A 131,849-nucleotide genomic window follows, 5' to 3' on the forward strand; every position below is an offset into this window, starting at 1 on the left:
TTCATGATAAGGACTGTTTTCCCCCTTCCAGTTTGGTGCCCTTGTAGGAGTTCAAGAACGGCAGATGTGGAAAGAAGCATCCAGACCCTGCCCTGTGTGCCAGGGGCTTCTCAAATCCCTTTATCCCTGACTACCCCAACCCTCCCGCCCTGAGACTCCTAAAGTCATCCCCATTCACTCAGTCACTCGACAAACTTTTCTTAAGAACCTACTCCATTCTAGGCACCCACGGTCATGCCTTGCGTGGGGTCGTGAGCATGGCAGGTCCTCAGTGTTTGTTGACTTTGAACTAGAAGAAACAAAACGAGATTTCCGGGAAGTGGCTGTCCACACCTGTTCTAACTTGATCCTCATCACGGCCTCCACGGGAGGGGTTATGACTGTTTTACAGTTAAGGGAACTGGGGGAAAGGTGAAGGGAGATAGGCACCCGGGGGCCCCCGGGGAACACGGAGCAGGGCTGGAGACACAGGGGCACCTGCCCAGGGCAGGAGCAGAGGCCTGATTTCTGAAGCCCAACCCCTGGTAGCTGCACGGGGCAGGGGGGACAGCTGTGAAACCACAGACACGACAACCTGGAGCCAGGCCCGAAGGCCACTCAGCCTTGGAGCCCAAACCGTTCCAGAAAACACAGGCTCCACGGCTGTTCTCCAGACTGGTGAGCAGGTAAAAACTCGGCCAGAGCTGACTCAATGCCTATTAATCAAACACGATGACTTGGTTTTCTTTACAGACAAGTGACAACAGAGATGATCATAACTCATACTTGGACCTGGCCTCCCTGAACCAGGATTTGGAAGGGGAAAAAAAGAGAGAGAGATCAGAGTAACAGCCCACAGAACCCACAGAACGAATAAAGATAAACAATGAGCAAAGCCAATGGCTGTTCTTTTACTTCTACCAATGTTATTAAATCGTGTTCTGAAAGGGCGTCACAAAGGCATACTCTGTCATCTGAGACTAAATCGGTGTGACCACAGCTAAATTCAGGAGAGAACCTTATACCCCTGGGGGACAAGGTGTCACCTGGCCATAAACTTGGGGTGGGGGGCGAGGAGCGTGGGGAGGGAAGCCCAGGCAGCCTGGTGCGAGCAGTCTTGGCCCCGGTGAGAGGTGGGCTCAGTGTGATGGCCCCTCAGTGTGGTAGCAGACCCGCCCCTGCCCTGGACCAAGGCATCATCTAATCTCTCACCTGGGCTGCTGCACTGGCCCACTCTGCTCCCTCCTTAACTCCAGAGTCGAGTCTACAAACCAAGACTACCCTGCTGTTCGAGCAAACCTTCTAGAACACAGAACTAGCCCTGTCTCTCACATGCAACCCAAATGTCCCAAAGAACCCCAGTCCCCCAAAGTCACCCTTCCCTTTTATAGCTACTGACAATGACCTGTCTGCCCCAGCCCATTAGATGGACAGGAAATCCGAGCTCTCTCTGACGGCTCTGGTTCCCAGACACGGGATGGGTGTCTTCCATGTCTCTGGTCACTTTTTATTCTGAATTCTCCTCTGACCCCTTCTAAGTTGGTCAGAATTCCTCGGGTGGCAAGTTAACAGAAGCACCCTGCAAACCAGCTAGAAGATCGGGGAAGATTTATTGGAGAGCTCCCTTTCAGGGGGCCAAGGCACAGTGGGCTTCACCAGAGCCTGGAAGGCCGAGGGACTTTCTCTCCGCCCCCTTCCCTGCCCCCTCTGGTGGGTGGCAGCTCAGTCCCTCTGCTCCGCTTTCTCAACAGCCAGGAAGCTACTGCACAGGCTGCCTCAGTTTCTCCATGACCGAGGAATAGCCACTCTCAGGATGCAGAGTTCGTAAATCCCAGGGAAGGATTCGGACTGAGTCCGCCCAGACCAGCTGGTCTTTTCTGTATCCACCACCTATGGTCCCTCTCACTCACCCAGCCTGAATGCTTGCATTGGGCCGGTCCAGGGTGGCCCACTGCTCATCAAGTCCCATGTTGAGAGGAGAGCATACCCTCTCTCAGGGGGGCAAAAGTGAGGAGCAGAGCAGTCTTGGATGATACTGTGGTCTGTGGCTGTCTGGAGAACCACAGAACACAGACAGACAACATATCTGGGGTATTATAGTTTCATTGGGGGGACAATCAGGGAAAACATCTAAAAAGAGTACTTGGGGTGGGAGGAGGTGATGATGGAAAAATTGTTGGGAAACTAGAAGAGAGGATGGAGCATTTTTTTAGGAGGACGGGACCATTCTGGATAAAACCAAGAAATATCCAGTATCCCCCCACCCCTGACTTCGAGCAGCTGCTGGTGCCCCCCCCCCCCCCCCCCGTCGCACACCCACAGCACCTCCTCCCTCCTGGGTGCCAGGACACCGCTACTGTGCAGAGGGGACTTTTTCTGAAGATGGGGACCGCCCACTGAGGCCTGGCCTGGGCGGCCCTTAGGGACAGAAAGCTTCTAAATGACAGTATTTCAACTAGCCTGCTGGTCACAGTTGTGGGTGCGGCTTTCTCCTAGCACCCCAGTCCTCCAAAGGACCCCCCGCCACTGGGTGCAAGGGTTTTGTCTGACTTCATTGTTGTTTGTTTTTAACCTGTTACATGTAGCAGGTTCGAGTCCAGACTTCCCTGACCTCGTAGGCTGCCTTCCTGTCAGATTCCGCAGGGCTGAGGTGAGGAACCATCTGCTGTGACTTGTAAAAGTGTTCCCAGGGGAGACTGGTAGGAGAGGGGACCAAGCAGGACAGAGAAGGAAAAGAAGTCCCAGCCTCCTGCACCTCACAGCGTCCCCAGGGGGTTCACTGCCACAGGGGGAGTTCTTCACTTCCGGTCAGTGGTGAAGCATGCCTGGGGGGTTGGGGTCAGGTAGCAGTACCCCCATCCCTGAGCAGACTGCGGTCTAGCTGCCCGAGGACAGTCCTTCTAAGAGAGATACAGGTTGGGGGAGCAAGGGGACTGACTGGAAGCACAAGGGAAGCCCTGCCGGGGAGGAATGGGGCAGATCGCTTCTGTGCCTGCTTCCTAGACCCTTCTAGAAGTGGGGCTTCCCCCCCGCCTGTCCTCCACTCCCTGGCCCTCCACTGGCCCCACCCCGGCCAGACCCCAGCTAAGCCGGCCCGCACTTGCCCACTCGGGCTTCTGTCCACCCTGACTCTCCGTCGGGAGTAAAGGTCCCTCCTCCCTGTTTAAACCCTGCAAGGTGCTCCTGCAGTACTCCCCCCCCTCCCCCCCCCCCCCCCCCCCCCCCGCGCCCCAGCACCTCGTGCTCTCTCTCACCTCCCCTGGGCCCCTCAGGCCCATGGCTGGCACTCCCCACAGGCTGAGGTTGGCCCTGAGGTCAGAGCCTCTGCTCTCTGCTCACAGCACAGCTGGCCACGGACAGGCTCCAGGGGCACGTGCTGAAGTCCTCGGGGAGCCTCCGGCTAACCCATCAACTCTCTCTCTGAACCCACCCACCCATCGCCTCCTGCCAGGAGCCCCCTCTGCCCAAGATCACCTGATTAGGGCCAGTAAAGCCATATCCTGTCCCAGCATTTGGGAAGATGTGTCACCCTGTCACCTTCAAATGAATGGAGAGATCTGGTCAACAAACTCTTTCTTAGCTTCCCCATAAAGATTCCCCTGTACCATCCGGACTAGGCTCTTTGCACCAGAAGAGAGGCAGGGGAAAGAGGTGAGAAAAGGAGGAGAAACCCAGGCTCTGCCCAAGCTGATTGGAGACCACCCCCCTGCTAAAGGCAGTTAGAGACTAACCTACACCAGGAAAGAGCCAGGGACTCGGACTGAGGCCTGCGAGATTTCTGGGGAGAGCGGTGTGGGAGCGATCAGGAAAGGCTGCCTGAATGAAGGGGTGGAGAGGGGGAGGACTGGAGTGAACACGGCATCGCAGTTTCCTGAACTTGGGCGCAGTTCTCCAGGGCCTGTGCCTGTCCGTGTGTGCCCTCCAGGAAAAGCCCCACACATTGCATTCCTCAGATACTTTCTGCTCAGATCCTAACACCGCTGCTTAAGCTTATAAGCTCCCGCACCAGGCCCACCTGTTGGGACAGGTCCAGAGGTTGTTCTGAGAGGCTGAACCAGAGTCACAGACTCCAGGGACAGGCCCCAGGTCGGCCTCCCCAAAGCCCCATACTGCTCTGCCCTGCCTGCCATTAGGATCCCTGGGCCAGCTCCTGAAACACGCCAGGGCAGGCCCCGCCTGGGGAACCCGGCTCTGCAGGTGCATCTTGGCATTACTGCATTTGCTGTCTTTGTTGTTTGGAAGTTTTAAACTTTTTTTAGCATTTTATTTCAAATTTACAGGAAAGTTGGAAGAATGATGCAAAGTATAATACTTGTACACTCGTTGCCAAGATTTACCTGTTATTTGGATGTTAATCCATCTGCTTTATTGTTTTCTGTGTGTGTGTGTATGTCTGCATTTCTGAACCACGTAAAAGTAAGTTAGAAGCATGGTGACCCTAAATACACACTGAGCCCTGAGAGTGTGCTTTTTAAGAACACCCTCCACCTGCCCACACTGCGGTTATCCGGATCGGGAGTTTGGACATCGATGCACTACCACTGTTCAACCTACACCACAGTCAACTTTCCAACTGTACCATCAGGCACTGTCACTCGGACAATGCTTTCTGGACAATCAGAATACGCGCCCCCTCCCACCCCGGGCTGGGAAGCCTGGCCAGGGTGAGACCCCCATCTCCCCTCTCCACTGCGGCGCACCCTGCTCTCAGGCCACGAACACAGCCTGGACCCTCTCCCCTTTCCCATCCCTCTCTCGCAGAGCTACAGCCCAGGCAAAGGCAGCGGGTGGCAGCGGCAGAAAAAAGGCATTAACCCCTTCTCTGCAGGCTCCAGGCAGAGTTTGGTCCCTGGCTGCCCCGCAAGAAAGGGCTTCCCGGCACCGCTATAAATAACCTCGCTGGGTGGGGAAAGCGGTCCGAATCCTTCTGGCCCGGGGGAGGGGCAGGCGGGGTGGGACCTCCACGCTGGGAGGTGTGCTCCGGTCCCCAGCCACAGCGGGCATGGGGCGTCCCGCAGCGCCCTCGCGCCTCCTCCGCGTCCCACAACCCCTCCTCTGCCTCCTCTGCCTCCTTCTGCCACTGCTCAGAGTAAGTGTGGGGAGCAGGGGTTGCGTCTCTGGGTGGGGGCACCGGGAGCTGGGGATTGGGCGGGGGTCTCAGCGCCCAATTCCTGGGCCAGGTGAGGGAGGCGCTGGGCTTGGTGGCCGGGTCGGGTTGGGGATTCCTGTGCCCCGTGATGGGGTGCTGATCTCCTGCCTGGAGGGGGGGTAAGTGGAGGAGAGAAGAACTACCAGCAGCTCGGATAGGACGGCGAGGCCTTGGGGATGACGGGGCGCACTGGCTGACCTAGTATCGGGTCCAGGCCCCTCCTCAGGGCCAGAAATTCCTTACCCCGTCTGTTCTTTCACTTCTGCTATGGATCCGGGTCCAGAAGCCCGGACCGCCCTACCTCTGCAGCCCTCCCCAAAGCCAATTCACCTAATGATTTCCCCCCAACTCAACTACTTCCTGAGTGTTTTCTAAACTGACCAGCTCGTTTTCCCTTGTTTTTACTGTTCTGTTGATGTGGAAGTATTTTTTAGAAGCACTGTCTGAAGGCGTGGCTTACTTAATTTTATATTCCTAGTAATGCTCAAGTCCTGCATCCTCTTAGCTGTCATTTTCTGCCTGATCTAACTTTAACCATGCTTAGGAAGCCTGTCAGCCTGTCAAAAGTCACCGTATTCAAAATTTGAATTTTTTGAGATATTGTTTCAAATCCACCGGAGAGAAGGCTTGATCGCCCAATAAGCTCATTTCATTCATTCTACTTAGCAGCTACGCTGGGCTTACCCTGTGCTCTGCATAGGTACCAGCACTGACATACCTCACCTATATTTTAAACTTCACAACAGCCCCAGGAGATACGGCCTTCAACATACCCATTTTACGGATGAGGAAGCCGAGGCCAGGTCATGTGTCCCAGGTCACTGGGCTGGTGAGTGGCAGGGCCAGGATGCAAACTAGGCAGCCCCATTCCGGGTTCCCTTCACTTAATGAAAATTTTATTTTAATGTGATTTCACTAATAATGTCGAGTTACTTTTAGGACACTCAGATGCCAAAACATTTCAGAGAAGGGTGACTCTTGGCAAACGACATTAGCTGAGTTGACAACTAAGGAGATGATTTTAGGCCCGCTGTCCTGTTAAAGGCCCCCTGCTGGCTCCCTCTCCCTTTTCTGAGGGCCTAGGTATTTCCTCCCTCGCTCCCTCCCCTGTCCTTCCCCCCACCCTCCAGACACCTGTGTGCTGGGCGCAGGGCTCAGCAGGTGAGGGGAGACGGACCCAAGAAAGAGAGGGAGCTGCCGGCTTCCAGACACAACAGAACACACAATGAAGCAAGGCCTGGAAGTTTCTCTGGGGGAGTAGCAGGCTGAATTAGGACTGGAAGGGAGAGTGGGACAGCTTGGGGACAGGGAGCTGGAGAACAGACCCCGGCATGGGAGAGCCACCGGAAACAGCTGAGAGGCTCTGGGAGTCCTCACCTGAGGACCAGCACCTGATAAGTTGGAAACAAGTATCAAAGCTCTCTCTTCCAGGAAGCCGGCCCAGTGGCTCTAGAAATAACGAGCCGCTTCCTTCCAGTGACATCCCCTCCCTCACTCTGTCTCAGGCAACCTTACTGCCTACTGCAGACTCTTGTCTGCTCTGGGCCCAGACTGCCTCTTCCTTGCCACTGCCTCTCCTCTCTCCCCCTTTCTCTCTCCTTCTCTCTGCCCCATCTTTCCCTCTCTGCCTCACCCTCTCCTCCTTCCCTCTCTCATCCCACCTCCTCCTTGGAGAGGAGCACAGAGCCTGAGTTTCTCCCACCTCAATCCCTCGCCCAGGCTCAGTGAAACCAGTGAATGGAAGGGAAAGGTGGGGAGGAACGCTCTCACTCCCAGAACAGTCCGCTCTGACCTTGCACAGAGAAGGAGGTGGCAGGCCACGGCTCACCCCCTTCCCCTCTGGTTACTGGCAGTACAGCTGCAAGACCTGTGGTCCTGTAAATCTCCCCAGCTTAGGCCAGGGACTAAATTTAGATGAAGCTTTGTCCCCAGGCCAGGAAGGAGCATTAGGCTCAGCTAGACCCCCTGGCTCCGGGGAAGTGGCATCTTTGAGGCCTGCCTGGCCCCTGGGGCACAGGTTCTGCCTGGAAAGGGCTTAAGGTGGAGGAAGAGCAGCTGGTGTCTTGGCTCAGACTCGCTGTCCCCTCCCCCTGCCAAGACCTCCCTGTTCTAAGGTGAGGGCTCCCAGTGCCAGGCACAGAGTGAAAACAAAAATTCAGACAGGAGGAAATCTGATGAGCAGGAAAAGCCCAGCACCTGAGCTCCCGGAACTGGAGCTGAGGATGCAGCTCTCCCCGCCTGAGACCCACCCAGCCAACCCGCCAGCAGACGTGTACTGAGACCCACCCTGTGCCAAGCTCGGGACTGGGAACCAGGCAAGAGGAGGGAGCAGCCCCCTGCCCGGGCACAGCCGAGAGCTGATCAGTACAGAAGCCCTAGATGTTCCTTACCGCAGCAACGATAATAGGTCTACAGGGCACTTGGGATTATAGCTTCCTGTTTCTCTTGCACCGGGCACTGCCAGGTTGGCTGGGCTGCCTCCACTCCTGCTGTGACCCAGCTCTCTCCCTCCAGTCCCCACCCCTGCACCGTGGGTAAGAGCAGCTTCCTACTCCAGTTTCCTCCCATGCCCCACCCCTAGCCACCCCGTCTGGGGCTCAGGTTCTCTCAGCATCCATGGATCACAGGCCTTCGCTTCTTCCCCCAGGACCAGCCCTCCTGGGTATATCTGGCCAAGCCCCAGGCCATCCCATCCTGCCTCAGCCCCTGGCCTGCCATGTGGCCTGGGCGGATGACTTCCTTTCTCTGAGACCCAGTGGCCACGTCTGTGAAATGGGTTGATTTGCAGCTACCTCAGAGGCTGTTGAGAGAATTAAATGAGCTGTTTAGTGCTGTGTCTTGTACACAGTAAGTGCCAACTTGACACCAGACAAGCCTGTCTTTCCCACCTGTACCAGGCATGTCTTCTGGGGACCACACAAACCCCTTGGTCTGCCCCAGGGAGGGAATGTGATGTATGAGGGCTGCTGGATCCTGCCTTGGGGATGCCCTGGGACAAACACTGACCCAGCTACCGGGAAGGAAACATCTGCCAGGCAGGGGGAGGGGGGAGGGCTACCCACTAGTAGGGCAATGCTACTGGAATCCTAAAATTGGGAATGTCAAGGCCATCCTGGCACACACACACACACCACACGTGTGCACATGACTCATGCACATGCACTGGCCCCAGAGTAGAAGTAGTGGCCTTGGGAGGAACGAGAGGCAAGCGTCGGTGTCTGAGAGTGCGTTCTCTTGGTCAGTCCCACACCATGAGTTTTCCAGCCTCTTAGCCTTTGCACGTGCTCTGTCATCTACCCAGGATGCTCTTCCCAGCCCTGACCTTACCAGCTGGGCAAAATCCCACTCAACCTTCAAAGCCCACATCAGCATGACCACCTCCATGACTGACCCCATTTCTCCTTAGCAACATGTAGATGCTGTGACCAGTTGGCCACCATCCATCTTTTCCACCAGAAGGTGGTCCCCTGAAGCACAGAGACAGCCACACCTACTTTATCCCTCCACGCACAGCACCTACTTGCATGATTTCCTCAGGAGATTGGATCCTGGGTGGTTTTTATCTTTTGGACAGGGTGGCCATTGTCACAACAACCATGTCTATTCTCTGTGAGTGCTCACATTGGCACAGCAGGCCTTCCTTTTTCCCTACTCATTCTCTGGTTGTCCTCAAAGGGCCGCCTCTTCCAGGAAGCCTCCCTTGTCTTCCCACGTCCAGGTGAGGAGTCTCTCCCATGTGTTGACCTCACACCTTCTGCACTGCCTGTTTGCCTGTGGGGGGGCAGTGTGCAATCACCCGCCCTCCCCACTCCCTCCTGCACCTTCTAAGTCTAGGGGATCCCCATGTGGTCTGAGGCTACCCAAGTGCACCCACTGGGTCCCCCAGCCAGGGTCTGACACACAGTAGACATACAGCACGGATTTACTGGGTAAATGAACCACTGGCAGCCTCCTCCCAGCTTTCTGACAGAAGGATGCAAGCCCCCTCTGAGGGGTGCACCCCATCCTGGGGAGGAGACCTTTGGGGGCTGAGGGACGGATAGAGGAGGTTCCTATCTCAGAGGTCAAGCCATACCAGACCACATCTGAAGGCAGGTTCCAGATCTGGCCAGGCTGCTATTCCACCATTTGGCCTTGGGCCCTTCCCACCTCAGTTTCCCACTCTGTACAACAGGGGTAAGAGAAGTAAGGAATGAATGACAGAACAGGGCAGGGGACAGATGTGTGCTGTGAATGGCAGGCCAGGGCCGGACTCTGACCCTTGTTTCTCCTATTGCCTAGGCAGCTGGGCCACGCCAGGCACCTGAAGACCAGCACCCGTGGGCATTGCCAGAGCAGCACTGCCACACCGCCACCACCCTGGCCAACGTCTCAGGTAAGCTCACCCCCTGCCAGCACCCTGGGCAGCCCCCGGAGATGAGGGTGGGTCCCCTGGGCCTGCTGGCCTGCAGGAGGAAGAGGTTCTCCCAGGCCAGCCCAGGCTTGTGGGGTGGTGAATAGTGACGGGTTTCCAACTTGGCTCATGTCTCTGCCCTTGGGCAGCCCCCTTCCACATGAGGGGGTTCAGGCTCTTCCCTGATGATGAAGGGCTTGGCTGGGAGTCATCCTCCAGCTCCCAGTTCCCTGCGTCTGCACCTAACTTCACCTAACGGAAGCCAAGGGAGCTACATTCAGGAGCCTGAGGAGGGACCACCCCTGTGCTTTTAAACCTGGGCAACACCAGCAGAAGGTGTAAAATACATTTTCTGGTTGCCATGACTACAAGGGTTCCTCCTCATAAGCACCTGTGAAGCAGCAGCCAGGCCTCTGGGGTCTGAGCCCTTGGAGATTTCCAGCTGCTGGTTCAGAGTCAGGGTCAGCCACTGCAGAGGTCAGAACAGCCCTGGGCTCCCACGGGCCACACCAGTGTCCTGGCCTTCTCAGGTTGGCATCCACAGAGGCAGCCTGGAAGGGGGAAGGCTGGGAGTGCCTCTGGAGTCTGGAGACAAGGGTGCCAGTCGGCCCTGAGACCCAGCACTGAATGCAGCCTAAGCTGGACAGGGAAGGGGACAGCCTTGTCCCCTCCTTATGGCCTGCCCTCCTTACAGTGCAGGGGTCAAGAGCTCAGGTATTGGGGTCAGACGGACCCGAGTCTGGTGCCCAGCTCCTCCACCAGCAACTGTGTGACTCTGGGCCAGTCCCCTAACCCTCCTGTGTTGTTTGCTAGGACTGCAGGGACATGCTGCGGGAGGAGGGGCTTAAAAAACAGACATTTATTTTCTCACGATTCTGGAGGCTGGAAGTCCAAGGTCAAATGTCAGCAGTTAGTTCCTTCAGACGCCTCTCTCTTCAGCCTGAGATGGCCGTCTTCCCCTTGCCTCTTGATTTTCTGTGTGTGTGTGTGTGTGTCCTAACCTCCTCTTCGTAAAAGGAAGCTGTCATTTGGGATCAGGGCCCATCCTAATGACTTAATTAAATGACTATCTCCAAATAAGGTCACATTCTGAGGTACTGGGGGTTAGGACTTCAGCACACGAATTTTCAGGGACACGATTCAACCCATAATACCTCCTGAGCCTCCGTTTCCTCCTCTGTGATAAAATGGCCAAAACTCACCTCCGGAACCTACGGAGAGGCTGAGTGAGAGACCTGGGCGGGCCCGCACGGCCACGTCGGGTGGAACGGAGCCCCCCTATCAGGGGCCCCACCGCCCCCTTCGGAGCTTCCTGCTGTTGGAGGCAGTGCTGCCCTCTCCACGGGCCCACGGCCTTCGTTCTGCCTCCCCTCCCCTCCCCCCTCTCCCCTCCCCTCCCCTCCCCCCTCTCCTCTCTCCTCCCCTCCCCTGCAGCGCCAGGCACAGCCTCTGGCCTTCCTGGTCAGCTCTGAAAACCGGCTCCCCGTCCTCCCCTCCTGGGGAGGAGGCCCCCAACTTTTCCAAACACAAGGCCTCCCCTGCGTAACTTGTAATCCCGTTCATCTGTTTTTAAACAGGATACATGTTATACCCACACTCCTCCCCGACACACACACATGCATTTGGGGGAAAATCTAAATCAACAAAGAAGACCAGAAGTGACCCTTACCCCACAACCCATGGGTTTTTATAATACTTGTACGCCTCAGGAGTTTATCAATCCATAGAACCTCATGTTTTCTCATTTTTTTTTATTTTTAAGTAAAACTGGGGCAATCTTGTGTCCACAGTTTTGTAACCTGCTTTTCCCTCTCATAACACAGAGTGAACATTTCCCCATGCCATTAAATATTCATCCCGCACGTGGTGCTGCCTAGCAGCCGTGGTGGGAACACATCATCCCTCATTAGCCACGTCCCTGCATGGGGCGTGTGGGCTGCGAGATGCCCTTGGACTTGCTCAGGTCCCTACGTGGTCACGATCTCCTTTTCAGTGCCCACTGACTGCAGAAATGCATAATGACTGACATAAAGTCCAAAACCAAGTAAAAACAAACAATCTATTGCTCAGACCAACATGCATTTGATGAAACTGAGAAAGTGGCATGCCGGGAAAGGATCGACCTTGGGGAGAGCGCTCCTCCGGGGAACGAGCATGGGGGTAAAGGTGGAAGTGGTTGGTAATGATCTCAGTTCCGATTGGGTGAGAAAATTTTCACTCCTACACACAAACTTCCATGAAAAGCAAAGACAAAAAATAAAGTTAGGCCAGACTTGGGCTCAGGGTGCTAAGGGGTTATGAATCAAAGGCTCTGATCTGTCAAACGGTATGCCCTTGACCAAGGCCCCAGTAGAGGAAACACACATCCCGTTGCAAAGGGACTTCTGGCACGCTTTACACAAATTATTTGTTTCATTCATCACAGGGGTATATATATTGTAAGCCGTATTATGTATTTGGTCCATAAAGCCATATAAGGTCCAGTGGATTCAGGGTTGGGGGTCCCTTAAAATCACCCCTCAATCCAATACACATGCACACACACACACCAGAGCTGGTCAGATGGGAGCAGAGCATTGGCCCAGGAAACCAGGCTGCCACCAAAACATTTGTTCCCTCCTTGGTGACTCTCTGAGTGCAATCTGATGAGTGCGGGGCCTGGTTAGCGAACATGACCAGCCCTGCCCTCAGGGAGTCCCAGGCTGGTCGAGGAAACAGTAGAAAAACTGATGACCCCGGTGTGACGTAGACCAGCTCCTAGAAGACAGAGGCACCAAGGACGGCCACCCAACCCAGACGAGACAAAGGAGGCGAGAGGGAAGCTGAAGGGGGGAGGATGAGTGGGTATCAGCTGCAGGGGCTGGAGGGAGAGGGGACTGGGACGCCCCCAGCAGAGGGAATAGCTCGAGCCCAGGTTCAGAGATATGGAGCCACTCCAGGGACTGAGTGACAAGCTGTTCCAAAGGGCATCTCCAGTGAGTGGGAGGGAAAAGACGGGAGATAAAGGATTACGAGGAATGTCCTTTGCGGTGCTGGAAAGCGGGGCTCCCTCCTGAGGGCCATGGAGAGCCACTCCTGTCCCTGCCCAGTAGCCCAACCCGGCTTTTGCAGAAAAGGATGGCCTGGGAGGGGTCCGAGGGGTCGTTCTTTCCCTTCTCTGTCTTCCCTTTGCCCACCCGCAAGGGAGAATGTGGGACCCGAAGGTTGCTGAGGGCCCTCCCAGGCCCTTCACAGCCTGGTCTCACAGTTCAGCGTGAAAACACCAGTCCACCTCCCATGTGCCCAGGGGGACTGGGGTGGGCCGGAGTTAGGAGAATGTGCCTGGCCTAGGGACACCATCCCTAGTGTCACAGTGCAAGAGTGAGCCACCTTCTGGTCTCTCTGGAGCCTCCGTGGCCTCAGCAGCAACCCTACACCCGTACCCCAGCTCCCCACGCCCGTCTCTTCAGTTGGGCATGCACAGCCCCTCAGACGCCAGCACAGACCCTGTCCCCTTACATCTGCTTCCGGCCGACACCCGATGGGCAGTGGGGTGATGGGAGAGTGTATGACGCCGTGAGGACACGTGTGACTTCGTGTGTGTTTCCCTTGTGCTCTGAGCACCAGTTTCATGCCAGGCCTCGGGCTGTGCCCGACAGCCGTGATGGGTGCCTGAGCTTGCCAGGACCGGGTCACTGCCACTGCAGGTGACATCAGGACGGAGCCAGAGTTCCTGCCTCACCCCGTGATGCTCCTGACACACAGGTGTCTTCTCCAGCACCTGTCACACTTCCCTGAGTTTTTTTGCAACCTGTCCCGCCAGCCTGGGGCACACGCTGTCCCAAATCCCCTTCCCATGGCCTCCATCCCAGGAGCCTCCCACCCACCTCTGCTTCCTCAGTCAGCAAAGAGGCCCAAACATACTTCTCTGTAGTTGATTTAATCTAATTGAGGGACATTGTAGCTCTTGACAGTTTTTTCCTCATTCTTTTCCCTGTTTGCAAACGATAAAGTGAGCAGTAGTCAGTTTGTTCCAAAGCCACCACCTTGCTCAGTTTCCTCTGTTGCACCTAGAATAACAGACAACTGTGCCTACAATATCGACATAAGACCCGTAAAGAAATGGCCCTGCCTCCCAGGAACCAGGAGGCCTTGGGTCTGCGGGGCCGTGCTCGGCCCTGGCTGGGCCTGTCAAAGTGCAGGATGGCCTTTGGCTCTGCCACCAAAGTGGTCACTCCCACAGGAGCCTTCATTACATGGGACAGTAAGAGTAGCCAGGCCTCCCAGGCTGACCTCTCATTCTGCAGAGAGCCACATGTGAGATGAGAAGCCCTTGGACTCCGGTCACTGGGCACTTGCCACTCCCTGACCTAGCTGCTTCCCCTGCATGGTGGGGGCCATTTGCTGGTTCTGAGCCAGTTGCTAACTTAGCTCCACTTCCCCTTTCCCAGTTCTGTGAACGGTATGCGGAGGGCCCTCCCATTCGGACACAGAGGAGACTGTCTCTTGAAGATGGGGGCTGACCCTGCCCATCACACTCCAGCCCTCGTGGCATCCCATGAGGCAGGGCTCATTCTAGGGCTGGGGACAGGACTCTGCCTAGGACTCAACTTCTCCCCACTCCCTGGCTCCAGGCACTGGTTATTATGGACACCAAGAAACCTCCGTCCCTGCTCTCTGTGGCTGCCCAGAACTGAGCCAAGGGCTCTAATTGTCTATTCAGGAGGCAGAGGATAGACCTGGCCAGGTGGCCTGCACCTTGTACCTGCCAGTCAGCCAGCCTGGAGAGAATCCCAGGCTGAACCCTGGTCTCAGGGCTCTGTTCTCTGGCTCTGCCCAGGCAGGGACGGCAGCACAACCCTGGCAGCTGGTTAGACTGGGCACGCCAAGGCAGCCCAGCTGCCTCCTCCCTGCTCCCCGCTCTGGGCATAGTGCTGGGTCAGGGTGGGCTCAGCCTTCTCTGGCAGCTTTGCTCCTAGTGGAGGCTGGCAAGGGAGCCAGGACTGGGTTCCAGTTCTCCCTGCCCCCTAAAGGTAGAACACACAACACACACACACATGTATCTCTTCCTCATTCATTGCATCTCAAAACACAGAACCAGAGACTCTCAGGGCTGGGACAGCCTCAGAGAGCAGAAACAGCCCCAGAAGAGAGGTAACAAGCTCTATTATTACCTCTGGGGCAACAAAACTGGCATAACAAACAGGAAGAGTAGAGACAGGCAGGACCAGACCCCTGCCTGAGTTGGGGTGTCCCATACCCCAGCCCCTGTCTCCTGAACCCAGATCTCCCCGATCAGCAGGCATGAACAGAGGGGGCTCACCCTGGGCACTCAGAATGGAGCCACAACAGATTATAGAAGGGGTAGTCCTGGGGTGGGCAGGGCACTAAGCAAATTCCACAGAAGGGTTTTGGTTCCTCTACTCTTGCTGTGGGGCCTGATCTGGGGCCTGATCTGGGGCCTGATCTGGGGCCTGCCCCCCCCCACCACCACCACAGAAACCACTCCCAGGTGGCCAGGCCCAAGACGGGAGGAGAGACTGAATTCTCCCCCGGCCCACAGTAGTTAGACCCTTGTGTCTGATGTCCCCCAGATAACTACAGACAATTTCTCCCTGGACTGTACCACCAAATCCTCTCTCCAGTCCCTTTTCATCAGGGCTGGTTCCCTTCAGAAATCCCTCTCTCGGTCCCAGCAACCCCTCCCGGAAGACTGGTTCAGGTCTTCACCCATTCAGGACACTTGTTCTCACTAGACTTTTCAGTGGCCTTCCCGTTTCTCTCGAAGCCCCTCTGATCCACTTACTTCCCAGAGGCCACAAGGAGCTTTACTGGAGGGCAGCTTTACTGCACGTGGACTCTCGCCCCCGCTCCCTGCTACCCCGGGTGTCCTAGCTTAGGGAGAAGAAACTCATACAGGGAGCCGCCCAATTCTGGTTTTCAGTGAGGCAGACTGCAGTAGGTTCCTCGGGCGGGTTAGGGGGCGCGCTTTGCTGCCCCAGCACCTTCGATCCTCAGCCAGGGCATTCAGCCACCCCAGGACCCTGCTCTGCATCCCCCGCCCTCCCTTCCATCCTTCTCTAGACCAGGGCAGGGCCTGAGAAAGCGGTCTCCAGGCAAGATCCCCGCGGAGGTCAGGAGCAGCGGCCCAGCCCCGCCCCCTAACGCCGCTATTGGCCGCGACCAAAAGGGTGGGCCCGCAGCTCCCCGCCCCTAAAGTCCGGATTTAGTGTCTCCCACTCTAGCACCGGTCCCTCGCTGCCAAGCCGAGAGCTCACTCACCTTCCTCTGGGCGCGTGGCTGCGGGGCGCAATGGACGTGGCGCTGCTGCACAGCCTGCTGGAAGCCAACTGCAGCCTTGCGCTGGCCGAAGAGCTATTCTCGGAAGGCTGGTCGCAGCCTCTGGACCCCGAGGGTAGGCGGGAGGCGAGCGAACCGGGGCGGTGCGGGCTCCTTCTCAGGCCCGCTGGGTGCCTCCAGGGCCCGGCGCTCCCAGGGCTTTGCGCCCTGCATGGCCCGGCGCTCCGAGGGCTTTGCGCCCTGCATCTCCCGGCGCCCCGCGACCCCGGCAACCCCTCTAAGCCCCACTCCGTTCTCTCACGTCAGTAGGTCCCTACTCCTACTGCAATACGACCTTGGACCAGATCGGGACATGCTGGCCTCGGAGTGCTGCGGGAGCCCTGGTGGAGAAGCCGTGCCCCGAGTACTTCAACGGTGTCAAGTACAACACCACTCGTGAGTGCCCCCAGACCCTCACGTCGTGGGCTCTGCACCCACCTTCCAGGAGGGCCGTTCAGGAAGTGGAAGGACTCCCGACCCAGCCCTGGAGATGTGCGGAGGGCCGCGCAGCACCCTCAGACCACTGGCTTTAAGGACCCCTTACAGGGGGTTGTTGGGGCGCTCCTTCTGTTCCTACCCCATCCCCGTAGGAGAGCGGTAATGATTTGCCCATGGCTCCCATGTTCCATGCGGTGAGAAACCAGAAAGGGAAGAAGGAAATCCTCTCTTTTGAGGGAAAATCTCTCTTTCACATTATGTACGTCGTAGGTGCATGAAGTCCCCCATCAGGGCTTCTCCTTGTTTAGCCAGTGCTCCCCAGGGGAGCAGGGCCCTCGAATGCTAACCCCTCCAACCCCTCCCCCCCGGGGTGAGTGCGGTGATCACTCTTTACTACCAGAGAGGTGGAGAAGGTGGAGGAGGAGGAGGAGGTGGGGGAGGACAGGAGAAGAAAAACCAGGATGAGCCCTGTGTTGGGGAAGCGTGCAGTGTGTAGAAACTCCTTGGCCAGCGTGTGGGGTGTTGCCTCTTCCTACCCAGATGGGCTTTGAGTCAGGGGCGGTGGGCTGCATTACTCCAGCGCCCCAGTCAATCAGGACCATCCCCCCCACCTCCCAGGGAGAACAGACTGAGCCCACCTTCCTCCTGGCTTGACACTCCGGAGAAGGTAGCCTTGGAGGCTGCTGGGGTCACCCAGCACCTAGGTGGGATTACTCAGCACCTGAGCTGAGTCCATGCCCTAGAGAAGGTCTGGTCAGGAGCCAAGCAAGAATGTTCTGTGAGGCAGCGGAGCAGCAATCACTGGTCCACCCTGAAGGCCTCTCTGGTCTCCACACCCACCCCGCCAGCGGAGAGCGTCCTGAGAGGGAGCGGGAGCAGGAGCAGGAGAGGGGTGTCTGAAGCCCCTGTCCTGGAAACACCCTAGCAACCTCTCTCTGAGCGGCTGTGTCTGAACAGGGCACAGCACACCCAGCCCCTCGCGTGCACACATGCGTGCTGCACGCACACGTGCCTGTCCACACTCTCAGAGCCTGAGGCCCTCACCCAGACGGGTGGTTAGAGGGCAAGACAGCCTGTGTTGGATGCTAAGCTCCCCTCCCTAGGGGTCTGCACCAGCGGTGGCTCTGGTGGTCCAGGCAGCAGCTGTGCTTCACTCCCACCCCTCCCCCTCCAACAGCAGAGGTGCTCTGATGGAAGGGGATGGTAGAGATAGGGAGGCACCTCGGGGAGATTTCTGTGTCATCTGAGAACATGCTTTCTCTCCATGACTGAAGCAGACCTCCCTGCTGGGAAAGGAGGTCCTCGACCTGGGAGGTGTGCAAGCAGAAGGAATGACTTCCACGTTCCTTCCAGTCCCGAGATTATAAAACCGCACGTTGAGGATCCTGGGAGCTGTGTGGGGTGTGGCAGTGGAGTTCAGGGTCCCTGGTTCAGCCTGGGCCCCAAGACTAAGGGCTCGGTGAGGAGGGAAGGGTGGCCTGCTCTGGTTCCTGCCTGGCCTGGGCTGCACCCTGTTCTCGCCAACCAGCCCGGAGCTCCCTGAGGGCAGGGCCTGGGCCTCTCCTTCATGGCAGAACTAAGTACAGTGTTCATTCAGTCAGTGTATTCAATGCCCACTGCGTGCCAGCCACTGCACTGGCATTGAGGTCCTCACTATAGCAACAGACAGAAGGACAATTCAGAGGGACAAACAACCTGATGGGGAAGAGCAAGGGGTTCGGGAAGGCTTCCCAAAGAAGGAGCTCAGCACACAGCAGACCCCTTTCCTCACATCAAACAGGAAGCCAAGAAGAGGTGAGGGCACCATCGAGCTAGTTCCAGTTTGCTCCTGCTAACTGATGAACCATTGGCTTGCTTTGGACCAAAATGCTGCCTGCAGTGTAACTGCTTGGGGACCAGGATGAGAGTGGGGGGCAGAGAGCATCGCCATTAACCAGTGCGGCAGGCCAGTGGCAATGGACATACTGTGAGTCAGTTCCCTCTTCCCACCCCCTGGCCACCGCCTCCTCCTGCTGTTTGTCCTTCCAGTGGGGTCCTTCTTTAGAAAGAAGGGTACAGACGAGGAACAGCTTGTAGGAGAAGCCTGGGGGAACAGAAAAGAGGGTCCTGGCCCCTCTTTCTGCCCAATTTTGTGGTGCTACAGCCAATGCCCCTTGAAGCATCGTTCTTTGAAGGGCAGGCATTGCCCTGGTGGAATAGCAGCTTAGTCTCCACTCAACTGAGCACAGAGCTACCCAGTGTGGGTCATTTTTCAGGTACCACTACCTCTGGGAGACCTGCATGCACAACCCCTGACATCGCCACCCCGGTCTCCATCAGCAGGGGAAGGGAGTTGCAGGAGCCCTGCAGTGGTTCGGCCAGAGGGGGCCCCTGTATCCCACTCTCCTCCCACCTCCCTCCATCCTACTCGGACCCTCGAAGCCCATCTGCCTCTGTGTGTTTGCACCTGCCTTTGTGTCTCCCTGCCTCTGTCTGTCTCTGTTCATTCTGTGTGTGGTTCTGTCTCTGTCTCCAGGTGGATTTTCTCTCTTTCTATGAGTACGTCTTCCTCAGTTTCTCTCTTCTGTCCATGCTACTCTCCCCTCCCCCTCCCTCCTTTCCTCCCTCCATCTGTCTTCCCTCTCCAGCTCTCTTCCTCCCTCTTTGTCTCCCCAGTTCCCCTCTCCAGTCCCCTCCTTCCCTTCTTTCCAAACCCTGGGTCTCCCTCCTCCCACCCTTTCTACATCTGCCCTCCTCGGGCCCCTCCTCTTGCCTGCCCCTGTGGTCCTCAGGGCTATAAAGGGGAGGCTGCTGCCCCCTCCTGGCCAGGCCTATTTTTCTCCTGCCCAATTGCTAAGCCCAGCCCAACTCAGCCTCCACCTCCTGGATCTCAGACCTGTTGAGAAGGGCTGGTCCCATCTGTACTGAGGTATGTTCTAGGACAGGGGATAAAGGGATACTCCACCTAACCCAACCCCAAGGACAGGACAGAGTCCCCACTTCCTAGAACCCCATTCTAGACACATGCACAGTGTTCACATGAACACACACTAGCCTTGTGGTACAAGCCTGGAATACTCTGAAAGGACACTGATTTTGGGGATGTACACAAAGAAAGTCTGATCTGATCCCCAAAGGCCTCTGGAGAGAGGCAACTGCTGGGTGAGCGCAAGGATGCAGGATCCTGCCAGCCAGCGGTGGCTTTACCCCACATCACTCCACAGAAACTGGTTGAGGACCCGTTCTCGTGCCGGACAGGCTGCTGACTGCTGGCCTGCACCTTGGACAGGGTTTTCTTTTTGGGGGGACTGTTTCTGTGCACTAGGTGGGGGTGAGCTTGATGGGTTCTGGTGGCCCCATTCCGTGACTTTCCTCACTTCCCCAGCAGCCTCTGCCTCAGGGGTCCCTGTTATCCTCTTGCTCCCCGCCTCCCTCCATGGCCGGCGTCATGGCGACGAGCCCATGGAGCGTTGCCATGGATGATTGCAAGGAGGGAGCCCTGTGCAGTGGAGGCTGGAGCAGGGAGCATGGAGCAGAGGCCTCCTCCTACTTGCACCCCTCATGGGGAGGGCAGTGACCCACACACCCCTTCCTGTCATAGGCCCTGTGTGGTCTCCACCAAACTGCCCAGGGCCTCTCTAGTTCAGGATACTCACTGCTGTAAATAAGGACCTCTATGCCTGCTGTGCCTACTCAAGGAGTGAAAAGTTTTTGGGAACCGGGTACTGGGGACTTGGGGATGTCCAGAATAGACAGCTGGGGCCCTGAGAGCAGTTTCCACACAACAGTGAAGAATGGAACCCAAGTTTTCTGTCCCTCAGCCCAGATGTCACAGCACATGGCCCTGGGGAGGCTCTTCCCCACTTGATGACTAGGGTGGCAAGTGCAGATCCCCAGTCTCTGAGCCCCACTCTCCTAGGTCAAGGTTGGGTCCTAGCCTGGGGGAGCATCTCTAGCTGCCCCCACCTTGCCCCTACCACCCACACACTGTGATCAGATCAAGACAGGAAATGTTCCAGCCGGGTCCCGGAGCAGGCTGGCGCTTGCTAGCTGCAGCAGCATTTAAACACTCGCAGGAGTGTGAGCCGCGCAGACACCCATTGGTTGTTTGGGAAGCTCAGGGAAACTATGCTGCTGGCACCATGACTGAGCTTCCCCAAAAGGCCTCTTAACTGGAGGGGGAAAGCCGTCAGTCATGCCCCACAGCATCCTTGTCCAGTCCCACCACGGGGGATCTCTCCCCACAAAAGAGCTAAGAACAGTGACCCAAGGGGAAGGTCAAAGATTTCCCAGTGAGGCCCCAAGCCAGACAGAAAGCAGATGGTCAGGCCTGGAGCAGTCCAGTTCCAAGGAGATGCAGTCAGGGGACTTGTGGTGGGCACCTGGCTCCTTGGGCATTGGGTGCTCTGGGCAGCTGGACGCCGAGTGAAGGAGGCATGGCAGAGGGCACAACCACTGCATCTTCTGGAACAAAGCGGCACATTGAGGGCCTCTTTCTTTCAGGAACCCTGGCTCCAGGGTCTCCCAAGAGAAAGTGTGTCCCAGGGGAGCGAGATCTTGTTCTGCCTGTTCATTGCCCGTGACCCCAGACATGTCACTCTCTCTTTTTGGGACCCTTTAGACCAAATGAGGGAGAAGTTGTCTCCTGCTCTTAAATTCCCAAGGAGATGCCAGCTGACTCAGTTTCCAGCGCACTTTTCTGAGGATGGCCAAGATTTCTTGTCAAGAATATGCAGGAGACTTCCCACAGGACTGCTATGTTAGAGTGACACCCCCACCCCAGGTGGGGTTGGACTTGCAGGGCCAGCAGTTCCAGAAGTAGGGCTCAATCTGCCTGTGGCATGTGTGACTCTTTTGCATTTGCCATGCAGCTCACTGGGGCCTGGGCATTCAGGTGGCAGACTGTCCTTTTGGCCCACTCCAGGCCTCTCATCCTCATTCAGGGTTACCCAGTCATCTAGGAAACAGCATCACCTCAGTCCATCCTAAGCCCCTGTATATTCAGCTCTGTGTAGCGCTTCAAAAAGGACCAGAGGAGAGGGCCACCTAGACCTTGACCCCTTAGGCTACCTGGGAAATCCCGACCCAACATGGACTAGGGAAAATGAGCAGTTGAACCGCCCAGGGGTCTGGAGGAGTCATGGAAGCATCTAGAGCATCTAGGGCTGAAGCTTGGAGACATGAATTAGTGTAACCTTTGGCTGAGCCCAGGGCCAAGGGCTGACAGGGTGACTGGGTGGGTCCTAGGAGCTCTCCACGGTAGGACAACTACGGAGATGGTGGGGAACGGGACTGTTCCGCTGTCCGTGGTGCTGAAAGTTTATGTCCTGCACAGCGACCGTATTTCTTCATTGAATATTGCTTCTGGCCCTTCCCACCTTCCTGTCAGCAACTGCCCGTACCTTCCTCCTCATCATTTATTCTATGTATCCAATGGGCACATCACTGCCCCTTCACCACTGTCCCACTCGCAGTGCACCCAACCTGTCCCTTGCTCTCTGCCCCCCTAACTACCACCAAAATTGATCAATCCTTCCTGGTCCCTGTCTCCCATGCCTTGCCAATTAGGATATTAGAGGCAGCAGTGCCAACCTCATGGACACTTGGAAGTATGTAGGGATTTTTGGGATTGTCAACTAACTCATGGTTGTCACCGGCACTTAGCAGAGTAGAAGGCGCACCCGTGATCCCAGTTCCTTCATTGAGAACCGATTTACATTGTTTTCTGAGAGAAGAAACTGAAGCCAAGAGGGGAGGGCCTTAGGCAAGGTTGCTTATCCAGGTAGAGCTAAAACTACTGCTAGAATATGGGTCCCCACCTTTCCCAGACAGGCTGCTGGGCCACTCAGGGGACCTCCCAAACCAGGAGCTCATATCCAAATGTTAGCACCTGAATGTAGGAGAGCCCATTGTAATGGGGGCTTTCTTTGGCCAGCTGTCCTTGGGAACAGAGCCCCAGCACACTGCTTGGGAAGGGTCCAGGCTGCCCAGGCCACAGGCTCTGGCAGGGGAGACCCTGCCTGCATCACCCAGATTCTAAGGCCCTGGCAGGCCACACGGCACACAGTCTGCATTGACCTGGCAGGGGCATCTGTGTTGCTGCTGTGGTAGCAGACACCCACCTCCCTGCATCCATCCCTGTGATTTGGCCTGGCCACCTGCCCACACACTTCCCATGCCTGTCTTCCCATGGTTCCTGGGGGAGACTCCTCCTATCTTACTCTCTCCTGTGCTGGGCTGTGGTTCCAGTCCTCATTATCCAGCTCCCCTGAAGAGCCAGGAACATCTGTCTTCCAGTTCCCTGGAACCTTGTGTCTGCAGCCAGAACCTCCTTCCAAAGCATGGCTGAGCCCACTGAGGAAAGCTCCCCTCTTGCTCCCACATCCCTCATCCCAGACTCCCCCGCCCAACATTTTGGCAGACCTGAGCCAGTTTGGCACTGCCCACAGTGCACTCAATGGCCGGCTCCCGAGGGGGATGCAATGTCTCCAGTATGGTTTCTGCCTGCTTGTCTGCCTGTCCCAGGGGCTCAACTTCAGTAGCAAAAAATGGGGTGGAGCCCAGTGAGATGATGTCCATAGTGAATGATGGGCAAATGCTCTAAAAGAGATTTTTGTTTGTTGCTCCACAGATTGTGGCACAGTTGTGGGTTGTTATGTTCATTTAGTGGGGTCACGAGTAGCATTTGTACATAAAATAAATAGAATTGATCCAAATGGAATATATAGAGAAAATGTAATTGTGGTAAAGATAAATGTCACTTTGTGGCACTGAATTCTGTCGTGTTTGTGTGTGTGCGCTGGGTTGTGATAGGCAACGGGTGTTCTGCTGCAGTTCAAGGGCAATGGAGTGTGAAGGACGATGTTTCAATGCTGGGAAGACACAGAGGGGGTGTGTTCAGAAAAAGAAGAGATTACTTAACATCTCAGGGATGGAAGAAGCCTCCAGAAGGAGATGGCACTGGAGCGGGAGTTGAAAAGTTAGATAGGAGTTTGCTGGTGAGCCGTGGGTGAGAGTGAGAAGGGCGTGCTCAGGGAGGCTCAGTGGAGAGCTGGGGGTACGCCCTGCCTGCTTGTGTAAATGCCAACAGCCCGGTAGACTGCTGGAGCTGGGTCAGCAAAGTCAGGCTGGGGTCCGAGTGTCCAGGGCCTTGAGTATGACACCAGGAAAGCTGAATTCATTCCCAAGAGCAATAAAAAACAGCTTAATGCTTTTAGGTATAAGTCGACATGATCACTCTGGCAGTTGAGGTAAAGGACAGAGAGGGTCAGGGGATACGAGCTTGCGGAGGACAGGAGCTTGCGGAGGACAGGAGGCTGTTGTGCCAGGCCAGGCAAGGTGATCAGAGAGTGGGTGGAGGGATGGGCGGGGAGGGGGGATGGACTCCAGAAAAAGAAAGATAAGACGAATTTACAGAACTTGCTACCCCAGCAGCATGCATGAAGGTGACCAGAGAGGTTTCAGATTTGCGGCACCTCCATCCTGACCCTTTCCCATCCATAAGCCCCCACACCCTGCTCTCAGCACCCCCATGAGATACCATGCTTGGGAAACAAGCACTCTGAGGCCCTGTCCTCAGGGAGTCCCACACCAATCAGACAGATCAGCCTCATGCACCTGAACAACTCATGCCAGATCATGAGCAAGAGCTGCAAGTGTGAGGCTCAGACTGTAAGAACTGGTGGTGGAGAGTCTCAGGATAGATCTGTCAGGTGCAAGCAATCAAGGATGCCTTCCTGGAGGAAGGGGCTTAGCACTAAACTTCAAGAAATCTGAGTGACATCTATGAACACATTCCAGAAGGTAAATTTTTCTCTTGGAAGCACAGCTAGAATCAGGGTGTGTCTCACCTCACCCAGGTCTGTTGAGAGAGACCCTAAACACCCACCAGGAAGGGATTGTTCAGAGACCTTAACATGGGTTCCTCTGGCTTCACCGGCCCCCCAATCTGTCCTTTAGTTCGGCAACATCGCTGACCCGATGCATCAGATTCTGTGAACACATCACTTTCTGCAGTGAAAAGACCCTGAGAAGAGGGGAAACCTCAGTAGGGAATTGGGGGCCATGGTCAGGGTCGAGGCAACGTGTCCTCACATCAGGGCTGGAGTCCGTGTCACCAGTGTTGGCCCTGTCCACTCACTCGGTGACCACGGTCCTGCCAGAGGTGGCCTCAGGCTAGCAGGCACCAGAGGCCTGAAAACACCAGGAACAGCCCTGAAGGTGAAAAATCTGTGCGCTGGGGGCACCAATTTAAAAACAATTAACCTAATAGCACCCCGCTCTTCCCCTCACTGTTTCTGCTCCTCTGCAAATGCTCTTTTCCATTGCTTTTTACTCACTGTCAGCTCAACGGAAGTGGGGTTTTGTTTTAAGTAACTTAATTTGAGAACTCACTGCTTCCAAAAACAATCTAAGGCTCCCACTGGCTCTGTGACTGCTCTGGGTGCCATTTATTTCGATTAGCTCTAAGTCGCACCTCTAATATAAGCCAAAAGACAAATCTGCCAACAACTGTCCATTAGCCAGAGAGCAGAGCCCTGGTACAAATCACCCCCAAACGATGGGTCGCTTAGAACTTCTAACCCTGTGGGGGAGTTAAATTCATACTAATTGTGAAATGTAGAGCAGAAGCCATAAAAAGGGCTTTGGGAGTTCTCAGGTGGGCGGTGCTTCTCCTGTTTGGAGGTTGAGGGTGGGCTACCTGGCGGAGGTGTCTTAGGAGGGAAACACTGGCAGTCCAGCTAGAATTTAAAGCAAGGCCAACGCAAGCATTCTCTGACCTCTGTACTTTGCCCTCGGATAAAACCTGCCTTTTCGTGCATCAGACATTGAGGTTCTGAAATGTCTTTCCACACAGCACATTCCAACTTTAATATCCAGGCTGCTCCTCAAACAGTGAGAGACATCACGTGGTGGTCACCCAGGCAGCCGAGGCTCAAGGTCAGCAGGATGATCCTGTTTCCCCAACTGTTCCTCATTCCTATGTACTCATTAGCCTAGAGCAGAGGTCCCCAACTTTTTTGGCATCAGGGACTGGTTTCGTGGAAGACAATGTATCCATGGTTTGGGGGGTGGGAGTAGAGAGGAAGAGGGCCAGTTAGGGTGAGGGGAGCTCAGGTGGGCCAAGCTTCGCTTGCTTGCCAGCTGCTCACCTTCTGCTGTGCGCCTAGTTCCTAAGAGACCAGGGACTGGTACCATCCACAGTCCACGGGTTGGGGGCCCCTGGCCTAGATGTTAAGAATGTAAAGCCTGAAGCCAGACCTTTGGGCCTGAATCCTCTTCTCATCCTTGTACAGTACCTTGAGCAAGCAGCCTAATCTCTATGTCTCAGTTCTCTCTGTGACACGGGTTAAGGTTGGCACCTCTCCCCCCGGGGTCGCTGTGGAGATGGAATGGGCAGTGCACACGAAGCAGCAGAGGGTCGGGCACACAGTAAACACCTGCTATGTCACTGGCAGTGATGATTAAAATGAAAGTGCTGGGCTGGTAGGAAAGCAGGGACCCATTCAGTGGGACGTCATTGAGATCAGGATAGACATGGTGTGGCTGAAAGCAGTGAACCTTCACCCACCAATCGAGGCTCACAGTTGAGTTCAGTTCTGAACAAAAGGAAAGGGAGTGTTTGAACTAGTCAGGGATGGCACCCACGGTGGGTCTGCCCGTGCCTGTTCACTGCTACGTGCGTGCAGTCTCTGGTGCTGTTTTCACACACATGACTTCCAGATGAACTTTTAGATGCACACTGTGTTTCCTGACCTAGGGAAGCTGAAAAGTATGGGCCTCATCCTGGGGGAACTGGGGAGCCAGGGAGTGTTCTTGAGAAGGGGAGTGACCTGCCTCTTGGTGGTTGGCCCCTTTTGCAGGAAATGCCTACCGGGAGTGCTTGGAGAACGGGACCTGGGCCTCACGGATCGACTACTCACAGTGTGTGCCCATCTTGGACAACAAGGTGAGTGGCCTGCCCTTACCCTGCTTGACTCAGGTTGAGCACAGGGGCAGAACCAGTCCTGCCTCCCAACCACTCCATTGTGCACCCCTTGCCCCTGCCCCCTGCTCCCCGCCCTGCATTCGCTGACACTGGTGAGGCAGAGGAGGGGACACAGAGCCCCACCTTCAGGAGAGGTCCGGCTGGCACGGGACACAGGCAGGGTGGCAAGTGATGCACAGAGGAGTGACTGGGTGACCAGCGCTCCAGCATCTCACAGGCTGTGACTTCCTTCTTCTCTGGGCCTCAGTTTCCCCATCTGGCATTCCGATTCTCTGACTCCATGTGGAAATAAATGGAGCCCCCCAGAGGCAGTCCCCACAGGAATTTGGGTCCCCCTCAGACCTGCTCCAACCTCACCGGCCCCATTTGCTCTGAAACTGGATTCCTCCACCAGCCAGCAGGCCAGCCGCCTCCCCCTTTGAAGCTGCACCTCAGCTCTGACCCAAAATGAAACGTTCCACCTCCAGCCTTTCCTCATTCACTCAGCACGGTCCTCAGGGGGACTGGTGGAAAACCATCCATCTACTCTGAGAGAGTGGGTTCTTCAAAACTCGAGCCAAAGGGGCACTGAGTGAGGGCTGCAGAGTGGCGAGGGACAGACCAGTGGTGAAGGAGAAAGAGGTGTTGTGTGGCGCCCTGTTCTCCCCATCCCCACACCTCAGGGCCTCTGGTGGTGGCAAACCAAGGTGGGGTGGGGTGGGGTGGGGTGGGGGAGATAGTGCCCCGGGCCAGAAGGAGGGCTGTATCCCTGCCTCTGTTTAGAATGCCAGCCAGGGTGGTAATAAAAAGCACACTGTCTTTTACTTGCTTTTGATATTGTTCTCAAGGACTCTGCATCCAATGCACCCCCACCCCGTTGCCACGCCCAGAGCGGACGGGTCCCAAGGCTGCCCTCAGGCTTTCCACCCATCACTGCTTCTGCAGCAGGAGGGCAGGTTGGGCCCACTGTACAGGGGTCCCAACTGAGGCCCAGAGATTTGAATCAACTCACCCTCAGTTGCTCAGCCAGCTGGAATCTGAGCTGAGACTAAACATAGGCATGGGAACTCCCAGTCCAGATTTAAAAAGAAAATAAAAGTCTCTCTGTACCTCCGGCGTATCCCAGAAGGCGCTATGTCCAAAGCTGCACCAACACTGTCTGTGGGAGGCCTGCCTGCAGCCGCCCAGGGCCAGGAGGAGGGGGCTGCGTGTGAGAGCCAGGCATGGTGAGGACACCTGGAGCCACCCTGCCCTCCACATCAGGCCATGCAGGGCGGTCACCACTGAAGTGCCCAGCCCTGCCCTCCGTGTGCCCCATGCCTCTGTCTGCCAGTGTGTCTGTCTGTCTGTCCAGCAGAGGAAGTATAGCCTGCACTACCACATCGCTCTCGTGGTCAACTACCTGGGCCACTGTGTTTCTGTGGTAGCCCTTTCGGCGGCTTTCCTGCTTTTCCTGGCCCTGCGGTGAGCCATGCTGCCCCTACCTTCTCCTTGCCCCTCCTCCCACGGCACCCCCTTCACCTGTCCTAGACCTTCCCACCTCCGCTCCAGGGGGCCTGCAGTCAGCCGGCAAAGGGAGCATGGGGGAGGCCACGGGGGGGGGCTGGCAGTGAGAGCTCCAACCGTGACCACCACAATGGGAGTTTGGCTCCTGCTGCAGCCCCATACCCTTCTGCCGGGCTGAGCCTCTGCCTGGCCTCTGGGGGCTCAGTCCTAGCTGAACCCTGACTCTGGCTGACCCCTGGCCTGGGCCTTCCGCAGGAGCATTCGCTGTCTTCGGAATGTGATCCACTGGAACCTCATCACCACTTTCATCCTGAGGAATGTCACATGGTTCCTGCTGCAACTCATCGACCACGAAGTGCATGAAAGCAATGAGGTCACTGGGCAGGGTCTTGGGGCTGGGCCCTGGGGGGACTCTGGGGACACCCCCCTTTGTGCTCCACTCTAGTCGCTGTCCCTCCAGGGATGGGAAAGTGGAGAGGTGCCAGGCCGGGGTCTTGGGAGCAGCACAAACCTGACAGCAGGCTTTGATGCACCTGGTGCTACTCGCCACCTTATGGATACGGGTCTTCCAAAGACCCTGAGAGAAGAGGAGGCGGGAGCTGACCTCTGTTGAGCTCTGTCTTGCTCACCCCCAGTGAGGGCCTGTAGGGCCTGTAATACACAGACCTGGAAACAGGCTCGGAGGGGTCCGGTGGCACTGTCATGATGTCTCTCCGTCCAGGCCAGCAGGCCACCCACCTGTTAGCAACCCACCCCAGATCTCTGGCCACTGCTACGTACGGTGTCCCAGCCATTGAAAAACCGGAGGCAAGTGGGCCACACGCAGAGTGCTTTGACATGCTGTGAGAGACTTCTCAAGACTTGTGTTTGGGTGGCTGACCCTGAGCACACCTGGCCTGGTTTGATCCTCAACTTGGCCCCACAAGGAGCCCCACTTCAGCACCAGCCAAGGTCCACTGAATGTTGGGGTGACCCGTAGCACAGTATTGGCTTGTACCGATAAGATGTCACGTAACTGGGAGACAGAGCAGGGTTCGGAGGAGAGGATCTTTAGCTTCCCACTTCAGCAGGACTTTCTGAAAACACAGCCACATGGGGCCCAAGGTCAAGGCCACAGTCATGGGGGAAGCCAAGGAAGCTACAACTAGTTGAGTGCAAGAGGTTTATCTGGCAGCCCTGCTCAGAGGGACAGGGACAAATTCCCATCTGTTGGGGAGGCAAACAGCAGCCTTCATTCTCCCAAACAGGGGGACACTCACCTCCACAGCCACCGCCCACCTGCAGAGAGACCCTGTACTATTATTTATATAACAACATGCTTTTAATTGAATCACTGTGTATGAAACCACTCTCCTCCATGAAATTTCATGTTCCATCCTGAATTGGGAGCCAGTGTGACTTATGGATAAAAGGTGACCCTCTGAAACATATGACTGTGAAGGCACAGCAGTGTTACCCGTTCTAGCCTCTGTCTGCAGGAAGCTCGGATCCAGACCCCCCCATTCTGGATGAAAAGGGGGAATTAGAAAGCACTGGAGTGAAGTCACAGACATACCAGTATCCGTGGAGACGGGTGCCTTAGATCAGACCAAAGCAGTGAGAGAGAAATAACAAGGATGAACCACCCAGCATGCGATTGGGGGGGGGGGGTTAATGCCATGTCCCTGAACCTCTGAAATGACCAGCCCCACATCAGCGCCCAGACTGCACACTCGGGCCCCGCCCTGGGCAGCCCCTGACCGCTGCCCGCCCCGTGCAGGTCTGGTGCCGGTGCATCACCGTTGTCTTCAACTACTTCGTGGTGACAAACTTCTTCTGGATGTTCGTGGAGGGCTGCTACCTGCACACGGCCATCGTCATGGCCTACTCCACTGAGCGCCTGCGGAAGTGGCTCTTCCTCATCATCGGATGGTGTGAGGGTCCCCGGGAGGGTGACAGGGCCAAGCAGGGGTGGGGGTACTGCCGACAAGGTCACCTCTCTTCATGTTGGGTCCAAGGACAGAACCGTCATCCAATCCGCTATCCGTAAGACAGCCCACAGGGCAGCCAGTCCCCTGCGTGCTGGCCAGGAAGAAGTAGAGAGTCTCCCACAAGGGCCCTCAGGGGGCCCTCATCTCCTCGCCAGGAATGGCAGGTGCAAAGACATTTGTGTCTGGCACTGGAAGAGATGCCGGCAGCTCCACGTCTCAATCAGAAAAATCTCAAAAAATGACACAGGCCCCTCATCTCACTGACCTGCTCGGAGGGGATGGCTGAGAGTGGGGGAGGGGTGGGGCCGGGGTCCAGGACAGGCCCCTGCGGTCATGGATGCTCTGCAGTGGACGATTGGGAGTCTGTTCTAAAAGAGGGCCCCCTGTCCACCTGTCTGTCCACTGCAGCCCATGTCTGTTGTTTTTCAGGCATCCCCTGCCCCATCACCATCGCCTGGGCCCTTGGCAAGCTCTACTATGAGAATGAACAGTAAGTAGGACAGGCCAGCCGCGGGGGCCACGGGGGCCATGCGGATGTCATGACAGGCAGCCGTGAGCTCCAACTAGGCCGTGGGGCAGGAAAGGCAGTCCTATAGGACGGATCAGCTTTTCATCATCCTTCAATTATGAAAATATATCCCCAGCACCCAGAAGTACTCATGGTGCCTGTCAAATAAGCTTCGTTGAATCGAGTTAGGATTTCTGGTTCCTTTAAGCACCCAAGTGCAAGACCTCTTAGCATCTGGGAAGGCCTCCTCCTCATGATTAGAGAACTTGGAGGGAGCCAGGGGCTCCTAGCCTTCAGCCCAGACATCGTCCAAGGCACCGTGAGCCTTTCACAAGCCCCTGGACCAGGGTCCTGTCCTGGGACCTCATCTGCGTCCAAGCCTTTGCTATACTACGCCACTGCCCAGGGGTGAGGGGTCAGGAGTCAGCCAGGGAGCAGCTGGGAAGTCAGGTACCACCAGCTGAGACAAGAGGGGACAGGGGAACATAAGTCCCTGTATAAAAATCTCCAAGGGGTCTCTGAGGCTGGAGGGAGCAGATGGGATTTGGGGGTGAGGGCAGGCACTCAACATTAGGAAGTGCTCGTGATGACAAAAGCTGCCCGAGACTCAGAGGTGCGCCTTTATCATCATGCAGAATGACAGCAAGCTTCCTGTCGGAGGGGGTTTCCGAGCAGAGACCAGAACCCTCCGAGGCTAAGAGAAGCTGGGGAGCTTCCTGTTCAAGGCAGCATTCACTGGGTGACGCCTGAGGTGGTAGGGGACACAGTTCGGGGTCTTCCTGCCGCGGTCTAGGAGGAGTTGCTGGCAGAACCAGATGGGGTCCTGGGAGCTCTTCCCCTGGACCCTGATCCTTCACCTACCCTTCTCCCTGAGGAGCAGCCAGGCCTCTGGCAGTGCCAGGCTCCCCCCAACCCTGGGTGAATGAGGCTCAGCCAGGAGGAAGGCTGGGCTGGGGCAGGAGAAGGCTCCCGCCTGCACACCTGCTGCTTTGTGCGGCTCTGTGCCTGGCACACGGAGTGGCGGGTTCCAAGCAGCCCATGAACAGGAGACAGGGCAGCTGGGCCTGGGGCCAGTAAGGGGCACCCTGGCCGTCCATCATGAGCCTTGGGCCCAGCAGTCTAGAATGGCTGAGGGAGTGCGGAGGAGGGGGAGAACCAGGCTGCCCTCAAGGCTGGCTGGAGAGCCCAGACCAGCTGGGACAGCAGGGGGTGGGGGACAGGGTGGTCAGTGGGGCTGGGGCCATGCACCCAGGCTTCTAGGGAAGGTGCAGCCCTGGAGACTGGGTATCAGGACAGGTCAAGGCAAAGGACCCCTGGGCCCAAGTCTCCAGGGGTCCCCGAGCGGTGGTTTGGCAGGTCACTGACAGCCGCCCATCTTTGCAGGTGCTGGTTTGGGAAGGAGCCCGGTGACCTTGTGGACTACATCTACCAGGGCCCCATCATCCTTGTTCTCCTGGTAGGTGGACACTGGGATGGGACTGGGGACTGGGGACGAGGAAGCAGCTGAGGACCCACCCAGCAGAGAGACTTCAGAGGGAGCAATATGCCCTGGGCAGCCCCGCGGCCTGCACACACTCTGAACACATTACCCTGCTTCCTGAAACCTCCCTTCCAAATTCGCTCTCCCCATGCTCTCTACCCATGCAGCCCCCTCCCCTCTCTGGCCCTGGGTTCTTCCTCCAGGCAGAGAATGGGTCTGACTGGCCCATTTCTAGTGCCTTCCCACATCTGACATCCCCTTGCCAGGTCTGGTGTGGAGACAGCTAGGGGAGGGGGCTGCTGGTGGCAAGAGAAGGGCATTCAGGCTTCTGTTCAGCCCAAACTTGCACCCCCTCCTCTCTCAGCACAACTCCCTCTGGGGCCCAGCCCACCACCCCCAGCCCGGAGCCCTGGTACCGGAATGAAGTGTAATGAGCAATTGTTCATGGATCAGCTCCCCACCCTTTTCCAAATGTTTTTTGAATCTAAGGTATAATTGCTGCCCGCTTTTAATCCCCAACAAGCTTTAATCAAGGTAGAGTTTAAGGGACTGCGTTCTGCAAAAACGAACCCATTATATGTCATACATAAAAAAGAGAGAGACATACAAAAAGGCCCCATAAAAATTGGCATTTATGTAAGACATTTCAGGCCCAGTAACTTCGGGTTCCTGTAGGTACTGCTTCCTTAAAGGGCCACAAGGTCCTGGGCCTGAGAGAGCAGCATCCACCTCTTGCACACAGCAGGTGCCTAATGAAAGCCTCTTCGGTCTACCTTGGAGGCAATTACTGTTTATCTCTTATTTCCTTACTCTCGTTTCCTGTGACTTTTTCTGGGATCCATTTGCCCCCATCTCTGAGTGTCCTTGATGTATCTGAGCCAGAGATGACTAAGAAGGCTTTTTCTCCACTGAAAATTCAGAGACAAAAGCTAGTCCCTGTCAGCAGTCAGTGTGGGGAAGGGTTGTCCTTGGAGTCCCACCTGCAATGAGTGACTCACCCCCCAGTGCCAGCTGAAACTCCATGAGACCCGGCCCCCAGCTGGCCCACCCTGGACCACAGGGCTTCTGAGGAGCCTGGGACCTGGCCAAGGAAGGCTGGCCTAGAGGGGGACCCAACGACAGTGGGGAGCCAGCCCCCATTGCACGGAGCAGTGGTGAGGGGTGCACGGAGCCGGGGAGACAGGAATAAGGGCTCTAAGTCCAGGACCCACCTCCTGGCTTCCCTCCACATCTCCTCCTCGGTTCCACTGTCACCTCCAGAGCATGTTGCTTGTCGTCCCCTTTGGGCCCAGCCCACACCCAGCTCTTTGCACTGATAGGGCTCCTAGGTTCCAGGGTTAGCCCTTCCAGAAGCTCTGTCTTCATTATGTCCAGTCCTCACCTTCCCCAGTGTCTGGAAAGAGGAGAGAGCATGCTTCCCATTTCGGAGATGAAATGACCTGCCCAAGCTCACCACCAGGTGCTCAGCTGAGTGAGACTCAGGGGCAGGTCTCCCACCATCTGCCTGCCATCCTGTCTGTTGGGTTCCCACCTAGTGCCCCTGCCCACCCTACCCCAAGGTGTCCGTAGCTGCATTTCTGCCGGTGACAGAATGCTGGTTTCTGGAGAGTGAGTCAGCTGGTCACGTTCATAGGAGGCTGTTGTCATGGGAAAGGCCTGTGGCACTGATCGGGCCCCTCCCTGAGCCAGCTGTGGAGGAGCTCTGTGCTTATCTTCACGGGACAGGTGAGGATGCAGGAGCTCAGAGAGGCTAATTAAGCCACTTGCCCAAGGCCACACAAATGCCAACTGGAACAACCCAATCAGAGCCATGTAACCGGGACTCTGTGCTAGGTGTTCATTTGGGAGGTGTCCTGGAAGCACAGTGGGGGGGTGGGAGCAGACAACCCGGAAAGGAGGAAACCAACAGAGGCTTCCCTCCACCCCCTGGGGAAGGCTGGGTTTCCTACCCGCACACTCCATGCCCCATCAGCGGAGGCTGCTCCAAGGACACTAAATGTCCACATTTCCAGGCCCCTTCCCCTATTTCGAGGCTGAGCTGGCACCCTGGCTCAGAGAAAGCCCCAGGTTGGGACTGTGTCCCCTGCAGCTGCAGGCGAACGCTCGGGCCAGGGACCCAGACAGGGCGCCTGCAGCATGCGGCATGGCAGGTCTCTCTGGCTGAAGCCTCGGCTCTTCCTTGCACAGAGTGACTCCTATCTCAGTGCTCCTCGCAGCAACATCCCAGCTGCCCCGTTCCAAATGCTGATCCCCGGGCCCTGACCTACCACTGGGCAGGTCTGGAGTGGGTGAGGGCATGGGCGTGGGGTCTGCGTTTGGTGCCTTTAATGGGCACACTCTAGTTGGAGAGCCCCGGTGTGCCGCGGCCCTGCCAGGCAGGGATGTGCTACCCAGGCTTTCCCTGTGGCCTGGCCAGGGCCCTGCACACACCAGGACTTGGGATTTGGGCTGTTGAGACTTCATCTGCCTAAAAAATGCCAACAGGAGGGGGAAACTGAGGCATCCAGAGAGGACCAGGATCTGGGCATCAGAGCACCAGGTGGGATGAGAAGGGCGGGCTGACAGGAGGCTGCTCTCCTCAGGGAGGCTCGGCCAGGGATCTAGTCTCCCCCCTGCACTCCACCCGACCCCACCCCACCCCACCCCTACCCCTGCAAAGACTGCCCCTGCAGGCTTCCCTGGGAACCTCCTAGGTTGCAAGTGCCCTGTGGGCTGCAGTACTGGGAGGGAACCTCCTATTTCCCAGCTATTTCTGCCTCCCTCCTGGACTTGTGTCCTGACCCCTTGTGCCTCACCTCAGCCACACTGACTGCCATCTGGCCAGTCTCTCCCACCCCAGGTCTTCCTCCCCTGGCCTTTTCTCTTCCTGAAACATTGCCACCCCCACCCTCTCATCTCACATGCCATTTCTCCAGGGCTTTATGACACTGTAAGGGAAATGCAATGTACCCTCCACCCCAGACCATGAGCCAAATCCTAAGCTCAGTGCCTGGCACATGGCAATGAATGAATGAATGAATGAAAGAAAGAAACCAGGCTGGACAAGAGTAGACTGCAGTAGCCAGTGCTCACTGAAGAGCTGGGATTTGGCAGGGGTGGGGAATGGGGTTCTAGAATGGAGAGATCCATGTGGGCTGGGGTGGCCAGAGGCTCCCTGGAGGAGGACGGGAGGGAGGTGCCTGTGGTGGAGTGAGGTGGTATGGATGCTGTGAGGGGTGGGGGGTGGGGGTGGGGGGCTGGGAGCCAGCTCATGAGGGCAGAGCGCCTTCCAGGCTGCACAGAGCCAGGCTGAGACAGGGTGGGGCCACATCGCTGTCAGCCCCCCTCATGGGAGGAGAAGGGGTAAGGCCTTGTCTTGCGGACCCTCCACACGAGCCCCTGCCCCTGTTGTTGCCTCAGCACCTGGGACAGGGCCCTATAGCCAGGGGATGCCCAGCAACTGCTTAGCACTGGATGACTGGGTGGGTGGGGTGGACATACACCTATTACCCACTAAATAAATGGGTGGCTGCACAGATGAATTGATGAATTCTTGTGGAGTAGATATTTGGACGGATTCGTGGGTAGGTGGGTAGATGGATAAGAGTGGGTGGATAATTGAATCAATTCGTTAGTGGGTTGATGGATGATGGGTAAATAAGATTTCATGCAGGGAAATGTGGCAAAAATGAGAATATAGCTTGATTCCAACAGCTTCCATTCTAAGAGAAGTCAGAATCGAAAAGGTCACAGTTTGTCTCACTTGTATGAGAAAGTTAGAACCGACCTGGGTCGAGGTGACCCTATAATCAAAGGGAATGGCCCAGACACCCAGGAGCTATAACGAGACAAGCCGGAGAGGAGCCGTCACCCAGCAGGCTGCCCTGGTGGAAGTCTCCCCAGCTCACCCTCGGCCCTGGGTTCGCCAGGCCATCCCACTGCGGGCAGGAGGGCAGCTGGCCATGGCTGCAGAGTCTGAGCCCCTGGGTCCCCAGAGCATCCTCACACTTAAGAGTCACCCAGAGGCCACAGGAGTATTTGTCCCATGTTGGCTGCCTGTGTCCCCCTCTCCCCGCTGGGACCCAGAAATTAGGAGGTTTTAAGGAGGGACAGAATCTTAGAACCAAGACTCGAGAAGGAAGTGTGTACATGCGCATGTGTGTGTGTGTTGTGGGAGAGATTCCTAGTGTGTCAGGCCTACACACACTCACTTCGCCATCTGCTCACCCTCAGAGACAAAGAGAAACAGCATCCGTGCCGGTCCCCAGACACACGCTCGCATGTGAACACACTGCCACAAGGCAGCTACAAGGCAATCACAAGGCAAACTCCCTCACACAGCACAGCGAACAGACCCACAGACTCACCAGGAGCGTGCGGAGGGCAGCAAGGACGCACAGACAAACTGGCAGGTGTAGCAAGACGCTCGGGCCTGCAGAGACCCCAGGGGCCCAGGCAGGTGGGGCCCAGGGAGGGGCTGGGGCCGTGGGCTCTGATGCCGAGACAGGCTCACAATGGAGATAAATGAGGCCCTTCCAGGAGCCTCTGAGTCAGCCCAGCAGCTCATTCATCTTCATTGCTTAGGGGGTGTCTGGGAAGGTTCTGGAGCTTTACTGGCACAGAAAATAGATGGCGAGAGATCAATCACTCTGCCTGGCTGTGCCTACCCCACGAGGGCAGGGCTGTGCTCAGCAAGGAGGGCCTCTGGGAGACGCTCGAGTGGGAGGTGGGGACCCTGTAGCCGGGAGGGCGAGGGGCTCAGGCAGGGGCCTGAGTAAGGTGGGGGTTAGGACCCTCTGAGGGGTCATGACTCAGGAGGAGTGGCCTCTGTGTCCTCATCTATTGCTACTGTGGCCACTTTTCCTCCCTCCAGTCTGGGGTGAAGAAGCAGGCCCTGGAGCCTTCAGATGACAGGCAGCTGAGCAAATGGTGGGTGGGGAGGCTGCCCATCCTGGTGAGAGGAGCAGAGGCCTTGGGACCCCAGGCAGTTGCTGGGGTGATGAGTGTGATGTGTGTGCATGTGTGATGTGCATGCATATGGGACATGGGTTTTCAGTGGGCTACGGGGGAGGTGGCTGCCTCTGAGCTGCCACCTCATGGTGCTCCTTTACCTCCTCCCTCCCTCCCTCCAGATCAACTTCGTGTTTTTGTTCAACATAGTCAGGATCCTAATGACAAAATTACGAGCATCCACCACATCAGAGGCGATCCAGTACAGGTGAGTGAGGGGCGGGGGCCACTCCCTGCCTCCGGGTGGAGCCTCTGGGTCCTCCCCTGGAGCCCTCAGCCCAAGTGAGGCCCCACCCCCAGTGTCACTCTCCCCTCTCCCAGGAAGGCGGTGAAGGCCACCCTGGTCCTCCTGCCCTTGCTGGGCATCACCTACATGCTGTTCCTTGTCAACCCCGGGGAGGACGACCTGTCGCAGATCGTGTTCATCTATTTCAACTCCTTTCTGCAGTCCTTCCAGGTGGGCCACTGATGCGGCGGGGGCGGTGGGGGGCTTTCCCGACCTGGGACTCTCAGCTGCCTTTACAAGACGATTGTGTGAGACCAGTGCACATGCAGGGCACTAGCGTACACACCCAAATCTAAGTGTGTATGCCCTGAACCCAGGCCAGCCCCTTTTACCCCCAACCCAGAGCCCAGGTGGACCCACCCTGACTAGGTCTGGGGCACCCAGCTGCCACCTACTGCTGGCCCAGTACCTGCTGTGAGCCTCTGTCCCCCAAGGCCCTTCAGGACAGAGGGGTTCCCACACAGGCCCCTGACCACTCCCCCCTTCCTTTGCAGGGCTTCTTTGTGTCTGTTTTCTACTGCTTCTTAAACGGAGAGGTATGTGGCCAGACCCCAGAGGGCCTGGGCTTGGGGTCAGTCCTCACAACCGCCCCAGGGCAGCTCCAGCGGTACCACCCAGGCTTTCGGGACTGTTGGGGTCCCTGGCTCTGCTCAGCTCTGCCCTGGAGACGGGGAGGGAGGGCCAGGGAAACCACCCAGCCTGGGGGCACAGGAAGGCTGCCTGAGGGACCCCTGCCAGTGTACAAGGTCCAGCATGCAGGCAGGGAGCCACAGGCCAGCACCCCGCCAATGCCCTGGGAGAGCCAGTTGAGTTGGGGGCCCAGGTTGCAGGGTCTCACAGGCGGGAGGAGCCAGAATAGGGGTGTGACAGAAGGAGCTTCCAGGAGCACGTCAGATGTGAGCCGGGCCCTCCTGGACCCGCAGAGCAGAGAAGACACCAGCACATTCCCACCCACCTTGAGGTGGGCACTGGCAGAAGCCTGGTTGGCTCACAAGGCCCAGCATCCTGGCAGCCAGTTTGGCCAGGGCCATGGTGGGTAAGTGCCCAGGGCCTGAGAGCTTCCAAACACCCACAGGACTGTAGTACACCCTGAGGCCTCTTCACCTGCCCATGCCCGTAGGGGCATCTGTCACTGAAAGCAGCAGTCCCCAGGTGGGAAAGTCCAACAGTGGAGATGCGACGGCCAGAGGGCAGGGAGAGAGGGCGCAAACAATGAATGCTGGTGGCGCATGTACTCTGTTCCCCCATGTGCTAAGTCTCTGGACTCAATCTGTTTTGCAAAAAAATTGTTCAGGTGCAATACAGAAGAGACTAAGAAAGCACCAGTGAGGACCAGACTGTGGCAGGAATAAAACTGCTAGTCTTCTACCTTGGTCCTCTGGCCCCGCCATAGACGTGAGGTCCAGAACGACACAGGCCAGGGAGGCAGGGTGTCCGAGGGCAGGGCGTTACCAGTGTCTTCAGGAATGGGCTAGGGAAGGAAGGCCCCTGAGAGGGCCACAGCTGGAAGGCGTGAGCTCCAAGGGCCAGCAGTGTCTGGGGAAGAACCCCACTTTAGGCACCAGCCAGGTTCTGAGTGTGAGGGTGGCAGTTGGGTGAGGGGACACCCTGGCCTCCCTTCATGGCCCTGAAAGGGACAGGAAGCAGGGGTGAGGACTGTCCGGACTCCATGATTAACCCCGAGGGCTCAGCCAAGTCTGTGCCTCTCCCACAGGTGCGTTCAGCCGTGAGGAAGAGGTGGCACAGGTGGCGGGATCATCACTCCCTCCGTGTCCCCGGGACCCGGGCCATGTCCATCCCCACCTCACCCACGCGGATCAGCTTCCACAGCATCAAGCAGACTGCCACTGTGTGATCCCCAGTGTCACCACCTCGCCTGCCACTCTGTGGTTGGGACAGCTTCCCCATCCTCCACCGCCCACTCTGGGCGCTCCTTGCCACGCAGCCCTGGTGTGGACAGAAGGGAGGGGAGAGCCCAGCTCTCCAGCCTGTGTGGCGGTGGCAGCACAGGGGGCTCCCAGGACCAGGGCCAGCGGGGTGGGAGCACAGAGGAAAGGTCACAGGAAGTCCGGAGAAGATCGGGGCACCGTCTTCAGGCATCTTCAGGCATTTGTGCACACCAGCTTCTCATGCTACACCTTTCATGGTCGCCCCACTTGCAGAGGAGGAAACTGAGGCCCAGAGCCAGGAAGGGCCTGCCCAAGTCCTGCATCTTGTTCGTGGTGGACCTGGGCTCTCTGCCCCACTCATGGTGTGGGCCTTGCTCTCAGCAGCAGGGATGGCCCTGCTCCCTGCCTGCAGCCTCTGTGCTCAGTGGCGCCTTCTGTAGTCAAGGGGAGACACAGCAGCTGAAGTAAAGGGTCAATTAGGAGGGTTTCATCCCAGGGCCTCATGCCTAAAGAAACCTGTGACCCAGCCATCCCCTTCCCCCTGGGGCTTCCTGAAGAACATTGACTTCTCTCTGGGAGATTTCCTCCCAGCCTAGTTCACAGATTGGGCTAGGGACAGGGCTTGTGGAGGGCCAGGCGAGGAGGACAGCCATGCCTAGGCCAATCAGATACAGTGGCGAAGCCCAGGGGACAGGCCAGGACAAGGAGTGGGGTGGGAAGAGCAGAAACAGAATGCATCTTTAGCGATCAGAGTTATTTCCCTAGCCCCCACCTGAGACAGACTTAGCCTCCCCTTCAGAAACAACGTCCCTACTCTAAGATACAAACCACGCCTCTGGGGAGACAACCTCCCAAAGGGGAGCAGACCAACATCAAGGCTGGAGGGTTAGGTCCACTCCTGTTTGCAACTCGGGCCCTGGCCTGGGGCCGGTTCCCTCTCTCTGACCTGAGCATGGGCAGGTGTGGGAGCAACTTTCTCACAAGTCCCCCCGAATGCCACAGACACGAGTGACATGACGGTGATCTGTTTGGGGAGGAGAAGTGGGCTGTGGCCAGTTTCTCAGGGGAGACAAAGGCCAGCAGTGGCCACTTTCTCCAAGGAGAAAAAGGCCCTGAGCCTCCTGCTCTAGGGCTTTTATTGGGTTTTAATACACAGGAATACAGGGCGGCAAGGATCAAACAGTACATATATTTCAAAGATATCTGATGGCTTACTATGAGTCAGAGTTGGTCAGAAACAGAGTTTTAGGGTTTCTTGCTCAAACCCTGAACATATGAATGAAAGCACTCTTAGCAGAGCAGATTTCACAGGTTTATCAGTAAGTCTTTGTGATGCCAGATTTTCCCCCAGGACACGCTCTAGCAGAGCAAGAAGCTGCACCTCTCCCCAACAGGTATTCAGGCTTAAGGGGATTAGAGCCAGGAAGCGCTTCTCCCAGAGAACATGGGGACTCAGGCCATCTCAAAACCAGGGGGCGAGAGTCTATTGCTCTCTGTTGCAGTCCCCCCCACCCAGTCCGTCCATGAAGGCCTCCCAAGTGATCAAGTCTGGCTTAGGTTGCCCCCCACTGTGAGGGGTCTTACCCATCATCAACTTCCAACTAAGCTTTGGGGGCAGGGAGAGGAACTGAGGCAGCGTTTTCTACCAGAGACAAGCTTTGTCTCCTGTGGCTTGCATTCCAGAGGTTGTCCCTCGCCCTTAGCCACAAGGGGTAGAGATACAATTCCTAAAACCAGGCAGAGCGGTCTACAAACAGGCAGGTCTGACCCTTATCATTCCCCCAGGACGATATCTGCCCCTTCTCCCCAACCAAGGGCAGCGGAAAGCAGTAGAGGCAAGGTGCAGCCCACCCAGCACGTCAAGGCCTGTCCCAGGGGCCCAGGTTCTGGAATCTGGAGGAACAGGTGGACAAAGCTCCCTGGTCTCCATGACCATCCACTACGGGGCCTCCCGGCTCCACACCCACCGCCCTGCAGGGGAGGCCGGGGGCCCCGGGCAGGAGGAGCCCCGGGGCCAGGGTTCAAAAGGGCTTTTGCTCTTGGTATGCCTCTCCCACCCCCAATTTTTAAAATTAGATATCTTATCTTACACATTTTTAAGTTGACATTTAATATTTTCTTTACCCGGCTTTTAAATCATGCAAGAGATGTGATTTCAGGCATTTGGTAAATATAAAACAAAACTGCTACAACACTTTAAAAACCTCATACGGACTCCAAACACAGCAGTGAATGAACACCTACACTCATCTATTTAAAAAAAAAATAGAACTGGCTCTTCTTTAATGGTGAAAAATTCCACATGGTTTCTTTCTCTTTGAACTTATATCTCCATTCCATTTCCCCCTATAGAATTTTACATGAATGCAGTATTTTTTTTATCATAGAAAGTCTTTCATTGGCCACTTCACCATATTCATCTGCCACAAACTATATTTAGAAATTGAAATAAAAATTCATTTCCTGTGACTGGAGGTTCTAAAGGGTTTTTTTAAAGACTTCTAAATAATAGAGTATGACAACTATTTTTTCATATGAAATATAAGTATAGGATTGAGGAACACCACATGTAATTGTTAAACTTAGGAAGGAAAATATTGAAAATACATCGTAATGAAATGGACAGGAATGTAACTGTTCATGAGCCTGTGGAGGAGCATTTATTACAAGAATGAATCAGGACTCAGCATCATCTGCCTTTTTTCATTCTGTGAGGACCGCTGCACCTGCCAAGAAGACTTTGCCCAAAAATAAGAATTTGCTCGATTCTCTGAACTCCTGAGAAGTATGCCAAAAAATGCGTGGACATTCACTGCCACAAATGATCTGTCAGCTGGCCACTTGAAGAAGTGCTTTTTCAACTTGGTTAAAAACACGAATCAAGCATTTGCAGACTTGGCCCAGGGCCTTGCTGCCCTGGCAGGCACTCGTTCAGTTTCTCACCATGGACACCGCAGTGCCAGCAGGTGCCTGGCCCGGGCCTGAGAGGCGTTAAGCACTGGGGAGGTGGTGGGGTGCCCCAACTTCATTCCTTCCTGGGAGGCAGAATCCACGTGGGTCTCAGAAGGCCTTTCTGTGTGCATGAGGTTGCCTGACGGCCGCTTCCCGCAGCATCATGGGGGCTCTTGTAGAGCAAGGAATCATCAGTGGCCGGGCTGCTGAGGCCACCTGGAGAGCCCTGCTGGCCACAAGAGGCTAAGGCTCATCAGCCTGCGGTGAGCGGCCACCGCAGAACCCAGGCCCTGACAGAGCCTGGGGCCAAGGCCCAGCCAGACACTCGTCACCACTGGTCAGGTGCATGCCCGCTCACCACCCACTTTCTGAAGGGCTTGCCCTGTTCCCAGTGGGACGGTGCCCTGCCGCCTTTCCAGGTAGAGGAGGCCCCTCCTAGGTCCTTTGCTGCCCCTGCATCTGCTCATTGTGGGGGCCCCTGGTCATGGCCCCCACGGAGCTCTGGCCTTGAAATGCCACCAGAGCCGTAGGCTCTCTCGTGGTTCCCCCGTGGCTTGGCAGCACCGGCCACACCAGCCCTCCTTAGCGTCTCCACCCCTCGCTGAGCTGGCCTTTCAGGAAAGTGTCCACGCTAGCAGGCTCCCCTCTGTAGCTGGTAGGTTCCACACCGAGACCCTTCCATTCAGGGCTTTAGGGTCTCCTGTTTAACCCTTTCCCTCCTCACCCCCATTCACCAGAGAGGAGACCTGGCCCTTAGCAGGTCTGCCTGGGCCTGGCCTGTAGTGTGTGGGTTCCTGACCTTGTGCAGAAATGATTTCACAGCACAAGTGCAAGTGATGTTGAGAGAATGCTTGGTAAAGCTGGGACAGTAACACAGGAAGCACCGAGGGTAGGAGAAGCAACAGGAGAGAGCCCGGGCTGGCCTGCTTTGGTTCACCAGAAAGTCAGAGACAAGGGGGCCTTGGAGACAGTTCCGGGGGGTTACTTTCCTGGCTGCAAGTCTTGTGGGCCCCTTAGTGCTTAGGAGATGCGTGCCCGAGAGGGAAGAGAGGGGAGGGAAAGGCTCAGTTTGGCCCTTTATTAGAGGGTTGTTAAAGGCTGGAGTTTAGGGGATGATCTCAATAGAAAATCCATCAGTTCTCCAGATGTGCCCTCCCAGGGTCATGGTCTCCACTGATTGGTCAGCACCAGAGCAGGGGGTCATTAGTCGCTGCAGCTGGGCCTGGTATCGCCCCACCTGGTTTTGCTGTTTCTCTGGGCCTGGAGCTGAAACACAGCCGAGGCCTGGATGTTGTTTGTTGTTATCTCCGGGAAGGTGACCTTCTGTGTGTGGCTGAATTGCTCAGCCAGTTTGTTCAGCTCTGTCTCAGTTTCCCCATTCCACTTGCCAATAAATTGTCCTGGCCACTTCCACAGGGTAGCAGGTACTACCCTGCTTCACCCCCACCTCCACAATTAATAAAGCTGGGGAGACATGCTCACAGGGGTGGTCCTCACACAGGCCACCGGCCCCACAGCCACTGAGACCACAGACCCAGCCCGGCTCCAAACCCAGGGACCATCATCCGAGTGGGGCCAGAAAGTGCCTGCTGGGGTAAGAGCCAGTAATGAAAAACAGGCCAGCAGGAGGGGCAGAAATGTCACGGAGGTCTGAAGCCACAAGCCCCCCAGCCTCCTGTGGAGGGGACAAACCCGCGGCAGAAAAACACTTAGGGTGGATGAAGACACTGGCAGAAACTGACCTCCAACGTGGAGACTCGTGGGGAGATGTGGACACACACAGAAGCTCTCCGACTGGGACACGAACACTCCCGGGCGCAGTGGGACGCCTAGGGACACGTGGAGGTGGCACAGAGGCCCTGCCAGTCATCCCTTCCCACTTACCGAGCCCCACCACGTGCCAGCACAGAAATAACACCGTGTGTAAGACAAGGCTCCTGGTTCAAGAAACTCAATCTGATTGAAAAGAAACAGCCCCCAAACAGTACGAGGTGAAAGCAGAAGTGTTGGTGCTGTGTGTTCACCTGGGTGGGTGTCTCAGCATCTACGTCTGTCTGTCCTGGTGGAAAGAAGGGGGTCAGGCCTGCGGACTGAACACAGATGAGCATCTGCCACCTGCACCTGCTTGTTCCACGTCTGAGCCACACCCATGGTGGCCTCAAGCAGGCAAGGTTATGGGACACAAGAACCTCAGCCCACACCCTATTTCTTTCCTACTTCCCACTGACCTGGACTGGGATGTCCCAGACTGCCTCAGAGACAGACAGACAGACAGACAGACGGGAAAGGAGCCAGTGTCTGCTGCTCTGGCTTCCTGAGCACCCTGAGAGCCCCGCGGCAGGTGGGGTGCGTGTGCAGTGCGGCAGCTGGATGAGAAGGGGGCTTTCACAGGAGGGACTGATGAAGGGCGGGCTCTGGGCAAGTTGTGCCTTTCCATGTCTGTGACCCTCGAGGAGCAAGTCTGGGGGCTTTGCGGTCCAAGGGGAGTCCTTCCCTAGAGGAACGTTTCAGCCAGGCTCAGGGCGAGTTTTGTGGGAAAGGCAGAGAGCCCACTCACTGCTCAGGCCACGCCTGGTTTCTCATCAGAACCAACAAGGCTGCTCATTGGAAGCAGACTCTGGGAACCTGTTTCCAGGTGGCATGGGACCTAAGAGGCTGAACCTTCAACAATCCCCCAGGTGATGCAGCACCTCTCTTCCCACAGCCCCACCCCCACACGGCTACCGTAGAAGGCTGAAGTGAGGGGCCTACCTTTCTGGAAACCTCTAAGAGAAGGCAGCGGTAACAGGAGTGAAAGGGGCAGGTTTAAAAGATATGAATTTATACCTCAGTATGGTCCGTATGGCTTCCAGGCTCCGCCCCTAAGGTGCCAGTAAATCTCCTGGGAGCCATCCTGGGTGCCCCACTTGGAGAATTAGGCAGAAGGGATAGGGGAAGGTGGGCTCAGGTTTTTGCGGGTGCTGACTGCAACACCTCCAGCTCTTTTCCATACGGGTTTCTTTGCTTAGAGCTTAAAGCCCTCCCACTGCAGAGCTATTGCAGTGGCCCCCTAACCCCTGGGTGAGGAGGTGTGAACTTGCACTTCTACTTGTAGGGACCCAGGAGTGGACCTTGTGCAGGAGGGCCGGGGAGCCGTGGGCGCACCAGGCTTTTCACCTGCCGCTGGCCTGCCTCCCTCCATGCCCACCGAGCTCCCCGTGATGGCTGCTCACCTCCCGGTTTTAAGGCTGGGACTGTGAATGGCTGGAAGGCTCACTGTTGAAGCCTTTCTTCCCCCCTCAAGATTTTATTTTTAGAGAGAGGGGAAGGGAGGAAGAGAGAGAAGGAGAGAAACATCAATTGGTTCCTTCCCATACACACCCCAACCAACCTTGAATCGAGCCAGCAAACTTTTGGTTTGAGAGACTAACTGAGCCACACTGGTCAGCACTCACTGTTGAGACTCAGAGTGGACTGGGACGGGCTCACGGAGGGGACTCCTGAATCAAGTCCCAAAGGAGGTGCGAGTAGCTGGCTGTGAGGGTAAGAGGAGGAAGCCCTGCCGACCTGCGGAGGCGGAGGCGCAAGGACCTGCCCAGGTGTGCTGGGGCAGCAGGAAGAGTGCTGGGCCTGCCTGCGTGTGGTTGGCAGGGAAGAGTGGGGTGGGGTTGCACAGGTGTTATTCTTGAGTAAGAAAAGGCCCTGAGTTTTTAGGCCGAATGGGAACATCAGGTGATGGGTTGAAAACAGACTGAAGAGGCGAGAGTACCAGCAGGGAACTGAGATTAAGAGTGTTTTGCAGTAAACTAGGTGGGAGATGGTGGTGGCTTGGACCAGGGCAGGTAGTCGGGCTCCGAACATCGAGTGAAGACGGCTGACGGCTGGATGCAGCCTTCGGAGAGGAGACCTGCGTGGAGGAGCTGTCGCCAACCGAGACGACAGCTTAATGGGGGTACCAGCTTGCACACTTCAGAATTCTTTTCAGAAAAATGGAAGGTCCGGTCTTGGTTTTAAAAAGAATGTTGATAAAGATTTTTAAAATCTTGTCAGTTCCCGCCCTCCACACTTTCCCACCACCTCATTTTGCTTAATCTATCAATTAGCTGCTACACAGATACAGAGCAGTGGGTTTTGATGAGCCAGAAATGGCTTTAATTAGAGTAAGTGGTTTTAGTTAGCATCGCTGCTGTTGCACTAATTGGTGATTGAATGTTAAGACCTAACACAAGCAGACACTGGCGGGAAAAACTATGCGGGTCACTTCTGCTTCAAGCCCTGAGCCTTACCAGAGGAGGGCAGGGAGGGACCTTTGAGAGAGAGCCCGGCTCTTTCTTCCTAGGCTCAAGCACCTTTAGGTTCAGACTCAGGCTGAGGCTTGGACACAGGGCACGGAGGGTTGGAGCGGAGCTATCACAGCCAGGTCCTGGGAGAATCAGGACTAGAATCCACCTCATTCCCAGCACAGAGCTCACGGAACCCCTCTGCTCTTCGGTGGCTGGCACCCACCCCAACAAGACCATGCTGGGGCAGATCGCCCTGGGAAACTAAAATCCCACTGCTCACCCCGCACCCCCACCCCTCACACTTGCTTGTCTAATTGTCTCACTAACGCAGGGTTGGTGTAAATTCTTATTCTCCAAGGGAAACCCCTTTTGGGAGAACGATGGGTCCAGCACTGGCGCACGGAGAGGAAGTTCAGAGGCACAATAATAGGGAAACACAGAAAGGAAGACACCCTACTCTGACGGCTGTCCTACAAGCGCAAGTCAACTACATCACCACCACCCCCCGGCCCCCCAATGCACCCGACGCAGAGTCGGCACAGTGGGGTTGGGCCAGTCTTTGGTTCAGCAACCTTGGGACTTGAGTTCTGGCTAAGAAAGGCTTCAGAGCCAAGACTTAAACTGTAAGGGAAAGTGTACATAGAAAGTCACCGAGGTAGAAGAAATGGGCTCAGGAAACAAGTTACTGAGGCAAAAGAGGGCCCCTTGGAGCTGAGGAGAGAGAAAGGGAAAGGTAACACTTCTGGGAGAAGAAGAGCAGGAGGAGAGAAGCATGGGCGTGCTCCTGGAGAGAGCCGCTGGGTTCTCAGCCAGGGCTTTTAAGGATGGAGAGCTTGGGGCGCTCCCAGGGGCTCTCAATAGAGTATTCATCAGCTTTCCAGCTGTGTCCGCTCAGGGTTGTGGTCTCCGCTGATTGGTTGGCACCCTCACCCCCAGGGCAGTCATTAGTCAATGCAGCTCGTCCTGATGGCAACCAAGAGGTTGCTCATCTGCTTCTGCTGCTTTTCTGGGCTGGAGCGGAACCAACTGAGGCCTGGCTGTTATCCCCAGAGGTTAATGCTTAAGGGCAAGGTGGTGCAAGGGCTTGTCTGGGGGTTGTGGGAGACTATTCTCTCGACATGTGTTCCTCCTCTGAGGGGGTCTACCAGCGACTAGCAACATGCCAGCGGAGGAACAGTCACCCCAAAGGAGAGGTCCTAGTTTTCCCTGTTGCTATGTGCCTGGGGGTTCTCTGCCTGGCGACCTTCTGTGCCTGGCCCTCGTCCTTGCTCCACTCCTGTCTAACTGCCGACCCCAGAATCAGGCTCCCAGAGAGGAAACAGCCCGTGCACATTTGCGGATTCCCATGGAGCCCTTTCTCTTTGAAATCACACATGGCCTGGACTGATGCCTCTCCATCCCGCGTCCAGGGCTGTGGTTCTGCAAGGTCCTCTCTGGCCAGCGTCAAGTGACCTTGGATTTAAACACACACACACACACACACACACACACACACACACACACACACACATCAAGCTAGTCAGCCTTGTTCACTTAACACAAGAGCCAGCCAGCCCACTGGGCCCAACACAGGAGCTACACCTCAGATGATGGAGGGCTTTTTTCTCTTCTTTTTAAATGAGGACACCGTTTCTTTAATGGTAAAGGCTGGCCTGCTTTAGGTTCTAGAAATTGCCCAAGGTAACCCCACCTACAGTGCCAGAGCCCCATTCACGTGTGGACACATGTGTCTACACCAGACCTCTGTCATTTAACTGTCTTGATACCTCACCATCAGGAGGCAACGCTGAGCCGAAAAAATCCCCAAATGGCAACAGATTCTAAACCCAACTATTAACAAGTGCGGAGAAGTCAGGCCAAGGACAGGAGCCTCCCTCTCAACCAGCTCGCATGGTAACTCCAGGGAGCAAGGGAGGGAAAGACACGTTACTCAGCTCTTTCATGGACAGATTACTAAACACTGCAATCATTCTGTTCAACCAGCTTTCAGAAAAGAAAACAAACCATCAAGGACCGAATGACTCCAGGGACAACTCAGCTGTCCCCTCTCCAACAATGGCCCTACCTCAGAGTTCTTTTTATCACAATAGCTCTGCATAGGTTTCTGCCAACCGCAGGGGCTGCTGACTCAGGGCCCTGACACATGCTTAGCCCTGATCAAAAGACTCTTAAATGGCTTCACGAATGATGCCTAAGTGGTCTTTGTGAATCTGGCTGTCAAGGCCAACAGTGATGGTCTAAAGGGACCTCCCAATGCCAAGTAAGACTGTGCTTTGGGGTAACTTCCCCCGATGGGCTCATGTTGCCCAGGAGACAAGAGACAGAAGTAGCGAGATGAGCCATGGTCAGAGAGAGTGGGAGAGGACAGAAACCAGGGTGTGCGGAGACAGAAAGCATCAGGCCTGCCATCTAGCACTGAGCCTGCAAAGAGTCTTACAGCCCCTTCTCTTGCGGTCCTCTCCAGGGTGGGCAACACCCCCGTGGAGACATCCACAGACGCAGGTGCTCTGGCAGTAAGGCGTGGCTGATAAAACTAAGACCTGCCAGCCCGGCTGCAAATCTACTTTTGTCAACTCCAAAGTGCGGGACAGGAAGGAAAGGGCTTAAGTAGTAGGGCAAGCTTATATACAAGTAAGCGTTTCCCGACAGCAAGAAACTGTGTGTAAGCTTTGCAAGGAGGGACTAAGTGTGGTGCAGGTGCAGTTAAAATGGTGACGGGGACGTGAGTGCGTGAGCGCGCGCCCCTGGGAGCTCCATCTCACGCGCTGCTAGGAGCCCGTCCAGCCAGCCACAAGGCCACTCCAAGGCTTGAAGATGGCGACTGAGCTGCCACTCAGCTCCGGGTCAGGCACGTCAACTTCAAGAGCTCGAGCCTCCCCTGCATCTGAGGAGCTGAGTGTCTGCTGCTGTGAGACAGCATGTGGCTTCCTCACTCACCGAGGCCAGCATCCCAGAACACTTGTTTTTAAAGAAAAGGTTTTCTAAGGCCCGACAAAGCACTCTTTCTCAAGTCATCTTCATCCCTACCTAACCCTGTACTTTGAACTTGGTGCAACACTGCTTCAGCCCCCTGCTAGTGAAGCACACCTGAGGTCGGACTCCCTTTCCTTTCACGTAATTTGACAGTTGCCATAGTTACAGCGAGATAAGGCTGCAAAGAGATGAACACCCAGGGACACCTTAGAACACCGCCCGGTACAGGGTAGGCACCCAACCAATGAGCCTTTCTCCCTGGAAACACTGTGCTGGGGCCTCCATGAAGTCCCCAGGAAAACAGAGCAGGCTGGGCTCACAGGGGCGAGGAGAGCGGTTCACTGCAGGGCTCTGCAAGGGACGCGGGACGTGGCTGTAGAGATGCTCGGGCTTGTGAGGGCACGTTTATGGTCATCTCAGCAGAGCGATCCAAAAACAACACCCTCTGAACTCATCCTTTCTGGTTTGGTGTTGACAGCTTGACCCCTATAGTCAGAAGACACCCCTCATTTAGCAGAGCTAACCCGACTCTGGGGGTCCTGGCACTTTATGGCTTGAGCTGAGGCATCGGCTACAGTATGGTTCTGCTAACGTGCTCCCCAAGTAGTACTGACACCCAGGCCCCACCCCGGGAAACTTGTTAAAATCGGTTGGAGCAGGGCACAGCCATGAGTATTTTTTAAGCTCTCCTGTGCAACCAGGGTTGAGAACCACCTCCCTGGCATATTTTACTATGGCAACAGGTTTTAGAAGGTGTGTCCTTGGACGTGCAGGGAAGATACCATCCAGTGAGAAGAGCCTGTCACTGGCAGGAGGATGGAGCCACAGGTAATTCCCGCTGAAGCCCCCACATTACATCTCCATTCCCAGAAGAAATGTTAATTCTATACATGTGGCTTTAACACAATTATTGCTTACAGGCAGCCCAATAACCAAGAATTATCAAAAAGGTAACCAGAGGTGAGTTTTGAGGTTCGGCAAAATTATTCATCTGTTCACCAACTGCATATTCAACTAAATCTTTGTGGTGTTGCCAAATGGGAAAAAACAAAACAAAACACAAACCCTGCCTTAAATGCGATCTAACTATCAGCAAGGATGCTGGTGCAAGGCTTTTAATGGGAGCAAAGCTGTCCTAACTCTCATCCCAGCCCGACTCCATGATATGCAGACGGACAGTCTTCTGTGGCCATTTAAATGCAGCTGTATTGAGTGATGGTTTGGATTTATGTCCAAGGCACCTGGTTCTCTCATGAATAGATCTCACTGGCTCAGTCACTGCCATTACCCCAAGCCCACGCTGGTTAAGAGAACAGTAAATGAAGGTCTAGAATCTAGATGATCAGATGTCCAGCCCAGGATGGCTATGAATGCAGCCCAACACAAAATCGTGAATTTACTTAAAACCTTTTTTGCTCATAGGTTTTCATTAGTGTGTGGGTGTGTTTCATGTGTGGCCCAAGAGAACTCTTCTTCCAGGGTGGCCCAGAGATGCCCAAAGTTTGGACACCCCTGGCTCCAGAGAATGAACCTATTTCAAGTTATTTGTTGAACAAAAAAAGCCTTCCCAAACTGTCATCACAGAGAACGTCGGACACCTGGCACCTACGGTGCCGTCTCATGCGAAGGGCTGGATCATTCCTATGTTCACGTGACTGGGCATGACAGGCGGCAGTGACCGTTGAGGAGGCAGGGCTGGCTGCAGCAGGAGGTAAATGAATGGGAAGGAGAGACTTCTCCCTCGGGAGAAAGCTGGAGTACAGGCCGAGTTAACAGTTGTAAGGAATTTGAGATCAAAGGAATTCCCTAGAAAATGAAAACTGAAGTGTATTTAAACTCTAATTGCTTCTAACAATGAATACTTTTAAAACGCACCAGACAGAAGAGAAGTAAGTTTCAGTATAAGACTATCTTCCTCAAGAGGTTTGTTCAGAAATTCAAGGCTCGGCCAATCTGCGCAGAGGGCCTCGCTTGCAGCGCTGCGGCAGGCACCACGGGACAGGAGATGGAAAAGAGAGCAGTCCCAGGGGTTTCCCACGACCACTGCTCTTGGTGCCCAAGACAGGGTGAACCAACCCTGGAGGTCGGAGGTCGTCCCTCCCCTCCCTGTGCCTTATGAGAGGCAGGGACACCAGGCAAGGTCTTAACTCTGCAGATAAACAGCTGTGCAAACTCATGTAGCCTTGGATTCTTCTTCCTGACATGTAAACCTACGAGTTCTGAGAATTCCATACAAAAATGTAAGGAAAGCCCCTAAAAACACTACTAGGCTGGAATGAAGATCCTGCAGTGGCTGAGAACTGTTAAGTCAGATCAGACAGACGGGGGTCCTGTCGCATCAGGAGTTCGGTGACTTCTGGGACGACCTGGGGAGCCAGGTGCACGCGCAGCTCCTACCCACACACACCTCCTGCAGACGCTGCCCAGGGGCACCCCGCACCAGTGCACCTCCTCCGCCTCCCCCACCACCTCGGCTTTCCCACGAGCCTGTCCATGGCCATCTGCTCGGCACTGCGCACCACCTTCTCCAAAACAGAGAAAGAACAGAAAAGGCAATCCGCGGAGACAGAAAGCAGAGTGGGGGACGCGCGGGGCTGTAGTCAGGATGCACCCATGCTGAGTGCACGGCAGTGTCTTTTGGGAGTGATGGAACTGTTCTACAATCAGAGTGCAGTGGCAGCTGCACAGCTCCGTAAGTGCGCTGAACATCACTGAATCACACACTTTACGTGGCTGAGTTTTATGGCATGTAAAAGACACCCCAGTAAAGCTGCTGATGAAAAAACGTACCAGTGTGTTTAACAGTAAGCTGTGACGGTGCCGGTCCGAAGGTGGGAGAAGCAGCTCTCCGGGAAACGCAACACATGAGCACACAGAAGGCGGGCTGGTTCGGAACTGCTCCGCTTTAATGGGGTGCGCTCCGCGGCCACCAAGGGTGAGATGCAGTCCCCGGGAGCGACCACAACACAGTTTTTTTGTAAAGTGGGCATGATATGAGTTTAAGGTTTTATTTTTTTAGTGCAAATGGTCAAAAGTTGCAGAAAATGTCCTCAATCCTCGATTGTCTCTTTCTTTCCAGTTTCCTGCCCTTCAAAGAGAGGGTACCTGGCCTCCACATCAGCCCACGTGATGCTGCCATTGGCCAGATCTCGGACCACACTGGGCAGTTCAGAAACCTGCGGTAAAAGGAAAGAGAAACCCAAGAGTCAACCAATTTGATGGGACTGTCAGAAAGGTTTCAGCCTGAACTCAGGAACCTCACAGAGCCAAACCAGTGTTCACATAACAACGGGATCCCCTACACTCTGCAGTGCTTCCTGTCCTTCCCTGTGCAGCCCTCCCCTGCCCCAGACTTGGGTTCCTGCTCTTCTGCCAGCCCAGAGTGCCTGCCAGGCCCCACGAGGCCTTTCCTGACAATTCTAGCCATCTGTGTCCTTTACAGTCACTTCACATGTGTTCAATTTAGCTCTCAGAACAGGTGCCACTCACGTAACGTGAGCGAGGGGAGATGGTGCACTGGACAGCCCCAGCGGGGGCCAGCCTGTCCCTCAGCCGCACCCAATCCCTGCTGCCCTGCAGTGCAAGTTCGCAAACCTGAGCATCAGGACCACCTGGAAGTCCTGATAGAGCAGTTCTGCCGGCCCCCTCTCCCTCCCCAAACCCCACCCCACCCCTTCTTCTGATTCAATAAATCTGGGGCAGAGATTCTGCATATCAATCAAGTTCCAGGTGGCCCAGTGACCACCGGTGAGAACCATGGACATGTGGGATACAGGTCCAGGGAGGCAGTTCTGGTTTTGTAAAAGACAAGCCAGCAATCTGTGACTTCCAAACTGGACCATAAACTCCTTTGGGAAAAGCAGGCTTTTACCTGTTTTCCCTACGACTGACTGTCTACATCAAGCTGAGCGGTTACCAGGCTCAAATGAAAACCCGCTCATGATGAAAGAGTTAGGCAGGTGGCTGTCAGTGACACTGGCCGCTGCTGCCTCTCCCCTCTGCACTTTTCCCGTCTCCACTATCACCTTCTCGTTAGGAGATTACTAAAACATATGCATTGTTCTAAACAGATCAGCACGGAAAAGTTTATACCTGTACAGATACACATTTACGTAGAAATGTAAAGACGAAAATGTCCGAGCCTGTCAAAGCCACTGGGGATCCTACTTCTCCTGCCCAAGTAAACAAACGGCCATAAAAGCAAACTGCCAGAGAACGAGCTCAGAGTGATCCAAATGGCCATAAAATATGAGAGAAGTGATAATGGATGTTTTCATAATGAAACCAAGGGGCCTTGGGAGTCTGTGCACTGTGAGTCGAGCCAGTGATTAGAATCAGAAATTAAAAAAGGAAGAGGAGCATAAATGCACCGATGGCCAGTTCAAATCAGAAGGAACCAGCACATGTTTCTAAGGCCGCGGAGGCCAGGGGCGGGCCAGTCACCTCTGCTCGAATCTGCCGCATGGAGTCCCGGTCCCGCAGAGTCGCTGTGTGCGGGGTCTTGTTCACGGTGTCGAAGTCGATGGTGATGCCGAAAGCCACGCCAATCTCATCGGTCCTGGCGTATCGTCTTCCGATGGACCCAGAGGAATCATCCACTTTGTGGGAGACACCGTTCCTGGTCAGGGCTTCCGCTATGCCAAATAAATAAAGAACATTCAAACTAGAACAATGGAGAGTGCCAGTGTCATCTGAATGTTGTCTTACAAGGTGAGGAGACTTACAAAAGGAACTAAGACAGGAGAACACTAGGGAACCTCCCCAAAGTTGACTAAGCCCCTTGCTGGAGCTGGAGCCCGGCCCCTCCCTCTCGCCCACACAACCCAAAGCTGCAGGGGGAGGAGCATCAGGGCTGTGGCTGGTCCTCACTCCTTTGCCTCCCCCTGCACAACTCTGAGATGCTCAATGAGCTGAACTCTTCCTGTTTCGTAACTCCGAAATAAGGCAGCTGCACCAGGTGACCACGAGGACCCCTGCCAGCGTGGTGGGTCCAGTGGCTGCAGGTCCACCGGGGTCCCCAGTGAAGTGAGTGGAGAGCCGAGGCCAACAGGAGAAACAAGGGTGCTTTAAATCTGACTCTGGGGCCCCACCCCTGCCTCCTCCAAATGCTAGGAGCAAACACTCTCAGCTGCTCTCTCAGAAATAAGAGCAGAGGCTTGAATCACTTATTTATTAAAAAGCAAAAACAAAACATTACCTAAAATTCAATCTCTACTGGACAGTGTTCCCATAAAGATTACACAATTGGATTTGCTTACATAATTCCCTGACGAATGGCATGAACTCCTGGTTTTGGCTCAGGGGAAGGACGGAACATTTGAACGGAGCCACCACGGCCGGGAAGCTGAAGAACTAGGTGAAAGGAAGAAATCCAATGTGTTAGCTTGTAAAAATCTAAGTGCTAACATCCAAACTTCATTATTAAACTACCAGATCACACAGTACAAAAAGCAGCGTGACCAGAGAGTACAGCAGGCTGACCAGGACCAGGAAGACCTGCTTTTTAGCTCTGGATCTGGACCAACTCTGTCGAACTCTCTCTCTCTGGCCCTTGGTTTCTCCATCTAGAAAGCAGGTCTCTCCACCGGCTCTGCCTGCTTCCCAGGCTGGCTGTAAAGGCGAAATGATGTGAAAGCGTTCTCCACGCTACCACAGAGGATGCCAATGTTTGCACCACATAAACAGACTTACATCCTTGCTTCCTTCTGCGTAGATCCCAAAACCTCCCTCTAAACCACCAAACAGTAATGGGGGAGGTCCTGAAACAAAACCCCATTCTAAGAGTTTCAGCATGGCAGAAAGGAACCAAACAGTTTAATTAGCTCACAATGTATGTCCATAAGACAAAACATAAAATGAAGGAGAACGTTCTATACACCTGTACTGAAAAGCACAGCCCTCGGAAACGGCTCCTAGACAGGGCCCGGAGTCGCTCAGAAATGAAGGTGTGACGACGGCCTGTGGAAGGCGAACCAGCCTGCCACTCAGGGCTGGAGATGAGAACTGAAGACAGTTCTTAAATGATATGTATACAACCAGTTTGCCTGAAGGCAAGAACATGGAACTCAGAATGAAGAGGCCCCAGCGATAAATGACACTGGTCCCAGTTCAGCCCAACCCCAAAGAATTAACCGCGAATGCCAAGCAGTGGGGAACGCCACCCCGTGAGTAAACCCCAGACCCCACCGGGCAGCTGCCGGGGCCAGGCCACTCCAAACGCCACCCCTCGCCTACACCCCATGGTAATTCCGTGTGAGAGACGGGGACCTGCCTTTCTGGGCAAAACAATTTTTTAAAATCTCACTGACAATGTTTTTAGACCAAATTCATAGGAAAGGGGATTCAGGGACCACATGCTAACAATTTAACAACGTTTTTGGGTTCCCACAGCTTAATCGAATTGGTCTCTCTACAGCTCATAAAACACTGCCGCTGATTTACTCTTGCTTAGCCCCTACAGGCTCTACCGAAACTCTAGTTTTTCTCAATATTGTTAGAGTCAAAGGAACAGCTAAAAGATTTTTTTAAAAAAACGCTTTTTAACAAGCAGACAAACAGAAAAGCTTGACATGCACTGGACACGGGAAGAGAACAGACTCGATTGAGGACGCCACCAGCCGGCCTCACGTCTGCAGGCCGGGGTCCAGCCCGGGTTCCTCCCGTCTGCCAAACGGGTGAGCAGCTGCTCCTTTAAATGTCAGGAGAAGAAGATGCAACTTCAGGGCAGAGAATGAAATAGTAACTTTATTAGCTACATGCTACCAGCAGCGCGTCAGACTTAACCGGTTTTCCTGGAAGCCTGCGCCTGCACACAAGCCATGAGACCACAGCGGCACAGGCGAGGTGGCAAGGGCGGAGGGAGGCACCAGAGAGGGATGGAGTGGGAGATGGAGGCAGTGATTCAGAAGCATCAAAGCCAAAAGAAAACTTGCAACGCTGACACTGATGTCTTATAAACATTTGTCTTTAGCTTGAATGGTAGGAGGGGCTACACCCCAAATACTAGTGGCCAAATGCTATGAGCCATCCCTTCCGTTCTAGTTTTTGAAAACACAAACACACATCCAGAAAATATCACTCTTTCCACTGGTGCAACAAAGGACATTCCCCAGGAGGAGTGTGTTCTGTCTTGGAAAGGAGAGCACTGAGCAGCTGCGGCAGCGGCACGAGAAGAGCTTGCACACCCTCAGTTCAAAAGAGCGACAGGGCGCTGCTCTGCTCGGGGACGGCCAGGCAGGGATGGGTGGCAGTGCCATCAGCACGGTCACTCAGTCTTACTGTCGTGCCACAGCAAACATCTCCTCTGACCCCGTGTGAGACAACAGCGGCACCGTCCAGGACCACTCACCGTTCTCTGCTCATCCCCCTCGCGCACGTGAAACGTGTGTTCAAACACCGTGTACATGATCCTGCCCAGGCCGAAGGAGGGCTCGATGACATTCGGGACGACCTCTTCCACTGCGAGAGGGAGACAGGTTCAGTAAGGCACAGTGCCCTGCGGGCCCTCCGGCCACAACCCTCGTCAGCGCCCCGAACTCTATTCTAGAGTGCACCAGGATGAGAAAACAAGGACATTCCTGAAAACTGTTTGCTGGTTGGTCACGCGATGCCTTCACAGAGGAAGCTGGATTAAAAAGGTAAAATTTCAGCAAGTTGAATTGTTTATACAGCCTAAAGATGAAGCAGGCACCGAGCCGTGTCCTCCCCAGCTGGCAGCCTAGGGACCACAGTGGCTGTGTCCTGCCATCTGCCTTGCCTGTGTGGAAACTATTAAAGCTCCACAGCTTTGGTAAGATTTGGCTAGATTTAACAAACTGCCACGATAGTTGGCAAGATTCACAAAAAAAATTCCTGCCCTGACCAGTGTGGCTCAGTTGGTTAGGCCTTGTCCTGCAAAGCGGAAGGTCTTCAGTTCAATTCCCAGTCAGGGCACATGCCTGGGTTGGGGTTTGATTTCGATCCGGGTTGCGGCATGTGTGAGAGGTAACCAATCAAAGTTTCCCCCTCTCTCTAAAAATAAATAAAATCTTAAAAAAAATTCTTACACATAACAAGTATCGAATGGTTTGTTTTGCTTGCTATCTGGGTGAGAACTCTCTAAGAGAGCTGAGTTACTGCCGCTGTGTCCCCAGGGCTCTGGGGCGAGGTGGCCCTCAGAGAAGAGCTTGCTCAGGTACCCCAGTCAGTCGAAGCCACTTATCAGGGCCCCCGGCACTCCCCACGGGGGAGGCTGTCCCTGTGGCACCTACAGGAAATGTACTCCTAAGCATATTTCATTCTGGGTAGAGGCACTGCTAAGCGCTGTCAAGGTCTAAGGTACCTGACCTTAACCTTGAAGGGTTTGGGTTTCCAGGAAAATGAGGTAACTAGAACTAAAAACTCACATATGTGGAAGAGAGGCTACTTCCCTTGTCTGTGATAAAGAGTAAGAATAAGAACACTTCGAATACCATCAAGGCGTTTTCTGCCCATCCTTCCACGGCACCCCAGCAATGGTGTGGCACGGCCTGCGGCCAGGACGCGGCTGAGCAGCCCCACGTCCCCAAGAGGACCCCACTTCCTGTCAGCCCCTCAGAGTGCTCTCAGAGCCCACGGAAGCCTGGCTGTGACGTGGCCAGACACGAGTGGTAAAGCAGGCCGGCCCTCTGCACGGGCAGGAGCTTCCAATGACCCCCACCCCACTCCGTCCAGATGCTTTCACACAGCCACCGCTAACCTTCGAAGCACATGCTTCGCAGATGCTCCCAAAAACTCGTGTCCCCATTCACAGAGTTTCTTCTACCACGAGGGCCAAAAAGCCCGTCACGTGTTTTCCGTACACTAACAGCTCTAGTAGTGCTTAGCTGTCTTTGTCTTCATTTGAAACAATTCTGTTGGCGTGTATTGTGACAGTTGTCATATCAGTGTGCGTTAAAAAAAAGTTTATCAAAATTGGTGAATTTTTGTGCAGCCATTTTAATACTGAAGATAGAAGAATATCTGCAATATTTTCAGTGTGTTATGCTTTATTTCAAGAAAGGTAAAAACCCAATTGAAACTCAAAAAGATTTGTACAGTGTATTGAGAAGGTGCTGTGACTAATCAAACATGTCAAAGTGGTTTGCGAAGTTTCCTGGTACTATTCACATTCTGGGCAAAGAATTCTCTGCTGTGGGGCTGTCTATGCATTGGAAGGTGTTTAGTTGCACCCCTGGCCTCTACCCATTAGAAGCCAATAGCGGGAGATCACCGACAGACTCAACATATCCAAATCAATAAAGTTATTGGTGAAAATGAAAAATGTGCCTTTTATTTTACAGAAAAAAATGCAGACTTTTTGGCCAACCCAATATGAAAAATAATCATCTCCTTGGCTTTTGAAAAAGCATGAAAAACCATTAATCTAAGGGAATTTTAACAAATTAATTTGCCAAAAAAGGCAGAAGGAGTGAAATCCTCTTACTTAAGAAACAGAAGCACTTTTCCTTAAAATGGAAACAACATTCTTTAATCAGAGGCATTCTTCATACGTGCCTCAGGTCACAGGAAATAGGAAGGTGGCATTATAAATTATTCTCCAGTATGAGTACAATTATGTTCTTTTTAAAGGCCCAAGAAAACACATTAAACATAGTCATCAGAATTAAGGTTGTGACATTAAGAACTTATCTTTCTTCTTTAAAATTGCAGTAAAATTGTTGTTATAAAACTTAAAAAAGAAAAAAACCCTTTTAGGAGTGATGATATGTTTTGTTTCTTATTTTTACAAATTTACCATATAGTGTTTTCTGGAATCTCTTCACACTGACCATGTCTTTCGTCAACTGAAATGTTTTCCCTTCAGTTTCAACAGTGAACTCCCTAGGAAGAAACAAAGCACATGATATATTAGTGAAAACATGCATCGCTGGGCCTCAATCAAAGGGCTTCACAGATTGCTAACCTGTTTTTCATTTTCAGTGTAATACAACTTAGTCAACTCTCCAGATGTAACAGCTGAAGTCAAACTTAAATTATTTCATAAGAAATACCAAATTAAGTATTATTCTAACAATGGCACTAAACAGTATATTCTGGGAGGCACCTGAATATATGACTAGTTTTATAAAATTCCCTAAGTGACCTCATGACTAATTCCTTTGGTTTTGAGATCACAGTAAAACCAAAAACATTTTTAGAACAATTCAGTTTTATGGTAATTTGAATAAACTTGTCAGAAATGGGTCTGCTGGCAGAAGACCACTGTTCTTGTCACTGTCCCAACAAATGTAAAAACGACCAGCTTGCCATCTTATAGAGTAATTTTAAAACTCCCACATTATTTCCAAAATAAACTTTGACATTCACGTTGATGAAGATCAGCTTAAAAGTTCCATGAGTCTGTGTGATATGTTATTATAAAATATTACCGCCCCCAAGTCACTGACTGTAGTGCATTCATGTCCCGAGGTGCGCCCATTCAGTGTCAGGTTCCGCCCACTCAGTGTCAGGTCCCGCCCATTCAGTGTCAGGTTCCGCCCACTCAGTGTCAGGTCCCAAGACTTCACATTTATTTATAAAGTGCTCCTGCGGCGTTTCCTCACATCAGGACCATCGGTTTCGACACCTCACAGGCTGTGCAGTGCTGGGAAAAGGGAGCCCTCCCATGGCTGCCCGCGAAGCTGCGTGGCTGGCACTCAGTGTGCTGAGTTTGGCTGGTTTCCAGCAGTGACGCTCCCATGCATCACAAAAGTAATTTTCACTGATTTCCGCCATTTGTACATTCCGTCAGAAGTTTGTGTGTGCATGCATTGAAGATTGCATTCCACTAACAGTAGCATGTATATTCTCTCTGAGAGCAGAGTCTAAGTACGGAGGAGGTAATAGTTATTAAAAAGATGAAAAGAGCAAGGAGGTAGCCTTATTTGAGAATTAAAAAAGAAAACTGCCTGATTTGCAGATAGTATATAACTAGTGATCTATTTCCATTTTAATAAAATTTGATGTTGTTTCCACGTAAGTAGATGTTGAATTCTGGGAGAGAGAAATGCTGTAAAATTTTCCCACTGAAATGGGCATCTGCACCCTCAATAAGGATTTGCCTCACGATGGTTCTCATGACGAGTGTGGGCGCATGTGCAGCCCCAGGGCTCCAGGGGTCCCAGCAGCCCTGCTCTCCACCCCCCGCCCCAGCTCACCACCACACGCCTCCTGCACTAGACAGGTTTGCCTTTGCCAGAGTTTCACATAGGACCATCGGCGTAAGGCTTCTTTCACTGAGCCAACATCGGAGCAGGTGCTGGCAAACTTTCTGTATGAAGCCAGTCATCCAAGATTCCAGGGTTTGCAGCCATGTGTGGTCCCTGGTATTCTTTTTCTTGAATGTTTAAGGCTTTAAAAATGCAAAACTCACCCTTAGCTGGAGTGCTGTACAAAAATAGTGTGAAAGATGGTTCAAGTGCATTTAAAAAAACGTGTGTTCTGGTTATTAGACATTCTATAGCTGACACTGAAGTTGATTAATAGTGACCTTTGAATTCCAATAGATTTTTTTTTTGGTCTATTTGTTTCACCAATTACCGAGAAAGGCGTGAAGAAATCTCCAACTAGGAAAGTGGATTCACTGATTTTTCTTTTCAGTTCTGTCAAATTTGCTTTATGATTCTGAGGTTGTTTTCAGTTGCACATACAATTACAGGTGATAGGCCTTCCTATGACCGAACCCTTTACATTATGAAATGCAACTCTGCCCCCAGTAATTTTCCTGGTTCTGACACCTACTTGTCTGATATTAATAGAGCCAATCCACCTTTTTGATTAATGTTTGCATGGAAATATTTTTTGATTCTTTTAACTCTTAAACTTATCGTGTACTATAATTACAGTAAGTTTCCTGTAAACAGCATTTAATTTAACTGGATCTCGAAGTTTTGAAACCGTCTGATGATGGCTATTCATTCAAGTTTTTAGATCAGCAATGTTCGACCTTCTTCATCGCACGGCACATGTAAACGAATTACTAAAACTGCACCACACCAGGAAATGCAGTTTTCGCCAATTTGAGGGGAAAAAAGGTATAATTTTGGCTTACGAAAAAGTAGTAATAGTAATTACTTTTTTTGCTCCAAAGTGACTTTTTAAAAAATCAGATGCCTATATCTGTATAAAAGGATTTCTAGTACTAAGAATTAACCAATCAGACATAACCTTATTATGCAGTAAGATGTAACTCTACTATATGACCTATATTTATGGTTCAAGGCAGGGTATTCACACCGGACTGCTACTGTTGTGTTGGTTATTGTCATTTTTAAAATATGACAATCTAAGGGAAAAGAGGTCAGTGCCTGTGACTAAACACTCGGATACCGCATGCTTTAAAGGTTCTTGCGGCACATTGGTGGAAAACCATCGGTTCAAGTCGCATGTTTAGGTCACACGCTTAGCACAATTCCTAATATTGTTGAGTTCAAACTTGCCATCTCATGAGTTATTTTGTATGTGCCCCATCTGTTCTTTGTTCATTTTTCCTCTTCTGTCTTTTTCTGAGTAATTTTTTATTATTCTATTTTATCTCTTTTACTGGCTTATTAGTTATATCTCTTTGGTTTTTATGTGCTTTTTTCCAGGTAACTGCTCTAGAATTTACTACATATACTTTTATTAACTCATCATAGTCTACCTTCAAATAGTATCATGCCACATCACACACAACATGCATGCCTTACACGGCAGGTTCCCCATGCTTTGCTCTCATCCTTTGAGTTACAGATGGCATATACGTTTTACTTCTACTTTATAAATGTCACAATACATTGTTATTGTTTTTGCTTTAAACAGTCTGTTATCTTTTAATGACAAGGAGATGTCATTTTAAAGAAATTAGTAAAAATGTCATTTATACCTACCCACATATTTAACATTCTTAGAGCTCTTAATTTCTTTGCGTAGATCTAAGCTTCCACACTTCTGCTTAAAGATCATCCTTTAACATTCCTTACAGTGTAGGCCTGCTGTCAATGAACTCGCTGAGCTTTTGTTTGTTTGAAAGCTTTTTCTCTTCATTTTTGAAGGATATTTTTGCTGGGCCCAGGATTTCTGTCTGTAATCACTTTAAAAACTGCCATTCTACTACACAGTAGCTTGCCTGGTCTTCGATCAGAACTCTGTAATCATTCTTCTCTCCACTCCTTTTAATGTAACGCGAGCCTTTTCTCCCCTGGCCACCAGAGAGAGTTTTCTGTTCATTACTAGTTTCCAGCAATTTGATTCTGATGTGCATTTATGTAGCTTTCTTTGTTTATTCTGCTTGGGGTTGACCTTCTTGAATCTCTGAGCTTACAGTTTGCATCACATTTGGAAAAATTTCAGCTACTGATGCATCTTCCGATATTTTTGCTCTGTATCTGCTCCCTCTGACTCACAATTACCCGTCAGAGTGCTTCACACTGTCCCAAGGAACACTTTTTTCTTCTGGTCCCTTTTTCTATGCCTCATTTTAAATTTTTTCTATTGCTGCATTAAGTCCAATAATTTTCTTCTGCAATATTAAATATCTTGTTAGCTCCACTCAGTGAGTCTTCATTGGGCTACGGCCCCTTGATGCTTCTTCCATCAGTTCTTTTCCACATTCCATTTCTCCCTCACGTGCTCATGCTTTCCCCTACATCTCTGAGCATATACAGCATACTTATAACAACTGTTTTATTATCTTGATGTATTTGTATTTATTCCATGATGTTTGTCATTTCTGAGTCTTTCTTTGGATCGACTCTTTTCCCCGTTATGGGTCACATTTTCACATCTACAAATTTCTGTTTGCTACATATGGTAAATCTTGCACTGTTTAGTGCTGAATTTTGTTGTATGCCTTTAAAGATTCTTCTCTCCTTTTATATTTATGCTTAAAACAATTAGAAACACTACGCCAAAGCTCAAAGAAAGAACACCAACTTAAAAATTGATACAGTTTCTAACCCTTCCTCAGTTGCTACCTTGGACAAGTCTCCATGTCTAAGACAGTTATCGGGAAAGAGAAATGATCTTTACAGTCCATTTCGAACTTGCTTCCGTTGCTAATACCCAAATCTCTGCAAACCCAGCCCTTCAGCTGAGGCCCAGAGAGGGTGTTAAGCTGCAAAGAATGTCTGAAGATACTTGTCTCAGCCTAGTGTTCAGAAGCTGGCAGAGAGGACGTGTCTGCCTGGAGCCCCTGTAGAAGCACACGTCTTAACTCTTACCCCTTTTCATTCAGCAGCTTCTCCATTTCCGTAATGTACCACTCATCACACACAGCAAGGTGCTCCATCACCAACTTCGCGTCCTTCTTATACGCCTTGCCAACTGCGCCCTTGTTGGGCTCAAACTGAACAACGTTGACGGTTCTGTATGAAGCAGTCAAGGAATCCAAAAACAGAGAACTGCCTCAGCATTTTGGGAAACGCTCTTGAGAAACACAAATCATTCAACATTAAGTAAACACCGACATAGAGATTTTTTCAAAGTTATAGTGAGACAAAGGGATACCACCTAATCAGCAATATAACCCAATATATAGCATAATAAGTTCTGATAATTTATTCGTTTCTAGAATGTCCAACACCACTGGCCTAGTCCTAAGATCAGCTCACAACTTTTCTGCCTAGGAAAGGACAGGACATTTTACTGTGCTGATGAACATACCAAGTGAGCTGAATGAACATAAAAAGTTACTCTTTTTATCTACCATAAAACAGCACTCACTCACCTTTTAACAGTGAAAGTATTTACCAGGTGCTCTGTATGTGAACGGTATGTGGGTGGGTGACAGTGTGGGTAAATGCATTTTGGAAATGGCTGAGAAAAACTGCTCCACTCCCTGAGAGACATTTAGAGCATTTTTCTGAAAATACTTCTTTTAAGGACCAAACACCAAGTGGACACATGAGAGATTATGAGCAGAGAGAAAGGAAAAGGACCAGCAAAATGGATGAAGTCACAGGTTTAAGTCTCGCCCCAAAGGATCGCACATCTCGGTTCGCCCACAGAACAGATGAGTGGACTTGGGCTCATCTCATTCCGAGATGTTTACACTCCGGTCCTAAGTGAAAAAGTCACTAGAAAGGATATGGGCTCTTTCAGCGGCTTCTCAGCTACCAGTGGGACTTTGGTGGCTCGCGCGTGACAGGAAAGGTCGTAACAGGACCGGTCGGCACATCCGACGATCTCAATCCAGCCCTGAGAAGACAGAATGGATGAGAACGTTTATTCCTTACTTTGGATTCATTCACAAATGTATGCGGATCATAACTGACTCTGACGTCCTCGAGGACAGCTCAGTTACTGACTCCCCACTCAGCTGGTCCAAATGTGTGAAACGGGTGGTTTCACACACCGGGCAGCGACGACCCTGGAAGCCTAACTCTCGTGTGCACACACAGCACTCTTCCTGCTTTCTGGACACACTTCCATGCTGGGGATGTGGGATAAACGAACAAAGTCTGGGATTTAACTATGGAAATAAACTGTGAACCTAGGGGGAAAACCGGATTTGTTTCAAATTGGTGACCAGGATTCAAAATGAAATCTAGTAGAAACCCCCACGTGTTTGGGGTGGAATGTCCACAGCTCTCACAGCTCACGTCAGATGGCTGTCTCCTGCCCAGCGAGCGGAAATTCAGTGAAGAGCAGGTCATGTTTGGGTCACAGAATGAAGCTAAAAAACAGCGTGGATGCCAGGTTCCATTTTTGTTAACACCGAAGATACTTTTCAAAAGCATAATCTAAATTGTTTTCAAAGACCCTTTAAAATCTGTTAGTTTGAATAAGAACAAAAGAGATAAAAAACTTATTTTAGTAAGTAGCTAGTCCGTTTTCGTGAATATTTATTTTTTGCCTTTGACCCAAAGAGGGAAAATTCAACCATCATGAGTTTTCCAAGTGCGTGGAATAAAGAGAGCAAATGCAAAACGCACAAACTCAGAAACCCCAACACAAAACAGCCCCAAAACTGGAATTAAGGAATGAAGCCCCAGAATATGCAGCTTGATCATTGGACACTCTCTAAGATGCCAAGTTGTATACTGATATTCTTAAATGTATGAACTTGGTGGTTGCCATTTACCAAAGATGTCGATGAACGTGTGTATTGTTGTAGACGATCGGCGGGTAAATACACACTCTCGGAGTCCGGAACCAAATTGATAAAAATTTTAATGGCCAAAGATTTTCCTGCGCAGGGGCGAACTTCCCCAACTGTGACCGGAGTCACGTAGCTACTCAGAGCTACAAAATGGAAGTCGCGCCTGGCTTACAGACTACTGGGTATTTATATTTTCTAGCAAGCAAGCAAAGGCACACAGAAGCAGAGGTGGCGGTTAGCTATTGGCTTATTTAAAAACGGCGAGGGTCCCTGATTGGTGGGTGCTGCTGCTGGCGGGCACTTACTGGCAGGCCGGGTTAGTTACCTTATTTGGCTAGAATTTTAAACCCAATTGTTCCTGGATGTTTGTTCATTACCCTGTTCCAGGAACTGCAGATTTAGGGTTGGGTAATGCCCTAGCTGTAATTTTCCTAGCTGGGTATAACATGTATGTGCTAAAAGGTAAAGTTATAGAAACGTGCCCGAGAATGGTGAACAGCTTTGGGGTAGCAGTTACTTCTGAGGAGGAGAGAAAAGGATGGATGGAGCATTAGCTGTATCGGTAACTGTTTTTTATTTAAAAAATTAAATATGAAGTACACTAAAACAAAATCCTCATTTTGAATGGAGTTCTCCCTCTCCTTTAGATTCTGTTACCTGGAAGCTTCTGGTTTTGTTTACCCCAGTTTTCCAATGACCTTACACAAAACACTGCAGCCTAATCTCAGTGCTAGGCCTACATCATTATTTACTTTTTTTTCTTTAACTTTTTTAAACTTAGGACTTATTTACATATAACAAATTAGTTTCAGGTATACAATGTAATGACTTATATTTGTATATACTGCAAAATGATCACCACGGTAAGTCTAATCAATATCTATCAACATTAATAGTTACAGATTTTTTTTCTTGTGATGAGAAGTTTTAAGGTCAACTTTCTTAGCGCTTTCAAATATGCGACAGTGTTATTAACTACAGTTACCGCGCTGCACCTCACACCTCCAAGCCTTACTGGGCCCATATTTTCTGGTCCCTAGTCCTTGAAGGCTTGGCCACAGCTCCAGAAGCGCTCCGGAAAGGAGGAGCAGGAGTGTGGGAGGGTCCCTAAAGCCTGTAGCAAAAGGGGCAATTAAGAGCGTGGGGCGGAGCCTGCCAGCCCTGTTCGGAGTCCCACCTCCACTGTTCACCAGCTGCAGACTCCAGCAAATTACTTAACCTCTCGGCACTTCAGTTCCCTCAGAAACAATACCTATGAGTAGGATAATGGTGGAGATCACATCAGATACCCCACTGCCCTTAACAATTACAAATATTAGAAAAATAAACAAACACAACAGATGCCACGTAACCCAGGCCAGACCCAGCATCTAAACAGAGGCAGCAAGAATCTCTGCCTGGTTTAACTTGGACTTGGAGAGCGAACTACGAAAGGGACCTGGTACGGAACAAAGAGAAAGAGATAAGCCTCTCCCACACAAACCAGAAAATATTATCTTGGTTTGATTAGAAAATAAAAAGAAACTCCAGCAAATCTAAAACATGTACAGAAATTAATCAACCCCTGTATCATTCAAAAATAATTACTACTGTCACTTTGGCACACATATGTCAAAGCTTGTGAAGACATGGCACACATATGTCAAAGCTTGTGAAGAAATAGTTACAAGAAGAACCTAACAGATCAGAGACTCTTTCCTAGTTCCACAAAGGAAAAAGAACATACTAAAAACGCCAAGAACAGTGACTGCAGACACATGCGCACCGTCACGCATGCGCAGAGGGTGCGTCTGCAACCACAGAAAAGCACCTGGACCAAGGGCTAACAAACCTAGGCCCCTGGGGCTAAGTTTGGTTTTTATATTTTTAAAGGGTTTAAAAAAACCCAACCTGACAACAACAAAGACAGGCAAGAGAGATCCTCAAAACCTAAAATATTTACTCTATATACTATAGAAAACATCTGATCCAGGAAAGAAAACAGGGAATGCTTTTGGGGAGACGCATCTAATTGCAAGTTTCACTTTCTACATAGTATTCTTCAGAATTATTTTTTGCTCTTTGTTTTACAAAACGACTACATTTTTTATAACTAGTTTTTATTTTTAATTTAAAAAATCAATCTTAAAAGAAAGACCCTTTAAAAAGTAAAAGTGAAACCAGGGGCATGTGGGACTCAACCCGGGCTGAAGTCTCCACAGGGTAAGAAGCCCCTCCAGGACCGAACAGGCCGCCAGAGGCTCTCACCCGGGCCTGGGTGCCGCTCTGTCCCCATGGCCCCCTGTGCAGAAAGCACCCCCGGCATCCAAACACCTTTCCGTCCTAAGTTTAAGTACAATATCCATGGTGGGGGTGGGGTGGGAGGGGCAGTGAAGAGGTGACCCAGAGGCTTCTCTCAATTATTAAACGCACAGAATTGAGAAAAGGTCGTTCCTACATAAGAGGTCAGAATCTGCAGGTCTGTCCCCCTATCACCGAGTAGCTCTCCAAACTGAGAGCACTAGGGCTTTCTTTACTCGGCCCCACCACCACTCAGAGTCTGCCCAGGCTGTCAGGACGGAGGCCCCCGCTCCTCGGTGTGCTCAGGGACACCCCGCCGCCACTGCCTGCCCCTGGACTGCACAAGGGTGTCCCCTGCCTCCCTCTCTCTTTGCTGAGACACCTGAGCCCACCGAGGGCACTGGGGACGCAGAGCAGCCCTCACACGAGTGCAGGGCAGCTGCTTGCCTGGTGCTCAGGAGAAGGCCTCTTCCTTCTGCTCCACTCTGACATACAGCGCACAGAAGGCAATTCTGGCATCCCTGCCTCTCAGTGAGCCACGCGAGACCACACCCTGAAAGCGACCCCACTTACGTAGGACGTCTTGGACTCGGCATCCCAGCAGTCACAGGCGTAATGGGCCATCTCATTCTCCATGTGCTGCCGGAAGCGGAGCTTGTCTGGCGACACTCCAACCTTTGTGAGGTAGAGGTAGATGCGTCCAAGGAAATAGCCCAACACGGAGTTGTTAATCACACCCTGAAGGTAAACCAGTGAACAAGTAAGTAACTGCACAAGTAAGCACACAGAGAGGAAAAAGAAACGCATTAACTCTCTGGAAGGCCAAGGCACCACCCTCCACTGACTTAAGTCATAATCTGAAAAATATTTGAAACACACAGTAAACTAATTTACCCAGCTTCCGGAATAATCTCAAAGCCGAGGAGGTGATCTTAGCTATTTTTATAGGGATTAATGTCCAGTTAATAAGCTGATGATAATGGAGTTATTCAAAATGAAGTTACCATACTCACTGGGTCAGCAAAAATTTAGCCTAATACCTTATACCTTCTAAATCTACAATACAAAAAAATGACGGTCACCATAGTACACTAGGAATGATGGGAACAGTATCAGAAGGAAACCTATTCCTTCCAAATTAATAAAAGCAGGTGTGTCGAGGGGATTTAACGAATTCTCATCCCCTGCAATACGTGAACCTGGTACAGTGTATGTAATCTTACTACTTCTGTCCTGGGAGGGTCTCAGAAATCATCCAGCCCCCTGCCAGGTGGCCAGCAAGTTGTCACCCAGCCTCCAACTGGACATTTTCAGGGACAGGAAGCTCACTGTTCCCCAGGGCAATTAGGCAGCTGCTGTCAGAGAAGTTTTCACACACACATTTCTCCAGACAAATAATTAGAGTAGTTCTATTATATGCAAGACTTTTCCCCAACTGCTGTCAGTAACAGAGAAGAGTTTAAGACCCAGAGGGCTTGATCTCTGTGAGTCAAATGTTTCCCCAAGAGTAGCTCGTGTTGTTAAAAGTCGGACGGCTAAAGCGCAGTTCAAACCAAGGCCTCTTTCCCACGTGGTCCCTAAACATTTTTCTCATGTTAACCCTGATGGCTCACAAATCACCATGTCGAGGTAACTTCCTGCTACTATAATGAAAGTGTATAATACACAATGTATAAGAACAAGTAATAAAATGACTGCTAAAATAAAATACTTTGTCATCCAGTACACGGAAATTGCTAAGTGCCACAAACCCTGAATAGGCATAACCTAAATTAAGTCACCTGTGGAACCCTACCTGTTCAACAGCGTCCCCTAGGCGCATTTTCCGAGCAGACTGCCCGCTGACCTGAGCTTTGGCGGAATACAAACAAAGGTGCAGGTCCGCCACGGTCTGGAACTTGGGGTGCTCCTTCTCGCTGGGGTCTACGAAGTGCTCGATTTCTGCCATTGTGAATTCTCTGAAAGCAGGAATATGAGGGCCAAATGTTGCATGCTTCACTATGAACACAATAAACGAGGCCCTATCTTCAACTCTGCTCTGTAAGGATACAGGCCTTCGTGCCACAGGAATATCTTATCACTAAACAGAACACTGTCTGCCTAGGAAAGAGGCTGGATACGGTATGTCTGGGTGTCTGTTAATTTTAGCCTCATCAATGAAAACTTTACTGCTCGCTTAAATAGTATTTTAAATAAATACAACCAAACTTCTTAATTATTAATTCCTCCTGTCTAGTGACAAAGACTCTTTACTTGACCAAACCTTAGTCAATCTCTTGACCCTTCTGCTCGGCCCACCTGTGTGGCCTGAGCGAGAGCCCGGCTTAGGCGGTTTAACCAGGATCCCCCACTGTCCGGTCGCCCTACATGTTTTGTCACGTTTGTCCCTCTGCCGCCCACTAGGTGCTGGCTGGTCACGGGCCTGTCTGCGGAAGAGCCCTGTTGGGTCGGAGCAGTTCAGCCAGCATCCCCCGTGCACTGACCCCCACCCTGCTCTCGGCTGTAAACCCCGCTTGCCCATGCTGTACCGCGGTCCCCCCTTATCCGTGGTTTCACTTTCCGAGGTTTCGGTAACCCTCAGTCAACTGTGGTCTGAAAATATTGAATGGAAAATTCTAGAAATAAGTAACTCATAAGTTTTACACTCTGTGCCATTCTGAGTAGCACAGTGAAACCGCACACCTCCCGCCCTGTCCCGCCTGGCATGTGAATCACGCCTCCGTCCAGCATGGCTATACTGCACCCACTGCCTGCCGCCAGTCACACAGTGGCCTCTTGGCTATCACATCGGCTGCCTTGGTGGCACAGTGCTTGAGCCCAGGCTGCCCTCACACAGCCTAATGCCCCATCACGATGCCTCTGCCTTTTACTCACACATCTCCTCACACAGGCATTTCATCATCTCACATCATCACAGGAGAGGGGGACACAGTACCGGGAGGCATTCGAGACAGAAACCACATTCATGTAACTTTTATTCCAGTGTACTCTTATAATTGTTCTAGTTTATTATTCATTATTGTTAACCTCTTCCTTTGCCCAACTTATAAATTAAACTTATTACAGATATGTGTGTGTACACACAAAACAAACACCGTGCACCAAGGGCTCAGCACTATCCGCAGTTCCAGGCATCCACCGGGGTCTGCACCACATGCCCCTCGGATGACTTGGGGGTGCTGTATTTGGAGGGGAGCCCTGATCTGTGCTGACGTCTCTGTCCCGCTTGAAATGGTCCTGAACATAATCCTGTTATTATCACTTTAAGTACTTCCCATCTGTTTTTGACACTAACCACAACCACAGAAGATTATTTATTACTTTCAACGAAAAACAATTTTCAAAGAACAGATTGATAGTTTTTAAACGTAGGAAAACTTAAGCAAATATCAGGCATGAAAACAAATGAAATACAGAAGTGATTTCTAAATAAAACAATCTGCTTAAAGCATTAGCAAGTCTGATAAATACACACTAAATGAAGCTCCCAATATTTACTTTTCAAAGAACAGGAAATTAATAGTGAATTGAAATAGCTTTTACAGTACTGTGATTTTCTCTTTTTGATTGCTCTGAAGACGTAAACGACTGGTAATGGCACCGTACAGCTGGTTTCTTTAGAGTGACAGACTCTGACATAAAGCGTTATTCAGAGCAGATGACAGGCACAAGTCAGTGGGACAAGCCAACACCAAGCTAACTGCATGATGGTAGAATAAATATGCACATAGAAATGACTTCCCCAAGAGGTTCCTCTGAAGGCAATTGAGTAGCTACTGGAGACAAAAGTGCTTTAAGTTAATTTCATGAGTAAAATCAAATCTTTCTTCTTTAAAACAACACATTTACCAGTGCACTTTCATGATTATCTTAGATGTTTTAGAAGTAACGAAAAACTGCTTATGGGTCTGAAAATACATGAGATGCATTTCAAAAGTTTAATTTTTAAATTTCACTTTTTCAATGGTGTTTCTATTTGGTCCTGCGGCACCTAAGTCTGACTGTCTTTCATCAACGATCGGACACCGCCTGTGACACGGCAGGACGAGAGCCGGCGGAGCATAGTGTCTGAGGAACGCGCACAAGCCCGCCCCAGGGCTGACAGCAGCGGGGCATCTGGGCTGCTGGGCAGACCAAGAGAGGGACCTCGCCCAGATTCCCAAAGCAACCTGCTGCCAGAGTCTCTGCATTGCTCTGTCAGGTCGCCCAGCTCACGACAGCAGGTGGGAGCCATCACTGACACTGATCTCACCAGCGGCCTCTTGGCTTTGACTCTGGAGACAGCACCTGCAACCGTGGAAAGTGAAATGCACACGTGCTGTTAAAAGGCAAAAGGCCCAAAATGGAGTAACTTGCATAAAGCCCCACATCAGCAAACCAAAACTTAACATGTGACCTAATCACAGTTTTCGCCTATCACAAAAATGTAAGCTTTAACCTGTCAGCCTGGAACTACCGGGGCAGCACTAGTATGGTGACAAACAGCAGACCCCCTCCGCTCCCCTCTGGAGGAGGGGAGTAATTTCCTTTTACTGCCCCTTCCTGACTTTGAAACACTTTCCTTCTGTACAACCCAGCGGAACTTCCGATTTGCTAGCTGGGATCCTACTTGGTTCATAAACTGTTCAATAAAGCCAACCAGATCTTTAGAATTTTTGTCATTTAACAAGGCCCAGGAGACAGAACCAGCCAATCGAAGCTCAAATCTTTAAAATTTCCTAAGAACAATCTAATACTCCCAAGCAAAACAAAAGGAATCAAAGCTGTACAAAAAACGATCCCCTGTTAATGATGTCCTCAGAAGAAATGACATGACTAAGCAAACCCTGGCCCTACAGCAAAAACTCCGGGGACAGTGACCCATGGAAGAATGGGCACTCTTCTAGTCAGAACCCCACAGAAGAACGTAACAAAAACAGGCCCAAACCCGCACAGGATGCTGTGAGGTGCAGGGGCCCAGGGGCCCAACGTCCGGAGGCCCCGGGGACCTCACCACGGAACGCCTGGGACGCTCCTCGGTTCTGAGCTCGTTTTCCCACAGTCTGTGTCTCTTTTTACTCCACAGGCCCCAGCTTCTGCCTTACTTCACGGTCCTTTATGACCTTTTTTTTTTTTTAGATTTTATTTCTTTATTTTTAGAGAGAGAGGAAGGGAGGGAGAAAGAGGGAAAAACACTCATATGTTGCCTCTTACACACCCCCAACTGGAGACCGGGTTCACAACCCAGGCATGTGACTTGACTGGGAATCAAACCAGCAACCTTTTAGTTTGCAGGTCAGCACTCAATCCATTGATCCATACCTGCCGAGGCACAAGCTTTTTTTTTTTAGTTTCCATTATAGTTTGCACTAAATATTATTCTGTATTGGTTTCAGATATGCAGCATAGTGGTTAGAGAATCACGTACTTTACAGAATGGTGCCCCCAATATTGCAATAGCTACTCGTAAGTCTTCTTCCAAACGCGGCTTTAGACGAGGTTGGTCTTACACAGCTTCCTTAGTATTTTCAAAGCAGCCCTGCAGACACTAGTGGGGAAGCCAAAGGAAAAAGATACCCCAAAAACCCAAGTGTTGGGAAATAGACTCAAATCTGACAAGTTTTTCATTGCCATACCACCTGGTTCAAGTTTCAGACTACCTCCTCTTCCTGCCTGAAGGCCCAGAGGGGTCCCCCACCCCGTTTCTCCAGGCTGTGCAGGCTCTTTCCTCCACGGAGTCTCCCCTTTCTAGACCACCAGGCTGAAGGGGTTCTGGGCAGCAGCACACAGGCCCACCTCCTCCGAGGGAGTCGTGGGCACTAACGAGCAGGACGATGGCTGGGCTGCTCTGATGCAGAGTGGGCAGCGGCCAGGGGAGGCGGGGACTGCAGTCTGTAATTACAGCAGGTAAGGAAAGATGCTTTTGGAGCCTAAGAAAGTTAGGTTTGCCTACACGCCCCATCTTTTATATGGAATTCACTGACCGAAGGAATGACATCAGTAAGAAAATAAACAGAGACCACGAAAAGCTCCAATTGTGAACAGGTACGTTGTAATAACGTAGCTAACAGCACCTATACACCTTCCCACACACTCCTGGGCCTACCTGGCGGAGGAAAGTTATTGGGTCAGAGGCCGGTGGATGTCTAAACACCAGTGGAGAGGGGTCAGCTCACTAGCCACCCCCCCGAACATCTAGAGGAGCACCAACTGGTTACTGAACCCCCCACCCCAGCTGCAGCAATGCTGTCCCAAACCAAGCTTCTGGTCACAGCTTCCACCCCGTCCCCACCTCACCTGGCACCTACATGCATCGCCACTGCCAGAAAACGCTATGGTTAGATAAGCAAGATCCTGACAACCTCAAGACACACACGGTGAACAAGGGGAAAAGATCATTTTGGAGAGAGAAGCAGCTCACACTCTTCACCCTGCCTTCCCTTCACGTTCACTTCAGTTGCTCGGAAGTACCATCGCCCCAGAAATTACGACTGGAAAGACGAATGTAAAACACGTGGTTTTTGCAGGACAAAAGTAATTACATAATCACATAAGAATGAAGCAGAATCGTCTTGAAATAGCAAGTTTCTGTGTCCAACTCAATGCCAAGGCCACGCACTACTCTGACCAGACGAACGGCGGGGGCAGTACCTGACTCGGATCAGCCCGGACCGCGGGGAGATCTCGTTTCTGAAGGAATTTCCGATCTGCGCTGCAGCGAACGGCAACTTTCCTTGGTTGAACTCCAAAAGTCGCTTGAAATTGAGGAAAATCCCCTGTGCAGTTTCCGGTCTCAAGTACCTATAAATTTAAATCAATCACTCTGTTATGAAGAAATTGTGTTTTCCAACAAATCTGAAATTCTAGATGCAAGTCCTGAAAGTCCTAGACGTACTACTTTCACAGAGAGCTGCATGAGCCCTACACCCCAGTTTCAGAAAGACAGTTTCCGTGGCAGCGCACATTCTTGAGTATCAGAGAACGCTCCGGGTCACGGGGGTGGCTGTGCTGCAGTGAGAAATGGCACTTTATCAACGTGTTGTCACCCCAGGGAGTCGAATAACCCCTCTCCTGTCATGTCCCCACAACAAATTGTGACACTCCTCCTGACCAATCATTTACACGGAGGCAGGTGGCAATTTTAGACACTGCTGAAAAGTGGACCCACAGCTAAGCTCGCCTCTGCTGCCCCACACAGCGGCACCTGGGGCTGCAGACATGCCAGCGGGCACTGCACGGGACCCCGAGTGCCACATGGAGCCGGGAAACCTTCTGCACTTCCCACACCACGTTCTTCTCCATGGTATTCTACCTTCTCAGCACAGGCTTCTAATACTTCTCCGCATGTTAAAGACAGAGCCAAACAAACATACCATTAGGGCCACTGCCCCTGAATTTCACAGAAAATATTCCAGGCAAAACAACAACTAAGAAAGCGTTCCTAACAGCCTACTTCACAAAAAATGTCTCATAGAAACAACTTTAAAACAAAGGAAAAACAACCAAGTTTCACGCTCATCTCACTCTTACACACCCCACCCTTTCCGTGCTCCTGTCCCGACTTCACCCAGGGGCAAGCACAGCTCACACTTACAGTACGGTTCATGTTCGTACTTTAAGTAGAGTGTACAAGTTTTGTATTCTCCCCTTTACACTTTTCCATTTTTTTAAGTGGCTAAAAATGTCTCATATTTAACAGCTGCAGAGTATTCTACCAAAATGTTCTACCTTGCTATAATTTATTTAAGCATTCCCAAATTACAGGATAAAGAAATTATTTCTACTTTTAATTTATGTGCCCTTGACATATATAGCTTCTTTTCCCTTTTCCTAAGAGAAAAAGAATAATTCCCTCAGACAAATCCCTGGGAGCCGGGCAGCCGGTCTGAGGATGTGGCCCAAGCAGAGCCTTGCCTCTGGCCTCCTTCCACAGAAAACCCCAAATCAGCCTGGCTGGTGTGGCTCAGTGGACTGAGCACGGGCCTGTGAAGCAGGGGGTCGCTGGTTCGATTCCCAGTCAGGGCACAAGCCTGGGTTGCAGGCCAGGTTCCCCAGTAGGGGACACATGAGAGGCAACCACACATTGATGTTTCTCCCACTCTTTCTCCTTCCCTTACCCTATCTCTAAAAAATAAATAAATAAAAAATATTTAAAAAAAAAAAAAAACAACCCAAATCAATGCCGTGGCCTTTCAAAGTGACTCCGGTAACACATTCTGTCACAATTAATTTTTACTATTCTGCAGTCTCCACTCCAGGAAACACGTTCTATTCAGCTTCATCCTACAAAACCCCCCCGTCCCTCACCCTGAACCGGGACCGCGAGGGAAGCTCTCTGGAGCTCTGCAGCGGCAGCCGAGGCGTCTGCAGGCACAGCAGCCGGTTCTGGGCCGCACCGCGCGCCGCTCAGGTGTCCCTTCCTCTGAAAACCACATCTTCGCGGTGACGAGCTGAACCTGTGCTGTCCAATGTGGCAGGCCGCCAGTCACGTCTACCTAAACTAACTAAAATCAGACGGAGCGCCCTGGCCAGTGTGGCTCGGTGGGGCGGAGTATCACCTCGTCATCTGAAAGGCTGCAGATTCAGTCGCCGGTCAGGGAGAATGCTCTTCCCCTCTCCCTAAAATCCTCCAGTGAGGATTAAAAAACTAAATAGAAATAAATTAATTTTAAAGTTCTGTTCCTCAGGGGCACAAGCCCAACTCAAGTGCTCAACAGACACACGCGGCCACGGCGCTGGGCAGCGCAGACCACGGAACGTTTCCGTCGCTGCGGATGGTGCGGATTTAGACGCACCGGTGCCAGTCTCCTCCTGCAGTAAGTTCGACCACTTTCAGAATCGTTCTTCCACTTACCTTCCTGAACTACACAGCTGTAACTACAAGATACGATGATCACAGACTTTTACGTTTATTTTATGGCAAAAAAATCCACCTATACACTGAAAAATTATATTCAGAAAGAATCAGAAGAAACCAAATGTAGAATATGTCGTTATTTCTCCTTTATATATTAATCTGCACTTTCTATATATTACTTTTCAGAATTTTCCATTCTCGGCTGATATTCGTATTTAACTTTTATGACAAGCAATTTCAGTAACTTTGTTACCTAAACAGTGAATGATACATACCCAGGCATGTTTCCTCCAGGCCCAATGAAGGTCTTGAACATCAAGTTAAAAGACACGGGAGGGGAGAGGTCGTTCCCAGTAATGGGGGACTTAACATTGTAATTCACAAAAAGATCCCCAAGTTCTTGCTGTCCATAGTTATCGAGCTAAAGAATAGGCCAAGAAAATGATTAGTGTAACAGGCTGAGAATCATAAGGCATCAGAGAAAGCATTCCATATTAAACCCATCACTATCCATACCTACCCATCACTGAAACTCACCCAAAATAAGAACATCAGAATTAACCTCCCTTTCCAGATATCCACACTAAAACCACAGGCAGTTTACACACTTTTCATTTACCAACAGAGAAACCAAGTATCCTCCTGGGAATAACCTAAAATTCACATATTCACCATTTCACAATCAAAGATATGGTAAAATACTTCTTGTTCAATTGCAATTGTTACTGGTTGGCAAGAACCTGAAATCATGTAAGTTTTTTAAGCTGAACTTTAAAACTCCGTGCATTTTAAGTTGGGTGCACAGCCCCATTTATTCATCAGATGTGCATGTAGCTCTCCTTCCCCACCAGGGAAGCTGCGTCTTAATTCACCACTGCACTTTCTGGTTTACTGAGCGTTTTATACACTGACGGTCAATGCCAAACCCTCCCAAATGATACATGACCTCCAACCAGAGAATTTCAAGTGACTACGAACGACAAATCATTTAATAGTAAAGAATATTTGAAATTAAAAAAACTCTCAACAGAAATAAAACAATTAGATAAATCAACTTATGGCCGTAAGGACTGGCTTTGGAATCAGAAAAACCAGGGTAAACTGCCCAGCTCTACCACTTCTGGGTTGTGTGCCTCCAGACTGAGCTCCGACCTCACCTCTCTGAGCCTCAGTTTGCTTACATGTAAAACAGGGTGGGGTAGACTTACCTCGCTCTAAGGGGTTTCCATGAAGATTAAATGAAATGAAAAGTGCCCAGCACAGGGCCTGGCATGCAGTGCCGACTCGATAAAGGATGACTATGACAATTTATACCCCCCCCCCAATCTGATGGACATTCCACTACACAGAAATGGAGCCTCCTCACATTAACCACAGGTCCCAAATGTGAATTAACCATGTAAGAAAATTAAGCCCTCCTAGCTCTACTTCTACAGAAGTTCTAGGGAAAATACACTAATACCCCACTGACACCATCACCCAGGAGATGGAATCACTAAGGAAAGCATTCCAGTGACTTCAAGATATGAACACCATAAACATGAGTGGGTCTCCCTACTTGAGGACAAGTCAAAAGAGCCTGTGGGTACCTCTGTCTCCTGAGCAATTAGACAATATATAGTGCTTTTTAACAGAAGACATGATAAAAAAAAAAAAAGAAGTCAGGAAGGCCAGATTCCAAGGATACACACAGGAATCAAAACCCCATGAAGGAAAACTTGGCAATTTTCAGCAAAACTGTATTTGCGAGTACATTTTGACCAAGCAATCCCACTTCCAGGAATCTCTCCCAGCGACACTGCAGCAAGAATATAAAGAACAAGGCTACGTATTGCAGAACTGTCTGGAAGGGCAAAGAGGGGAAAGGCCATGCCCAGCGGGAAGGAGCCGGCTCTCTGGGGGCCGTTCCGCAGCCATCTCCAGGGGACTTTGTTACAGAAAAGAGCAAGTTGGAGAAAAGCGCATATGGAATGCTACCATTTGCCTAGAGAGGGGATAACATAATATCCATACATCTTTGTTTATATTCTGTTTAAAAAAATCAGTTTACTATCTTCAAGGTAAAAACTGGTTCCTTATAGGGGCAGAAAGGGAATGTGGTGGAAGGAAGAGGGAAAGACCCCAGATCTACTGAACGTACATTATTTTGAAGATTTAACTGTGGATCTATAAACATTTTTCGTCATAATTATAAAATGAACTTAAATTTCAAAAATAAAACCCTAAAAAATTCAAACTAAAACAAAGTAATGGACTAACTGCACACCCAGCTAGTGAATGAACTACTCAGAGAGAACGGTTCCAAGTGGATCTTGTCCAGTTACTAGACATTAGACATCACATTACTGGTATATCCCTAAGCAAATGAAGAACAAAGAAAATTGTTAACTAGTTTCAAAACTTACACCACTGAGGGGAGTGTTGACACTATCCTTCTGAGAACATTAATGTGTACAGTGTAAGACAAAGCATGTGAATAATGATGCTGGAGTTGCTGAGAACCAGGACTTTCGGTACAGGTAAGGGAGATACAGGTTTAAGATTAATAAAGTCCCATACCTAATATTGAGTAGAGGTATCAATATAAATTCATAATGATTCCATCTTAAAAATTTCCTACTCAGGAGACTTCCGCCAAGATGGAGGCATAGGTGGATGTGCCGTGCCTTCTCACACAACCAAGTTTAGAGACAACTAAATATTAGCAACAGAAAACACAGCCAGAACACAGAAAATTGAACTTTTCGGAAGTCTGTTAACAATAAATTCTTCAGCCTGACCGGTAAGGGGCGAAACCAGCAGCTGGTGGAGCGGGGTTGCACAGGAAAACTCGGTCGGATGACTCAGGCTCGCGGAATCCAGGCCCGCTGAATCCAGGCGCAGGGTTGGACCTAGTGAGTGACCGAGCGAGCGACCAAGCAAGCAACCGTGGGGGAAACAGCGAGAGAGCAGGGCTGCGGGGTTGACTGTGGTCGCGCATTTGTGCGTGGATAGACAAGCGAGGGAGTGAGCAATTGGACCGGAACCCAGCGGGTCCCCACAGCAAGCGGCAGGGAGGGCGCTGCCATTTCCCTGCTCTGACCCCACCTCCACATACAGTGTCATAACCCAGCGACTCTGAGTGGCCTGGCCCTGGTGAACCACCTAAGGCGCTGCGCCTCACCCAGCGGAGCGAAACTGCAGAGGGTGCCGCCATTTCCCCGCTCTGACCACGCCCTCACATACAGCATCACAAACCAGTGACCTGGGAGTCCAAGGCTCTGCTACTCATACTTAATGGGCGAGAACAGACCAAAAATGGCTCAAGAAGATCTCAAAGCCCCAGAGCCTATAAATCTAAGCGATGAAGAAATAGCAAAACTCACAGACGCACGGTTTAAAACACTGGTCATCAGGATCCTCACAGATCTGGTTGATTATAGCCACAAATTAGAGAAACACATGAAGGCAAAACTAATTGAAATTAATGGAATTGCACAGGAAACCAATAGCGATGAAAAGGAAACTGGGACTCAAATCAATGGAGTGGACCAGAAGAAAGCAAATAATGGCCAAACAGAAAAGAGTCAGGAAGCAAGAATTCAAAGAAATGAGGAGAGTCTTAGGAACCTCCAGGACATCTTTAAACGCTCCAACATCCGAATTATAGGGGTACCAGAAGGGGGAAAGGCACAGCCACCAGTGGAAAACTTATTTGAACAAATAATAAAGGAGAATTTCCCCAATCTGGCAAAGGAAATAGACTTCCAGGAAATCCAGGAAGCTCAGAGAGTACCAAAGAAGTTGGACCCAAGAAGGAACACACCAAGGCACATCATCATTATATTAGCCAAGATTAAAATGAAGGAGAGAATCATAGAAGCAGCAAGAGATAAGGGGAGAGTCACCTACAAAGGAGTCCCCATCAGACTGTCAGCAGATTTCTCAAAAGAGACCTTACAGGCAAAAAGGGGCTGGAAAGAGGTATTCCAAATCATAAAATCCAAAGACCTACAACCAAGATTGCTCTATCCAGCAAAACTTTCATTTAGAATGGAAGGACAGATAACATGCTTCTCAGATAAGACCAAATTCAAGGAGTTCATCATCACCAAGCCCTTATTATATGAAACGTTAAAGGGACTTATCTAAGAAAAAGAAGTTAAAAAAACATGAACAGTGAAAGGACAGCAAATGCACAGTTATTAACAACCACACCTAAAACAAAAGCAAACTAAGAGGACAGCTAGATCAGGAGTGGAAACATAGAAATGAAGATCTCAAGGAGGGTTAGCAACAGGGGAGTGGGAGGAGGAGAAGGGGGGAGAAGGCACAGAAAATAAGTAGCATAGACAGCAGATAGAAAATAGATGGGGGGCAAGAATAGTATGGGAAATATAGAATCTAAAGGACTTGAGACACATGGTCATAAACTAAAGGGGGGGTAATGGTGGGGACGGGGGGGGGTAGGGTGGAGGGGAATGAAGGGGGGGAATAGAACAACTGTAACAGCATAATCAATAAAAAAAAAATTTCCTACTCAATCCATTTAAAAGGCCCAGAACCAATGACCATCAGCATTCCCACTTATTAAACATCTTGCCAAAGATATTGAGTCTCCAGATCCAACTGCCAAATTACAAGAAAAATGGGAACAAAGAAACATGTGAAACATCACTAAAATAATGCAGTCAGTCAAATCTGGACAGCAGGAAACTCTAAAAGATAAAATGTCTCAACTTAAAAAATTTTTTTAATGAAAACATAACGAAAAAAGATATGAAGAACCTACAGATTGAAAGAAAATTGAGAAATACTATCTGGGATTCAGATAAAGTCCATACCTTATCTGAATCCCAATTTAAACAAATGCTAGTAACATTTAAGACAATCACGGAGCCCTGACTGGTGTAGCTCAGTGGGTTGAACATGGGCCTGTGAATCAGAGGATTGCAGTTCGATTCCCAGTCAGAGCACATGCCTGGGTTGCAGGCTAATTCCCAGCAGGGGACGCACAAGAGGCAACCATACATTGATATTTCTCTCCCCCCTTCCCTTGCCCTGTAAAGATAAATAAATAAAATCTTTAAAAAAAGATAATCAGGGAAATATGAACACTGAGTAAATATATAATAATAAAAATTATTATTATTTACCAAAGTAACAGCAGTGGGGTTCATTTTCTGAGATTTTTGTCTTTTAAAGATAACATAATGAAATGTTTACAGATGTAAAAAGATGAGGTTTGAGACGTGGGGGACAAAGTGGGAAAGTGAGTGGGGAACTGAGTCAACAAAACTTGGTAACACTGAAGCAGGCTGATGGGTGCATAAGCATCTATCACACTATTTTCTATGTTTATGTTTCCAATCTTTCATAACAACAAACTAAAAATGACTTTAAAAACTGGTGCATACAGAGATAGGTCAGCAAAAATGGGCAGAGGAGAAACAAGAGAATTAGTTCTGAGCTGTTGCATCCACACAACAGGAAGAAAGCTCTTCCTACCAGGAGAGGTCAATTGCGCCTCACAAAGCTGGGAGGAGTCACAGGCACAAAAACATCATTATGGGCCCAAGCAGCGGAGGAGCCTCAGCCGTGAACCCACGGGGACCCTGTCTGAGTACTAGACTGCTTCCCATGGTCTCCTCACTGAAAACCACATTGACAGTAGCATGTACATATACACATACATACACACATATATACATGTACATACACATATACATGTACGTATACATACATCTGATACAGCAAATCAAAAAAAACCCCAGAATGCTCTCCTAGAACTCGGATCCAAGATAAAACAGGAAGTCACTGCTCAAACTATAAAATATGACTTAACAAATCAACTAATTACTTCTTGCTTCTGACAAGTTACTTGGATATAAATGAAAGTGTTACAAGCAAAGACATCCACTTAAAACCTCAGTAAGTCTAATACTCTGAAGAGGAAAGCAGTAATTCAGGAGTAGTTAGACATGCTTCTCATATCTTCTCTCTAATAATGAAAAAGGCCATGCCTTTGGAAAAGAAAGGAAATAAAAAATGAATGTGTAGCTATGACGGTGTCAAACACAAAAACTGATTTTCCAAATCATGAGTAACAATAAATAGTATAGCAATGAGTTTCAAGCAAGGAATAAACTGAACCTCACAAGGACCCAAAATAATTGCCCGATAAAGATGATTTTCAATTTAAATGAGAAAGGAGAAAATTTCTCAGCTAATGCTGGAAAGCTAGATACCACAGAGAAACATTAGCTCATTAAAAATTAATTAGTATAAATTAGTATACTTGCTGGTATAGAAAGTTATACCAGCAAGCCCTGGCTGGTGTAGCTCAGTGGATTGAGCGCAGGCCTGCAAACCAAAGGATTGCTGGTTCGATTCCCAGTCAGGGCACATGCCTGGGTTGTGGGCCAGGTCCCCAGCTGGGGGCACATGAGGGGCAACCACACACTGATGTTTCTATCCCTCTCTTTCTCCTTCCCTTCCCTCTAAAAAATAAATAAATAAAATTAAAACAAATTTAATTAGGGCAACAGTGGAAAAGGAAGCAGTAAATTCTCATGAGAGAAAAGCAGAGCTGGGGAGCCCGACATTCAGCCTCATGTATTTACACACCAATGTAAAGAAAATACGTATGAACACATCGCTGGGTTTTTTTGTTTGTTTTTTTAACCGAAGGAAGTAAATGTAAGAGGTGCGCTGCGGGGGACCTCATAACCAAGCCGTGTTGGAGAAAGGGACTTGCTTCCGTGCCGCACTGGGCAGGCACTCAGCGACATCTACACCCGGACGCGTGCGCCTTCACGGGCTGAAGTCGCACAGCGTGGTCACGTCTGAAGGGGGTCGGTGGCCCACAGAAAGGGGAAGAACTACTTCTGATACAGAGGGTGTTCCCGCACTTGGGAAAAGTCAGACTAGTCGTCTCCATGGTCCCTCGTCTTCCCTAAAACTTGCCATCTTAAACAGAAAGGTAAGAACTGCACTGGAAAAGCAGAGACTGAGTCACCAGGTCCTGAGAATGATGACCTGGGGTCAGGCACGGTGCAACCTGAAGCAGCTCAAGTGGCTGATGAGACAGTGCTCCTAAAGACACCTGCCCCCGAGTCTCCACGTCGACGATGAACACTAGTCATCGTCCATCCCTCCTCTGGTTTTTGCTAATAAACCCAGGAAACTGGTTTCCAAGGAGAGAGAACAAATTTCATGCCTATCTAACCAAACTTGTTGGTTTTGGCTAAAATAGAGGGTTAGTCACAAAAGGCAGGGAGAAGAAAATAAAAATGCAACTAGAGATGCTGTAAGGGATAGAAGGTAAACTTGACTTCTATATTGCTGCAGCCAGTGTCCACACCCGTGGAACTCAGCACTCGCTAAACGCCAGAAGGCAGACAGCAGCTACCTGAGGTGCTGTGATAACATCTGTCAAGAACTCACCTGAGCCAAGACACTCTCCATCTCTGATTTCTTCTCGGCAGAACACCTCTTGTCAGACATCAGTTTCTGTAAATGAGCTGTGAAAACAAGGTTGGCATACGCCAAAGTCAATCAGTGGGGACGGCGGACAGTGCACATTTGCGTTTCGGTGCTGGGCGGGGAGAAAGAGTGAACCCCAGGGTAACGTTCTTAATTTACACGAGTCCCTCGGTTGATTTCACAGGGAAAGGCATGATATTGTCTTGATTCCTTTGTTGATTTAGGGTTTCTAATTATCTGTACACATATTTTTGAAAATAAGGGATTTAATCTGCACACTTAGGATCTGTGGACTTTAATTTATCCTTTGTATGTTATGCACACCCCAAAACAATTTAATAGCAAAAAATCAAGAAAGGCTTAATCTAATCCTCTGTTCTGATCAGTCCTACTCAGAAGCGTACTTAACTAAGAGCCGTACCTTTTAATAGATGGTCAGCGCGAAAACACTCTCCATTTTTCACGTCTTTCACCATGAAGTCAGCAAATTTGTCTACGTGGCCAGAGGTCCTAAGGTAAAACATTTTCATACAAATAACACACAGATTTTACCATATCAGACAACCCCTCTTCTCTATGTTTATCCATAGTTTATATCTTTGAACCTGAAAGATGTAAGCTCCCACATCTAAAATGATGCCTCTGTGGTAGATAGTAATGTATGCCAGAGAAAAGTATTCCGGGAGGAAAAAAGACATCGAACAGATCACACATTTTCACAAGTTGTCATAAAGTCTATGCTACTTTGCAGAATCAATCCATGCCTATCCCACTGCCTATCACTGACGTGATACAAGCAAAGGCCAAACCACGGCAATGGGACTGGCTGGGAATTCATCTCTCGTCATGGACAATGAACCTTGGTTCTCTGCACAGAAACCTGTATGGACACCGGTATTCTCTCTAAACAGCTCCTGTTAGCGGAGCAAGCAATGAAGAATAGGTTCTGATCTTTTAGAGCACATGGCTCTAAACACATGGCCCAATCCAGCCGTCCACCTTGTTTCTACCCGGCGGCAGCGCCGAGCTCTCACTTTACTGTTAAGGAGCAGTTACATGTATACAGTCCTAAAATTACATTCGGCCCTTTGAAGGCAACCACGAGGCTGATGTGGTCCCCGGTGAAAATGACTTTGACACCCCTATTTTAGACCTATCACCAGGAAATCGTCTCATCTGCATTGGCTGAAATTACTAAGAGAGAGCCTAATGGATGCAAACAGCAAAAATTAGCTCTTTCCTGGGCAACGTTAAAAAGGAAGTGAGGAACTACAAAATGCTAAGAATTCCTCTTTCAGTTTTATATTCAAAACATCCTTTCCTCTTTAAGTTCTATACTCAAAACATCCTGCTATGCTTTCAACAATGTTGGAAGGAATAATTTAAAGTTCTGCATTAAATCTTCAATGCAAATGGTAGCATGTGATTAAAAACGTATACATACCTTTGCCCAGAATTTCTAAGAATTTCTACTGAAGAAATTGGGGGTATACACGGAAATTCGTCCCTCTGGATGTTGCAGTGCAGTAGAAAGTTAGAAACAACTGACATGTCTGTAACGTGAACCGCTAGCTACAGACGTGACAACACACCAGGGACAGAATCCTGCACTGTCACCGACAGCGTTGGGACACTAGTGACAGGAGTGACTATCACCTGTGTTCCGTGAAAACGGCAGCGTGCGGCCCACACCAACACGTGGGCAGGGACGCGCAGGAAGTACAACTGCAACCGTTTTATCGTGGCTACCTGTCGGTGAGGGTTTTCCATGTCTCTCTTTTTCGATTTTCATAAAGAACACGGGTAGCTTTTTATAATCACAAAATTACTTAAATGTGCGTATCAGAGAATGCCAGCCCTCCAAGGAGAAACCTTACTTTAACACTGGCTCGGGAGTGAGCATGGTGCAGTCGATCTCCAGGATCTGCTCCTCCTGGATGAAGTGCTGCCTCCAGGTCTGAATAATGTTGTTCTTCAGAGCACATCCGACCGGGCCGAAGTCGTACAGACCACTGACCCCTGCAAAAGGTAAATGACAGGGACACGTACTTCACCTTGTCGCTCTGAACAAATGAAGGCGAGGAGACATGAGAAACAGATACTGTGTGACCTCACACACTCCCTGAAAATGGGCTCAAGTCAACGATCCAACTCCCTCAGTACTGAAGGGCCTCATCTCACTAGTTGACAGAGGTACAATTAAAAAGCTCTTACTGTGCTTACTACATCCAAACTAAGAATTTCAAGTAGGATTAGCAAAACAACAACAAAAAACCTACAAGCAAAAGAAGCCCCTCCATATGCAAGAAGAAAATGAAAAACGTATTATAGTTTTCTGCCACAGAAATTAGAAAATAATTTCTTGCATCAGCTGATACTAGTGATAATTTTAGCACTTGATTCTCTAACTTATCCTTGGGTATCTGAGCCACTCTTTAAACCTCACCAAGTTAAACATTTAGAGATCCACTTAGCCAAACAGACTCAAGTTTTAGCAACAAAGCACCGAAAGTCTAATATTGCTTAAATGATCTCTGTTGACTATGAACAATACCGTTCTACATTAAATCAGTGAATTATATTTGCCTACATACCTTCATATAGCTTTCAGAAAAATGTAGAGATTTATCTGCATATTGTACCTATGACGAATGTTTTCCTGTGATTTAGGGACTTCGGTTTCTCACTGCCCTTGCGTGCAGGTGCACGGTACCTGTGGCCTGCGTTACAGGGCCCTCTGCTGCTCCGGAGTGTCCACTGCATTCTAAGAAGGCTACCTAGTGTGCGCAGCTGACCCTGGAACAACATGGGAAGTTAGGGGCACCAACTCCCCCCCCCCGCAGTGAAAAACCTGCATTTGACTTTCGACTCCCCCAAAACTTGGCTAATATCCTACTGCTGACCGGAGCCTTACTGATTACATAACCAATCAATTAATATATGTTTTGTATATGTGTTATGTATTGTATCCTTAGTAAGCTAAAGAAAAGCTTGTTAAGAAAGTCATCAGGAAAATACATTTATAGAAAAAAGTCCACACGTAAGCAGACCTGAACAGTTCAAAGCCATGTTTTTCAAGGGTCAACTGTGCGTGGACGCACTTTGGTGCTTAACACTCGAGCCTCCTATAATTCCTCACCCTACTGAAAAAAGGCTGCCTTCAACACTAAGTGGGGTGGAGGGAGATAAAAGCAGGTTTTACATCAAATGGCCAAATCTAAACAAACAAAAGCGAAATACCCTCTGCTTCATGTGACTTCATTCAGTCGGGTATGGACAGGCAAGCCATGTTTCTGATTAAAGAAAATATTAAAGCCTCTAATCACAGCTGCTTTTTCTACCCTAACCCTTACCTCCGTAAATAGCAAAAGCTTGATCGTAGAAGAACCGCCTCTTCAGGGTGTCTTCCATTTTCGCTCTGTCTACGATGTCGTCTTTGGGCTGCAACGCCAGCTCCTGTCGGGATTTTCAAACAGAACATGTGTGATCGGAGGGATGAGTCGTAATATGAATTTATGTGTGTGAATTTGGTTTGCTCATTAGCAAAATTCAATATAAAATTTATCAGATAAGATTTTGATACCCTTAAAAAAATAGAAACCTTGAGTCTTTCCCCCCTTTTGAGTTACAGAAAAGTAACCTTTACTTAATTATTTAGGAAAGTATGATCATTTCCAAGACAACAAGACTGAACTTACTTAGATGCAGGTACCAATAAACAGTATCTAAATTTTTAGTGGATCACCATCCCAGAACAGTGATTAAAACACCAAGTTTGGTGATAGGAGAGCTACTGCTTGAGAGTTCTGGGGGCAGGTATCAAATGGATAGACCTTTTCCTTCAAAGAAAAAAAACGAGACCACAAAACCATGACTTCTAGGCATGGGAGACTCTGGAGAAGAACAAGCCTTCCACCTTCTGGGGAAAGCACACAGACTCTAGGGTCGGGGGGAGGGCAGGCCAGGGGTCAGGACGGCTTCAGAGAAAGGTGACCTTCTGAGCTGCTGTTGGAAGAATTAGGAGTCTGCCAGGTGGAGGAAGAGGTACAAGCCTCCTGGGTAAGTAGAGATAAAGCAAACGGTACTTGTTCAGAAACTTTTCTAGGTTTTTCTCCCCAAAGAGATTAAACAAAGATGAGCAATCCTGTATCTACTTACATCCCTATTTTGGAAACCTTGACTCACCTTTGCTTCGAGAGCCCTCTTCCGGGCTTTGAGCTCAGCTACTGCTTTGTCTACATCTGCTTGGGGAGCTTTATCTTCCTTCAGTTTTCGCACCAGATCTCCCTAGCCAACAAAGAGAATTTACATTCAGGTTGCTTTCAGAGGTCAAGAAAAGTTAGGAATGTGTTTTTCAGCAGGCCTTTTAAAGTGCCTGTAAGAATAAGGCAACTCGAACGTTTACTGTAAGAGGTCACTAGGAAAAACCAAAGGTCCCTGCACTCAGCATTTACAGTTCAGCAGAATATACAAACCAGTACACAAACAACTATGCTCTCAGGGTTGAATGCGATTATTACTAGTGCTCTTTTTCTTTTGGAAAAGGAGCAAAGAAAAGCATTGATAAGTAGGACAGAGCTAGATTAGTACAGAGAACACAGAAGAAGCAATAAACAGATCATTCTTTCCTTGAATCTCTCTATCTACTTATATAAAAAAAGACTCTTGGTTTTCCACCTACTTCCCTGGAAGAGCCCTCCTCCCCCTGCAGGAGCAACCCTTCCACATGGGCCTTTCAGGTCTGTTTCCAGAGATTAAAGTATTCAAAATAATAAGCACAAGGTCAAAATTAAAAAAACCCATGAGGAAACGAGCCGCCGTGACTGACACTTGGGAGAAATGATAAATAACAGAATTAGATGCTCCAAAGTATTACAGTGACCAAATATGCAACAAACGATGTTTAAAAAATAAAAATAAAAGCAGGAACCAAAAATATGAGCAAAGAACAGAGACTCCCCCAAACAATCAGGCAACTGGAAAAAGAACCACACAGATCATGTGGAAGTGAACAATGAAACCAAAAAACTCACTGGACAGGTGAAGCAGCAGATCAGATACTGTTGAAGAAAGAATTCATGACTCCATGGATAACCATGGATAGAGAGACAAAGAGTTACATTTATAAATTAGGCAATGAGACACAGAGAAGAGAATGAGTGACTGACACTCATCCAACCAGAATTCCAAAAGAACAGAGAAAATTTACTACATATTATATTTGAAAAGATAATGGCTACAACTTTTTCTGTAATTGCTCAAAGACAGGAATTCTCAAATTTAGGGAGCACAATGAAATCCAATAATATATAAAACAAAAGTCCACACCCAGACAAGCTGTATAGAACATAGCACTTAAGTGCGGTTATAAAAACCTAGCTTTTTTTGTTGTTTTTTTGGTAGTTATTTTGAGTTTTATTTTTTTATTTTTAAATATTTTTTATTTTATTGATTATGCCTTTACATTTGTTCTATTCCCCCACTCCATTCCCCTCCACCCTGCATGCCCCTCCCCCACCATTCCCCCCTTTAGTTCATGAACACGTGTCTCAAGTTCTTTAGATTCTATATTTCCCATACTATTCTTGCCCCCCATCTACTTTCTATCTACTGTCTATGCTACTTATTTTCTGTACCTTCTCCCCCCTTCTCCTTCCCCCACTCCCCTGTTGCTAACCCTCCATGTGATCTTCATTTCTATGGTTCTGCTCCTGATCTAGCTGTCCTCTTAGTTTGCTTTTGTTTTAGGTGTGGTTGTTAATAACTGTGCATTTGCTGTCCTTTCACTGTTCATCTTTTTTATCTTCTTTTTCTTAGATAAGTCCCTTTAACATTTCATATAATAAGGGCTTGGTGATGATGAACTCCTTGAATTTGGTCTTATCTGAGAAGCATTTTATCTGTCCTTCCATTCTAAATGAAAACTTTGCTGGATACAGCAATCTTGGTTGTAGGTCTTTGGCTTTCATGACTTGGAATACTTCTTTCCAGCCCCTTCTTGCCTGTAAGGTCTCTTCTGACAAATCTGCTGACAGTCTGATGGGAACTCCTTTGAAGGTGACTGTCCCCTTATCTCTTGCTGCTTCTATGATTCTCTCCTTCATTTTAATCTTGGCTAATGTAATGATGATGTGCCTTGGTGTGTTCCTTCTTGGGTCCAACTTCTTTGGGACTCTCTGAGCTTCCTGGATTTCCTGGAAGTCTATTTCCTTTGCCAGATTGGGGAAGTTCTCTTTTATTATTTGTTCATACAAGGTTTCCACTTGTAACTGTTCCTCTTCCCCTTCTGGTACCCCTATAATTTGGATGTTGGAGCGTTTAAAGATGTCCTGGAGGTTCCTAAGCCTGTCCTCATTTTTTTGAATTCTTGTTTCTTCATATTTTTTCTGTTTAGTCATTTTTTCCTTCCTTCTGGTCTGCTCCCTTGATTTGAGTCCCAGTTTCCTTTCTATTACTCTTGGTTTCCTGTGCATTTCCCTTCATTTCAATTAGTTTAGCCTTCATATGTTCCTCTAATTTGTGACTAAAATCAACCAGTTCTGTGAGCATCCTGATCACCAGTGTTTTAAACTGTGCATCTGAAAGTTTGGCTATTTCTTGGTCACTTAGATTTATCGGCTCTGGGGCTCTGAGCTGTTCCTGAGCCGTGTTTTGATCTGTCCGCGCCTGTTATGTAAGAGGAGAGGCGCCTTGGGCGTTCACCAGGGCGGGGCCACCCAGGTCGCTGGTTTGTGACGCTGTATGTGGGGTCGGGGTCAGAGAGGGAGCAATGGCGGTCCTCTCAGCTTGCCCAGTCGGCCTCAATGCTCGCCCCCGCCTGCTTATCCAAGCACAATTGTGAAAGCCGCTGCCCTGCGCCAGCCCCTGGGGCCTGCACAATCTGTCTCAATGCTCCCCTCTTCACTGGTTTATCTGCGTGCAAATGCGAGACCAGCCGCGCATCTTCCCTGGGTTCCGCCCGTAGCTAGCCCGAGCCTGGAATCCGCGCCCTCGGCTGCCTGTGTACCTACCGCCCGGGGGATCTTTTTTGCCCAACCCCCTCCGCTCCTGGCTTTGCCCCTCTCACCAGTTTAGCTGAGCAGTTCGCTATTTTCGGACTCCGTATTCGATTTTCTGTGTGGTTTGTTTGCGTTTATTGTTGTTAAAACTTTATTGTTTTTAGATTTGGTTGTGCAAGGACGCAAAGTGTTCCCATCTACGCCTCCATCTTGGCGGAAGTCCAAGACCTAGTTTTTAATACATGATCAGCTGATTTTGAAACCCTAAGCCAAAATGTCAATGTGTTGTTATAACGAGTAAATGAAACAATATAAATAGAGTATTTTCAACAGTACCTAAACAAAGTGGGTATATAAGAAATTACAGCCAATATGTGCTGTAAAGCACCTCAGACTGGCTGTGGCCTAATGGTTTTCCAGAGATGTCTGACCCAACTGGTTTAGAGCTTAATTATTTTCTCTGCTCCAAACTTGCTCCTTCTCTCGTGTATCACTCTGCAGTTATTCATGGCAACAAAACCCTCCATTTCCCAAACCAGAAGCATCAGGTAATCCTAATTTACCTCCAACATCTAGTCCGTTTCTCGTCAGAATTTCGGATCTAATCTCTCCCTTCCCCCATCACAGATGGCCAGCCTGTCTGTCCTCCGTACTACTACAGCCGGCCCAACTACCCTAACTTGTGCCCTCGCTCTCCAGCCTCCACAATCCTTCTCTTCACAAGCACAGAGAGCCTCTGATTTGGAGACCAACCCTACCTCAATGCCATCAACGATGTTCATCCCCCTACTCAACAGGGCTTCCCCTGGCTTGATGAAATCCTACCACATCCTTCGGGAAGCCTTTCCCAACTGCTCCAACCGCACAATGTCTGCCCTGGAAGCTGCCTGAACTAGGGGCTGGGTTTTCTCCCATTTCCCTTTCAGCCTCAGCGGCTGGAAATGAGACAGATGTCCTCCTTGTGCCCCTCCACACTTCCAAACTGACTCCTCTCCCTCCTTCTCAGAGCCCTGCTCCCTGGAAGGACCTGCCATCGATCGCCCTTCCCCTGTTGTTCCTTTTCAAGCTCGCGTTTACTGCCCCTCATTCAGCGACAGTCTCCCGCTCCTTCAATTCCTGCTACTGTGGAATGTCCCGGTCAGGCTACGAAAAGCAGTTTATAACGACCTGAACCTAGACCCTAACTCTGCTTACATTCAGTCAGAAGTCTTTTCCCAGTCTTAACATACACCGAGTTTTGCAGAAATGCTACCCAGAAGAATGTAATTTAAAAGAAGACTGTACCTTCTTTTGTTTAGAGTTTTACAAAGAGTTATTACTTGAAACAGACAGACAGAACCACGTGACCAATGGCAATGCTGTGGTGGTGCCAGGACAACCAGTACAGCACACCCTCACCAGTGTGCACACGCGTGGCAGCGACACGCAGTCAGTCTGCGTGGAGCTCAAGCATCGGCTTCCTTCAGCACAACATCCAGGGGAGCCACACCCCCAAACTTACATAACAAAATGCATGTTATTTTATTGTAATTTTCTTTGTAATATATTTAAAGCATTATGTTTACACATGCTCTCCTTTACTTAGGGTTAGGAGGTATTTTGTGCGAATCTCACTGCTGGACAGTACTGACCAATCCCAAAATGTCTGGTGTAAGAGGCAACCCGGGCAGCTCCCTCCCGACCTCTCCGGCTGCCGCGCTGACCTCGGCCCCTCCCCCTTGTTTCGGTGTCTCCGTCGCACTCCCACCACCTGAGATCGCCCTGCCCATGCACTGGCGGGCTTATGGACATGCACTTCATCTGTCCCTGTCTTAGGACAGGGGCTGTGGCAGGTCATTTCTGGCACTCCAATATTTGCTGACTGATATCACAACCTAAACCCAGCACGGTGCCAAGCACTTACTACTCAGCAAATCTCTATTAATTCATTCTTTACTCATTCAGTGCTCTTTTCCCTTCCTCTGCGGCTCAGAGCATCCAGCTCATAGTGCTCATCAACAGTGCTTTCTGAGGGGATAAGAACCCACAAGGGCCCTTGTTCTGAAAAGAGGGTGGCAAGCAGTAATTCTTTATCTCTTACTTTTTTGAAGATTTCGTTTATTTTTAGAGAGAGGGGAAGGGAGGGAGACAGAGAGGGAGAGTAATATCCATCGGCTGCCTGCCATGCACCCCTACCTGGGTACCTGGCCCACAACCCAGGCATGTGCCCTGAGTGGGAATCGAACCAGTGACCTTTCATGTTGTGGGATGGCGCCCAACCAACTGAGCCACACCAGTCAGGGCGGCAAACAGTAATTCCTATTGACTGTCTGAAAGAAGCAGGCAAGCAGTTCATCTGAACGTCTCTCCCTGTGTCCAGTACTGCCACTCCCACATATTTCATCTGCTGTTTATTCTGGAGCTTCACAGTTGAAGACAGGGCATGGGCAAAGGGCCCACCATAAGTAAAGGTAAAGACAGGAAGTATTAAAAATGAATTTTCCTGCCCTGGCTCAGTGGATTGAGTACCAGCTTGGGAACCAAAATGCTGCTGGTCTGATTCCCAGGCAGGGCACATGCCTGGGTTGCAGGCCAGGTCTCTAGGAGGGCGTGTGCAAGAGTCAACTGCACACCGATGTTTCTCTCCTTCTCTTTCTCCCTCTCTTCCTCTGTCTAAACACAAATCAAGTCTTTAAAAAAAAACTTTCTAAAAATAAATAAAATCTTAAGAAACAAATAATAAATAAAATTAATTTTCCTGAACCACTTTTAAAGTCATGATTCATAATGATCCAATCCTGAAAACAGGAGACGAAGGTACTTAAGGATTCCTATTTCGAATTATTTTTCTTCTCTCTTCTTCACTGCCCAACTGTGCTTTAATGTGTGTGTGTGTGTTCAGTGAAACTGATGTGAAAGGACAAGCCTCTAAGGCTCTGCATTACTCTTAAGAAACATCAACTGGACGCTTAGCTCCCGGATATACTCTCACCTAAAGACACGTATTGGACGTAACAGCCTGTGACTGTGAAGCAAAGTAGCTGCCAGCTGAGCAACCATTCATTCCACAGGGTCCTTGTGGGTCCTTCCTGCACATTGCAATGTGCACTCAGCCGGCCAAGAAAAAACAAACAGAAACCCACTCCCTCACCTTTGTAAGGTGTTTGGTTTTACACACGTGGGCCTAGCGGGTTCTTACTGAGATTGAGTTCGTCTCAGATTTCCAAGTGTTTAACAGCTGGTACCCAAAACTTCAAAAATGTTTCACTTGCTCTCTGTGGCTTAAGCAAGGGCTTTTTTTTTTTTAAATCCTCACCCAAGAACAATTTTTTAATTGTTTTTATGGAAGCAAGAAAGGGACGGGGGCGGGGGGGAGGGAAACTTCAACATGAGAGAGAAACATCAACTGGTTGCCTTCTCCTTTGTGCCCTAACTAGGGACTTAATCCACAACCTGGGTATGTGCCCCGGCTGGGAATCGAACCTGTGACCTTTCAGTCTACAAGACGATGCTCCAATCAACTGAGCCACACCAGCCAGGGCTAAAGCAAGAGCTTCAAAGCAGAAAATCAATGCAGAGAAGAACTGAGGGCTCTTCACCCTAAGTCTTCTTACCACCAAGATCTGAATTTTAGCTGGGTCTTCCCAATTACTGTAAATATGAAATACCGAAACACAAGCAATGTTATGCACACGTGCATTCCTATCATTGGTAATTTAGACCGAAAATCACCATTTAAAGACCACCCAAGAAATCATTAAGAAGGCTTTTTATCATCCTAGCTTACCAAATTCCAAAGACACTGACCCTCTTATAAAGGTTCAGAACATTACCAAACCACCGATCACAGGAAAACAGGAGAGCCCCGCGCCAGCGAAGGTTTAGTAAAATGAGCACTCCAATAAGCCACACGCATCTCGGAATAACACCTAACATCCAACCAAGTTTACCACGGGGTGTGGGCCGCACACATAGCACTCACACACCCGGTGCTCATTGTAACACTACAGAAAGGTTTAAAAAACCTGCTGAGAGTCACCAGCTAGCAAAGAGCGGAGTCAGACCCAGACTCCGGAAACACAGCCCCAGAGCCCACCCTTTTAATCACTAGGTCCAGCAACACAAACATAGGCAGGGGTGTATTTTTCAAATTAGAGAATCCCCAGCAACCCCCTAGAATGCCATCTACCGATTCTTCAAAAACCTTTCCTGTCTTGACAATTAAGTTTCACTCCAGGTTAAAAAAAAAAGCCTTCTTGGTTACTTTTCTCCATACTGGTTACTCTGTGAGAGCAGCAAGCTACATCCACCTAAAGCACTTCAGAGAGGCCTCTTACATCTGGCAATGATTGGAAGACACCTCACCAAACCTCTACACCAGCTGTCAAGTAAAAGCCATCTCAACAGGCCGTGTTTGCACAGAGGCCTTGAAACATGTATTTCTTTAGGGGAGGAATCCCAACATTTACACAAAGATGGGACAGGCGGGCAGTTCCAACAGGAGAGTGATTAGCACAGGTAAATGCTGAGAATAGGTAAAATGATCCCAGAAAAGCACCCTCAGGGTACCAGGCGAGGGCAGTGGTGCAGGCCCAGGGGCGGGGTGCAGTGGGTAGAACAGACGGGACTGAGTGAGCAGAGAGGATGGGGAACCCCTCAGCTGTAAAGGGGAAAACGGGCTGGGGAATGGGAGGTCCTGGGGGGATGACCAGATGCTACCACTGCCCTAGAACAACAGCTCTACAACGTGTGGTCTCGGAACCCCGTGTCATACTTATCACCAAGGACCCCAAATTCCTTTTGTTAGTGTGGGCCATTTCTATCAGTTTACTGTATTAGAAATTAGAATACAAATTTTAAATATTCACTAACTCATTTAAAATAGCAGTAATGAATTTTGCAAAATTTCCCCAAAGGTTTATCATTGGCCACAAATACTAACAGTTATTTTCTTGAAATGACGAGCTCCCGTCACTCCTTTTCCAGAAAATGAACACCGACACTCGGGACGGAATGACAGCACTGTCCCGCATCTCACAAAAGCAGTCCCTGGAAGAGGCAGAGCGCTCAGCTTGTCATGCGAACAACCACACAAGCGTTTGTCCTGAGACCACCACCAGATTCCAATACGCCTTCTGCAAATCCACACTTTTGTCACACAGAAAATCAAAACAATTTATTAATAATAACACTAATCATTTTAACCGCTGTCTGAAGAACCCTCTAAAGCAAAACTGACCTAAAAAGAAACCGCTCTCGGAGTGGGGGGGACAGGGCAGGCTGCTTCCCGCCACTGCTTTCGCAAATGGCAACACACTGAAAAACAAAACAACATCTTCACCTTGTCCTCACATAGCTCCAACCTTGGGGCCTCCAAGGGTTCGCACATAACACTTCAGCGCCACTGCCCTGGAGCTGTCTATGGTTCCCCAATAAGACACTACGGAACAGAGCTTTCACTAATACGTAGTAAAAAAAAAAAAAAAAAAAAAAGACGTTAGCTGGTCTTTCAAAGTTAAACCTACTAAACAGAAAAGACTGTTCTTTATTGTATAAGTTATGGTTTGCCTTTTTTTGTATTAAAATATCCTTTCTTCAATGAAGTGAAAGCAGAATTCAGACGGCAGTCTGGTAATTGTTATTAGTTTATTTTAATGTACTTATTTGGCAAAATAAAGGCTGGTCACCCTATGTTAATTCCTATCTTTTTAAAAATTCAGTTGTCCTAGGGCACCCTCCATCAAACAGCTATGCATTTTTCCTGATGTTCTGAAGCCCTCCTAGAAGTTCCAGAACTGCTTCTCCAGTAAACAGCTATGGATGTGCCACAGGAAAATAACACTAGAGTCCTTTAAAAAGCAACAGCATGCACACAGCCTAGCAGATCAGCAAGTTCATAGGAAACACATAATTACATGAAACACAGCCCACTAATAAGATCAGTTGTTAACCCCCTTAAAATCCTCACTGCAAGTATGTCTTCTACTGTACAAACTTCACAATGGAAATATGTAAAATGTATCGATGGGGGCAGTGTGTTTCACCTCCTCCTAACAAAAAAAGGGGGGTGGGGTGTAACTTGCTGATCTTTAAATACCTTTCCAGCTGACACTAGAAGAATCGCCATGAATCAAAGTTCCAGGTACTTAAATCTCGTATGTGTGGTCCTGAAAAATTAAGAATCCAACTGAACTTACCTAAACTAACTTACATATTCAGAAAGTGCCTTTAAAAAAGTAACAACAGAGCCAACATAAACAAGACGCAAGATAATAACAGCATCGAAAAAAACGATCAAAGTAAGCGCACAGAGCTGCTTGCTTCCACAGCCTCCGATGACAGATAACTCCCACTGCAGTTCCAGGCTAACGTGGCAGAGGGAGGGGTTTGGGGACGTGTTTTTTAAAAATTCGATGTAGTGTCCCTTCTAAAGTGAAGGATATGAAAACAATGGATAGTTACAGAAAAGACAAAGGAGCCACACCTAATTCATTTAGGGAAAGTGGGCGTAGGGAGACGGAGAATAAGCAGCGTCCTGATACCAAAAATAAAGGAGTAAAAATTAAGCCCACGGTGAAACTGCAAATTAAAACACCACTGAATCAGTCAGGCTCACACCAGCAAGAAGGAGACATTGCAAAGTGGCAGCATTTGCTGAATCTGTGGCATCTCTAAACCAATCGATCGTTTCCGCGGGAGGGTGCCACCCTCCGCAGCCGAGATGAGCTATTGCATCAGGCGTCGGCCCAGGCAAGAAACCCGTTCCGGGTTTCCCACTAGGTCCCCATCCCAGGCTCTCGGCTCCACCGACTGGATGTGAGAATCCATTTGCAATAATAACCTTTTCCTCGTCCTCTCTAAATTCTGACACCCTTGGAGTGCCCCGGGAAAGGGAAGCCTGTCCAGATCAAGTCCTCCAGAGCCGGAAAGTTCCCTCACAGTGTCCCATTCGCAGGGCTGACCTCACCGAGTCACTCAGCAACAGTCAGTGTCCCCGGTTTGCGATCTGAAAGTTCCCTCCTCTCAAATGACCCTTTCGGAACCCAGAAAGGAAGACAGGAGCGAAGGACGAAGAGCTCACAGCATTATTAGAAGGGGAGGGGGAGTTCAACGCCTCCCCACATCCACGTTTCAACTATTTTTATTTTCTCAGCCCGTCGTCGGCTAACTAAGCAAAGAATGCAGGAAGATGTCCAGGAGGAAACACCATTCAAAGCATCCCGAAGATGAAAAAGGAGAGTCTAGCCGCACGAAGACAGAACGGCGGCTCAAATCGACCAGGGAAGAATTAGCAACCCCGCCACCCAGGGCGCACAAAGAACTCGGCGGAGATCGGAAAGTGAAGTTGAGGTTGCTGAGCTAGGACTGGGGGGAAACCGAAAGGGCACAGAGCCCAGCCTCCGCGGGGAGAGGAGGCGCGGGCAGTAACTAGCCGTGGGAAAGGAGGACAGATTCGAGCAGGATGTCCACGGGGATCCGAGGGAGTCACCCAAGATGAGGGAAGGACGGAGGTCCACCGGAGGGAAGGTGGCCGACGCACGCGGGGATCTGGGTCCACAGTGGGGGAGGCGAGGATGATGCCAGGAAATCAGGGGCTTCCAGAAGATGGAGAGGGGTAACCGGCGAGGTGGACGGGTGCCCGGGGAGGAGAGAGGGGAAACGGGACGGAAAGGGGGGAGGGAGGGAAAGCCGAAGGCTGAGGGGGAGGCACAGATCACGGGTACCTGCTGGCGCACTGCTAGTCTGAGAGGTGCCAGCACCTCCTCAGCCCCGGCGCCGTCCATGCTGCTCCCGGAGGCGGCCGCGGGGAATAAGGTCGCGGCGGGGGTGCGCGTGCGGAGCGGCCGGCGGGGCGGGAGCGGAGGCCGGGCCGGGAGCCGTGGAGGCAGCGAGAGCAGCAGAGCGGCGCAGGCGGCTCTAAGCAGCGCCGGGCGCGGACAGGGCATGAGCCGGCGGCCCCGGGCGGTACGGCAGGCGGGGCGGCGGAAGCGGCGCTCGGGGCCGGACCCTGAGCATGATGAAATCGCCGCGTAAACGCCGCCGCGCGCGCGCAGCCGCACATTCCACACGCGGAGACGCAGCGCGGGTCGCCGCCTGCAGATTCGACACAAGAACCCGGAAGACCCAGCATCCCTCGGAGCCCGGAGAAGACAGGGTTCAGCTGGGTCCCCGGGAGAGTCGTGGGGTCTCAGGTAGCCCCAAGCAAACATGTTTGCACAATGAGGCGCCAGGCCACACCAACAGGGTGGACATTCAAGGACTCAGCTCCACCCGAGGCTGCAGACTGAAATGCGCACCTTCAAAGCATAGGCATGTACGCGGGCACTGACCCTCGGGCTGTCCCAGAGGAAAACACGCTTCTGTGTCTGTCCTCTGCTCCACTGGACCTTAAAGGGCCGTAAACATCAAATCAGATAGGGACCTAGGTTCATTGTTGCTCCAGCTCAGACGTTCCTCAGATGAGGAAACGGCACATTTGGAAGTGTGATCCTGTGACACACACACACACACACACACACACACACACACACACACGCACACACGCTCCCATAAAGCCTCCCCACAACTCCCATATCCTTGGGGATAAAGTCCAGTCTTCCCTCTGGGAAGACGGCCTACCTCTCTGCCTCACTCCAGCCAGTCCCCTGCCCCACCCCCTGCACCCTGTTTTCCAGCCTTACTTAACCTGTAGCGTATGGCCTTTTGCCTTGGCCTCTCTGAACGTATTGCTTTCTCCTCCACCTGGAACTTTTTTTGTGTTTCCACCGCCCCCCGCCTCCCATTACACCCCTAATGTCCTAGTCCCTTCTGCCTGGTTTATGCCTTACATTTGGGAGGGCTCTTGTACACAAACAAGGTCCCATTCGAGCTAGCTCCCATTCGGGCTAGTCTCCATTCGGGCTAGTCCCATTCGTCTATTGGAGAGGCAGCAGGGAGACTCACAGGGTCCATGAGAGTAGGGGTGCCAGGCTCAAGAATGCTCATACCTGAGACAGCTCCACACGGCCAAGAAGCAGACTTTGGTGTATTAGTTAGGAGCTACATTTGGCTACCAAGTAGCAGACATGAAAAAGCAAGTCAGTGCTCTGTTTTTCTAAAGAGAGGTGCAAAGGCCAGAAATCCAGGCAGGTGCAAGGCATGAGGATATTGGGGCTGAGTTCTTTGAGTTTCTCTTGGCTTTTTCTTCCAGATGGCTGGAGAAGAGCCAACCATCAGACTCACTCCTCAGGCAGCAAAGATGAGGAAAAGAGGAAACGGCCTTTCTCCTCAGGAGCCCCCCTGAGGAAGACGGCTCACCACCTTCTGCTGCCACCTTGCTGACCAAAACTGGATTATATGGTGCCATGGTTCATTTTATGTGGCACCCCGGCTGGGTCGGATAGTGTTCAGAGAGTTGATCAAACACTTCTGGATGTTGCTGCGAGGGGATTTTTTTAGATGAGATTAATGTTTAAATCAGTAGAAGCGGTGTAAAGCAAACCTTCATTCTGTGGGTGGGCTTCATTCAATCAGGTGAAGGCCTTTAGGAAAGGACTGAGGTCCTCTGAGGACTTGGTCCCCTGGTATAGCTTGGAAACCCCTGTCTTAGGTAGCAGCTCACAGAAGATAGAAAGGATGGTGCAGGAGGGGAGGAAAAAAAAAACTGGCATAAGAGCAAAGGGAATGCTTGGAAAAGAGGAGACCTTTAAACCTTCCAGGGACAGAGAAAAGGAAATTATTTGATGTTACTTGATAGTTTACCTGCCTGGGACAAAAGGACAGGAAGGAGGGTGTAGCCGGAAAGCTTGTCCTGGCTTTCTCAGGTTGGCCCAGCCTCCACCCTGCAGGATTCTGCAGGTCCTGCTGGCCAGAGGCCAGAATGCACTCACCCCTCCCTTCTCTTAAATGATCCTGTCTTGGCAGCATGATGATCAGCAGAGAATGATGCCACTCTCTCCTCCTGTTTCTTGTCTCTGCTGCAGTTCTGGTGGTCCTTTCTCACTCTTCTTCCCTACCCGCCCCCATCCTCACCAGAGGATATGCTCATTGATTTTAGAGGGGAAGGGAGGGACAGAGAGAGAGCAAAACATCGATGTAAGAGAGAAACATCAGTCGGTTGTCTGCAGTACGTGCCCCAACCGGGATCCAACCCATAATATTTTGGAATATGGGATGATGCTCCAACCAACTGAGCCACCCGCCCAGGGCTCTCGCTCTTCTTATTTGCTGTCTCACTGTTTTGAGTGCTCACCTTCTTCTCAGGCTATCCTCTCTGCAGGGATATTAGAGCTAGACCACGTGACTCTCCATGTCTCTTTGCACGTTGGTCTGTTTCTCCTCTCCATGTCTGAGGATGTGGCTGCAAGAACCCTAGTGTGGCAATCCCATGGGGATGGATCCCCACCTGCATCTCTAGGTCAGTACCTCCTGTACCCACTAGCAATCCTGGGGAAGAGTTCAGACTGCGTTGGCTGGGTGATGTGCTGGCTCTGTGACCCATCACTATTACTAGAGTGATGAAGCAATATGGTTTATGATAAAGGAAATGAGGTTCCATGATTGGCCCATCAAAGTCACAATGGGGGAGCGAAAGGCTGTTCCCAAAGGCAGGTGTGTCTGTCAGAGTCCCAGTCAGGAGACAAAAACTACAGTGTACACAGGGAATGTATAATATAAATAATGGTTAACTGATAGCAGAAGGTTGACCACTATGGGGTAAAGAGATCTCTAAAGAATGTAGGAACAGATGAATGGATAAACAAAATGTGGTTCGTGCATACAATGGAATATTATTCCGTCAAAGAAAGGAAGGAAATTCCAACACACACAACAGGGATGGATTTGGGAAACATTTTCTAAGTGAAATATAAGCCAGACACAAAAGTACAGACCTTGTATGAGTCAACTTATCTGAGGTGTCCGGATATGACAAATGCATGGAGATAAGATAAAGTAGCACAGGGGTTACCAGGGGCTGTGGGCGGGGTGACGGGGAGCTACTGTTCGATGGGATGATGGAGAAGTTCTGGAAATAGATCATGGCGATGCTGACACTGGATTGTGCACTTACCAAGGGTTAAAATGGTAAACTTTATGTTCAGTTTATTATGTACAATAGATTAAAGTAAAGCATAAATGAATACAAGCAGCAGGCACTAGCTCCAGGCTTGATGCCAGGCACCCAAGAAAGCAGCCACCATAGAACAAAAGCCCTTCCCCAAAGCTGAGACTCGGATCCCAGGGGGAAGACCATTGGAAGGGGCAGAGGCCCGTCCAGTTTGCAAGTGGTTGCTAAATTTGATTTGGGTCACAGCCACATTGGTTTGGTTAAGGCACACGAACGGGCCCCCAAGGCACTGTAGCCTGATGGGCATACACGGCGTGACCTGGGGCACCGGGAGAAGCACGTAACTTTGTGCCAGTTGGAACAGGCTGCATGGTCTGGGTGTCTAAACACCACGCGAGTGGTGTTGGGAGGCATCTTCGGGGCTGCGGTTGGCAGCCTCGGCTGCAGAGGATACGTCAGAAGCAGCCGTGTCTGTGTGAATTTTCCTGTTGTCACTGCATGGGAACAGGGATGATGAGCCCCACAGAAGGGCATGGGACACCTTGACTGTAGGCTCTTTGTTGGGTGGCCTTTGCATGTTTGACCAGCAATGGTGTGAATAAGACACAGTTTTGTTTCAAGGGCTAGAAGGGCCTGGCCAGTGTTGTTCATAGAGCTGCTATAATCCCAGTGCCTCCAACAGTGCCTGGGCCATCCTGAGTGTTTAATACATTCCTAAATGTTAGGCCGCTTTACCTATCCTTTGCCTACCTAGTTCTTTCCAACTCTCCTATTCCCATGTCATTTTGCTGAGTTTGTGTTATTCCGGCCCTCGATGTCTTTACAGTATCCAGCAGTGCGGTTTCTTCCATGAGCTAGTTTCTAGTTTCCTTCACTTTCTTTTTCCACTGTTTTTCCTGTACTCTTCCTTCTTGGAAGCAATAACTTCATTACGTTTTTAAAGGCCTGGCAATTGTTTCGCTGCAGTTTTTAGCAGCTCTTTGGCAGTGTTTTCATTTTGTTAATGCAGCTCCCTGTTTAAATTATTGGGGTGGCACGTGGCAGCATTGTCCTGGTGAGGACTCTGCTCTGCCACTTGCTTTGCCCATCGTCCTTTCTGATGCTGGGAGACATGCTTTGCAGCTTCCTGGTTGATGACTCATCTTTACATGAGTGGACTTTTCCCTGGACCAGCTCTTTGCCGGAGAGGTCAGGGCGACGTTCGCCCATTGGCTGGAATTCTCCTCAAGGCCCAGGTTGTAGGGTATGAGTTGGGTCTGCCTTTGGTTCCCAGCACAGGCTCATCTGAGACCTTTGGCAGCAGAACACACTGGCCTCTGTGGGGGACGTCTGCCTGATTTCCATGTCACTTCTTTTCATTTGCTGCCTAAATGCTGAGAGCAGAAGGTCAGGTCCCTACGCCTGGGGGCAGAGACGGAGCGTGAGGAGAATGTCTACACCTCCCCCTCCTAAGGAGCAGGCTGGAGCCATCTGGGGAGAAGAGCTGCAGGTGGCAGAAGGACAGCCCTCCTGTCCTGGGTCCAGATGCCCGGGGCTTCTCCCTGCCCCTGCTGGGTCTGGGGCCTTGCCGGCAGGGGCCCAAGGTACCACAGCTGGCTTTGGAGTCACGTCACCTGAGATCTTGGGTTACAGGGGACAGACAGCAGCCCGACCAATGTCTGCCAGCCTCCCATTCTCTGTCCACCTCCCATGTGTTCCCGACACAGCCGTGGAGGCTGCTGCGAGCTGTGTGGAGTTCAGGGGAAATGCTTTCTGGAAACCTGCCTAAAACCAGCTCAACAGGCTGAGAGGAATTTTCACGGGGAGAGCTTGGAGAGGGTTAAATTTGGAGAGCATTCAATTAAGTGGGTAAGAGGATTAGAAGTTGGACCTAAGCAGAAAGAATTCATGGAGAAGAAAAATATGCTTTGTTGCACTGGAAAATTATAAACCTGAAGCAATCACCGTTGCGACTTTGTTTGGGGTGTGAGTGTGCGTGCCCACTGGGTGTTGAAGGATGTAGTTAATGTTACCGACACCCAATAGGTGAGACTCAGGCCCAGCCCTTCAGAACTCACTGAGCAGTGGGGAAAGTATCTGACAGTTTCACAGGAGTCATCAGGAACTGAGGTCAACAATCTATTATATTTTCATTGCCTTTTCCCCTCGTGGGGAAAGCAACACATGCTATTGAAGAGAATTTGGAAAACAAAGAAGAAATTAAAAATTGTCTTTGATCCTGCCACCAGAAGTAATCACAGTTAATGATTTTATCTTTTTTGGAGATAAATAGTTATACCGAGCACTAATGTTCATGAAATGCATTCAGGGGCCCAGGGGCAGGGGCTGTGCTAGATTCTCATTTAATCTGAATATCAGCCCTGGGAAGTGGGTAGCATCACTGTCCCCACTTTGCAGATGAGGGAACAGAGGCTTTGAGGTTGACTGCCCAGCCTGGTCTTACAGCTGCGACTGGCAGCGGTCGGACTCATCCAGGACCTGTCTTATCCCCAAGCCCAGGGACCAGAAGGACCCAGTGGCCAAGGCTTTATCCTGAGAGGGCCAAGGTGATTATGAACATAGCCCAGTGGCTGCAGCTCAGACTTGGCTTTCAGAGGGCTAATGTCTAATTCCTATGGAGACACAGGACTGAAAGAGCTATATACTTGAAAAAGAAAAAGGAGATGATGAGAAAAATCTTGGCCTCTTTGGGAACTCTTTATAGTAGTTCCTGGTCACACTCTGCCGCTGGGGGGGTGAGGGGGGCGTGGTTGAGCTCCAGGACTTGAAGGTGGTGCCTACTGGTGTACTGCTGCCACCTGGTGGAAAAAATGGGGTATGACCGTGTCCTTCAAGACCAGGCCTGGGATGGAAGACACTCCCTGGGATGGAAGAGAAGTACTTGCAAAGAACTTTGCAAGCCTTGCAATCTCAGGTAGGGGACACGAGTTACAACTGCTGCTGTGATTCCCAGCTCTCCCCATGTCCTGATAAGGCTTAGCAAAACTCAGCTATGTATATTTTCCTGTACTTACAAATGTGTTTCCTTTTCTACTTTCTTATAGTGAAATTACCTCTGATGTTCACCACCCTTAAATACTCAGACACAGTAGCTCATTCTCAGGAGCTGGTTGAACGGCAGGGGATGCCCCCCACCCACCCACCCCCACCAGAAGGGCGGAGAGTAGGTAATCCAAAGCGCCCTCTGCTGGCCAGTCCACTTCACTCTGCCCAGGACAGGACCACAACCATCGTGGGGCCAACAGTGGGAGTGCCCTCCTGGCCTGCACCCTCGGGTGCAGACTACTTGACTCAGTTCTCCTTGGCATCCCCTTTGCTAACACAGCCCAGAGAATCGTGGCCATTGGTTTACACCTCCCTGACTTAGATACAGATAAGTTACATTTCCCTGCATTAGATACAAGTAAGTGTAAAATGAAGACACATCAAACACGCATGGCCCGGACCTCCCGTCTAAGACAGAAAGTCCTGTGTGGGATGGCTCCGGGACTAGAGGGTATGAGGACCTAATCTCAGGTTCAGAATGGGCTCAAAGAGTCTATAAGGCCCCTGGGGTATTAGCCAAGGTGATACTTATTGGAAAAGGGTTGCTTTCTTCCAGGGAGAGGATCGACTGAGCTTTTGAAGAGGATCGAAGCGTTTTCATCTACTTTAAAAACGGTCCCTGACCAAACCTCCAAGTGTTTCAGCCTGAAAGTCCAGGGAGGGTGGAGCTAGGGGCACCAAAGGCTGGGCCACAAAGGGACCGGCGCCACCCTCAGCTCAGGCCAGTGTGGCGAGAGCAATGTCAGATCCAGGGGACAGTGGTGCAGAAGCCGCAGGCCTGTGGCCCCCAAAGCTGAAGGCGAGGAGAGGCGGGGACCATGGCTGGGGGAGTCCACTGCTGCTGACTGGTGGTCCGACCATCAGTCTCGGTGAGCAGCGCAGCCCTCTCCCCACACGGAAGAGGAAGCTTGCCTCGGCGACAGAAGGAAGCACTCAGCTACACCGGCTGTGTAAGAGGAGGGAATTCCTGGAGAGCAAACCCTTTTTACAATCCCTAATATCTCTGACTTCTTATTTCAAAAATAAGGTTTGCCACTGAACATTATTTAAATCAGCCAACATTTTCTAGCACCCAGCTTGAAAACAGCTCCTTTACCGCCCCTTCCCTCCCATCACCTGGTCCCCAAAGCTGACTGCAGAAATCTTGCTGTGTCTGGGAGCTGTGTCTGGGAGTTGGTCTTCCCCACCAGACCCGTAATATTTGTTTGTAATTCTCCATGGTGCTTGGCCGGCTGTGTGGTCCCTGGGAGGCGTACTTACTTCTCTTCACCCCCACCAGACTATCCTCTCATTTTTTATTGCCCGCGGTGCTGGCACATGCCTTGAAAACACACTTGCTAATCAGTGTCCCTGCACTGGATGATGCATTCATTCACTGCATACTCACCGAGAGGCTCCTTTGTACCAAATCAGAAGACAGGTGCTGGAGGGTGCAAGGACCAGACAGCCGCTGCCTCTGGCCTCTGGGTGAGAGCGCAGCAGCCAAACAATTACAACACAATGTGGCAAATGCTAAGCATGAAATACAAGGAAGTACAACGAAGGAAGACTTGCTTCACTGGGCAATTGGGGGAGGCTTCACAGAAGAGGTGACATTTGAAGGCTGAGTAGAAGTGTTCCTTGCAGTGAAGTGAAAGAGCATCCAGGTAGCGGGAGATGTGACAGACTACAGAGCAGCTCAGGTGAGGGCACCCAGGGGAGGACAGGAGGGTGGAGCAGTGCTGGTGAGACACTCTGCCAGTGCCCGTGGACGCCAGATCACAAACGTCCTCACGTGCCATTTTTATAAGGCGTTTGGATTTCATCCTACTGGCAACATGGAGTCTGTGCAGGCTGCTCAGCAAAGAAATGCCAAACATCTGTGTTCTGTGATGATAATCTTGTACCCATGTGGCCGATGGATGAGGGCGCCCAGTGAAGAGATGGCAGGTGACCGGGCCTGGACTGCAGCAAGCAGTAACTGAAGTGCATTCTTGCTCCCCTGGGGCAGATGGCTCTCTCGGCAGTTTGCAGGCGATCAGCTTGCCCAGGCACCAAACGCAAGGCTCGCTGTTTCACCTGCTGTAGGTTTTCCTGGTACAAGCCCTGCCTCCCTTGAGTCTGTGACAGTCCACACGTGGCTGCTGTCCCTCACATGTGAGTACGTATTCACTGTGGTGAACGTCTCTGTGTTATTCTTTGACAGTTTCTCCTGGGGTCTCCCATCCAAGTACTAACCAAGCCCGACCCTGCTTAGCTTCCGAGATCAGACGAGATCGGGCGCGTTCAGGGTGGTATGGCCGTAGACTCTCCTGGGGTCTTCATCACGACTGCTCACCTCAGTCCTTTCATTGGAGCTCTGTGCAACATCTCTTCCGGATACCTTGAATTCAGAGTTGTCTTCCCTTAGCTGCTCAGGGGGGTCTCCGTGGGTGACAATCAAGGTCTTCGACTCCTGGGTGCCGGCCGAGCCTGGCCCCTGGGCTGTGCTGGCTCCACCGTGGGTGCTTCCTCTTGCCCTCTGCTGGTGGAAGGGAATCCCAGGGTTAAGACTTGGTCATCTGATCTCTGTCAACTGGCAAATGACAGGGATCCTGATGTCTCCTTTTGTCTTGTTGTTCTCCTTTGTCTTGAAGATTCTGAGATTTGGGAAACTGCTGTGTTGCCTTCAAATCACAAGACAAGCCCTTTAATCAGGCCCTTGTCAGGGGCAACCAACCTCAAGGTTGGAAATTCAGATGCGCCGTATCCAGCGTGGCTGATGGATTGTATTTTCCCACCATCGATAGAATTCTGTGTCCTTTGTCTTATGAGAACATATTTGTTTTCACCACATTTCTGTGTATCTGCAAATGAAAAAAAAAACCCTTGTCTCTCCTTGCAAAGAGGAAATATTTTCCTTTTTAAACAGTCAGTTAATGAATATACTTCCTTCGTATCTGTGGAAAAGGTTTCTGAGCATTGCTGAGATGGAGTTCACATACCGTACAGCCACCCATTTGAAGTATAAATTGTCATGATTTTAGTGCAGTGACAGAATTGAGCAGCTGTTAGCCTGGCCATAAAAAGCCCAGCAGAGAGGCAATGAGTGGTTATTTGAGGGCCAGAAGGAGTTGCAATTTTGGGAAGTGCTGATTAAGGAATAAACCCAAATAGTGTTCCAATTAGGAGGTGGAGGAAAGGGATATGTTAGAAGGGGAATAATTACATGAAGAGAAGGAAAGAATTCTATAGGTACAGAAGGATTTATTCAAATACAATGACCTGCCCCCACAGAAGGGAAAAGAGTGATAGATGCAAACTCTCACGCAGCTCTGGGTTTTGCACTTCCCTAGATGGCCACGGGGCGGCGCCCAAATACACATACAGACCTCTACCCCATCCATTTTATGGACTTAACTATGATGCCAAGGATGAATCGGTTCAAAATACAAAAATATGGTTGGGGAAATTTTATCTGATGCTCAATAGGTGACTACATCTTCCCTTACCTATAAATATCAAAATCCAAGAGAAACTGTAAAGCGAGGGCAAGACTCAAAATTCACTTGAACATTTAGAAATGGATTAATTCTCTTAGCCAAGTGACAAAGTTTTTCATATGTTTCAGTAATAACCTGCAACTTTTCTTGTTGGGGAAAAAGTTTTCTCCCGCTAAAAGAATAACTCTTTAACTTATTTTAAAAAAAACCAACTCGGGATTTTTTCCCACCCGGAAGGAGTAAATAAATCACAGGTTCAAGGAATGACACAGAATCTTCAGTAAACAGAAACCTCCCGGTGCATCATCCCTGAAGCCCCAGGAACGCAAGCACACATTTTAAGTCAAAACTGTCCAGGTCTCTAGATCAGCCTCTCTCAGCCTGAAGTTCTACCTTTCGCACTGATGATAACATGACCTACGCCACCGAACCTCAGACCCTCACTGCATGAAGTCCACGTAGGAAGACCCTGAGTCTCAGGGGGGCTCCCTCCCCAACTGAGGTTCTCCTGCCACATTCCAGCCTTGTTGGCTGCTGTCAAGACTAACAGACACAATCGCATGCCTGCAGGGGCGAGGTGGACCTTGGAAGAGACCATATCAGACCCAGTCCTCCAAGGTGAAAAACCAGGAACCCTGTTGCACTGACGCGGACACTGAGACCTCAGCCTGTTCATCACAAACACTGGTCTTGGGCCCTGGGCCGGGCGTCCGACCCGCAGCCCGAGGCCCGCCCCTCGAGGGCCGCTTGCTGCTCAGGATGGATATGAATGCTGCCTGAATTCACGATTTTACAAAGTTGTAAATACACTTAAAACATTAAGAAATGTGTGTGTGTGTGTGTGTGTGTGTGTGTGTGTGTGTGTGTGATTACGTGTTGCAGCATATTTCACGTGTGGCCCAGCGACAGTAAAAGCTTGGACAGCCCCACTAGGGTGTGTGCTCAGGGGCCGGCGAAGCCCGGTGGCAGCACTGCTGATGCGAACACTGAAACTCAGGGCGAAATTTCGGAAATGGACAGGTGCCCGGGGGTTTCTGGACCCGGTGATGACAGAAGGTACAGGCAGTTTCTGCACGGGACGTTCAGATAAAGACCTGTGGTCAGGACTCAGGCCTTGTTATTCGTCTCCTCTCTTGTTGCTTCTAAGCTTTCCTTCGTGTGAGTCAGGGTATCGGATCGTAAACCGACTCCCGCGGTCCTTTTCGCCTGGCTCCAGCTGCCTTCTTTGCCCACGAACTCTTCGATTCCCCGATTCACCTGTCTCAGGCAATTGCAATGGCTGCCAGTTCTTCCAACTGACAAATTTGCCATCTGGCTTTAGATCAGAACACCCCCCACACACACACACACACAACAAGACCCCCTTACATATCTATATGTCTTTACTGAACCTCAGGCCGCCAACCATTAGCTGCTGTTTCTGAAATGTACAAAAGCATCAAAGGAATTCAAGGATCATCATGGATAAAAAGACCCCTAAGAACTATTCTCCTGGTTCAGCCTAGGTGCACCAGAAAACTACATGGTCCCGATCGTTTTATTATATGTGATTGTTCTGATACTCCCTGAGCTTGTCCCCTGTCTGATGGCCAGATGACTAAATGTTACTCTGTGTTATTATCTCACGCCAACCTCCAGTGGATGACATGCATCAAGAAGCCCAACACGTCACCGAGGTCACTTGTATCTCGGCTTGACCGCAAGAGCAGAGTGAGGAATTCTAGTGAGAGAAATGGGGCAGCCCCAGCCTAAGCCCACTACAGGTCCAGGAGTGAAGACGTTAGCAGCCAGAACCAAAGAGGAACATGTCACCTACCTACCCACAGCTGAAATCACGAGACTGCTTAGGAAAATCGTGAATAACCGAAATTGCCTACCCTGATTATAATGCAGTCGGCTTGGGTGCAAATTGTCCCCTGGACTTCAGCCATGCAGCAAGCCCAGGGACAAAACAAAAGAAACACTTCCATGTCGGAGGGTTTTCTCTCTACGAACGCTGTTTTGCCTGTTTGGCGACAATTTATGTGTGACTGATCCCTCTTATAGATGAACAAGTGGCAGCTGCGTCTTCAGTGAAATTCCACGTCTCCACCATCTTCTTTGACAGCAGTGATGTCAACATCTGAGATAGGGAATCAAAGCGGGGAAATTGGTTTGGAAAGGGGTTAGGCTTTGGAACATATGGAGTCTGTGTCACTTGTAAGACACAGAGCAGATGATTAATTAATTAAAAGGGAAGGTGGAGGCCGAGCAGAAATGAGGAGTTAGTAACATAAAAATGGTGCAGAAGATTGTGTAATACAGGGTCTGGCACAAATAATGCCCCCTTTGTATTCAAAATCATAAGCATCATTCTGGACCACGACAATAGCACACTTAAGCACACTGTAGGGCATGTTAGGTGAGATGGTTGAGGTAAAACTATAAATGACGACATCCATGTTATCACCCTACCAACCACACTCGAGCCGGCATCGCTGCCGCCAGACTCTGTGGGTGGATGGCCTGTGGAAATCCTCTTTGCTGAATTGGTCGGTGACTCGCTGGGAGCTGCAGGAAGTGGGAGGTGTGGGAGTAGGAATAGTGTGCTGGCGGCTGTCTTCAGAAATTGGTGGTGGTGGGAACTTGTGATGGAGCGCGAGGGGAAACGAGCTGCGATTTTTGCATGGGGGAGAGTGGGGCCTGTTTGAAAGGTGACAGGCCGATGGAGAGGCAGACATGAAGGGTTCATCTGAGGCGGTGTAGAACACTTTGGTGGCGGGGGACACTTTGGTGGCTGTGGACGCAGTCAGGCGGGGATGCGTTTAACCACGAACTCTTCCACTGACCGGTTATCTGACGTTGCATGTCTCATGTACACCTTCCAAGCCCTGGTGTCCTTTGTAAAGTGAGCTAATCGTTCCCCTACCTCAGGGAGATGCATGTATTAGGGGAGACTGTCCACGGTGAGCACTTGGTACAGTGACTGGCACATAGTAGGTGCTCAGTAAGTGGGATGTACCATTAAGAGACTGAGAGAGAGCAGAATTGAGTAGCCAAGTCCAGGTGAGAAAAGACGGGACCAAGCTTATAGGTGAAGGAATTAGCCCTGAAAAGGAAGAGGGGTCCCTCCATGGTGGCTCTGAAAGATGTCCACAAATTCTTTAACACCCCTTCTGCCAAAAGAGGGAGCCTCGTTCCCCTCCTCTGGCAGGTAGGTGGTGCTTGCTGACTCACCTGTGATGGACAGGGAAGAGTGGAAGTTGACACCTTGCAACTCGGAGAGTAAGTTGTAAAAGGCACTGCAACTTCCCTCACGCTCACCTCTTGGGTCCCTCAATCTTGGGGCGCCCACTGAGGTTTCATGAGAACATGCAAGCATCTCATGGAGGGGTCCCGTGCTGAGAAACGGACTCCAGCCAAGAGCCGTGTGAGGGATTCACCCCAGAAGCTAGAGCTCCAGCCCCGGTCAGGCTCTCCAATGAGGGTGGCCCAGCTGGAATCTTGGCTGCGACCGCATGGAAGACCCAGTAAAACTGCTTCATACTCCCCGACTCCTAGAAACTGTGGGATAATTAACAAATATTTGCTGTAGTAAAGCTCCTCAATTTTGGGGTAATTTGTTACACAGTCATAACAAATGACACCACCCATTTGTCTGAGTCAGAAGGACATTGACGAATGATAGGCAGAGACAGCATTGTATGGAAAAGAGAGGAGGTAGATGCCTGGTGGCCTCGATGTTCTCTGTAAAATTAAAATACAAGGGGTGCTATTTGCTCACAACGAGGTACGTGGCTTCATGAGACCGGAAGGGATTGGCAGAGCCACGCAGAAATCCGGAAGGAAGGGGCATCGACTAGGAACCCAAGGAAGACCGACGGTTTTCTCCTGAGCCCACCTCCCTTTATGCCACACACAACTGCAGACATTGCCCTTGATAATGAAATGAGATCAGGCTCCATGCAGCGAGCCTCCATCTCAGGTAGGACGTTCAGAGGCACCGAGGCCTGTCTGAGCCAGCCTGAGACCGCCCACGTGGGCGGAGTGCAGATGAGTGAGCTCCGGGCTGAGGACAGCTCAGGCTCGTTTGGAAAAGTACTCCCTCCTGACAAAAATGATGCGCAACAGCTACATAGAGTCCAGCACACTACTTATGAAGAGCAATCCAGTATGAAAGGAAAGCACTGTAAGAGAAACCAATGAGCCTTGCATGTACTCTGCAACAAGCATACTGCACAAAGGGGAAAACCCACAGGCTAGGACTGCCCCTTTCTAATCAGTTCCAAGGCTGCCAGGAACTGAGTCCCCGTGTCCCCTTGCAGAAGGACAGATCCTGCTTTCCTCGGGAGCTTAGCTTCTCTCTGCTCTGATTCTGTTTGCAAACTGGGAAAACTGAAATGGCACAGAAAAACTGGCACTTTTTCTCCCTTAAGCAACAGAGACATTCAGCTGGTCATCCTTTCACTCACCCAGGTACTCAATTATTTAGCAACTCACCACTAAGCATCTGCTCAATGATGGAACGGGTGTGTGCTAAGTGTCAGGAAGAGGAACACCACCCCGTCTGGAGAGGAAGTGAAACGGCCTACTGACACGGGTACACACTCCGTAAAAATTCGTTGACTGGATGATCATTCCTGCCCTCTGTGGCCACCCTGGTCCAGGAGGAGGAGAAAGCCTGCCAACAAGTAACTAAAGTAAAACTGGTTGTGAGGTCATAGTACAGAAATCAATCAAGTGTTATATAGAAGACTGCACTCCCCTGGAAGTTAGGGATGGTTTGACAGAGCAGGTAACCTTTATTTGATCTTGAAGAATAAATAAGAATTTTCCAGGCAAGTTAAGTAGGAAAAGTCTTTCGAGACGGACCGATAACTACTCACAGTTCCTATTTTTAGCAGGATCCCGTCACTCCAGTCTGATCCTCCTTTGCTAACAACTAATATTAACACCTATTTTCCTGGGTTTCAGTCTTCTGCTTTTGTTCTCTAGGCAACAAGAAACTGGCAAAGTTAGATGCAAAAACGATTCTACAAAACATTGTTTTGGACAGAGTGGATGAAATTAATTCAAGGAAAAAAGAGGATGTATTGTCAGTTTCTTCCTGAGAAACACTTTAATTTCTCATAATTTCTAAGCCACATGAAAAAATATTGTTCCTAAAAATGGTCTCCCTATTACTTCTAACCTTTCCCCTGTGACACCTGGCCGAGGGCCCAGGAAGCGTCCTGGCCCCACACCAGACAGGTGTGGACTGTAGTGTGCCCACTTGGAGCAGATCAGGAGACCACCAGACATTGTACACACTGAGCCCGGTGGGCAGAAGGACTCGAAGTCGCCAAATGCAGTCATCTACTTTGTCATTATCAATTCATTAGTGATTAGCTACATTGAGACAATTCTTAATTGCATGACAGCATGGAAAATCATATTAAACGAGAGTGGAGAACTTGCTGAGCCGAAAGATTTCTCCAAATTGGAACTTGGAAAGATCTCTCATGTGCCGCAAGAGACATACATCAACACTGACATTCTCTGCAATGTTTTAGTGAGAAGGTTCAAGCATTTTGTTTTAAGAAGCTACTGGCCGAACGAGACCTGCCACTGCCACCCATGCTGATGAGGCACATTTCCCTGATGCTGTGTGACCTGTTCTGCTGCACCTGTACGTGGCTTTAACAACCCTGAAGGAAACCAGAAGGAATGAAGGGAGAAGGCTGAGAAAGAGAAGGGGCCAAGGAGCCCAGGCTTTCCCAGTGTGAGGATTTTGAACTCTGACCACGCTCGCAACTCGCTCAGCCTTGCAATCCAATTCTTATGTTTGCCAGCTTGTAACCACTACTGTGTTTAATAGAGGCTCATGGTCGATGGGTGTTTTTATACAAAGCTGCAGTTTCAAACTGATTATCAGGAATCGAACCAGCAAAGTGAAGCGACATTTCAGTGCTTTCATTTGTGATAACTGTATCCCCCACTAAACCAGGGAGCGGCAGACCAGAACAGCAAAAGATGGATTCTTCCCTGTCCAGTGTTGTTTTGTTTTCGGGGGCAGAGTTATGCTCTGAGGCTAATTTGGTCTCTGCCGGCCGTTTACTGACCACAGCTTCTCTGAGGGAATGTTACAAACCCACAGCATCCAGGATAATCTTTAGTAAGACAAGAGTGAAATGACATGTTCCAAAGCAATGGTAGATTAATCACGCTATTATCCCAGGCAAGGCAGAGTGAAAGACATAATCTCCAAGTTTGGCCAAAGTGAACCTGTTTCTGCCAGTGGGCACTCGGAAGAGCCTGTTTCAACCAACTGACTCCCAGCTGCTGGGACAAAATGAAAAGTCCCTTGTTGCTAGAACCCGTTGCTAAGGAACGACGTGTTGGTAGCCAGGATGAGTCCTCTGAGGAGCCACTGCATGGCTTACCACCACTGTCTACAAGGAGTCACCTTGCCAAGACAAGAGCTGACGCCCCAAGGGACTTTGAAGAGCTAGGTCAGCAAAGTCTACCTTGCCCAGACCACAGCTCTTGAATTGTCCTCACAAACTGTCAGCACTTACAGTCTAAATACTCCAAGTAAAACTAACACTGCAGATAACAGTGCTATGTGGCCACACTTGCTTCTTCACGTGGTATCGAAAAGCCCCGGGGGGGCCCTCGAAGTTGAGCTGCTGACGGCTTATCAGCAACAGATGCGACGATGACACCGACACCGCCTACTGTCCTTGTACCGAGACACCATTACTGGTAAAGACGACTTTTTCACTGTCTTTGTCATAAACAGGTGGACTGAAACCACTCCGCCTAAGTCATACACAAGCGGCTTTGAAATCATATTAAACCAATAAATAACATCTAGCGAACACCCATCACTTGTGTTCCATTTTTCTGCATAATGTAAGATTTTAGGTAATATGATTCTTCAAGAACTAAACAATTATCCTTAAAAAAATCACAGTGTTTCCCACATCGAAGGGGCTCTGTGACCAGAGGTTCGGGGAAATTGGGACTAAACTGAACTCACCAGGTTCCTCCACGACAGGTGTCCTCAGGCTCCTTCCAGTGCCGGGCACTGGGGACCTCCAAGTGGAAGTGTGTGCGATAGTGTTTCCCATTGGACCACAGACGCCATTTGGACGGAGGACTGTCCCACGGGGCCCATGTCCCACAGACCCCACTTCTGGAAATGCTGCTGCTCGAGTCTTTGCTGTTCTGGCACGTCCCGCATTGTCAATGGGGCACAGGACGTGTAAGAAGGCGACCCCCAGGGAGGAAGGCACAGCAGTAACGCACTTCCCTTCCCATGGCACCGCATCCCCCAAGTACCTACTGGGGGCAAAGCTCCTGGCACCACCCCTTTCCAAACAGAAGGGCCTCGCATACCTCCTGCCTGCCCAGTGCGTGGGGACGGGACTGAGCTGTTAGGGACTTGCGTCCAATCCTTTAAACTCCTCACCCCCACCTCAAAGCGAAGGAGTTTGATGGCCAAGTTACCTACCGACATTCTGCTATTACTTCTTACAACCACTAATCAGAAAACCCTGGAAATACGGATTCTTACGGGCTTTTTCCCACTGAGGTGAAATTCACATAACATAAAATTCACCTTTTCAGTGGTAAGTAGTATGTCCCAATTCCATGACACTTTCCTCGTCCCAAAGGAAACCTCATTCATACCAAGTTTCCTCTCCTCCTCCCCGCAGCTCTCGGTAACCACCAATCAGCCTCCTGTGCCTACTGCTTACCTATTCTGGGCAATTCATATAAATAAAGTACTACAATGTGACCCTTTGCATCAGGCTTCTTCCAACTGCCGTCATGTTTCTGAGGTCCATCTACGCCGCAGCACGTGTCCCTGCTTCACTGCTTTTTATGGCCGAATGCCTTTCCCTTGGGCAGACACGCCACCTTTTGCTTACCCATTCGTCCCTTGACGGACTTGGGTTGTTGCTGCCTTCTGGCTAGTACGACAGTGCTGCCGTGGACATGCGCGCACGAGTGTCTGTGTGGGGTCACCTGTCTCCACTTCATTCAGGTAGACACCTAGGAGCAGAATCGTTAGGTCGCAGAAGTACAGTTTTGCCCCTGCAATTTTGTGGGAGCCTCCTGCAGCAAATCCAAGAGTTCCTATGATTTCTCTAGCTCGAAACACAGTTTTTAATGCCCCTGAAAATGATGCGTGTAAAATGCACTACCCACAGGGAGCTTAGGGAATGAATTACTGAAGCAAGTTTCTTTGCTACACACCTATTTCTCCCATGAATAACTCTCATTTTCAGCAGTCATCTGAGTTTCTGTTACTCAGTTGTATAGTTCCTGTTGTCTTCTTGGCCAATAAGCATTTTCACAAAGACAAGAAGTAGAGATGCCTTTGGGAGCTCTATGATTGGGATGTGCTGCACTCACATGACAGCAGAAAACAATGAAGATCAGCTATTCTGGAAAGATTTCCAAATCTCCAGAGTTGTTCTGCAGTCAAAGAAAGCACTTCACTGGTGTGCATGTCTCTGACAAGCGCTAATTACTGATTAAATACTGCTGAATACACTGAAAACATGAAACCCGAGCACACTAATGAAGGCAGAGAACTCAAGCACAGTTCTCACCTTCCATCCAGGTATCCAAGCCCTTAAACTAAGCTTCATTCTGAAACCATTTTTATGTAAGATTAAGAAAACCTTGGCTGTCATCTAATTATTTTGCTCGAGATGAAGGATTTACTGAGTTTACATTTCCTTCTGAGGGAATGAGGTCTATCACCAAAGGAACAACTGGGATTCTCACTCAAGTGAACCTAAATTCTGAAGTGTTATTATTTATTTATTCACTGCTATGATTGGCAGTACAAACATGCAGCAAATGTCTTCTTCTAATTTTCGACTGACTTTGAGGTGTTCCGAATAACATGGACATACAAGCCGAGGAGATGAATATATTAGCTATGGTGCAGGCTGTTGGATTTAACATTAACAGTAGTAATTCTGAGGACTGGTACATCTCGATCAAATATAGCTATGATAAATGACATCAAGACAATTGATGTGCGGTATTTCCAGGATCTTCTGCAAGTGTCCTTTAAGGTCGGCAGGGGGGTCTAGCAGACTGCTGTTCTAGGGCATATGTGTGACTTCCCTAAACCAGACTGGGGTGGTATTCTGCTTCTCTTACCCACTGACATCTCAGGGACCAAAGAGGGAAACCCAGAAGAACACCGTTGTGGCTTGCAGCTGCGGCCTCACAGACGAGAAGGCATTTTTCCACACAGCGAGGTTAACCGATCTGGCCTGATTCTCTGACGTCATGAGAGGCAGGCCCGCGGGGGCGTGTGTTGGCTGCATCGGTTTCTTGGCAATTCACTTAGCCGTCACCCTCTTTTTTATCCCCCCAACATCAGTTCTCTAGATTTTGACCAAAACTTCTGTGAGATATGAATTTTTGTGCCAAATTTTAATTTTATATATGTTTAAATAATAAAAATAATACCGGAATACATGTTCAAAGTACAAAAAATACAAAGGAATACAGAACCAAAAAAAATGAAAACTTTTTATTCAACTTGCTCTCCTGTCCCCACCCTCCAGCTCCACTTCCCTCGCCACAGATAAGCGCGACTGGCAGTCTGGGCAGCCCTCTCCGAAGTGCGTGGTGACGGACATAATCACAGGGACAGAGATGTCAAGGCAGACTACAAACCAAGCACTAAATAAGAAACTGCACTGGAACCACCTTCCAGGCTTACTCTCAACCCGAGCATGCAGGTGATCTGTCCGACATCCTGAGAAATGACTGCTTGTTGGAGCTGTATAATGTATTCTCCCCTCTCCAAAAGAAAACCTATTTCTGATTTAATATATTGTGGCATGCTCCCCTGTCATTTCCTAGACCGTAAGCTGGGAACAGATATAAATCCCACTATGGCCGATAAAACCCATGCAGAATTCCATACGCTAAAGCACTTTTGAATCTCTAGTCAGAGTTCAAGGACACGCGCATCTCAGTAAAGCAAGGTAAGCCAGAAAAAGTCACAGTGAGAAAAGGATCTGAGAGGCTGTGTGAAGTGTGGGGAGATCTCGACTCTGGCTGCACCACTCAGCACGCATTTATTATTCATCTACACTGTGGTAATCACTGAACCTATACAGAAATAGAAGGTGTGGTCCCTATCTCCAAAGGATTTGCCGCACCTGAAAAATCAGACCAGCTGGGCAGAGTGTGATCAGATAGTAACGGCTTGCATAAAAGCCTGGCCTCGATAAAGCGATGAACAGACAGCTACTGAAGGTTTCTGCCCAAAGGAGTGATATGAGAAACAAATTACAAGAACTTATCTTCACTCCGTCCCATCCCTTCATTTCCATTCCCTAACTACCATCCCAGTGCAAAGCTTTCATGTCCCTGCCTATTGCAATGAACTAGTATCCAGTACGTACCCAATGTCCTCCCAGGCCATCCCAGCCAGAACCACAAAAACAAGTTTCCAAAGGTCCAATGGCTCTCTGCTCAGCAATCAAAACTGTCGTCCCTTTGACCACCAAATAGTCTGAATCTGTAATGCGAATTTCAAAGTCCTTCTGCAAACTAGTAATCTTCTAGTCTTACTTCCCATTTCCTAACATGAACCACTGGCTATATTGAAATTGAGCTGCTCACCAGTCTCCAAACCCACCTCTGTACTGCCCTCAGTGATGTGTGTCCTTACCCCACCTCTACCGAAAAGCAGAGTCAGGGAAACCAGGCAGGAAGCTGTGGCCGTAAGCCAGGTGTGAGGCGATGCCTGCAGGGAGAGGGTGGGGACCATGGGAATGGAAAGAAGGGTGGATACAAAGTGTTCAGCACACTTAGTACTGACAGGCTGACTGAATATGAGGTTTCAAAAAGACGGGTAAATTGGAGGCAAGTCACTTTAGGTTTTTAGGCAGCACGTGGAATTCTTTCTCAATAATGACTACTTCCACATTTTTGTAGTCATTGGTGTATATTTATTTCATACTGCTTGTATAACCTGGGACCGCACTGAATTAATAATAATTCCTCTATACTTTTGGTCACTAATATATTTATTTAAAACACACAAGCATAGCACATCCATTTGTTAAGAACTGACAACCATTCTCCTATCACTCATGTTGCATACACAGTTGTCATACTGTTGCCCAAGGGATCCTAAAAACTGTAGTGTGAAGAAAAGAAATCTAAGAAAACAATGACAAAAACATCAACGCTTTTTTCAAAATATGTGTTTCAAAAAATGTGTTCAAAACAGTGACTTTTACAAAAGATGCAAATTTGTTTTAAATGAAAAAAGGAACGCTCTCTAGGAAAGATCAATGACATTTCACAGATAATTCATACTGCATCAATGATTTGATTAACAGTATACAGACAAGGACCAGAGACTTTTTAAAATTAGGTCTGAAAGATCGATATAAATACCAATGGGGCGAGTTGTTTTTTACCCCAAACTCCAACATTCCAGCTCTGTGGCCTGTCCCATTCCAATTTGTAAAAAAACCCTACCGATGCAGTGATTCAAGTTTTCGTAACTTCAACGACGTGTGAGAGGACAGTGCATCTTGGTTTGAAGAATTTGTTGCATCCGAAGTCTGGAACAGCACTCTACCACGATGATTAAATACATAAAACGACGGGTGATTCCTTAACGTGTCAAATGTCTTATTTTTCAGTTCCGAGGTGGCATCCATGTCTTTAAACTCCCCTGCAATGTGAACTATCCCATAGCAGGTAACTGCAAAGGCCAGAAGTATCTGAAGAACTATATCTATTGGCAGTGATTCATCTTCCTTCTCTGTTAACCGCATGTAAGAACGATGCTGCGCAGCAGAAAAGGCTGCATGGGCTAGGGCAAAAAGGCCGATGCCCACCAGCCCCTTCCACAGTGATGGCACCATGACGCTGGAAGAGCAGCAGCCCACAAAAAGCGGCAAAGGGTTTTATTATTGTTGTTAATGACACCAACTGACTTTACGAGACTAAGCTATTTGTCCTGCAGAATGTTTCGATTTTTCCTCTTAGTGTCACTTTTTGTCTTCAATCCTGTAGATCCTGCTTATGTTGAAGTTAAAGATTTTTGGATACAATACTCACAGATGAGGCTGAAGACACAGTATCAGGCTGGCAAGGTGGGAGGGGCCAGACTCTTCCACTGTCATTCTGTTTCCCCCTTGATGACCAGCAAGCAATCCCTAGGGAATAATCATGCACATGTTAACATTCTGTTCCCTAGTGCCCTTTTGTGAACAATGCTGGCATGAATCAGTTATTAGGGTCTGCAAAATACTGATTTTCTATCATTCCTTTTACATTATTTGGCCGGCATATTTCTGTAGGAACTATTTCCACATCAACTGGGGCTACTTGATTACTTTGCAATACACATGCAACTAGAAGGCAGGTGAAATGTTTAATTCCTTTTCCTCCATTACCACTTTCCAGAGTCAAGAGTTGGTGTCATAGTTCCCACCAGTAAGTAGCATGAGAAATGGGGGGTTTCAAAAGTTGGTTTTTTAGATTATGCTCACTCCTTTTGGGGAATGACTTTTATATGACATGTTCAATCAAATGCAGTTTTGAAGTTCATATTGTTCTAACTTTGGCCAGTGGACATTCCTTCAAGCTGGCTCCCACGTCCTTTTAAGAAGGACCTCGTTTTACTTGGCTACTTCCTGACTTTCTGTCACCAGGCTTTCCAAGCACTCACTCATTCCCAGCTCTCAATGTGGCCGCAGCCCTTTCCCATAGGAGCCCTGCTACTTCTTACTGGAGAATATTTAGAGGTCAAAATCTGGTTGCCAAGAATATTGCTTCTAGGCTCTGAGTTCATATTAATTTCTCCGTTTCAAAGTTAACAATATAGAGTTTTCATTGTTTTCATACTCCTGTAATCTTATTTTACAGTAGAGTTTTTGCACTTAATGACATTCACAAATTACTCTTTTAATACTTACAGCAACGAGGAGCGTAAGAATTTGAACTGGGAACGGCACTTCCGTTAGGGAAGGGAGCCCGAGACATTCAGAGCGGCTTCTCCAGGAGGCAAAGGTCCCTAGAAAAGATATCAAGCAGACCATGTGGGCTGAGGACACGGGAACCAGCGTGCGGGGTGAGCAGACCCTTCCTGACAGATTCCTACAAAGCGGGCCGGGGCTAGCTGCCGGGGGAGGAAACCGTCATAGCCGGGGCCACTGTCTCGGCTCAGACCTGCCCCAATCCCCCTAAAGTGCACACACGACCACGTACTCACACTCGCCTCCGCTATACACACCTAGAGTAAAAATTCCTGCCTGGGACCCGCACGCCACGACCCCACTACAAGACCACGCGACCTGACCAGCCGCTGTGAAGAGCCCGCCCATCCGCCAATCAGAGGCAGCCTTGACCATGGGGACGGGACAAAAGCGAAGCGTGTCCAATGAGAAATCAGAACCCCGTGGCCTCAGGATAGAGCATTTCCGAGTCTAAGAGGAAAGTGCAGAGGCGGTGCTGCAGTTGACCAATCAGAAGGGGTGGCTTGCAACGTTGGGACCTACAGCCAATCAGAAGAGCACTCTCCGCTGACTCCGGAGACACACACTTCTCTCCTATCCCCGAAAGCTGGGGACAGTGGCGTTGTGGGGACCTCTGAGTTGGTGTTATCCCCCACTACGCTGCACTCGCCGTTCTCTCCTCATACCCTTGCTGCCGACGCCCCGGCCGTGCAGCGTCTGATGGGTCATGGCGACCTCGGGCTTCAAGAACCAGCAGAGCCAGGAGGAGACTTTTTTGTACTTCGCCTATGGCAGCAACCTGCTGACCGAGCGTATCCATCTCCAAAACCCCTCGGCCGAGTTCTTCTGCTTGGCCCGCCTGCAGGTCAGTGCCCCCCCCCCCCCGCCCCGTCTCCACTCAACAGTGGGTACAACGACCTTGTACCCACTCAACAGACAGGGGGCCAGGCACTCAGCTCTTCCCGGTAAGAGTTGGTCTTATCTTCTGGCCGCTGCCCTCCTGGGCAAGCCCACCTGGTCCTGTTGACTCTATGCTTGACTCCTACTGAGCAGTTGCTGCCACCCCAGCAACAGTGCCCCCACAGGCTGCGATGACTCCCCATCTAACGTTCCTACAAACTGCTCGTACTGCCCAGATCTGGCTTCCTCTCATCCACCAACTCAGGGGCATCTTCACTGAATCCATTCAGTTGATACTTCTGAGCTTTCTCCAACCCAAGTCAGGGAATTGGTTGTTTTCAGTTATATACATACCTTTGCAGCTGGACTGGTCACCTGGTATTGTAATAATCTGTTTACCTACCATTTACTCCCCCCAACCTGCCACACTGAGAGGCCCCGAAATCTGGAATCGTGTCTTATTCTGGGTGAGGGCTGTGCTCAATTAAGTGGCTGGATGAACGGTAACCCATCTGTGGGGGAAAAAAAATCACTGCTCTTCATTTCATTCCATTCATGCATTAGTACATACTCTTCCAGGGCTTACCTGGAGACACACAGATGACTGGGTAAGCTGGCTGCTTTGAGAGCCTCCTAGGCTATAGGAGAAACACGCAGGCAAATTGCTACAAAACCGTTTGGCATGCTGAACTAGACAGACATGGCCTTTGCTGTCACCAGGGTTGCAAACTAAGGTTGCAAACAAAAGGTTGCAAACAAAAGAAAGTGGCTGATTTAAGCAGAAAAAGAACGTATTGAAAAGCTGTTGAAGAGCTCACAGAGTGACCAGGAAGTTAGGACCACGAAGTGCATGAAACAGGCAGGCATAAAGGGAGGCCAGCACCTGCAGTACAGCCAGCACCACAGAAGCAGCCAGGAGGCCACTGCCGCACCCCTGCTGGACTCGGGAAACGTGAACACTGCCTCTTGCATCACGAGCACCACCTGCTCTGGACCCTGCCTGCTGCTGGCACTACACCCCTGTAGCTCCTGAAACCCAGATATGTCTGCTACCCCCCAGGGTGGAGTTTCTGCTGACCTTGGTGGGCACAATTCAAAGCCTCAAGGGGTTCCCGCACTGGCTAAGTCTTGGCCACAGTACTCTGACTGCAGGCAACACTGGGAGAACCAACTTCTGGTGTCCAAAGTTTCAGAATTGGGAGTCGGACTCTGGCACACTCAACCCTGCCAGACACGTAAGACAGGGAATTCCCCAAATGTGGAAAGGGAGTTCAGATACTTCTAGATGAGATGAGAGGAGGAGCTATCAAGCGAATGGTTATTCAGTTACAGGTGTGGTTAGTCTTAAAAAGGAGACATGTTGTACCTTCCTCTCAATTTTGCTGTGAACATAAAACTACTCTAAAAAAAGTGAAGTTTTTAAAAATTTTTTAAAGGAGACGGACAAGGCGCTAGCTATGAAAGTGTAACAGGGGTGTCCAACCTGTGTGTGGCTCAGGATGACTATGAATGCAGCCCAACACAAAATTGTAAATTTACTTCAAACCTTTTTTTGCTCATCAGCTTTTGTGTTTGTGTATCTCATGTGTGGCCCAAGCCGTCTTCTTCCAGTGTGGTCCAGAGATGCCAATAGGTCAAACACCCCTGGATGACATGTAGACCTAACCTAGCTGGGTTGATCAGTAAAGCTCTTCTTGAAAACATGGTTTTAAAGCCGAGACTGAAGGATTGGGGGAGGGAAGACACAAACCAGACAAGGGATGGTGTGTGCAAAAGACCTCGGGAGAGAAGCTGGATCATCCAGTTAGTGAGGCTGGAGCCGAGCATTCGAGGAAGACGCAGCATGAGGACTGCAGGGGTAGCGAAGGGCCATGTGTTGCAGGACCCCAGGGGCCAAAGAAGACTTTGGTTTTTAACTTGAGAGCAATGAGAAGACCCATTGTGGAAGTTAAGCAAACAAAAGTCAGATATATATCTTCAAAAACGCATCTGGTTGCTGGGAAAATGGGTCGGAATGAGGGGAAACTGGATGTGGGAAGCCCAGTTAGAAAGGTTTTGTACAGCCCATACTGAAGATTATGGTGCCTTCGGTGGTAGCAGTGGATGGGAGGTTGGTTTGGGAGATACTTACAAGGTAACACTGTCTTCTTCTTGGTGACTAATTACAAAGGGAGGAGGAAATACTAGAGATGACTCAGGTCATTGGTGTAATAATAGGGTGGGTGATGGCGAACAATTGCAAAGGGAACAATAAGGTTTGGGAGGGAACATCGAGCTCAGTTTGAACAAACTGGGTTTGAGGCGCTTGTTTCACATCCAACTGAGCAGAAAAATATTAGTGAACATTTATTAAGGACTCAGTATGGGCCGGGCCTGTTCTAAGCACTTTCGAAGCTCAGAGAGAGAAAGATTTGGGCTGGATTAAAAGATGACTGGAATGTTGGATGGTAACTGAAGCTATTGGAGGGGACGAGGCTGGCTTGAGCAAAGGGCTGAATGAACAGAGAAAAGGGCCTAAGCTAAGCCCTCAGGAGCCCTGGTCTGAAGACCACGTCATGGAGGAGGAGCCGGCACAGGCACCAAGGAGATCAAGGGACAGCCCAAAAGTCAGGAAAGAGGGACACGAAGGCAAGGTGGCTAATTGTGTCGGGAGCAGCCGAGAAGTAGAACGAGACAAAAAATGAAAATCGTCCCTTGGATTTAGCAGTAGACAACCAGTTCCTAGTGTGGTTGTAGCTTTTACCAGATCCGCTGATGGGAGGCTTGGTCCTGGAATATCCGATATACCAGCTGAAGATACGGGTCACTCAAAACAACCATTTCCCTAAAGTGTCTGACGAGGTTTTTAAGAAAATAAAGGGGATGAAGATAAAATATAAACCTTAGACTTACTGTCTAGTCCAACCATTTTTATTTTATGATCAAGCAAGCTAATTTTAGAAAAGATGGAAAAGAAATCTTCCCAGACCAAACAGCCAAGTAAGAATGTTTACGCTTCCACAGGACTGTGCCCTTTTTGTGAGGGAAAAAGCCACACCCAAGACCTGGCTCCATTGCTTATTAGTGGTGAGACCTTAGACAAGTTGCTTAATTTTTCTAAGCCACAGTTTTTCTTGCTGTGAAATGGGCACAGTACGGTTATTATGCAGGACAAAAATAAGCCTATATGAAGTTCATAGCACAGCATACAGAGCCCAGTAATTTTCCGGTATGTGTTGGCTGCTTTTATGATTATTATAAGTATATTAGTATAATTTATGAATATTAGATTAGTGTTCATAAGTACACAAGTCACCCTCCAATGCCAGTTCCCTTAGGGCAAACACGGTGATGAGCACTAGTGGGATGCTCTTTACACACACAGAGGTAGGGAGAATGTTACCACCCCTGGGTAGCTTTCCCCGTGTCAGTAATACACCCTGTGATCGCCTCTGAGTTAGTCTACGGGCAAGTAAACTGGGGTGTAATTTTCAAAAATGAAAATAGTGGCGTTAAGGCATCAGGATTAAGGGATTTTTCTTTCCCCTTAAACCTTTTGGTTATGGTGATATACATGTACATACTCAGTATATATTTAATTTTTTAAAGAAAAATATGAAAAAATACATACAGTCCTTGAGATCTGGGTTTTTGTTTATCTTTGTATTTTCCACAGCTTCTTACACATAGAAGGAACTCAAAGTTTATGTTTTAATTGCATGAAGTTCAAGGTAAATCTCTCTTCTCTTGAGGAGGAGGAAAAGTTTGGTTCACAAGGATATTAATCGTATCACTTTGGGTTTTTTTATAGGATTTTAAGCTTGACTTTGGCAATTTCGAAGGCAAAGAAAGTGAAGTTTGGCACGGAGGTATAGCCACCATTTTTCAGAGTCCTGGCGATGAAGTATGGGGCATAGTATGGAAAATGAACAAAAGCAATTTAAGTTCTCTGGATAAGTAGGTGGTTTCTAATTATGCATTAAATAATTACAAATTCCAAAAGTGGATCATATGCAAGGATGTATATATGCACACACACACACACACACACACACACATATATATGTTGGTTTTTCAAAACTATGTATGTACTACCTGTTCTTTACACTTTAGAGTTAACATAAAAGATATACTGTGTGTGCCCTAAAAATAAAAGCCTAGAAGGGTCGCATTTTCTGATTGAGATTTGGGGGTGATTGTGTGATCTCTTCTGTAAAAGATGGAAGTCCTTGTTTCCTTCTATTTGTCTTATAAAAATGTTCGTAGTTTCATATGGTGAGAAAGCATGGAGATGTTAATAATTTTTGTTACACGTGTTTATTGATTTCAAAAGCAGTTCTGCTTTTCTTAGAGCCAGTTTTTACAAACTAAATCTTTACAGTGGCAGTTGAATGTAAAAGTCAATGATAATTTGTAAAAACTTGAGCAACGTATTAAGAATGCTTTGCTACTTTCTACTAAAAGTCAACTAAAGCAGGATTCAGCTAAAACTGCTCCCTGTGGCATTCCCAGGAGGCATGTGCAGAGCGTTTACTACGGAGAGAGTGGGTGGGAAAGAGTAGGACTTGGAAGAGCAGATGGCCCAGCGTGCCTGGCCCTGTGGCTCGCTGTGAACGACAGTGAGTCATTCTCTCCACTCTTGTCTGGCTGGCCATTCTCCTGCTGTGAGAATACACCGTCCATCTTCTGTGGCCTAGAGAGCAGTGTTTTGGGGCAAAAACACGAAAATAACTGCGCCGAAGCATGTTTTTACATAGGATAACTACAGAGATCTGTTCGAAGTATACCAAGTAGTAATAAGTCTCCGGTTTTCAGATTGAAATTCTGTTTACTTTTGAGGAAGTAAAACGATGTGGAATATGTTCTACGTCCCCAAATATTAATACATAGGGAGTGAATACATCCATATATAGTTAAATTCTTAATTCAGTAAACTCACTTGGCTAAGTCAAGTACGGTTAAAATTTGGCTGCTCTGGTTTCAGGCAAGAAAAAGCATATGTCCCAATAGAAGTTACTGTTTGCACTCAAGAAGGAAAAGAGATAACCTGTCGAACTTATCAGATGAGAAATTATGAGAGCGCTCCTCCTTCACCCCAGTATAAGAAGGTAAGCTACGTACAAAGATTTTTGGTGATTGCTCTTCATTTTCACTGAACTAAACTAAAGATGAATCTTGTTTTTAAAAAGCGTTGTGTATTTTAATTCTATCTGAACAATTCATTTTAATCAAAAATTTTGAATACAAAATTAGTTATTTACCTGAAGTGCAAATGTTCAGATTTATTCGTAATGCTGGAAGTATGTTCCTAAGGGTTTGTTGATTAAAAAAAGGCTTTTAGAAATACGTATGAGGCACAATTCCAGACACGTATTTTGTTCATACACACAGGCTTTTGTAACAGGATTTTTCTCCACAAAACATGAACACCAAGGTTAATTGTAATGGGGAAAAATGCATTTCCTCCTGCTGAAATGTTTTCCATCCCTACATAGAGAAACAAAAGTCACACTGCCTTTCAGGGAAACCACCCCCCACAAGCACAGGAAAAAAACAGAGACCCTCAACGTGTCTTTTCAAAAACTCCAGCTTAGGTATTGTTAGAAGGCCCAGTCAGGACCTGGCATCAGGAGGGGGTGACCCAGCAGCTGGGCCTGCTCCGGAATTTTCTAGCACGGCACCCAGAGGGTCAGCCTGGTACAGGTCTGGGGAGGACCACTGACCAAACAGAGGTAGACTGGACCCTGGGTTCAACTAAAACTGCTCCCTGTGCATTTGAACTTTTCTCAAAGAATGATTTCTTAGAAGATCATGGAAAGTCTATACAGAAAGTTTTCTGTCTTGATGTAAAAATATGTTAAATCATCCTGTCTAGTGAAATCGGCATTCCGGGGGATGGATGCTGTGGCTCTGAGAGCCCCGTGCACGGCCATACTCGCTGAGGAGGAATGACCGAGTCCCCATTCTGTTCTCTCCTCTTTTATTCGGGAGGCGATCTGGAATTACCCCCTGCTCTGACAGTGCAGATAAAGCCGCCTCACACGAAGTTAGACTACGTTCCTAACTAAAAGAGGTGTTTTGCTCCTTTTACCCCTCTTTAGGTCATCTGCATGGGCGCCAAGGAGAACGGGCTGCCCCTGGAGTACCGGGAGAAGCTGGATGCCATAGAGGCAAACGGCTACCGAGGACGGGTCTCGGACGATGTCGAGGACATTATCCGAAAGGGGGAAACCAAACTCATCAGCACCTAAGAGAGGAGACCTGTGGGTGTTTTCTCTACACACTCACTTGATGCATTTTTAACATGTAGAACAGGGGTCTGGGATGTGTCTCCATCTAATATATTTTGAACATTGCTCTGAAGGGATGTATTGCTTGAGTGGTTCCTTGTTTTCAGGCTGTGGGAAGAAGCTTGGGTGGGGGTTGGGCAGTTGCCAGGAGGACCAGGAGGCACCGAAATGCAGGACGAGTGGATGTGGGTTCTTCTTCTAAGAACACTTTTCTTTGCTTGACTTGACCTGAAGTGCATTCTGGCTCTGGGACAAAGGATAGATTTGCAACTTCATGGCAGTGCTGGTGACTCGCAATGCTCTGGAATTACTATTTTTGTCACCTTAAGAAGAGCAAGCAAACTGCAGAGACAGTTGGTAATAAAACTTTTTAGATTTAAAAGCTGGTATACTCTTCTCTGAGGAATACATGTGTCTGTGGTTTAACCTGTGTCCCCCCAACTCACCCCATTTCATTTTGTTGGGTTCGCATCGTCACACATGTGCATCCGCCCTGGGCTATGTGTAGCCCATACTCTGCGAGGGTTAGGGCGCAGGCCCCAGACAGCCCGGGGCCAGTCGTAGGTTCCACCAGTTTCTGGCTGGGAGGCTCTGGGCTATTTGAGTCTGTGCTTCCCCTGTGGAAGGAGGGCAGCCAAAACACCTATGTCTTAGGATTGCTTTGAGGGGTAAATATATGTCATGGCTGTAGAATAGAACCTGGTACGTCATAAGCATCAGCGATCATTGTCATTCATGTTGAAGAATCGAGTCTGTACAGCACCACCTTTGGAAGCAGGACTGCAAAGTAGGAGAGTCGGGATTATGGGGGAAAGTGTTTTCTGACACTGATCCTTGGCTTGGAAAGAAACGGTCACTCTCACATTTATTTGCTGAATCAACACAGGGAAGGGGAGTCACTTAGAAAACAATGCTGGTTATCAAAAACTGGCTTCCCTCTCTGTGAGGGGCAGAAAGCCGGACCTCCATAATAGTAACTGGGATGAGACAGAACTACCCGCAGGACCGCAAAATAAAGATTTGGTTTGTTCTCTTGGGAAAAAAGACCAAAGGACTTTTCAGCTCTGGCTGCGATTCCGCAGTGACGTTGAGCCAGACTCCAGGTCAGACCCTGTTATACAGCTGTTACACCTCTCAATTTCCGAGTATCTGCCCCCAGTATTCTAGTTCCCTCCAGTTCGTGACGCCTCCATAGAAGACCAAGTGGGTTGGTGACCTGGAACCCAGTCCTGGCAACACAGTGAGCAAGGCTCAGTTTTGCTGTAGACACTAAAAATTGAATATTACTTTAACAACTTAGCTCACCTAAAATGACAACTTTCATTAAAGAATTTAAAACACTAACAATAAAACTTTCATGTCTGGCCTTTAAAAAAAATCTCGTTATTATTACCAGACATAATTTTTCCAGTCACTTTCAAGGTGATTCTACCAAATGTCTTATGGAAGGGTGTCTGTTTCTACTGGTGATTTTGACTCTCTAACCACAATAGAAACCAGTCCCTGGATAAACCATAACAGTCACAGGTTTGTGAAAAGCATTTCCGGGCTTGCAAGCAAATAAAGACGATGTTCAAAGAGTGAATTCCTTTCCCACAAAACAGAAGAGAAACGGCAAGCTCAAAGGGTAGACAGTACTGGTAAACCAATGCTCCTGATGTCATTGGGTACAAATGCCGGTTACATCCCTGGAATTAGACTCAGCCCTGCTGCAGGACAGGAAAACCACCCGAGAATTCTCCGTGAAACTAGGACCCTTGGAGAAAACTAACACTGTTTACAGTCAGTAAGTCTTAGGGCTCCCAGCAGAGGCAGGTGGAAATCCTCTGAAGAAAGCAACCCTAACTTCAGTTCTCAGGGCGTCCACTTGAAAAGATAAGGAAAGTGATACATCATGAGTTGGAACAGAAAAAGCAAATTTAGCTTCCCAAGGTTCTGAGGTAATCGAAATAATCCAAAGCACTATAAATAAATATATATGGTGACTTTGGTTTCTGGGGCGATGAAGTGGACATTTCCCTATTCCTTGACTTCAGCGCAACTGAATTCCCCAAACATGCTGTGTAAAAAGACAGAAGACTGAAAGCTGGAGAGAAGGCAGACCTGCCAGGGGCCTCGGGACCCAGGGCGTGGCACGGCACTGCATCCCCTGGGTTTTCTTTGCTTCATTTCACTCTGCATTGTAGCTGAAGGAGCCAGCAACCCCAAAGCACCAAAGAGCACAGTCCCAAATGACGACAGTGAGAAAGCCTGCTGCCTAGCAAAAGGAGTAGGAACTATGATCTAGCAAGACAGAAAACTTAGAGGATAAATGCTGTATTGCGGCCAAACGATAGAGAAAAACTGTGGGACCCCTCCGCCTCCTCTAGCTAGCAAAGATCAAGAGGAGATTTAGACTTCAGCCTCACCAGGCTGTCACAGGGTACCCTAATCCAGTCCGCTGCCACCACTACCAGGGCACTACCAGAAAAGGCAGAGTAGGGAGCAACCAGCAGTCACAAGTGTCACCTCCCCCCGCCCCCATAATGACCTCTTTAACAGTGCTGGAAGTTCTAACCAGTGCAATAAGGCAAGAAAAGAAAGTGAAAGGCATACGGACTGGGAAGCAAGAGATGAAACAGTCTCTCTTTATAGACAACATGACGGTCTATGTAGAAAACCTCCAGGAACCTACCAAAAGTATCCCTTAGAACCAGTAAGTGAGCTCATCAGCAAGGTCACAGCATACAAGGTAAACACAGAAAAATCAACTGTAGTTTTGCTACTGGAACACACGGATGCTGAAACTGAAAACATAATAGTACTTATGGCTGCCTTTTTAAACCAACTTTCTTATTGAGGTGAAATTCACTTAACCTAAAGTTAACCATTACAAACTGAACAACTCAGTGGCATTTAATACATTCACAGTGTTGTGCGCCAGCTTTATCTACTTCCGAAATTTTTATCACCCCCACAAAAAGCCCAGATCGTTAAGCAGTTACTCTCATTCCTTCCTCCCCGCACTCCCTGGCAACCACCAATATGCTTTCTGTTCCTATGAATTTACTATTCTGGATGTTTCACATAAAAAGGAATCATGCAATATGTGGCCTTCCGTGTCTGGCTTCTTTCACCCAGCATCACGCCCTTGAGGTTCACCAACATTTAGCATCGTTGTCTTCAGGCTGTGCCGTATTCTGTTGTGTGAGTATCCACAGTCTGTTCATCCATCCAACCACGGGTTATGCATGCATCTGCAGCTGGGAATGTAAAGCGGCACAGCTGCTCTGGAAAGCAGTGGGGCCGTTTAAGAAACTAAACGTGCCATTGCCCCCACACCCAGGAGGTGCACTCCGGCACATTTCTCCGAGAGGAACGAATGCTTCTGTTCATGTGTAGACCATACATGGTTGCCTATAGCAGCTTTAGTTACAAAGGCCAAAACCTGGAAAAATGGGTTATTGAGAATGGTTCGGCACTACGTGTGGTCAC

The 131,849-nt window shown here is 49.9% G+C and overlaps 4 protein-coding genes and 1 pseudogene across 12 annotated transcripts; 2 read left to right on the forward strand and 3 right to left on the reverse strand.

The window, feature by feature from the left end:
* The first annotated feature begins 4,933 nt into the window (after nt 1–4,933).
* Nucleotides 4,934–41,285, forward strand: CRHR2 (corticotropin releasing hormone receptor 2). 8 transcript variants are annotated; one of them, XM_053660612.1, is made up of 13 exons: nt 4,934–5,068; nt 9,410–9,503; nt 16,107–16,235; nt 26,120–26,205; nt 27,578–27,687; nt 27,985–28,102; nt 29,489–29,642; nt 30,129–30,189; nt 31,591–31,663; nt 36,799–36,884; nt 36,998–37,133; nt 37,457–37,498; nt 38,677–41,285. In XM_053660612.1, the coding sequence occupies exons 1-13, from the start codon at nt 4,982–4,984 to the stop codon at nt 38,815–38,817; spliced, it is 1,317 nt and encodes a 438-aa protein (XP_053516587.1). In that variant the 5' UTR covers nt 4,934–4,981; the 3' UTR covers nt 38,818–41,285. The 8 variants fall into 8 exon arrangements, with proteins under 8 accessions (XP_053516587.1, XP_053516638.1, XP_036982503.1 ...); XM_053660663.1 differs by having other exon boundaries at nt 27,581–27,687; XM_037126608.2 differs by having other exon boundaries at nt 16,110–16,235.
* Nucleotides 41,286–51,923: 10,638 nt separating this feature from the next.
* On the reverse strand, nt 51,924–98,695 carry GARS1 (glycyl-tRNA synthetase 1). Its single transcript, XM_053661856.1, has 17 exons — nt 98,398–98,695; nt 87,882–87,983; nt 87,050–87,152; nt 85,574–85,715; nt 84,118–84,206; nt 83,658–83,734; nt 76,508–76,653; nt 74,027–74,176; nt 69,192–69,354; nt 67,970–68,134; nt 64,104–64,212; nt 63,237–63,381; nt 58,793–58,878; nt 56,387–56,496; nt 54,297–54,390; nt 53,482–53,672; nt 51,924–52,214 (listed from the first exon to the last, which is right to left on the reverse strand). Exons 1-17 carry the CDS (start codon nt 98,617–98,619, stop codon nt 52,089–52,091), a joined length of 2,220 nt encoding a protein of 739 aa, XP_053517831.1. The 5' UTR covers nt 98,620–98,695; the 3' UTR covers nt 51,924–52,088.
* An 8,243-nt stretch (nt 98,696–106,938) lies between these two features.
* LOC119035289 (uncharacterized) lies at nt 106,939–107,052 on the reverse strand (annotated as a pseudogene).
* Nucleotides 107,053–117,668: 10,616 nt separating this feature from the next.
* Nucleotides 117,669–121,592, reverse strand: LOC119035252 (ER membrane protein complex subunit 5-like). 2 transcript variants are annotated; one of them, XM_037126566.2, is made up of 3 exons: nt 121,485–121,592; nt 121,168–121,265; nt 117,669–120,405 (listed from the first exon to the last, which is right to left on the reverse strand). In XM_037126566.2, exon 3 carries the CDS (start codon nt 120,109–120,111, stop codon nt 119,716–119,718), a length of 396 nt encoding a protein of 131 aa, XP_036982461.2. In that variant the 5' UTR covers nt 120,112–120,405; nt 121,168–121,265; nt 121,485–121,592; the 3' UTR covers nt 117,669–119,715. The 2 variants fall into 2 exon arrangements, 1 of the variants encoding a protein (XP_036982461.2); XR_008390952.1 differs by having other exon boundaries at nt 120,125–120,405; nt 121,464–121,567.
* Nucleotides 121,593–121,759: 167 nt separating this feature from the next.
* On the forward strand, nt 121,760–128,760 carry GGCT (gamma-glutamylcyclotransferase). The gene is made up of 4 exons (XM_037126574.2): nt 121,760–122,071; nt 125,897–126,042; nt 127,070–127,193; nt 128,187–128,760. The coding sequence occupies exons 1-4, from the start codon at nt 121,934–121,936 to the stop codon at nt 128,334–128,336; spliced, it is 558 nt and encodes a 185-aa protein (XP_036982469.2). The 5' UTR covers nt 121,760–121,933; the 3' UTR covers nt 128,337–128,760.
* The last annotated feature ends 3,089 nt before the right edge of the window (nt 128,761–131,849 follow it).

Source organism: Artibeus jamaicensis, unplaced genomic scaffold (genome assembly GCF_021234435.1).
Source record: "Artibeus jamaicensis isolate MK-2021 breed Jamaican fruit bat unplaced genomic scaffold, CSHL_Jam_final contig_1016, whole genome shotgun sequence".
NCBI lineage: Eukaryota > Metazoa > Chordata > Mammalia > Chiroptera > Phyllostomidae > Artibeus > Artibeus jamaicensis.

Coding starts and splice junctions, on each gene's coding strand:
- CRHR2 (XM_053660612.1), top strand. CDS start 4,982: ATGGGGCGTCCCGCAGCGCCCTCGCGCCTCCTCCGCGTCCCACAACCC. Junction 30,190..31,590: donor CTCTACTATGAGAATGAACA/GTAAGTAGGACA, acceptor CCATCTTTGCAG/GTGCTGGTTTGGGAAGGAGC. Junction 31,664..36,798: donor CCATCATCCTTGTTCTCCTG/GTAGGTGGACAC, acceptor CCCTCCCTCCAG/ATCAACTTCGTGTTTTTGTT.
- GARS1 (XM_053661856.1), bottom strand. CDS start 98,619: ATGCCCTGTCCGCGCCCGGCGCTGCTTAGAGCCGCCTGCGCCGCTCTG. Junction 64,213..67,969: donor CCGAGTCCAAGACGTCCTAC/GTAAGTGGGGTC, acceptor CTGTCTTCTCAG/GGCTGGATTGAGATCGTCGG. Junction 56,497..58,792: donor ATTCCAGAAAACACTATATG/GTAAATTTGTAA, acceptor TCCCTCTCGCAG/TGGAAGAGGTCGTCCCGAAT.
- LOC119035252 (XM_037126566.2), bottom strand. CDS start 120,111: ATGGTGCCATCACTGTGGAAGGGGCTGGTGGGCATCGGCCTTTTTGCC.
- GGCT (XM_037126574.2), top strand. CDS start 121,934: ATGGCGACCTCGGGCTTCAAGAACCAGCAGAGCCAGGAGGAGACTTTT. Junction 122,072..125,896: donor TCTGCTTGGCCCGCCTGCAG/GTCAGTGCCCCC, acceptor GTTTTTTTATAG/GATTTTAAGCTTGACTTTGG. Junction 126,043..127,069: donor AATTTAAGTTCTCTGGATAA/GTAGGTGGTTTC, acceptor CTCTGGTTTCAG/GCAAGAAAAAGCATATGTCC.